The sequence below is a fragment of the Stylophora pistillata genome, chromosome 11 (genome assembly GCF_964205215.1).
Source record: "Stylophora pistillata chromosome 11, jaStyPist1.2, whole genome shotgun sequence".
In the NCBI taxonomy this organism is placed as follows: domain Eukaryota; kingdom Metazoa; phylum Cnidaria; class Anthozoa; order Scleractinia; family Pocilloporidae; genus Stylophora; species Stylophora pistillata.
In genome coordinates, this window is record NC_142529.1 from 21927807 (window position 1) to 22071382 (window position 143576).

Below are 143576 nucleotides of genomic sequence, written 5' to 3' on the forward strand. Positions count from 1 at the left end.
TCCACTTCCGATTTTTTTTACTGTTTTTGGTCAAAATAAAATCAACAATGGTACCGCATTCTAGGTTAGAAGACACTTTGAGCGGGAGAAAGGAGAGAGGAAAAATAGAATAGTCGAGGTACCAGAGTAAGCGTTAATCCCGGCTCTGACTACCAACATCTGCTTAGAAATTCTCCATAATGAATGCTATACATTTCCTTGTTCATTAGGAAGGAAAACTTGGTGTTAAATCAGCATACCACTCTCTATAAGATGTCGGTTCTCATCACCTGTTCGCGGGAAAATGCTTTGAAATTGCGAGAAGTTTTAAGGGTTAGCCCTGTGGCCGTTAAGAGTGACCAGCAGTTAATTTCTCCTTACAATATCACCGCTGAATGATACAATAAGGTCAGGAGAATAAAGAAAATGATCACCAACTAAAGAAGCTCTCGATTGTTGAACAAATTCTCCTTGTCATCACCTTGGGAAATGTGTAGAGAACAGTATGGAGAATATACATATGGATGTTAGGGTGTAAAGGGTTAATGGAAAGTGAATTAACTTACTGTCTTCCTCTGTGGTGAAGTTGTGTTTGCTAGACATCGGCCCAGGCCCAACAGACGTACTGGCCGTCACCCAGACGAAGTATGTGGTATACTTCTTTAGATTGTGGAGACGGACTGATAACTTGCTTCCATCAACGGTCAAAAGACTGTAAAGGAAATAAGAAATCTTGGGCTATTTTGTTTTTACTTTGGTTTGCTTCACTGACAGCCTCTCTGTCAGTCGAACGTGAAGGTTTGTAGGTCTTTTCTGTCTGTTAATCTGTCTGTCTGTCGTTGGGTCTGTCAGTGTCTGTCTGCCTTCGGTTTGTCTGTCTGTCAGTCTGGCTGACTGTCTGTCTGTCCTTCCGTCTGACTGTCTGTCTGGCTGACTGTCCGTCTGGCTGACTGTCTGTCTGTCAATCTGGCTAACCGTCTGTCTGTCTGTCTGTCCGTCTGACTGTCTGTCCGTCTGTCTGACTGTCTGTCTGGCTGACTGTCTGTCTGTCTGTCTGGCTGACTGTCTGTCTGTCTGTCTGGCTGACTGTATATCAGTCTGGGTTTCTGTCTGTCTTCAGTCTTTCTGTTAGTCCGTACATCTATCATTTCGTCCGTCCTTCCATTCATGCGTTCTTCTGTTTGTCTGCGTCTGTTTCCCTGTCAGTCTTTCTATCATCTGCATGACTGCATTCATTGCTGTCTCCTTGACTTCCACCTGATCTGGTCTACTATTTCTCCACTTGTTTGTTTTTGTTTTTTTTCTAGTTTAGTTGCTTGGTGGCGGTTTTGTTGGCCGAAATTCATTAACATCAATAGTGGATAACGCCATTGTTGGGAAGTGGTAAAGAGAAATATTTGACAAGGTCTCAGAACTTACCTTGCTTTTCCTCCTTTTTCTCTGTACTTTATGGTGTAGTTTGTTATTCGTCCATTGCGACGTGCAGAAGGAGGGGGGTCCCAGCTGATCTCAAGGCTAGTCGGCTCCACGCTTGTGCTGCGAATGTTAGCTGGAGGAGCACTTGGAACTAAAAATGAAAATCAAACAGTATTAACTAGCTTGCCCCTCCACTTCCAACATCGGCAAGCTTATATCTATTATCCATCACTTTTTTTTATCATCAACTTTTATTCATTAGTTTTCTTACCGTCTTCCAATGTTTTCACGACCTTGGAGAACGATAATGGCCCAATGTCACTAGATCTGGCGGCCACTTGAACCCGGTAGTAGGTGTGTGGGCGAAGTCCTCTTATCTCGTGACCAAATACGTTGTATAGAAGCGTCAAAGTGTCAACAGTACGGCGTGATTTGTTGTAATAAACTTCATAGCCGTATATACCGTGACCAGTGAAAGTCGGAGCTTTCCACGTGACTTGAATGGATCTTGGTGACAGTACTACTACATGCACATTTTTAGGCTGCCCGGGTGCTGAAGAAAAAAAATGTTAATTTTATTAACTCTAGATCTGGATGCGATTTGTATTGCGATCTGTACTGCGATTTGTGCTGCTGAGAACTTTATATAAGGTTTTTGGATATTCTAAGTTCACATTTATTTCCTTGTGGATCATGTACATGCATGCTAATTGATTAATCTGTGTACAAAACTATCTTACTCGTCTTTGAAGTCATTAAAATATACGGCCCTGATTTTCTATATGCACAAATTGTGTCTAGCTGATCATGTAGAGGTTTCTATTAACTCCTTGTGATACGTCCAATACCTGATGATGCATTAAATATCTTATATAATCAAGAGAAAGGATTCCTTAAAAAATGCTTACATGACTCTTGCACGACCCTTCAAATGGACAGAATACATCAACATGGTTTACTGCGTACCAATGAACTAGTAATTACTCTCTGATCATTAATATTTTTATAAGTTTTAAATACTTCCCATAAGTCACAGGTTACATCCTACCTCCTTTTGAGGTCTTTACAACATACTTCGCAGTGAAAGGCCCCTCGCCAATTCTGTTGTACGCATTTAATGTGTAATAATATGTAGTCTTTTCCTGTAATCCTCTGACTATAGTTTGATTCTCTCCTGACACCACATATCGCCACTTTCCTTTTTGTAAGTCAGTTGTCAGGTACAAGCGGTATCCTGTTAAGCGACCATTTGGTTGACTGGGCGGTAACCATGTTGCTTTAAATGAGGTGTCGGAGATTCCCCATGCCTGAACGTTCGTCGGTGGTGTTCCCGGCGCTAAGAAGCAAAACAAACACCTTTTAAAGATTTGCAACTCTCACTTCATGCACACGGTCTTAGCATCAGAGTCAGGGAACATGCATAGTGAGAGCACATGCCTCTTCTCCAATAGGCATGGGTGGGTTCTAGTTCAGGTCATTTTTGAGAAACTGGTATGATATCCTGGGAGAATTTCTCTTCGGGATTACTTCCACGTCGGAATCACTTGTCCAATAAAAATGTATCAAAGGTGTTGGGAGAAGCCCTCTCTCGAGCCAGATCCGTTTTACCGAAAAAAAAAATTGAATAGAGCCATACCTTTTTCCAAGGTTGTAAATTCAGCCAAAGGGCTTGGTTTGCTTAATCCTATGTTATTCACAGCAAAAACTCGGAACTCATAAGTAGTATAGGGCTCCAAGTTATCCAGTGTCTTAGAAGTTTTCCCACGGACGTCCTTTACCACAATCCACTGGGTAGCGCTCTTCTCGCGGTAATAAAGAGTGTAAGAATCTATTGAGTGGTTTCCGGTGGGTTGCCAAGCAACAGTAATTGAATGAGCGGTTCTTTCAGTCTCAGTGGGTTTGGTTGGGGTGAATGGCAACTCTGAAAATAATTGAAAGAAAACATTATAATTTATTTGAGGGGTTTGCTTTTCCACAATGGTGATTGGATAAAGATATTTATAACTACTTAGAGACCTGGGGCCCGTTTAATTCTTGAAAGTCCCGCCCGGGTTACTTAAAGGGCCCGTAAAGCTGTTCTGTTTTTATTCAAGATGGGAATTTTAAAAGTTTTGAAAATAATACAATAAAAGTATCAACGAAAGAAACAGAACGGACTGATTTTGGTGCCAGAACCGGCTTTCTATTTTTTTAAATTTTGAATTTAAAACATGGCTTCGGGCCCGTTAAGTTACCGGGACTTTCGAGAAACGGACCCTGGACCCAGTTGTTTGAAGGGCGAAGAACATTAGAGTTTTTGAAGACTTACTTCGAACAGTAACAGATGCAGAAGCTCGAGAACTTCCAAGGGAGTTTTCTGCTATGCACGTGTAGTTACCAGACTTGTCGATATTTTCAATGGTCAACACGTTATAACCTACAGTGTGTCCTTCGTGCTCCCAGCGGATAGATGGCTGTGGGTAGCCTGTGGCCGAGCAGTGTAGGTGAACATCTGTCTCTGGGTTGACTATGATAGGCTGAGGATGTTTGGTGATGACTGGCTTTGTTCTAGTCACTTTAAAGAAAAATAAGACGTCAGAGCGTAAATCATGGGTAAATATTATCAAATTAATATTAGTGTCTATTGAAAATTTATAGAAAAAACCAGGAAAGATTTATTACTCGACGTTTCGGGGTCATCGTGACTCCATTGTCAAGAGACTAGTTTAAAAACATGCAAATAAGGAAAGGTACAAGAATAGCATAAATTAGACTGAACGGCTTAAACAAACACCTTGGCGCGGATGGAATCCGTTTGCACGTTCAGTGTTGGCTTACGCATGCGAATATACAACATTTCATTAACAAGGCAATCAAATTTGCCGTTACATTTCGTGATGACGTTGAATTGCTCGATCAAGCGTTCAGGCATTTCACTATTGTGCTGGAGGTGGTAGTGTTTGTAGATAGAAGATGATTTCCTTGCGTGCCCTTCTACGCGCTCGTGTAAGTGACCACGAGTATAGCCCACATACCCTGCATCACACAGGTTACATTTAAATTCATAAACGACACATTGTTGGTTAACAATAGGGGGCTTAATTTCGTGTTGCTTAAGCTGTTGATCGAGCTTAGGGCTAACGAACACTGGTTGGACAGTCACGCTTAACTTCGAGCTTAGACTGTTCAGTTGTTGTTTAACATGATTAGCTGACGACTGGTCCTTGAAGGGTAACACTATTCTTGTACCTTTCCTTATTTGCATGTTTTTAAACTAGTCTCTTGATAATGGAGTCACGATGACCCCGAAACGTCGAGTAATAAATCTTTCCTGGTTTTTTCTATGCCTTTGCTTTAGCAAATCCCTGCTGATTAAGTATTGAAAATTTGAACCAATTTGTATCTGGAACGACATCATTACCAATCCTACCAAAAGCAGGTTTCCAGTGCTACTCTGAGGTAGAAACGAAATGGGTTTGTTTCTTTTTCAATCAGCTTTTGCTGCCAAAAATTCCTCTAATCTGACATTCATATGACGAAATACAATGCTCAATCCCTTTGCTTGAATTGAAAAGCAAACACGTTAAGAGATAATCTTTTACCGCTCAAAACGCAAGAGGATTTCTTTGACATGCGTACAGCATGATTAAAAACACGCTTCGCATCGAGACACTTGCAGGACTTTAGCGCCGCATGCCTTATCACTGCGTGTGAATATAAACCTTCAACCAACCTATGTGCAGGAGTCTCGCTGGAGAACTGTACGTCATTCCCAAACTGTTGGTGGCAACACAAATGAACTGTGAAGTATCAGAGGAGTTAGCGTTCGAAATTGTTACAGCTCCTGGTCTGGGTATGCTAATCTTTGGGTTAGATGAGTCCACAAGTTTCCAATCTCTTAGCCAAGATATTACAGGATCTGGGTTCCCTGTGGCTTCACACTCGAATGTAGCACTTCCTCCGGTGACGACCAGCTTGGATCTGGGTTTTTTGGTTAGTCTTGGATATCCTGGCGGTGGTTTGCGCGCTACAGATATTTTTCGAGAGAAAAGTTGTTTCAATAGTTATGACCCAATATCTTACGGATAAGAAGACTCACGAAGCTCAACAGGAGTAAGAACAGGCTATAGCACTGCGCTTTGAGAAGACTGAGTGAGGCGACTTTGTCCTTGGGTAACCTGTGTACCGCCACCCCCTATCCTCCAAAATAAAACCCGATTTTCTTTTGGAGGGTAGGTGGCAGCTGTACACAGGTTACCCTTGGGTCATCGATCTTCAATTGTCAAGATTAAGAGGTAACTTAAAACTTCGACGCAGTCTTTTTACTGCTAATTTCAATCGCTTTATTACATAGAATTTGGAATAACGAATCATTAAGTACCAAGTTAGGGAGATTCATGCACCCGTTTTTCTACCGTTTGTAATCTGGGTTGAGTTGAGATACAAAAAAAAGATAAAATTTTGGTATTGGCGTTAAACCAAGGCATGAAACTCGATACAGGGTTCCTTGACACTTTATAGACGTGATTTACATTAATGAGTACACGTTAAAAATGTGGCACTATTGTGTGGGAGAAGTGACAACTTTGGAGTAAACTGAAATCCCTTTGAGATCTCAATAGTATAGTGTCTACCATTGTTGCTTCTTCCTGTGGGTAAAATAAACTCTTGAACGACTATCCAGGGGGTTTGTCTGCGAAAAAAACCTAAAACAAATGAGTCTTAAGGACGTCTATGGCCTAAGGCACAAAACGGATGGATAAGAGCCCGGACATTCTTAAACCTACAGGCTTCGAAAGTAAAACGAATATATAAATATTATTAAACCAGCTTGTCATCAGCTTAGTATAAGGTCCCAAGAACTAACTTTAAGACCTTTGGTGATCGTGCCTTTGCCCGTTCTGGACCTTTTTTGTGGAACGAACTGCCGCTTGAAATTCGAAACAGTCCAAGTGTAACGATTTTTAAGTCAAAGCTTAAGACACATCTATTCAAGCTGGCTTACAGTTTGTTTTGATATTTTGTCGTTTATCATTTTAATATTTGTAGTTAATAATGTTGTAAAGCGCTTTAGAATATTTTATAATTTTAGCGCTTTAGAAATGTAAATTATTATTATTATTATTATAAGATATGATTAAAGAAAACTTGTAAATCAGTTTTACTTGTGAAGCAGACACATTCATGGTAAAAATCTGAAGAGATACATGTAGATGAATCAAGCCTCTTCTGCATTTTCAAAAATGGTTTCCTTTTCTACACGATATGACTTTGGGTAGTTTCCTACTTTTAATGTATTTCAAAAATTGTAATCAGTCATGGGCGACACAGAAAAAATTCCCTTTTCTCCTCATCACACCAGGAAAAAAAAAAAAAGGTAAAAAGTAGAAAGCAAAAAAACTTCGAATAATCTTAAAGCAAATATTTCTTATGAAAAACTTAAATCAGCGTTTTGTCTTAGTTGATCGTGCGTGACTTCCTGTTTGTCTTTCGATAAGGTACAAAATAAAGGACATATTAAATGTGGCTTTACAGAAAGTGTCTCATTACACTGAGCAAACAAGTAGAGAAATGCATAATGCAAACCTGTGAGACTTGTTTACAAACCATTTAAACAACAGTAAACTTTAATAAAGGCTTTCTAACGAACTCCGCAAAAATTAACAATAAGACACATGGCCTCACACGAAAGATGTTAAATATTTACAGAACAAAGGAGTCCTCCCGAAAATTTACTTGTTACTAAAAAAAATTGCACTACAAAGAATTAAAACTCAAAAGGTTCTTTGAAAGTCAATAATTATTAGTAAGTACTTGTGAAAAGGAAATGAAAAAGAGCTTTGGATAACAGAAACTAAAGTGTACTGATATAGCGACTATGGCTATGTTGGAATAGTATCTGCCAAGGCTATAAATTATTCACGAATTCTTTCCGACAAATGTGGCATTCGGAGGTTGAATACTGATAAATAGGTGAAATAAAGAAAAAAAAGATTTAAAAAAAGACAAAAAAAGGAATATGTTGCGTGTCACGAATGACGCGTGGAAACTGTTTTCGCTTGGCATCATGAGACTTCTATCACAAAAGAGGCTTCCAGCAAATTATTTTGACAGCCATCTGAACTACAATGTAATTGCACCAAAATATGCGACAGAACTTACTCGTACATGTAAGTTTACTCATCAAAAAAAACCCTGGCTTAAAAAGTGTCGAATCAAATTTCAAAGACCCTGCACACAATTTTGAAACAAACTCTCTTCGTTCTGTGCAGACAAACTCAAGATAAGCCTTCCCTTCACAATACCCATTTGTAGTAATATTTTACTGAGCCGGAAATCAAACTTTATAGTATCATATTCAACCAGACCGTGAAAAAATAAATTTATAATGTAATCAAGTAACACTAGTTCACAAACACTTTGAGAAAAGTCGCATGATTTCGATGTACTGTATGTTTTGAAAAAGCGGATTAAAAGCTTCGTGGTGGTCCTGTTTTGTTTTCTTTTTGTTATTTTGTTTTGTTTTGTTTTTTTTTGGTCTTTTGCATGTTCCTGCTATTCCATAATCACACGGTTGGTGCGGTTACCCGTATGTTCTTGGAGCCGCTACAAATCATGACTGTTACATATACACTAAGTAACCCGGCATTCTACTTCCATGGACTATCCCAGGAGTTAACCGGTCGATTTTCAAGATGGTGTACGCTCGCTGACCGAATTTTCTTTACGAGGAGAAAAAAAACTTGGAAACAGCTCGAGAAAATGAGGAAAAGGAAAAAAGACAATGTACCAAACTGCACCGGTCCGATAGCGCATCGCAGGAGGTAAGTTTTTACAGCATATACTTATATACTTGAACCACCTTGAAATTAAATTAATTGAGCCGACATCTTTACAGTAAACTGTTTCACTCAAGTACAGCAGGACTTAAGTAATAAAGCATGAAGAATACTCTCTGCAATCAATTCTTGTTAAGATACCAAGTTCAACTTTTTTCATACTCGCTAATTGGAAACTTTTTATAGAAGAAAACGATGACACATTAGCAATATCTTTCAAAGATTTTTAACGTCAGACCATCAAAACTAAATAATGGAAGGTATCAACTGGCAACAAGACCACTAAATTCATTGGGCCAAATTGGGAAGTTTAGTGGTCAAATATTTCCAGTTGCTATGGTGACCTATATTGTGTGTAATTACACATAAACCTGTTTCCCATTCAGTAAATAACTAAAAAGTGACCACAACTCACGTGGGTAGACTTTTAACCAAGCCTTTTGTGACTGGGCCGAGCCATCCACATTTGAAGCACTGCATTGGTAATAAGCTTCATGAAGGGCTTTCTTAAGACGTATTTTGATCATTTCACCATCTCGGAGGGTTATCTTGCTGATCCTAAAACTTTTAGCCAAAACTGTTCCATTCGTATACCATGTTATGGTTGGCTTTGGTGTCCCTGTGACTCTGCATATCATGTGAACAAACTTTCCCTTAACACCTCCATTTGGTGCCTCTAGGACAGCTGTTGGAGCTGTTTATGAAAAAATCATACATTTAAATGTTAGAAAAAGTAAATAGTGTTATGGAGAGCGCCCATATTTTTCTAGAGTGCGTTGCGTTACGTAATTATTAAAAATAGAACGAAGAAGTTTCTAGAACATTTAGTCATGATGACTAAGCGAGAACTTTAAGGAGAACCTTCTAGAACCGTGACTCAGCATATTTTTGTTATGATGTAATCATAGTGTAATGTTTCTAAAAATAGCAATATTACAGATCTCTAGAACATTCTAGAACTTTTCTGAAATATATATAAGGAGTCACGCTAGCTTAAAGAGAGAGGCCTTTTAGTGAGCTAGAACTGCTGTTGCGAAGAGCCCAGAGGAGCGAGAGCCGGACAGAGTTGTTTACTGGAATTAAAAGCCGTGTGGAAGGCTACGTGAGAGAAAGAATTAGGGACGTCCACATTTTGTTAAAGATTTTCAAGAGAACTGTGAGTTGTGCGGTAGTACACTGAGATTTAAGTGATATTATTTGTAAAGGGCTCTAAGTTATAAGGATACTGATTGTATTAGTATTTATATCGCTCCGTAGCTAAGTGAAAAAGATAGTTATTGTACTGGTTGTCGATATCGCGTCGTAGTTATTACGTCAGTCAATAAAGTAGTTGAGTTGTACGAGTTATATCTTTCTGGCGGTTTGGAAAATACCGTAACAATAGACATAATTTTCATTCACTGCACACACTTGTGCAATATAATGATGCAATATGTGTCAATGTAGCCTGCGAAGCAAGCCCTGGGGGAGAGGAGGGGGATTGGGGCGAGCAGAAACTGCACATTCCGCTCCCCCCAATCCCCCTCCTTTCCCCCAGGGCTTGCTTCACAGGCTAGTGTCAATGGTAATCAACAATTCTCTGCTGACGTAGATGGCAGTTTCTTAGTAGGAACACCTCTAAAGGGCTCTATAATTTCCATTCATGGCACACACATGCACACTTGAATAATGCAATATGTGTTAATGGAAAGGAACAAATCTCCATGTAGAAGACAGTTCCTTTATTGTAACCTCTATTAAAGCACTCCAGTTAATTCTGATCAGATAGTCAAAAATTGATAAATAGACACAATGCATTTAATGTAATTTTTTCATGACCAATGGTGCAGTGGGTACAGTGCAACACCAAGTGTTCAGAATTTATACATGTCAACAGAGTGCTTTATAAACCACACAATCAAATAATAAGAATTAGTGTTGACAATAATGGAAGTATTGCATATTTGCATATTTGCTAAAACAACATCTCAAAAGGTGCTACTCTCTATGTTGAAAGACTTTGATCATCAAAACAAAACTGTGTGGAAGGTGTTCAAGAACTTACAACATAGACAATTATGTAATAATGACTTTTGTTTTTGTTGCATAACATATGCAACCTGGTGACACACTTTGTTGAATAATCTTTTCTGCAATTAATACTCATGGTACAGTGTTATAGTTCAGTAGCAGAGTATTTTAGAGAAGCATTCTGAAGGATCTTGAGGTTATTTTATGTTTTGAGCCATTCCGAAGGACCTCAATTAGTTTGTTTTGTTTTTGGTGTTTCATCTGACTACTCCACCCAAAGGTTACTTATGGGCTGTAGTGTAGACATCAAATGTCACTAATTAAGAGTCAAGGTGGTACCCAGTACCACACAATTGAATGATCATAATTGTTGTGGTTAAATAGATTTAATACTTTGTATAGAATTTCTTTTTCCTGAGGCAATTCTCAAAGGGTGTAATTCTCCACCCAGCAGTTAATTATTGTGTATATAGCCACCAGGCATAATAGAACATGAGTCATGCTAGATGAAAATGCTGCTTCAAAATACAAAATAAAAAGTACTGTTATTGCTGTTGATTAGCAGATATTTTTTTGGGGTTTGTGCCTTTGTATGGAACCCTCTTCACGGCATTATATTATCCACAGTACAATTACAATTAAATAAAGGGGGTAAGTTTCTAAAGAAACTGTGGTGCTGCATCGAGCCCTTCGTCAGAGCTCTGACAAAGGGCTAACGCTTGAAACATCAGCTTTTTAACTCTTTTACGGTGGCCAATTTACAATTTCAAGTTAGTTGATATTACCAAATTACAATTACAATTGTGTTATCATTGAATACGTAAAACATTAGCATTCCATCACAAGTGCTGCTATTCTATATCTGTTCTGTGATAGATAAAGCACATGTTGGTAGCCTAACTGTGTTATCTGTCTGGTTAATGTTTGAATGACTCACAGATTTATACTAAAGCAAAAAAGACAGGTGCTCTCAAGAAACAGCATTGTAGTTCACAAAGGCTTCTTTTTGTTATCAACTATGATGCATCAGAAATCTTTTGCCCATAATCTAATGGTAAATTATGAGTAACACAGTTCTCAATCAAATGATTATTTTTGATTTTGGTCAATGGGTGTATGGAATACATGGTATCTATGTCCACCAGTTATGCAACATGTTCCATTATGTAGGTATGACATAATCAATATTACATAATTTAGCGACTTTCATACCTGTTGGTAACTGGAGATTACTTATTATTTTTCTGCATGCAGTCTCATAGCATGCAAATTATGAGTAAATGGTTCACAAACAAATTGTTATTTTTATTTTGGTCAAAAGGCATCTGAAATTCATGTATGGAATTTTTCCCTCAGGCAATGTCTAGCAGCAGTAAAGCGTGCCTAGCAGCAGTAATTGGTATCATAGTCACCAGATATGACTGAATGTGGATCATGTTAGATTCAGATGATAATTGAAATTGTGAGCATATGATTAATTGCCGATGATAAAGGGAGAATGAGATCAAGTGTTTTTCATTATATGTTTGAAATGTGGAGGTATTTATAATCTCAGCCCAGCAGTTACTTAGCATTACTAGTGTGACAGAACATGTTCCATTATGTTAGTATTACATAATCAGTATTACATAATTTAGTGACTTTCATGTCTGTAGGTAACTGGAGATTACTTATTATTTTTCTACATGCATTCTCACAGCGTGCAATTTATTTATTAAGTAATGAGAACAGGTACACAAGATATGGAACACATTATACTGTGGTGATGTTTAGAATCACTCAGTTATGTAATTATGGCTCTTGTACCTGCTGATGAATTGAAATGGAATTGAATGAAATTGAAACTTGTTTACCACTAATACACTGCAAATAGACAGGGCATTGGGTCATGTACCCTAACATGTGATTACAAGGATAATTGTATGCTTTCCTGTGAATGATTTGAGATTGTTTCATAGTTGATTGGTTCCAATCCTTGGGTTTATTTCAATCAAATTACAGTACAAAATCTTCATAACGAAGCAGCTATGTAACTAATGAACTTGGACTTTCTGATATGTTCAGTCCATATGATCACATGTATGTACATGGGGCCAACTCTCAACTAAATGTCATGTCTCTTTTCTGAATTTTTCAGGGTTGTTAAGTTGATTGTGCAGTTCAATGTACTAATTACTTAATAACATTATTTTTGATTATTCATTGTCCATTTACTTCGTATTTGTTACATAATCTAGTCTAGGGTGCTTGACCAAGCTGTCTGGGAAAATTTCAACCTGGCATTTCTGACCTTAGCCATTGGAGTATGCTCCCTAACTGAGTTCGCCTGGGGGTCTGAAGACAACGATTTAATATGCTGTACTTAATAACGTTTACTTTTTATTAAAAGACATCTGCAAATGACGTGTGCTTGTATTTATCATTTATCTACTTCATATGTGCTACATAATCCAGTCTAGGATGCTGGGCCAAACTGTCTGGGAATGTTCACCCTGGCATTTCTGACCTTGACCGTTGGAGTAAGCTCTCTTTTATTGACAACCGTTAAACTGTTAAAGAAATAACGGAATGTTTCCAAAATTCAATTTATTTTCTTATCTTTTAATTTGAAGTACAGTGTAAATTAATGCAAGTGTATTACCCAATCCAATTTTAAAAGATGAATGTTTTTCTTTCTTTTTTTTTTAAATTTTACTAGTTAAAAAAAAATTAGAGGAGCTTTTGTCACGTTCCTTCAGCACACAAAACAAATTGAGTACTATAACTGTCCAGAGCTCAGTGAATGACATATTACAGGCTTCAAAGTCTGAAGGACTTACTCTGGGAAAGTTTGTATTCCAAAGCTTGCAAAACTAATCAACATAATTCTGAAATGGCTTTGATGTAAAATTTCGTAAATCTTACAAAGCCTACTGTAAGCATTAAATTACATTTTTGAAAAGGTTGTATGACTCTATGATTATACTGCCTGGTCTAGCATATTGTATAGCTGGGTTGTTGACTACCCTTGTGATAAACATTTGCTTAGCAACGGTGGACTATTGATTTTACTTGTACTTAGGTACATCAAAGGTTTGAAAATTGATTAGAAGGCCTCTTTGAAACCGGAATATGTGGAGGGCTTTACACTTTCAACCCCTGTAGAACAGGAAGCACCCTCCACGGAAATATACCCATAATTGAGAAAAATTCTGTTTGCATACGAAACACAGAGGACTTAAATATGATAACAGTTTGCGGTGACCGTTACTCTTCTATATTCCCTTAACTTTTCGCACTCAAAAATGCGTTTTAAATATCGAAAGAAGGGCTACACTGCTCTCCCTTGAGAATCAAAAGTGGTACGTTGACAGCTGGGCAGTTCCTTTGGCAGGAAACTACATTTTAAGACAGAGCTAACATGATAGACAATCTGCTGGTTAATTATTTTCGAGTTCATTTTTCACTGACGAATATCCCACGATCTTTTATCTAGATGAAAGATTTTGTAATTTAATTATGAATAGTTGAAAGTGAAGACCAAATAGAACTAAACGCTAGCCAGCCAGTCTGCCTAGGAATACTAATTACTCTCTGAAATGGGGCGATGGTGGAAACTAAGCCACAACCCTTAAACACGATGGTGCGCTATAAAAGGGCATTAGCTCCTCCCCCTAATTTTGAATTCACCCAAAAAAATAAAGATGGCGGATGATGAGGAGAACCGCAACGAACACTTAATATTTGTTATATACGTGAAAAACAATAAAACATACCCAGAAACGGTCGAAAAATATCGGTAGAGTTATTTTACTGTGAGTAGTTTTGTTTAGAGTACAATATGTCCTCGTTTCGTGTAAAAAAACTTGCGTTATTACAGTCGAATTCGAATAGCCCGCCATTTTGAGACTCCCCAACCCAACAGGCTAACTGTGGGGCTATCTTTGTCGATTGTGAGTCTTCATTTTACCGGTGCTGTGGTAAGCAGTGTTCCAGTAAATTTATGCGCCAATATGCGATATATTTGAGGCCGGATCGAGCAGTTACGCGAAGGACATAACCGTCATTTCGCTTTGAAGTTGACTTTGAGAATTTCTGTTAGTGTGAAACCTTTTGTTGAGGTTACTCTACGATTCGACTCGGAAAATGGAAAGCTTTCCCCCTCCAGATAAAAAGAAACGTACAGAAATCAACAAACATGCAAATGCACGGCGAGATCCAGCGGAACGAAACCCACATTTCAGTCTCACAATTGAAGTCAAAAAGGATCAGCAAAGTCGTTTGGAAGCTATCAAACAGAGGCTAAGTAACGCTAAATCGGCTCTTGGTATAGATAGAAAGTCTTCTACCACGCAAAATGCTGATTTAATGGAAAGACTCCTCGTATTTTGAAATGATTTGTTCATCAACTGTTGCTGAAGATATATGCTGAAGATTTTTGTGTTATTCTTAGAACGACTGATTCAGTTGGAATGTTCGAGCTCTCTTGAATCTTCTGCCTTATTTCAATCAGTCGCGTTTTGTTGAGTTTTACGTCCACATGTGCCGTGTATAAAGCTGAAGATAGCAGATGACAGATAACGATTGTAGTTAATGATGAATCGAAAAATTGCGCAGTTTGTCTAATCTTGGCATAGCAGTTGTTGTGAAGGGCTGATAAAACAAAATTATCAAAAATCTCTGTATCTCTTCAACGCCGAATTGAGTTGAGGGATATTCGTGGAATGCGTGATCATTATTCAATGGAAAACAACTGCCTTGCGCTGGGTTATAAAATACCACAAAAGTCAATAAAACAAGGCATATGTCTCTTTGCTAAGCCTTTGATGATAGGCTGCGAATCGTGAAAGAGTCGTTAATTTTACTCATATGGAGACAGTCCCAGCTGTATATTTAAAGAACATATCATGTTTGCGGAAACCACAGACGATCCATAGATACCTTCTATCAAATTGGCCTTCCGTAGATTTTTTAAGTCAATTATATTTAATACGAAGTTTAAGGTCCTCTTTTGATAAAGATATAAATGGAAATCAAAGGCATATGTACTTGTATTGTATTGAAGGTTACTTCTATCGACAAGAAATAGCTAACTGTACTGAATTCGCAGTAGTTCCTACTAAATGGCAATGTATGTGGTGGATTAAAAAATTGGAACGAGTTTCTTGTTGCCTACAAAGTGAGCTTTTACTTACTAATTCATATCGATGTTTTCCTGAATCAAGTACAGAGGAATGCTTATGTCAACTTCATCTACGCAACAATTGTCTTTTTTTTCTTTTTTTAATGAACATTACAGCTGCAAGATACTTCGGTGAATTTCCGGCAAAAAATCCGTAAAATCTGATAGATTGAGACTAATGTGTCTTCCTAAGTTATCCTATTAAGTGATGACTTAAAAAATGAGAAGCAAATATAGAGTAAACAGATATAACGTTGCCGAAAAAAAACGTGAAATGGTATCGCACTTCAAAAGGTCGCCGTGGTTGCGAAGAACTCCGTTTTCACGAATACATTATGTACAAATGATCGATTCTCTGATTGTCTGCAAATGTACACCAAACCGCTTAATGATTTCTGATGATACGACGACCAACAATGAATCCCTGTAATGGTAAAGCGCAAACCCTTCAAGTGACTTCACGTCTTGTTCGAAACGGAGCTCCGGTTGAAATCTTTAATATTCATCTGTCCGAGAGAGAAGCTGATTCATCTCCCAAGGCTATGATTTGGATCAGTGTGTAATGGTTTTGAATAAATACTATTTTAAAACAAACTATTTCCTTACATCCACAATTTGGTTTCAATAATGGACCTAGCGACCGCAAGACGGTCACCGAACTAACCCATCCCTCCTTGGGACTTGTAATAGATCAAGATTGTTTTAAACAACAAACGTGTCAGCTATAAGCAGATGAGAGCTCTTGCGCTTTGCAAAGAGAAATTTCACAGATAAAGGCGGAAAATGGTTTAGATGTAAATAGAATTACTGAACCGGTTGCTTTTAAGTCTCTTATGTTGCATCTCGCAGGTAACAGCTGATTGCAGTGAAATTCAGATCATAGTCAAAAAAACAAAACTTTGTTTGCTTTTCTTATCCATACCAAAAACATTACGCATTGCGAATGTCACTATAGAAATTGAGCTAAAATCCACGCTTATGTGGAGTCGTCTCGTTTCTAATTTGGCAACTACGTTGTCCTATTTCAGAACAAGCCAGACCGGCTGTTGAAATAGGACAGAGTATGATGTAAATTGCCCTTTACTTTCTGATCAAGAGGGCTAAATTCAGGGGTTTTCTTCTCAACTGTGAAACGTGATAGCCTTAATATGGATCATCCTAGAAGCATTGAAATACCTTTTCCCTAATTTCAAACACATTTGATTAAACGTGTGGAAATTCTGAAATTTTAGAAAGCGGATCAAATCCTCAAGAGTCCCGTAGCGAAAAGCAAAACACCCTTGAAAAAAAACGCCCCGCATAAGACAATGGTAATCTAGAGTTATTCGCTGATGCCACGTCCAACAAAGTTGTTGACAAAATTTGTTGAAAATTTGATACGAAATCTAGATTGACTTTTCAAACAACGTTAAAAAGCCCTATGCAAAATTTAAAGTAGAGTTGGTCATACGTGATGGCGCTTAAAGAGTTTAAGTATCGATTAATGTGAAATGAAACAACAAGCGGACACACTTGCTAATCATGAACGAATCTCTTTTCATTCCCCTTTTCGAATTGGTCTTTTTTACTGGAAAAAGCAAAACCCGTCGTTGACGTTTTCGTAAAAAATATTGACATGTTTTCAATGTGTATCATAATCATATCATGATCGACTGCTGTTCCATTGTTCTAACAAAAAGATCCTTTTCAAGGCCATCGCCAAATATAATCAAAATAAAATACTGCACGTTCGATATCTAAAGCCCTCGTCGTTACGGTGAACGGCTAAATCTGATCAGTATTGGATTAACAATTCTCGAATAGTGTTCCTAGAACACTTGATCATCACAATCGAACGCACCAGACCATTTTACAAACATTTTTTTCGGGATCACGCAATACAACTTGTACATGTGATCGTGCCGTGAGAGTCATGTTCTCTATCTGTTAGGAATTAGGCTAACCTTCGGCCCTTTGATATTCGAGGAAATGTAGTCGCAATTGCGAGCAACTGACAGAAGGAATAATCTAGGCACTTGAGGATAGTTTCATGGCAAAATTAATTAGAGTAACACGCGCTCAAGAAGCGAGTGAAGGGAACAATTCACATCAGTCAATAAACAGTTTAGCCTTACAAAAGTCGCGTAGGATTACAATCTGCCCTTGTTCATCACTTCAGCCAGCGTTCGAGACATCAATTCAATTTTGTTATAATCGAAAATGGAATACAAGCGTAATTATTTCACTGATACCGCAATAGTAATTAAGTTAATTCAGATTGCTTCGCGAAATGAAAAAAAAAAAAAAAGTACAAAAGCCGCATGGCAACTGATTATTTCGTGGGAGGAAATTTTATCTTCTCTCCTCTCAACCCCACTCCTAGCCTGATGATTTCATTCATCAAACATCCTTTAACGAAGAAATAAATGAGTTTAGCTCACATGAGCGAATATGGGCTTTCTATTTGCGTTCTGGTAGACAATTATTGTTTACCACATTATCGCGCTTACCGAAGGATTCACAAAATCCATTAAATGTTCAGATGATTTCTTCGAATATTCCGAAGTTGAAAAACCATCTAGACGTTTATTTTAACAGCAGCCACGACTACGACTCAAATTTGTGGCCCATTTATCGGTGAACGCTTAAGTTTTCATTCATCCAAGTGCGCTGGATACCATTATGATAATTTCATAGGAAGCTAACGTGATATGAACGGAAGTAATAGGGGCGAGATATGGCTGTTCTGAGTAAATAAGTTTAACACAGCGCTTACCTTCTCCTTGGACGAAAACCACGAGTTGGATGGTCCAAATCGCGAGAACAAACCAAGTGTATCTGTGACAAAATAATACCATGTCGGTTGCAAAGCTGATCTCCACGGTGGGTAGATTTCACCGTAATCGCTTGAAAATTTCAGGCGTAGTTCGCTTGATCGCCGTCGCAGTTAGCAAATTCTTTGGACTAAAATGAAGAAAAACTACGGAAAGAGTACCATATAACCCCATACATTAATTATGCATTCAACGCCATTAATTATGTATGCAACCTATTGTTTTTTAAGACAATGATTTATTCCCATGGGTTTAGCATATATACATTACTAATAAGTACTTACTGCTTCGATAAAAGAGAAATTGATTGAGAGCGGCTTTTTCGTCTCCATTCCTTTCTCACGTTCTTCTCCCTTCTCCCCTTTGTTCCCAATAACTTCTCCTCGTTTCTTTTTTTTTCTTTTTTTTCCTTTTTACCTTCTTGGGAGTTCTGCTGAGCCTTGAACCATCGCTCCTCAGACAACGCGTCATTATCAGACCATTATCAAACCAAAGCCTTACCACTATGCTACGCAAACCATTTAGGAGTTCCTCTCCAAAAGCTACTTTTTGTTTTACCTTTCAGTAAAATAATTTTCATAACGATATGTGCATTGATATAATGCACCAAAGGTCCCCTTTGCACTAAAGAATGCATTTCTTTTTCTCCACGATTGGCCAAATACCACATAGAAAACAAAATTTATCATACCTCTTTCTAATAACACCAACGAAAGAAGAAGATGAGAAGGACAACAACAACTCGGAGATGGAGAGACTGAATTTTATTGGACTTTCTCGAATATTATCGGATCACGATCGGTGCATACAGTGGTGTAAGGATCAAAACCTGCTTGCGACGTCGGTAAAATGTCCTCGAGCTGGGTGCAGCGATGAACTTAGCTGGACGCGACGTGCTTCATCGCGAGACGGTACGAGTGGCGATGTTTAAAAAAGGGTTGCGGTGGAATGGCTTCAATGCGCCGGAATTCACCGGTGCGCACACACAGGGCATCGAAAATACATGGTGGGGAATCAAGCGAGGTTTGCCCCAAACAGAAACATCCAAAGGAGTTTTCGATGGCTACCTACAAGAATATATGTGGCGTCAGCACTACGGAAACGATCCCTTTGGAAGCATTATCGAACATATCGCCCAACTTTATGAAGTCCAGAAAGACTAGATACAAAGGTTTCTTTGCATCGCTGTATGCACCGGCCCTCACGAACAATTTTCATCACTAGGGCACGAAAGGATAATGAAAGAATCAACTAAAACCACAAGAACAGGTGAGACACAACATTTATTTAAAGCCTGACCGTAGACTTAACGTTATTTTCCGGCCAATTTTACGCTTTCAAAGCGAAACTGAACATTAAATTATATTTCAAAATTAAAAACCTCGGCAAGAGTACCATATAACCCCATACATTAATTATGCATTCAGTCTTTGTTCAATGAAAACAATAGCGATAACAATAGAACTCCGCAGAGACTAGTAGTCTTTGTTTTCAAAATTTGGATTTTTTTTCTAAGTCTTTTTTGAAACAGGGTAAATTTGGCGCGTTTTGGCTTTGCAAAACAGAAAACTCAAGTAATTTTCCAGAGGTTTTTAATTTTGAAATATAACTGAATGTTCAGTTTCGCTTTGAAAGCGTAAAATTGGCCGGAAAATAACGTTAAGTCTACGGTCAGGCTTTGAAGTTTGTCAATGCAAAGTTTAAATAAATGTTGTGTCTTACCTGTTCTTGTGATTTTGGTTGATTCTTTCATTATCCTTTCGTTTCCTAGTGATGAAAATTGTTCGTGAAGGCCGGTACATACAGCGATGCAAAGAAACCTTTGTATCTAGTCTTTCTGGACTTCACAAAGTTGGGCGATACGTTCGATAACGTTTCCAAAGGGATCTTTTCCGTAGTGCTGACGCCACATATATTCTTGCAGGTAGCCATCGAAAAGTCCTTTGGACGGTTCCTGGCAAACCTCGCTTGATTCCCCACCATGTATTTTCGATACCCTATGTGTGCGCACCGGTGAATTCCGGCGCATTGAAGCCATTCCATCGCAACCCTTTTTTGAACATCGCCACTCGTACCCGTCTCGCGATGAAGCACGTCGCGACCAGCTAAGTTCAATGCTGCGCCCAGCTCGAGGACATTTTACTGACGTCACAAGCAGGTTGTGATCCTTACACCACTGTATGCACCGGTCGTGATCCGATAATATTCGAGAAAGTCGAATAAAATTCAGTCTCCCCATCTCCGAGTTGTTGTTGTTCTTCTTCCCTCTATCTTCTTCTTTCGTTGATGTTATTAGAAAGAGGTATGAATAAATTTTGTTTTCTATGTGGTATTTGGCCAATCGTAGAGAAGAAGAAATGCATTCTTTAGTGCAAAGGGGACCTTTGGTGCATTATATCAATGCACATATTGTTATGAAAATTTTTTTACTGAAAGGTAAAAGAAAATGTAGCTTTTGGAGAGGAACTCCTAACTAAGTAGGTTTGCTCCTAACTAAGTAGGTTTGCGTAGCTTAGTGGTAAGGCTATGGTTTGATAATTGTCTCATAATAACGCGTTGTCTGAGGAGCGATGGTTCAAGGCTCAGCAGAACTACCAAGAAGGTAAAAAGGAAAGGAAAAAAAAAAAAAAAACTGAGGAGAAGTTAGGAACGAAGGGGAGAAGGGAGAAGAACGTGAGAAAGGAATGGAGACGAAAAAGCCGCTTTCAATCAATTTCTCTTTTATTGAAGTAGTAAGTACTTATTAGTAATGTATATATGCTAAACCCGTGGGAATAAGTCATTGTCTTAAAAACAATGGGGTGCATACATAATTAATAAAATTGAATGCATAATTAATGTATGGGGTTATATGGTACTCTTTCCAAAACCTCTGGAAAATGCCTTAAATTCTCGTTTTGCAAAGCCAAAACGCGCCAAATTTACCCTGTTTCAAAAAAGACTTAGAAAAAAAATCCAAATTTTGAAAACAAAGACTACTAGTCTCTGCGGAGTTCTATTGTTATCGCTATTGTTTTCATTGAACAAAGACTGAATGCATAATTAATGTATGGGGTCATATGGTACTCTTGCCAAAACTGCAGTTGGTTTTTAAAATTCATGTTTATAGAGAGGTTTCATTAAAATTATAGGCGAGATTTAGCGCTAACAGACGGTTTTTCAGTGAGACTATTGTTCGCTTTCCTTCGAACGGCGTTTGAAAATTTTTATGATATGACAGCTTCGCGGTTCATTGACTCAGAGATCACGTGACTGATGCCAGTGACCTGTGGATGACGCCTCCCGAAAGCAATTACAAAGTGACACAAATTCAGGACAATAGCATACCAAAAATTCCCCGGGATTAGCTCTGGTATTGTGTTTGGTTTTTTAATATAAACAATTATCGATTCCAAATGACTTTCTGGCGTAAATTAATAAAAATATTGTTTTTCGACTTAGAGAAACTGTGGTTATATTTAGTCTGTGGTAATCTTGGAGGAGGTCATCCCTTGTGAGTTTGAGAGAATTGTGTACAGTAACTTAAAAGTTTTCGCATGTCAAACGTTCCTTAACCCTTGCAAGGTATGACTTGGCGGCAGAGTGTGAGAACAGACTAATTACGACGCGCGCACGAAATACAAGCATTTCTTCTCTCGCTCGCGCGAAATTTGCCCTTTCTCAGCCCAGTCTTCCTGTTCGCTTTGCCGAGTGGGTCACTTTATGGTCATGTGGCAATGTTTTAAATCTAAAACATATTCGAAAACACTGCGTCACATTTTTTTTTTTTTTCGGTTTTGTTTTCTTGCTGATCAGTTTCAACGACGGGTAAAGTTTTCCTTAACACGAGGAAGAATGGATGAAAGTAGGAATTTGAAAGGATAGCGCAACGCTCAAATGCAGAAAACAAAATGAATAAATTGAAATGAAAAAAAACAAAACAAAACGTATTACAGCCAATGATGCAGACAACTGACACAGAATGCATGCTACCACCCAAGAAAATTAAGTTGAATTGGTCAGGTTAGGCTAGTCCGGGCTAGACTCCTTTAGTTCGTCAAGGAAAGAAAAGGAAATAAATGTGAGGAGGCCCTGGAAAAAGCATTTCACAGAAATGTGTTAATGATTAACCTGAAATAAACGAGATCTAAACAATATATATGCACTTGGTGTACTTCCTACCGAATTTAATTAATCTGATTGAACAGGTGATTAGCTGATTTTTTTAAGTAAGCTACCAAAATCTTGCCATAAACCAACCGTAACGCCCTCTTAAATAACACTCCGTTGCAAAAATTTAATAGTTTGACGCCGTCTTTTCTTTATTTTCTTTTATCTCAGGCCGGAATAATGGACCTAAGATCATCATTCTAGTGTTTTTTTTTTTTTCGCAGTAAAAATCCATCAGTTATGGTGAGAAGCGGCATTACTAGGTCCTAAACACTAAACGAGAATTGGAAAAATAACCTTAACTTCGTTCCGCATTACAAGTAACTCTGGACCGCGATGTCAATTTAGGAAAATATTAGCCACAGATCTTAACTGCTTAGTTTCTTCTGGCGACGAAAAATCATCTTATTTCAAGATACCTTTGATTACGCAAGAGACAAACTATGGGCTCAACGTGTAGTAGAGAGTAAAGAATCATTTGAAAACTACAATAAGAGTTCAAGATCGCATTGAAAACTCATCAAACGGCGAATTGCACGGTCATCGGCCAGAATCGACCATGAATTCTCAAACGCTCGCGCGTCACAACTCGGTCGTTAGAAAGCTTGAGCTTTTTCAGACGAAACTGCGATAGCAAGGTTTTCGAGCTACCGAAATTGATCTCTATAGTTAAGATCTTCAAACACCGATCTTTAAAACTTACATTTTGATGTCATCCTGTTTTTCGGTAAGGTCATAGTTTAAAAGTTAGAAAGCGTCGAGATGAACCTCTAGGAAGCCATGATGAAAGAAATATTCTGCAAAAGCTTGTTCGATAAGATACAGTATAAAATTTTATTAGTCATATGAGTGTCACATTTGAAGACGGGTCTCCGCCACTTGACTCCAAAAAGCTTTTGTTCAGTAGCTAACTTCGAATTCTCCTTCGAGTATATGTTCAGTGTTTCGATGAAAAGTTGTGAGAAGAACAAGCGTGATCATCGCAGCAGTTACTATTCTGATGTAGCACTTAACTCTCCGAAGTTACAATCAAGAACTGTGGGGCTTTTAGAAAAGAGAATTGGTGTTAAGATCAGCTCAGGAGAGTGGACGCGACCGAAATCTGATAGGCAGGCGACATTGCAGGGGTAGTTCCGGCGGGCGATCCTATGATATTAGTTTACCTCGAATCACCTGAACTCAAGTGAGATTTTTTCCTTCTTTTTTTAAACTATCTGGCTCGTTTCCTAAGTTATCTAGAGATGATTAGGAGGCCATACCAGTGCTTGAAATATTATGATCTCGCTTTTGCAAACAAAATTTTAGACCAAGTGTTAGAAGATAATTCCTCTATAGCTTGATATTAGAGAATGAAAGTTTTTAACTGGGCGTGACCTGTCGCTACGGGGATTCTTCGCGTGCAACCTGTTCGCCCGCCATGTGCCGCACGTGCACTGGTTAACTATTCTTGTTTTTCACATAGGCATAGGTAATTGAAGTACTTGCAATATTAAAACAATCCTCGCTTTTGTATCATTTTATCGGAGACTCGGCCCTACAGCTAAATTCAGTCCTAAGCAGTATGTTGTGGTGATACCTGAAAATCTTTATATGAGAAAAACAAAACACTTGTGAACCTCTTTATGGTTTTAGGGCAACTTTTGGCACGTGAAGACATATGATAGAGGAACACGCATGCGCGAAGCCAGTATTGATCACGCCTGCCTGTTAATTCTTTGAGATGATAGTAGACACTCAGTGTTTTTTTCCTTATTTATGTCTGTAAGTGCAGTCTAGGGAGTCTAGATCTTTATCATTCCACTTCTGTAACAACCATGGGTTAGGAAGCCCTCCTGCACGTAATCTTGTCAATGCTAAGTCATTCACAACTGTACGCCTATTACCTACTTAGATATACTTAGTAAAAAATAGCATTACCTGCTATTCAGTTTACTCTGGTCGAGAGGAAGAACGTCTACAAATTACCTGCAAAAGACGAAAACAGAATATTGGATTTAGACAAAAGGTGATTTAGCCTTGTCAGTTTTAGTTAGGATTGAGCAATATCAAATTGTTTGTTCGGATCCGTATAGCGGTTCATCGTCGACAAAGGCTTAAGTGGTAAACAATACATATATATTACACCTCGTCGAGTTCGAGCACGTTAACATTGTGTAGCTATTTCCGAGTTGCCCTTAAAATACATTTTGAACCATCTTCTAACATATGGTTGTAAAAACAGACCAAAGTCCTTCAGCTTTCAACCTCACACGATTTCCCGCGACCTCCTGTCTCAAATCTGTTGCAAACATTACAGTTTGGGTTTTCACATGTTTTATAATGTTAATAATTAATAATCTTGAGAACTCCATTGTAATATTTGGTTATTAAGATTAATATCGAGTGACTGTTTTTCATGTCTTCTGCCTTAAAAGAAGATTAGCCCATGATTTGGAAATGATGATTGTTTAAAAGAGTTGTACTAGCTCCAAGCCATTAGTGGTAAAAAAGAATGCATTAAGCTTGTTAGAGGAAGGAAAAGCATTTCTTTCCTCTATTATAAACTGTTGAGTGAAACTACGCATGGACTGAATGCCCGCAAATTTTCTATCTACGCAACAAGCGTTCTTCCTCCATAAATATTGAAAACGAAATTGAATAACGAAGACAACCAGGAAAGCGAGAAAATAAGAGGTTTTACGAAATTGGAAGTTTCAACTAAAGTTATGGGGAAAAGACATGCAAGTTACATAAAAACTTTTCCTAACCTGTTCTACGCAGAGTTGTGAGTTTCGAATCTCCTTAGCTCACTGTTTTCATCAATACTTGTTGTTTATCAGCGAATGATGCAAAACTTTTTAGAAAGGCGTTAAGTATTGTTATTTTGGTTATGTAGTTCCGGTTCTGATCGAAATTTATGACTTCTTGGCTTAGGACAGCAGTATGATGGCGGGCGTATATTCTCGTATCCTGTAAATAATATACCGGCTTCAAAAATACCTATTCTCTTTAATCACGCGCGAGTTCAATCCTGTTGCTGCTCTCTGTGGTTACTTAACAGAACACTCTAGGTTTCAAATTCTTTGCCAAATTGTTCTATCCAATTTATTCCATAGTTTGGTATTCAGTTATGCGTAATTGTAGTTTCGTGCAAGAATGAACCCAAACAACATTATCAAACGGACGTTCTCGGACCCTCATTGAACCTTACGTAGCACTCTCCTCACACAAAGGGTATCAGACCCTTGAGCCGTAGAAATTCTGTTGGCTTAGGACACGCCATGAACAAGTACGTGCTTAACTACTTGCTTGAGTAACTGCCAGAATAGACGAGGTATTAAAGAGAGATTCCAACTCACTAGGAGTTCTTACGTCACATAATGTCACTCGAATGACCTATAATGTCAGGCCATGTACATCCTTAATTTATCCAAACATTTTTAATCGGTGTTTACGTTTCCTATTAAAGCTGGAACTGTGGAAAGGCTTAGTTCAATGTGATATTGATACCACCGAGGTCGTCTAACAACTTACATCTATGTGGAATTGATTTAACAAAACCTGAAAGGCTTCCATCGAAATCATGTAGCCTTCAGTCTCTTACTCTTAAGTAAGTTTACTTCAATCAAATTATCAATCAAAGTTTTTAATGTCTTAACATGGGGCATGGTTACCCATATTGCCCGAGCCAGAGGCTCATGCATGAAACGCAAGACAACAACCCACCCATCCCACCCCAGGGGAGGACATCCATCACACAGTAATCTCGTGTGTGGAAAATTAACGTCTCCTATCCCTAACCCTGCAGGAGACGGGACCTCCATTTATTTGTCCCTATCCGAGAAGACAAGAATATCTAAACCATTTCTTGATGTTGTAGAAAGGCAGCATATTCTTCTCAGTTATTTTAAGACCTTGAGTGTTGGTCCGGCCGGGGCTCGAATCCTCGACCTCCCGCACATCAGTCCAGCGTTCTATCCATTGAGCTAACCGGGAGGCGGTTGGCGGAGGCTTTTGGAGTTATATCGTACAAAATGACCCACATTACTATTTTAACTGAGAAACTGGCGAACTAACGAAAGGTGAACCCCATTTAAAACCTGATGCATTTAGAACAATCAACTGAGTTGATAGTGTATTTTTGCCACCGTAAAGAATTTGTAAGACTGACGTTAGCCCTTTGTCTGAGCGTATAGCGTAGGCCAAACGCTCTGAAAGTGAGCTTTAGAAATTCTCCAAGGTGGCCATTTAACATTATCAACTCAGTTGATAAAACCAAATTTTCTCGTAATGCCCCCCACCGACGCAGCACCACAGTTTTTTTTAGAAACTTACCCCTTTCACTCAAAACTTAGCTTGCCATACAGACTGATTAGATAGAGCCGACAAAGGTCTTTTGCCACGATAACAAACTGCTGGCTGATGTATAGATAGTACAGAGATTGTACTATCAGCTTATGATTCTTACCAGAGCGGGCCTGAGTATTTATATGAACTATACTGACTGCATAATCTCTAACAACAACTTGGCTGTTAGTCATGATAAGTCAGCTGTACTGATCACGGTGTGAGCCTTCCGTCCTGAATTCGTCCTAACATAACAACTCTGACAATCTTCTTATCATCTTACTTTAAACGTTTGGTCTAAGAAAACAAACAAGCCACGCTGATGAAACCTGTGGTTGAACGTTGATGCTAATCTGATGAGTTATAATAGCTTTTGTTGAGCTCTGTGATAGCCAAAGGACAGTTGAAGCGAAGGTACTGGATCCTTCTGGGTCTGATCCTCAGAAATATGAGAGTAAAAGCTTAATTAAGTAACTACAAATGCAACGGGTCCACAGGATTCGATTCAGCCAATATATGAACTGAAGAGGAGCTCCTATCCAAGCCATTTCCTGTTTCCAAGATCGCTTAAGTACAATTCAGGCTGAAATAACTACAGAGAGAGTTGGTGAGAAGACAAATCTAAGGCAGAGATCACGCCTTCCATGGAGGCCATTTTCTGGACATGCTGCATTGAACAGACCAGCTCCCTTAGAGAACAAAGAATCTGACAGTGGCACAGTTAAAATGAAAGAGGAACTGAGCCGTGATTCTGATGCTGTCCCCTCAGTGTACAAAGACAGGTGAGGTTACACAAATTGTTTTAAATTGAAATAGTGTAGGCCATTAAATTTTCACTTGTCAAGAGAATTCTAAGTTTGTAGTAAGTGCAGCTTAACACCTCGTAAACTGTAGATTCCTCAACCCTTCACATTTTAACATCAGTATCCATATTCTCCATGCTCTTCTTTACACATTTCCTAAGGTGTTGACAAGGAGAATTTGTTTGACAATCCAGAGCTTCTTCTTTAGCTGGTGATCATGTCCTTTATTCTTGTGACTAAATCTTTATTATTGTGAGGTGTGTGTAGTCCAGTGGTCAGTGCGCTGGACTCTGGGTCGATTGGCCTGGGTTCAAGTCCTGGCTGGGGCATGATGTTGTGTCCTTAAGCAAGACGCTTCACTCACATTGCTTCATCTTCTCGGATAAGACGTAAAACCGTGGGTCCCGTCTCCTGCACGGTTAGGAGTAGGAGATGTAAATTTCCCATGCACGAGATTGCTGTGTAGTGGATGTCCTCCCAGGGGTGGGATGGGTGGGAAGGTGAGATCGCTACACGAGACTGAAGCGGCTGCCAGAGGCGCCTGATAAAAATGTTGACGTCCAATCTCAAACCTACGATACTGTTAAGCGCGACTGAATATATCCACATAGAAGTCTGCAGTATGTAAATGTAAAAATGTAAATGTAATTCAGGGAAGATATTGTGAGGGGAAATTAGATGCTAGTCACTCCAAGGAGTCGAAGCGTCAACACCAGAATTATTGCTGACAGTAAGTGTTTTGTCCTTTAAATAACGTGTACAGGTGTTTGCCCAAGAACATTACAATTCTACAAGAGTGGCTGACAGAACATGTGCCAAATAACTGGTGAGTGCACATATTGTTTTGTTTTCTCTTCAAAATATGTGGTTTCCTGTGATCACACATTCTGAGCTTTGTTGTCAATCCAAGATACATGTCCATGTACAGTGTGTTCATTGAGACTCCAATTTTTTTCTTGTTGCAAAAGTTTAGGTGGAATTAAATTTTCCCCTAATTGTTTCAGATCTTGAAGATAAAAAACAATCTTGAACAAAGAAAATTAAAAGTCAAGCTAGTTTCAAAAACTTTAAACTTACCTTGGAAATGAATTTGAATCCCACCATGTATGGAATCCTTATATACCTACCAATAATTTGACAACTGAGGCTTTTTTACTTGTCACGTTTACGGATACGAACTCTAATCTTTTTTACCTATGTAACTCTTCCGTTTTTAACACAAAGACACTAAGAAACTTTCAATGACTTTCTATTTAATTTGTTAGCGCGCTTTGTTTGATTTCTGTTCCGTGAATAGCGAATATCCGCTCGAAGCTAGCTACATAAAGCACTGTTCATTTCTATTTCCCGTACGTCAAAGTGTAAGAACTAAATTCGCCTTCTATTAGCAAGTAGCTCAGTTGAGTCACTGTAGCGAAAGCATTTCGGAGCCGAACGAAGTTTAGGAGTTCTCTACCCCGGAGTCAAGATCCGATGTAAGTTACGCTTGTTGTTGTGCATTCATTTAGTGGAGACACACACTCCTCAATTGCTTACTACTATTCTCCCTTTATTCGTTGATCAAGTATCTTATAGGCTTGTAGAATAGTCTTACTTAGTAACAGTACTTTCACATCACTCAGTAATCTTACAGTAATATCACTAACACTAGTACAAGTACTTTTACTGTGTTCTCAATACACTACATCCTTCCTGGGCAATGTTCAAAGAATCATAAGAAATATAATTAAAGGAATCACAAGTTTGAAATCAGAGTATGGTTAATTCAATAGTAAACGAAATTATCACAATCCCTCGTTGACTTAACTACCCTTCCAGACCTTGTGGTGATAACCTGGTCACTCTGGGAGTTTCGCTCCACAATCTTACTAGAGGGCTCGGTAATAGTTTTCGCTGAAGGATCATTAGACTCCTTGGACTTAACACTAGTGTCCACGTCTATGTCATTACTAATATGCTTACTGAGCGCATGTTTTAGAAACTTTGCATTGCGTGTTGAAGTGGTGCCCGTGTCCACATTGACTAGACTAAATGTGTCTCTCGCTTTGGTCTCAATAATTGCGTGTTTTGCCGGAGAGAAAGTTGAATCTAGTTTGTTTGGCTTCATATTGGCACAAAATACGATGTCACCGACTTTGAAATCATGCGGTTCTGCATGTTGCTTGCTATCATGATAGTCCTTCAAACGCGCTTGATACAAATCGCATTTTGACCGATGTTCGCGGTCGAGTGCAGATAATGCGCTATCTGAATTGAACTCTATGTGCGGTAGTTTTGTTCGAAGTTCGCGATTGATCAAAAGCTTACTAGGTGACTTTCCACTAATTTGATGCGGACTTGCTCTGTACAGCATGAGAATCTTAGGCAATTCCATTTGCCAGGATTTTCCTTCGCTGATGGCTGCTCGAAAGTTCTTCTTTAAGTATCGGTGAAATCTCTCTAATTTTCCGTTGCTTCGCGCATAATATGGAGAAACACGAATGTGTTTTATTCCACAGGATTTTAGAAATGCTTCAAATTCCGCGCTGACAAACTGTTTTCCGTTGTCAGAAACGATTTCTTCTGGAAACCCAAATCTAGCGAATATATCTTTCAACGCTTTGATTACTTCGCGTGAAGTGATCTCTTGTAAAATGAACGCTTCGGGATATGATGAATAATAATCAATGTAAGTCAAAATAGATTTTCCATCGATTGGACCAACGAGATCCACTACACCTTTTACCCAAGGACCACGAGGTAAAGGTGTTGGTTGGAGCGGCGTGTACTTATTAAGAGGCTGATTAACTACGCACGCTTGACAATTTTTCACCTTAGTTTCTGTTGCATCATCCATACCGGGCCAAAAAAAACGAGTTCAAAGAAACTGTTTAGTTTTGACGATTCCTTGATGAGTCTCGTGTGCTAATTTCAGAATTTTTTTTCGCAATGACTGTGGCACTACAATTCGGTTTCCTCGGAGAACAATCCCTTCGTAATTAGACAATTCCTCTTTTATTGCGCCATACGGTTTGAGATCACCCGTCAACGACCATTTTCCGCTTTGAACTTGAACAAGTAATTGGGACAGCGTGATGTCTTTGCTAGTTTCGGATCGTATGTCAGCGAGGGTGACAGCCTGAAGGTCTGACACATTTGATGTGAAAACAAATCTTATGTAATCTTCACAAACGAAACCAGAATCCGAAAAATCGTCTTGCTTAGACGGCAAACGCGAAAACGAATCTGCTGTGTTGGCGTTGCCTGCGATATGCTGAATACGAAAGGTATACTGGTGCAATCTCCAAGCTAAGCGCTGAATGCGCGGTGGTAAACTTTTGCTCGAGTGCGGATTTAGCATAGTAGAGAGAGGCTTGTTGTCGGTTAGCAAGGTGAATTCTAAGCCAAACAGATAATGGTGCAAACGCTCAACAGCCCAAACGCAACCTAGCGCTTCGCGCTCAATCTGTGAATATTTCCTTTCCGTCGATGTAAGTGATCGACTGATATACGCGATCGGTTTACGCTCACCAGTTCCTTGATCTTGCATTAGAATTGCCCCTAAACCGACCGGACTGGCATCAGAGACAACATAGGTTGGAGCGTCTAAACGAAAACAAGCCAAGGCTGGTGCGCCAGATAATGCTTCTTTCAAGGCTTCGAATGCCTTTACTTGCTCATTCCCCCACGACCACTTCTGTTCTTTCCGAGTGAGTTTTCGAAGTGGTTCGACTATGTTCGCATAATTTGGGACAAACTTAGAAACATAGCCACAAGTTCCGAGAAACGATCGAAGATCGGATACGTTGTCGGGAGAAGGTGTAGCCTTGATAGCTTCTGTTTTCGCCGGATCAGGTTCGACTCCTTTTTCAGAGACAACATGGCCTAAAATCGAAATCTGCTTTACCCCAAATTCACACTTGCTACGATTGAGCTTGAGGTTGTGCTTACGGCATCGATTGAAAACTTTGCGGACCCGCTGAGCGAGTTCAACCATTGTCTTGCCATAGATAATTACATCATCGACCGAAATGCGGACAGCCTGGACGCCAAACAAAATTTTATCCATCATTCTCTGGAACGCTTCGCTCGCGTCGCTGAGACCGAAAGGAGTTCGCTTAAATCGGTAACAACCACGAGGCGTGATAAACGTGGTGACATAACGCGACTCTTCAGCTAGCGGTAATTGAAAAAACCCACTTTTGGCGTCGATCTTAGCGAAGTACTTAGAATTATGCAAAGCATGCAAGGTATCCTCGATCTTAGGTAGAACATATCGTTCTCTAATAACGGCCTTATTGACCTCTCTGAGATCGCAACATACTCTAAGGTCACCCGACTTTTTGGGAACAATAACTAAATTTGAGACCCAGGGACTTGCTTCTGTCACCTCTTCAATTATATCTCCTTCTAGCATCCTGTAAAGTTCATTGTTAACTGCTTCTATTTGACTGACAGGTATGCACCTTAGGTGTTGACTTACGGGTTTGACCTCAGGGTCAATAGCTATTTTGTGTTCAAAATTTGTAACCTTTCCTAATCCTTGAAAAACATCATCGTACTCTAGGAGCAAGGAATCAAGCTCACTAGTCTGACCGACTGAGTTTACTTGGGTAAGGATTTCCAGCTTGAAACTAGAATCTCTTCCTAGTAATGATTCTGCCTTACCCTCTATTACGTACACTTTTGAGTTAATGGCCTTGTGGCCAATACTTATGACAGCATTAAAATAACCCTTACAGATTAACGCTTCGTCTTGTCCGTACGCGGTAAAACGTTTTCGAGTCTCATTCAGTTCACAGTTCTTGAATTGCGTTTTATGTAAATGGGAGGAAATTATATCGTACTTACAGCCTGTGTCCACGATCATTTTGGTTTTTCGTTTGTTTATCATAGCTGTGATGGAGTTGTCCACATTGTTCATGAAGAGTACTGGCTCTTCGCTATCCTCACCTGAACTGTCTTCAAGCCAGTTAGCAGGTTTGTTGGATGAGAGGCTACGAACCTTCATTTGTTGAGGTTTCTTCCCTTTCCATTTTTTTCCTTTCATCTGTGCCGTTTTAGGCTTGGAGCGACAAACTCGTTGTAGGTGTCCCACCTTTTTGCAGTTTTTGCAAGTGGATTTAAGCGCACCGCATTCACTTGGGCTATGACCATCCGTGCCACCACATCTGTAGCAGTTAAAGCGCTTCACTGGTGGTCTGCTAGAGGTACCCACGCGGTCAATGGTGATTGGGTACTCTTTGGAGCCTTGAGAAAGTAGTCGCGCTTCTTGAACGGCCGTCTCTGCGTTACGAGCTATAGTTACCGTCTTGGCAAGCTGCAGGTCTTCTTGCTGGAGAAGCCTTTGCTTTAGAGTATGGGAGGAGCATTTTTCGACGATTTGGTCCCTTATCATCTCCTCCTCCAAGTCGCCGAGGTCGCAAGACTTTGCCAACTCTCTCAAGCTTGTTAGATAAGCGTCGATGGACTCATCTGCCTTTTGTGCTCGCGATCTGAATTTGTATCGTTCTGCAACTACGTTGCGTTTCGGAGCGAAATATTCGTTCAGGGCGGTCTTCGCTTCCTCAAGAGTTTTGTGTTCACCTGGGAGAGTGTTGAAGATGCGTTGAACTGAAGGGCCGAGGCAGTGTAGCATTGTCGCTCTCTGAACGGGATCTGCCTTTTTCTGCAAGTCTGATGCAATGGCGTAGATTTCAAATGTACTGACCCAGTTTTTCCACTCGCTGTAAAGATCTGCAGCATCGATATTGAACAGTGCGGGTGCAGGTAACAATCGTTCCATCTCTCGTGGACTCTCTGCCGTTTCTGGCTGTTCGATTTCTTCTGCCGTTTCTGGCTGTTCGAGATTTCTTCTACCTGTTCAGTAGTTCGGATCTCTTCCTCGTCGCCAATGTGTTGTGTATTCATTTAGTGGAGACACACACTCCTCAATTGCTTACTACTATTCTCCCTTTATTCGTTGATCAAGTATCTTATAAGCTTGTAGAATAGTCTTACTTAGTAACAGTACTTTCACCTCACTCAGTAATCTTACAGTAATATCACTAACACTAGTACAAGTACTTTTACTGTGTTCTCAATACACTACACTTGTAATATTCCTCATTTTTATCATTTCTAGTTTCGTAGTCTTTCGGTTTTCCTTATATCGAACCTTCATGTATCCGTTCTATAGTTTTTACCGCCTGTGCTGTACAAAGACTGCCAGCTTAAGTGAATAAAGAGTTTGATGCTGCTGCTTGTCTAAAGTTCAACACTGTGGTTATACTGGCGAACTCCGGTGCACAACACCACGTGTCTGCGGCATCGGGAACGCGACAGTAAAAAATCGGATCTTGAATTACAGAGAAGATTGAGGTAAGCCGTACCTTGTAGATTTTAAGGAAGGAGCCTATAAATCATGAATAGAAACGGAGAAGGATTAGTCAGCGAAGGAGCGCATGGAGAACACGAACCAGAAAGGAGGTCACGAAAGCCGTCACGAAAGGCTTTACAAAACGCAGTAGAGACAAAGCATTATGAGGTTAAGACTTTACAGAAAAAGCTCCTTAACAAAATACAGGCCGCCGAGGGCCTTGATGACAGCCGCAACGTAGAAAGTGTTTTGCGTGATCTCGCCACGACATCAGAAGGATTAAACGTAGTAGTACAGGAGCTGCTTAGTTTATACGCGCAGGACGTAAACCATGACTTTGGAGATGACGTCCTCCTCACTAATGAAACCCTAACGCTTCAACGCGCTTACGCCTTAATGGAACGATTAAACAATAGAAAATCCGACAAATTGCTAGAGATCGGTTCTGGCGTAAGTCATTGTTCGTCACGCAAAACCAAATCCGCCAAGTCCCTGTCCTCCGCATCTTCAGCAAGCACCGCGAGAATCAAAGCGATCGCAGAAGCCGCCACGGCACGCGAAAGTGCAGAATTCGAACGAAAGATCGCAGAAAAGGAACTTCAACGCCGAAAGCGTGAGGCAGAGTTAGAACGCACTCGCGAACAGGAAAGGGCACAGCACGAAAAAAGATTTAGCTGTTCTCGCGGCGAACAAAAGGGTCGCAATGGCAGACGCGAAGGTCAAAGCTATCGAACAGGCAATGACAGATGTCGAAATAGGAGAAAACCGTGAATTGCCCGGTGTGCCAAGGGTGAACTTCGAAGAGCGCGTTCTTGATTGGGTCCACACGATTCCCAGCCCAGAAACCTTACTCGCCCAAAAAGGGCCACTTGTTCTATCGCAAGGCAAGCCAATTCAAAACGCCGCCTCCCCACAGTTTCCTGGCACGTCAGTGCCAAACTTACCCCAGCCGCAGATCGATGACAGTTCACAGCACGTATCCGTCATCGCCTCGACTCCGATAAGAGACGTTACCGGAAGTCAATGAATTGAGACTCTAACGTCAGTAAATCAACAAATAGTCGCCGGTTTAGCTAGACAAAACTTTCCCAAATGTCAACCAGACATTTTCAACGGAGATGCCACGCTTTTCCATCCATGGAAGGCCGCATTTAAAACCATGATCAAAGACGCCGACGTTTCTCCCGTGCAGGAAATAAATTATTTGCGAAGCTTCACTAGCGGGGAACCGCAGCGGTTGTTCGATAATTTTAGAAGACGACAAATCGATCCAGTCACGCTACTCCAGAGTTTGTGGAAGGAGTTAGAAATTCGCATCGGTAGCGCGGCTATAATCACTAACGCCTTACTGGAGCGCATGCAAAAGGGGGCTATGTTTAACGAAAATGACAACGCAAGATTGCAGCATTTCGCGGACCTTTGCACTGACGTGGAAAGTCAAATGTTGTGTCTTCCTGGCCTCGCGTGCCTCAATTACCCAAACGCGATACAACCGATAGCAGAGAAACTCCCGCCCTCACTCCGCGGAAAGTGGGAAAAGGAGATTGCGAAGCACGCGGACAATAATGCAGGCGCCTACCCCAGCTTTAAGAGATTCGCAAAGGCCGTCCAAATGCAAGCCAGATTGAAGAACAACCCCAACATTTTGGCAGGAAACAAGCCTACCAACCCCCCTCCCAGTCGCCCTGCACCCAATACACGTGGAGTGAGCCGGAAAGCGCTTAAAACGAACGCACACCCGGCACTAAAGAAACCAGAAACACGATCGAGAGAGAGCACGAGGAGAAAGCGGTGCCCATTCCACGACCGCGAGGGCCACGACTTAACCGAATGCAAGGCCTTTGCTGAGAAAACCTTAGATGAAAAGGTAGAGTGGATAAAGGGAGCTAAGCTATGCTTTCACTGCCTATCTGAGGGTCACCAGGCCAGCAGGTGCAAGGCAAACGTTAGCTGCGACGTATGTGGAGACGAAAGGCACATCGCTCTGTTCCACAGAGTAAAAGAGACTCAGGCGAGGATCCATAGTGATAAAGAAAGAGAGGACACTAACGAGGCGAACGTGAACAATAGATGCACAGCGATTTGCGACTCGAGTGGAGGCCGATCCTGCAGCAAAATCCTAGTGGTCGATGTCTGCGACAGAGAACAGCCGGACCGCACTCGGCGCGTGTACGCTATCGTTGATGAGCAAAGCAACAGTTTCGGATAACTGGGGTGGCAGCGCGATCAATGAACGGAGTCGAGTCGATGCTACCAACGTTAATCGAGTGTGATAGCATCCCACAAGACAAGCGCGAAATCCCTACACGAGAGATGGCGAGGAGATTTCCCCACCTACAAGAAATCGCCGACGAGATTCCACCATTTGATAGTGCAGCTGGCATTCATCTCCTTATTGGAAGAGACTCGCCCGAGCTTCTCAAGGTCAGAGAGTTTAGAAATGGACCCAAAGGTGCTCCCTGGGCTCAACGACTTACTCTTGGCTGGACGATAACAGGCCAGATGTGCTTCAACTTCATAGACGGCCCGGCTCACGTGCTCGTAAATCGCACCAGTCTCCACATAACCAACGCAGATGACATGGAGTTAACAAAGATAGGTGGTTACGAGCTGGTACCCTGCCCTAACAGATTCTCAGTGAAAGGGAGCCTAACACAGATGAGTGTAGAAGACAACGTCTTTGCTGCCACTAGGTACGACAATCAAGTCGCCCCGTCTCGGGAAGACCGAAAGTTCCTAGAAATCATGGAAAGAGAAGTCTGCAAAAATAGCAAGGGAAATTTGGAGATGCCACTCCTCTTTCGTCAAGAGGAAGTACAAATGCCGAAAAATCGAATTCAAGCAGTCAATCGTTTAAACGGCCTATTGCGCACCCTTAAAAGAAAACCGCAGATGCAGTCCGACTACTTCAACTTCGTGGAGAAAGTTATCGAGAAAGGCCATGCGTCAGTGATACCTGAAGAAGAGTTGAAATCTGAACCTACGCCCGGTAAAGTCTGGTACCTACCCCACTTTGGCGTCTACCATCCGAAAAAGCCAACACTGATCAGAGTTGTGTTCGACTCGTCTGCGGAGTATAAAGGAGTTTCGCTGAACAAGACCCTACTACCCGGCCCTGACCTAATGAATAGTCTTGTCGGCGTCTTAATGCGCTTCAGGAAGGAGAATACAGCCATTATGTGTGATATCGAGCAAATGTTTCACTCCTTCCACGTCACCCCAAAACATAGAGATTTCCTACGCTTCCTCTGGTTCGAAGACAACGATATCTCCAAACGAGTTATGGAGTACCGTATGAACGTCCATCTCTTCGGTAACGGCCCAAGTCCCGCAGTAGCGACCTTTGGCCTCAGAAAAACCGCGGCTGATGGCGAGGAGGAATTTGGAGAGGAAGCAAAGAAGTTTGTGTGCAGAAATTTCACAAGGTCGTCTCTAATTCCGTAGAGGTCATGGAAGCCTTCCCACTAGAAGATAGGGGAAAAGACATCCGCGACCTTGATTTGCGTCAAGATTGTCTCCCCACGCAGCGTTCGCTCGGAGTATACTGGGACCTAACAAAAGATGCCTTCACCTTCAAAGTATGCTTACCCAGAAAGCCCTTCACCCGCAGAGGGGTCCTCTCAGTCGTGAATGCAGTATACGATCCACTTGGCTTGGCCGTCCCGGTACTCCTGGAAGGTAAACTCCTACTCCAACAACTAGTCAGCATGGAGAGAGGGAAGAATAACAATGCTACCCTAGGATGGGACGACCCACTCCCACACAGTCTCCTACAAAAGTGGCAACGATGGCGAGACTCCCTCGCCGAATTAGAAAGGGTCACAGTGCCCCGATGTTACCACCCAGCAGATTTTGATAGAGTCGCTCAGGCAGAACTACACGCATTCTCCGACGCTGGTAAAGATGCCATAGGAGCCTGCGTTTACTTACGCTTAGTCAACGATGGCGGAGAGGTAGCCACGTCCCTTGTGTTTGGCCAATCAAAGGTTGCTTCCCTACAGACTACAAGCATCCCACGTCTGGAGCTCTGTGGAGCCGTGCTAGCCACACAAGCCGTCGCTAGAATATTGAAAGAAATAGATATCCAAATAGATGACATTAAGTTCTACACCGACTCGAAGGCAGCTCTTGGCTACATCCAAAACGAGAGCCGAAGGTTCTATGTCTACGTCGCCAACCGAGTAGAAATTATCCGTAGGGTCTCCTCACCCGATCAGTGGAGGTACATTAAGACAAGTGACAATCCCGCGGACCTAGGCACACGTTGCCTCAATGCGAGTAGTCTGGCCGACTCAGCCTGGCTGAAGGGACCGAGATTTCTCAGAAACCCAGACGCGGTACAGCCTCAACGAGAGGATATTCAACTAGCCGAAGACGATCCCGAAGTTCGAAGAGAAGTGATAGCCCACGCATCATGCATATATAAATGCAGAGGCCTCGGAGCGGAGAGATTTTCACGTTTCTCCAACCTCCACTCCCTAAAACGCGCGATTGCACGCCTCATTGTCAAAGTTAAAGAGTTCAGGCGTCAAAAGAATGAACAAAGGCCACCGAAAGCCAGACAAACCTTCAGGAGTCCTACAGCAAACGAGCTAAATCAGGCAATGGACGCGATAATCCGGGCAGCGCAGAAGGAAGCCTTTGGCGCAGAGTTAACGAACAAAGATCTCACGGAACAGAAAGAAGGGGAAAGATATCAAAACACGGTAAGGAAGAGAGCCCTGAAGGGCTCCCAGTTTTACGCGCTTGACCCGTTTATCGACGCCAATGGAATTGTTCGGGTGGGAGGACGACTTAGGAGAGCAGAAATGGAGTATGGAGAGAAGCACCCTGCAATCTTACCAAAAGACCACCACGTGTCCGTCCTGGTAATTCGACATTACCATAAAGAGGTCCATCACCAGGGTCGACAGATTACGAGTGGCAAAATTCGCCAAGCCGGCTATTGGCTGATTGGAGGTCATCGCATGGTAGCGAAGGAGTTAGCTTCTTGTGTGCCCTGCAAGAAGCTGAGAGGCCCCCACGTAATCCAGAAAATGGCTGACCTGCCCCAAGATAGAACCGAGGTAGGCCCACCCATTCACAAACGTCGGCTTCGACGTCTTTGGTCCCTGGACCATATCCACAAGGAAGACGAGAGGTGGCGCTGCACACTCAAAGCGTTGGGGTCTTGTCTTCACGTGCTTGAATAGCAGAGCCATTCATATAGAAGTACTAGAGTGAATGGAAGCCACTTCGTTCATTTGTGCACTGAGGCGCTTCTTCGCCATACGCGGCCCAACAGCCGTATTGAGGTGCGACAGAGGGACAAACTTCGTTAGGGGACACACCGATTAACCGAAGCCCTTAAAGAAATGGACGAAACAAAGATCGAGAGATTCGTGACACAACACGGTTGCGAGTGGAAGTTTAACCCACCACACGCATCCCACTTTGGAGGCGTATGGGAAAGACAGATCAGGACCATCCGCCGTGTTCTGGATGCCATGCTAGCCGACCTCGGACCAAGACAGCTGACGCACGAAATCTTGAGCACTTTCATGGCGGAAGTCACTGCTATCGTAAATGCACGACCCATTGCAGCTTTGCCTTCAGACATCAACGACCCGCAGCCCCTGTCATCAGCCATGCTGCTTACAATGAAAACGCGCACACCAGGACCACCACCGGGCAAATTCCTGCCCCCAGACCTGTACGCGAACCGGCGTTGGAGGAGGGTCCAGTACCTAGCAGATCAGTTCTGGTTACGGTGGCGCCGAGAGTACCTCCAGAACCTCCAGCCAAGAAGAAAGTGGTACGACGCCCGAAGAGACCTGGCCCCAGGTGATGTCGTCCTTATGAAGGAAGACGGCCAGAATCGCAGTGACTGGCCTATGGGTCGAGTTACGGAGGCCATCAGGAGCGCAGATGGCAAAGTAAGAAAAGTGTCGCTTAGGATTGTGAGAGAGGGTAGAGGAAAAGTGTTCCTACACCCCATCAAAGAGCTCATCCTGCTGGTTCCAGTGGAGGCCCAGTGACAGACCCTTCGACCACGGCAGAGAATTAAAGGACAAACAATTAATAGAGCAAGGATCATAGACGATCCTTGGGCGAGGAGTGTCACGTTTACGGATACGAATTCTAATCTTTTTTACTTATGTAACTCTTCCGTTTTTAGCACAATGACACTAAGAAACTTTCAATGACTTTCTATTTAATTTGTTAGCGCGCTTTGTTTGATTTCTGTTCCGTGACTAGCGAATATCCGCTCGAAGCTAGCTACATAAAGCACTGTTCATTTCTATTTCCCGTACGTCAAAGTGTAAGAACTAAATTCGCCTTCTATTTGCAAGTAGCTCAGTTGCGTGGAGTCACTGTAGCGAAAGCATTTCGGAGCCGAACGAAGTTTAGGAGTTCTCTACCCGGAGTCAAGATCCGATGTAAGTTACGCTTGTAATATTCCTCATTTTTATCATTTTTAGTTTCGTAGTCTTTCGGTTTTCCTTATATCGAACCTTCATGTATCCGTTCTATAGTTTTTACCGCCTGTGCTGTACAAAGACTGCCAGCTTAAGTGAATAAAGAGTTTGATGCTGCTGCTTGTCTAAAGTTCAACACTGTGGTTATACTGGCGAACTCCGGTGCACAACACCACGTGTCTGCGGCATCGGGAACGCGACATTACTGGTTAGGATTTTTGTTTAGGCCAGGGTCAGAGGTATGTTTTTTACAAATGTATATACTTTTACCATTTTCATTGGAAAATTCACTGATGATTTGGCAGTGAGCTACAACAAAAATAGTTTTCCATATCAAGTAAATTGACTATTTCCCTCCCTGTACTCTATAAATTAAAGTGTAATACTTATGCCAAAAAAAAAATATAATAGTTTTGTCAAAAAACTTAAAAAACTTTGAAAAGGTGTATATGAAAGAGTGCTTATCTGCCTGATCTTGCTCTGTCGACAGGCCAACACAACTTACACCCAAACACAGCTTTGTATTCCTGCCATGCATGCAGTCAGAGGAGTGTGTGTGGGATAAGCTACCTACTGTACAACCTACTCAGCAACCTGATGATCTGTTGATCTTTACTCCAGCACCACAAGTTAAGGTATAGTACATGTGTAGTGGGGTGATGTTGTAGGTGACATGGTGGCTTAAGGTGGCTGAACATGGTTTTTGCACGCGCTTTTGCTGATGCAATTCAGCGCACACACAAGGATTACAAAAAACAAACATGCCGTCAATAGAGTGGTTATTTTATTTACTCAACATGTATCCGCACTATCTGTGCTATTTTTCTCCATAGTTGGCGCAGTGTATTGAGGGCTTTAATTTTTTATTACAAAGACATGTTAGAAAAGTTAATGGTGCAAAGAACCCAGCAATTCTCAGCTTTTTCGTTGTTACCGAAAGAACCCAGTTAAATGCAGCACATATTTAGTAAGTATAAAATTGCGATTGAATGGTAAATTGCTTTCTCGGAAATATGCCTATTTCTTGAGAACCACTCATCAGAATTTCATGAAATTTGTCATGAAAATATTTTAGGAAATTAGTAACTGGAGTATTGAAAAAAATTGATATTTAACAAAGGATATTCTAGATAATCAAGTGAACCTTCAACAAGGGATAACTAAAGATCTCTCTGTTAAATTGTTAGCAAAATGGTGTTAACTTGTGAGTATTGTTACAAGCTTGTTGCATGCAAATTATAAAGAAATTCTAATGACTAAATTTTCTACAAATAAACAAACCAGTTTTTAAGGCCTGTTTATATCTATTGATGTCACCATGGCAATGGCACATACGTCAGCTTGCAATACAATACAATACAATAGACTTTATTTCAAGAGGGTAGGACGTGATAGTAGTTAAAGTGATGATCCTGTGGCCCTCTACCTCTGTACCTATATATACAATACTATTAAGTGTTATTCGATTACAGAAAATCATTAATTAACAAAGAATCTAAAATGGCGCACTGAAATTGTTAGTTTCTATCTGGCTTTTTAAAAGAGTGTTTATTAGTCTCTTTTTTAAACTTTTTTGTGTCTTTAGAGTTTCTGAGTGTTTTCCCTAAATTATTCCAGTCTTTGAGGGATCTAACTGTGAACATTTGTTCCCCTTCGGTAGGGTTGCTATATTTGGGGCAGCATAGCTTTAGATTGCTTTAATGGGTATTTCTGGAGTGAACATCAGAATTCAATTGAGGCAGAGATTTCAGGTACTCTGGTATTTTATGGAGCATTCTCTCGAGAATTAATGTGCATCTGTTGACGTACATCTCTTGATAGAAGGGAATCCAATTTAAAATGTTGAACAAAGGCATGTGCATATCTTAACTTTCAAAAAAACAAAGTTTGTATTGTTAACTTGTTGCCAGTTTTGGCGATCGAGAGATCAAGGGTTTTAGAGAAAATGGTGTAAGATACAAAGGTATCAAAAACTGTGTTCAGCCGTTATTTGATATTTTTCTTTATTCTTGTCACTAGTCTGTTTGACATTGTATTGCTGTTGTAGGGAGAAAATCTGTCTTGGTCACTCAGTGGTGGTGGGAGGGGGTGCTTGGGATAGATTAGCATCCCATCTAGGAGGAGGTAGAATACTCATCATCATTTCATGCCACAGAAACCAGGGTTCATGAAAGCTGATTGCTCAATTTTGCTGTCATGTTTTTCTACTCTAAGACTGGCTATTAAAGTACAAGTCAGTTGTGATTGATCACTTTTATTCCATTAGCAGTGTTTAATTGTACATGTAGGTTGTTCTGGTTTGCTTGGCTTACCGTAGTAATGTTCAGAGTAAGTCATTTGTAATGTAGGTGTTGGTAGCTGTAGAAATCCTGTCAGTGCTTTTATTAAATTCTTTTTATTGTTTATAGAAATACAAACCCCCAAAACCAAGATTCCAGTCATTTGTTGAGGTATGATGAAAAATGTTTTTTGACATGCACCTTTGTTACATAGAAAATAATGATTATTATTTTAAACTTCTGATCACATGCCTTGTCTTTTGACAACTGGTAAGATGCTCAACCACTGAGCTGCACACAACATTTATTTCAATGTTTGAAGAGCATTTTTATTAACCCTCTTCACCCTTACATCAGTATGCATATTCTCCATACTGTTCTCTATACATTTCCTGAGGTGCTGACAAGGAGAATTTGTTTAACAATCAAGAGCTTTTTTAGTTAGAGATTATTTCTTATAATCTCGTGAACTTAATGTGTGATTCAGGGTGATATTTTAAGGAGAAATTAGATGCTGGTAGTCATATACAGTAAACTGTAAATACTCCACAGGATTAAAATACTCCGTGCATAGAACTCTCTTAATGACATGCCACCAACTTGGAATTTGCACAATAATTAAGTTGAAATAGTTTCATGTACATCTCTTGTGTTTATTTGTACATATAGGCAGATTCATGCTGACGTCATTGTTTACATTTTTGCTCATTTGCATACGGCTTTGCGTAAAGAAGGAAGCATGTTAGATACAAATTGACTTCAGGCAGCTCTTTAGCTAGAAACTAGAAAGCCTTAGTACATGGTGAAATTTTTAGCTCTTTGGGTGTAATATTCAAGGAGAAATAGTCCATCAAAAACTGCAAAATTTCTGGGTGGCAAAAGCGCTAATGAGCTCATACATTCTATGTAAAATTTTGAGTTTTTAAACCCGTGTTGCACAAAAAGTATTCAATGCATCAGGCTCGTATTGACTGGCCGAGTTCATCATACTTTGACCTTTCGATATTCAGAACTGATTTATTTTTAGCTCCATCAGAAACTGAATTGCTTATGCTAATGAGACAAATATTGTAAACAAGGATTCCCCTATAGCTTATCAATTCATTTTTGTGTATCACTCTTGTACTTGTACATGTAGCAATCAGGTTATTAGCTAGAACCTCAAGTCTTCAATGGTAAAACGTTGCCTCTACTTGACAAAAAATGTCCCTCTCGGGGGTTATTTAGAGGAAGTGCTTAGAAATATGTTAAATCTCTCTGTTGTTGCAAACTAGTTTTTCATTATTTTGTTGAATTATTTTTCTCAGGAGGAGGACAGAAGATGCAAGCACAGGTCCACTGTTTTGTTTGTCTTATGGAATGAATTTAACAAATGACAATTATAATTCAGGTTTAGTAGAGTTTTTAATTGAAGCTCTTTTCACGCAACTGATGAAATAGATTTTAACCTGCTCTAAGGTAAAGTTTGCAATTGAGCCAAATGGCCCCTCCAGCTGGATCTTATCCAGGTTTTCAAAGCATAAAGCAACTAGAAGTATGACTGTACTTCCCCCTAGATAGGATGTCGCTCGTTTAACTCGTTGCGGTGGCCAATTTACATTTTAAACTTAGTTGATATAACCAAATTACCTTGTTACCCCCACTGATGCAGCACCACAGTTTCTTTAGAAACGTTCAGCCTTTATTCATTAGTCCATTGCAAGGTTAACCGTCGCATTTCATCACCCATCCCTGACAGTTCACCCAAATCCAATAACACTCCTCGGTAGAAAGACTCTGTGAAAATTAAGTGATTTACCTAAGAACACATTGCAAATGGCCCAGTCAGGTCTCAAACACGGAGCTCTTGACCCAGAATTTAGTGCAAGTGGCTAAAAGGCCTCTGTGTCCCCCACCTGAACTCTCTATAAGAAGGTGAACAACACACCCTTAGGGGGGAGCAAACTTATCTGTGCTTGCCAGTCTAAATCCCCTGCACACTTTTGAATAAAGCCAATCATAGGCCAGGTACATTTGAAACATGTTTGCTTATGAGAAATGATCATAAACAGGATTTTTAACTATAGTTTGTGGCCGTGGAGACCATCAGAAACATTTGAATAGATGTTTTTCTGTGGTATACCAGTAGTTAAAGGAGTTTGTAAACCTTTCAACAGAGGCAAGTGTCTGGAAACAGTTTTTTCTTGACTTTTTAAGTAACATAAGAGTTTTCTTTTTTTTTTTTTTTTTAAGAAGTGACATGGTGAAAATAGAGCCAAGTTCCTCCTCAGATGAGTAAGTACATGGATAAAGAACATGATTTTTCACATTAACCCCATCACTCTCAAGATCCATTTAGTAACTCTCTTTACTGTCTGTTATACTATTCTTATGATGTAAGTTCTGAGAATTTACTATTGGATCAACTAGCTATTTCCTAATTGATATTTTCTTTATTCTCATCTCTTGTCATCCTCGGAGACCCAGGGGCTGTGAGTCGATTTCAAGTTAAGGGCAGAAGAGCCCCTGGGGACATTGTCTTACAAGACTAGTTCCAAACGGTCGCAGTCGTTCTGGCATCTGATTGGTGCCAGAAAATCTTTGTGTTTTTCTGCCCAATCAGAGTGAAGTGTCCTTTCGTGTGTTTTAATACGCACACATACAACAAGCTCTGTTGCTCCCTATGTTTGTTTGGGCCGTGCGACGAAGCTTTGCCCGAGGTGAAAAGTTTCAGTCTCAGCACACAATGTGAGAGAAATCGATCAGATTGTTCGTGAAATCTTACCGGAAATTATACTGAATACTTTCGCAGGTATCACAAGAGAACGAGTTTAAAAGTTTGCGAGGTTCGTATAAAACATAATGGTTGCAGGCATTGATATGTCGCTTTAAACGTTAGATGAGATGTAAGCTTAAATATTTTTAGATTTTTTGTATAATTTGTTGTGACTGAAACTTTTCCAATCCCGTGAAGTTATTTCGTCGCACGGGCCACGCAGCTATGTCAAGCAACTGGCGCTTACACTTACGTAGCTTTCTGTGCGGGCCAAATTCTAATCGTTGCTTTGTAGTAAAGACTTTACAATATGGCCAAAGTTGCAGAGAACGTTAAGTACGTGGACGACCTCCAGCAAGCGATTAAAGAAAGCTTAGCTGAGTTTCCGGTTAGCTAATTAAAATCTGAACAAAGACTAATCATAGAGAACATCGTGGAAAGGAAATATGTTTTCGGACAGTTACCGAAGGGGTTTGGAGAAAGTTTAATCTTTCAACTGCTGCGTTGAGTGTTCAAATTCTTGAGCTCGAAAGGCCACGGATTCTCTTCTAGTCCCTTGGTCATTGACATTTCACCTATTTTGTCGATTGTTGAAGACCAAGCTAAATACCTTTGATTATTGGGAATCGATGCTGCTTTCATTGGGGAAAACAAAACCAAAGACCAAGAAATATTGGATGGAAAGGGCGGGTTTGCTTTATTGTAAATTTCAGCTTAGTACAGGGTTATCTACCCAAATCTAATCAACAAAAGTTTCCACGTTTAGCTTTTCTTTTTTTTTAAGCGAAGAGTATATTAGATTTTGGCCGGGCGTGCACAAAAAGTTGCGTAAGCGCCAGTTGCTCGACATACCTGCGTGGCCCGTGCGACGAAATAGCTTCACGGGATTGGAAAAGTTTCAGTTACAGCAAATTATACAAAAAATCTTGAAAGATTTAGGCTTACATCTCATCTAAGGTTTAAAGCGAGATATCAATGCCTGCAACCATTATGTTTTATACAAACCTCGCAAACTTTTAAACTCGTTCTCTTGTGATACCTGCGAAAGTATTCAGTATAATTTCCGGTAAGATTTCACGGACAATCTGATCGATTTCTCTTACATTGTGTGCTGAGACTGAAACTTTTCACCTCGGGCAAAGCTTAATAATAATAATAATATTAAAATTTATAGTGCGCAAATTCCATAAAATGTTCAAATGTTCAAAGCTTCGTCGCACGGCCCAAACAAACATAGCGAGCAAAACAGCTTGTTCAATATGTGCGTGTTAAAACACACGAAAGGACTCCAAAGGACACTTCACTCTGATTGGGCAGAAAAACACTAAGATTTTCTGGCACCAATCAGATGCCAGAACGACTGCGACCGTTTGGAACTAGTCTTGTAAGACAATGTCCCCAGAGGCTCTTCTGCCCTTAACTTGAAATCGACTCAGCCCCTGGGTCTCCGAGGATGATCTCTTGTCTGCTTGATATTGTATTGATATGGTAAGGAGAAGATCTGTCTTGATCACTCATAGTAGTTCAGGGTTGATATTAAATAAATGTATGTAGCATCCATTTTGGAATACACTGAACATTTCATGGCAAGATAAAATTTAGAGGTGATTTTTCCCTTTTTTTTTCATTGTCTCACTTTAAGCTTCTTTTCATTTGTTTTTTTAGCATTTTTGAGGGAATGCAGAGAGCTGATATTATTAGACAAGAGATTGAAGATCTTGAAAGGCTGTTACAAGGTAACTGTCGACAAAGGAAGAACCTGGCAGCTTTGCCCCACCTTGTACTGCTAGTGGTTTAAAAGAATGCTGCCAATTTTCGAATGAATTGAGATTATTGGCTGTTGTAATAACACTGTACATTTGGTTTTATGACACACAGTCAAAGTGCCCTGCAATAGCAGGGGTTTCAATGATGGGTGATTGCAGGTGGTCTTCTGCTGCCACAAGACCTTTTCATTTTGTCTGTCTAGCCTTCAAGCACTCTTTTTGGTACCTTGTCTTCTTTTTAGTGTGGGGGGGAATAGGATTGTGTTGTGCGGGAGGTCAAGCGTTCGAGCCTCGGCTGGACTAATACTCATGGTCTTAAAATAAGTGAGGAGAATTTGCTACCTTTGTATAATCAAGAAATAGATAGATATTCTAGTCTTCTCGGATAGGGATGAATAAACTGTAGGTCCCGTCTCCTGCAGGGTTAGGGGTAGAGGACGTTAATTTCCCACGCACGAGATTGCTGTGTGGTGGATGTCCTCCCCTGGGTAGGATGGGTGGGTGTTGGCCCTGAAAAGCCCCTATGGGGAGTGGTCAATTAAACTATGTATGTATGTATGATTGTATGTATGGGGGAGCACACCCTAAAACCCCCCTTACGAAAAGGAACCTTGCGACTTCTTTTGCATCTTTTTTATCTAGAAAAAAAAAATGTTAAAAACCCTGAGTAATAAGTTGATGTGTCACTGGAAGAACTTTGTTGACAAATTACTGGGTTTTTTTTTCTTTTTTCATTTTAGGCATTGGAAACCCTAAGGGGTCTTCCTTAGTGGTACGATACCAGCATGATATCAATTACTTGAGAGACATGGCCAAAAACACAGTTGAGGGAGAATTTGTAAGTGATGTTTTCATACAGATTCTCAGTTTTTTTTTTCCATTTAGTATTTAATCGCATTGATTACCACCTGCAAAATAAGAATGACATCTGTAGCATTTTTTTCCTATTTGGATAAATGCCACAGCTATTAGATCATTTGTATTCTATTGGTTAGCACACCTTTGACTGCAGTCATGTGATTATTTGTAGATATCGTTTTATTAAAATCTGGATCATTGGATAATGCAATTCAAGACTTTTTTTAGGCTTAGCCATTATGGTATATGAGCCAATATACCATAATCTAATATCTGTATGATGCACGATCCTCGCAGTAGAGAGCGCTATTTATGCAATAGCGAAAATCAGGTCTGTACGGGATTCGAACCACTGACCTCTGCGATATTAGTGCAGCGATCTACCAATTGAGGTAACAAGCCAACTGGGAGCAGGCCGTTCAGTTGATTCATAATAAACCCGTGATGATAAATCAGATACAATGAATATATGAAGTTCATATATTTTGAACTGCGGTATTAGATACGTATGATGCACGATCCTCGCAGTTGAGAGCGCTATTTATGCAACAGCGAAAATCAGACCTGAAAAAAAAAAACAGGCCTGTACGGGATTCGAACCACTGACCTCAGCGATACTAGCGCAGCGCTCTACCAATTGAGCTAACAAGCCAACTGGGAGCAAGCTGTTAAGTTGATTCGTAATAAACTCGTGATGATAAATCAGATACAATGAGTATATGAAGTTCGCTCTCTACTGCGAGGATCGTGCATCATACGTATCTAATACCGCAGTTCAAAATATATGAACTTCGTATATTCATTGTATCTAATTTAATATCTGTACATTGTAACATCCGGTTTCTTCTTACAAAACAAAGTCGAAAAGATTTGTCTAATATATTGGGGGCGTTTTTTTTAATAAAACAATTACTCCACTCGTGCTTGTTGGATACGAGATGATTAAAACCAACTCGGCGCTATGCGCCTTGTTGGCTATCTATCATCTCATATACAACGTGCGCTTGTGGAATAATTGTTAAGTATATGATTAAGTTCATCATATTCGAATAAAGCAGATGTGTAGAGCACTTGGTCTTATTAATGCATTACTGTACAGAAGTATATTGAACCTTAATGCATAATGACATCCGTGTACATGTAACTTAAAAACATTGACTTTCCAACTCTCAGTCATGTGCGTTGTTAACCCTGTTGTTCTTTGGGATAGCGATTTTTTTCATGTTTGGCAGGGGCATGGTTTCGCAGTTCAGGATGATTTAAACGCGAACAGCTATTTTTTCCCAATATTATTCTCACGCGGCACAAGTAACATGAAGGAAACCGATAACATTTTCAAGCCACGTTACCTCATAAGCTATGGCACAGTGCTTATCAAAGAAATTTGACTACGTTCTTTTTAAGTAATTATTCGCTCAGTTTTACTTACAGTGCTGCCTACATTGTGTATGTGTAAGCTCTGGTTTCTTTTCCTTTGTCTTCACAGTTCTCAGGAGGTGCGGAGCCTTACCCCAGTAGCTGCCAGTTTTCAGGTAGAAAAATAATATCTCGTACACTAGCACGACAATTAAGCCACATTTGGGGAGTGGGGATAAATTGTGTTTTGTTTAGTTGTAGTTTTTTTTTCCCTCAACTCCCATGAGTGATCGAGACAGATTTTCTCCTTACAATCGCAATACAAAGTCAAACAGGCAAGTGATGAGAATAAAGAAAAATAGTCCTATCAATTATTGGATTTTTAGTTGATTCGATACCAAATTCTCCAAACTTGCATCATAAGAATTGTATAGCAGATGGTAAGGAGAATCACTAAGAAGATCAATGGAGTGAAAGGGTTAGGATTAGCTCTCCCTGTCATCATAGCATTATTACAGTTGACACACGACTCACTTGTCAAACGTAGCGAACCAAAGGGTTAGGATTACCTCTCCCTGCCATCATGGCATTATTACAGTTGACACACGACTCACTTGTCAAACGTAGCGCTCCAGAGGACATCTTTTGAATGAGAGAATGTCACCCACACAGAGGTGTCCCTTGAATGATAGTGGCAGATACAATGGGACCTCCAATCTGGGGATACCCTCGTCAATATGAAAACTGTCTCCTGAATAGAGGTTTCCTTTAAATGAAAATAACATCTACAATGGAACTTCGAATCAGTGTACGCCCTTATGAATGGAAAAGGTGTCCCTTGAACAGAGGTATCCCTTCAAAGAAGGTACAAGGTTACCAGTCATATCCCCAGTTAGGACTAAAGTTGGTGTCTCTTGAATTGAAAGTTCCCGTTGTACATAGGTTGTACTGGGTTTAGAAAGTGCTGTTAAGTACCTTTCCTCAAATTAGCTCTTAAGATCAACCTCTTCATTGCAGGAGGATCTTGTCAGATATCCTGAACAACACGAGCAGATTGTGGCGACTATTAAAGAACGACGGGATCAGTGCTTGAGGCAACTGGCTGACATATAACAGGAGATCATGGACGAGAGCACGTGATATTCACAAGACAGGGGAGGCGGCAATCCAGTGCCGAATTTTTATTTACGGTTCTTAGACGCACCCCTATAAATTGAAGAGATTTAGGGGCGCCTGTTCCCCTCGGGGGCAAGGTACATCCCATAGGAGAAGTTGAGGGGAGTGCCGCCCAAGAGGCGGACAATTTCAGGCCAGTAGTGCATGAATGTGAGCGAGAACTTTGTTTTGGTGTGTTAAGCTTGACGACTGCTTACTTAAAAAAAAGAAAATGTTGTAAAACGCAAAGGCAAGCAGGAAGATTAAAGCTTCCTCGCTTTTTTCGAGTTGGGCAAAAGAGCCCGTGTGGCCCTCAGTGCGTTATGGGTGATCATGAGTGACATCAATTCACGGCGACATGTCGTGTTTAAAACTATCGGGATTGAAGATAATCATTAACAATTATTGGATGAGGTGGAGCATGATAGCGATAATTATCAAGATCAAAGTTTGTGTTGTCTGCCGTAGCCAAAGGCTGAGGCGGATAACACAAACTGATTATCGCTCTCATTATTGCTCTCATGCGAAAACCGAATCTCATAATTGTTTTATTATGCATATTCCTGAGCTGCACTTTTGAAGACAAGAGCGCCTTAAATCTATTTTCTGTACGTATGACGTAAGAGAATATATGTCTCTTAATGTCAATGTGAACGAATTTTTTTGTTTAAACTTGACCTGTTAATGAAGAGCTGAATTAGACGTGATTCGTGAACCAATTTGTTTTGTGTGATGGATTTCCAGTTTTATTTTATTGTTTTAAAAATGTACGTGTTGTTCTCGAACGGTTCTGGTTAGCTTTTGACCAGAGTTTTTACTGTACGTAGACTTCAAAGGGATCGGTTAAAGTCATAAAGCAGACCACAAGTGGTTCTTGAACAACTAAGACAAGACCTAACGTCCTCTTTGGTCAAGACTAGAAAAAGTAAAATATTAGTTCAACGTGATTGTCTTGAATTTTGCGTGAACGTGAAAGAGTTTTGGATATTATTCGTGATACGTGAAAAGGTCATTAAATATTTTTACGTGACCGAGTACTACATAGGGGTATAGAGGACCCTCTTGTATGTTGTCGGCGGATCGTGTTCAAATCGAAACTTGAGCTTTGAATTAAAAATTTGTATGTTGTCAACGAATCGTCTAGGAGGCCGAGCGAAGACTTCAACTTTGAGCGAAGAATTTAATAATAATAATAATAATAATACAGCATTTGTAGTGCGCAGATTCCATGTCGATATGCTCAAATGCGCATTACAATAAGAGTTAAGAATTAACCCTAAATCAAACAACGTATGGAGGTAAAATTCAGAAAATCATATCACTATTTAAATAGTTTAAAACTAAGAGAACTATTATAAATAGGTTAAGATCACAATACACAAAATAATTAACATTTAGCAGACTATGAAAACTATTATAAATAGGTTAAGATCACAATACACAAAATAATTAACATTTAGCAGACTATGAAAACGCATCACGAAATAAATGTGTCTTAAGTTTAGACCTGGAGTCAGCAACAGTGCTTTCAGACCCAATCTCCAGAGGAAGCATGTTCCAAAGCTTCGGCGCCTCACATGTGAAGGAGCGATCACCAAGACTAACCTTAGACAACTTTTTAGGGCAACGAAGGGGGAGGTTATCACGAGAGCTCTTAAGATTATACCGTGAAGGTGACTTAATGGAAATTAAAGAGGCTAGATATGTAGGTGCTAAACCTTTAAGAGCCTTAAATGTCATTAAAAGAATTTTAAAAACAATTCGAAATTTAACTGGTAGCGAGTGTAAATTAAAAAGTAAGGGTGTAATATGGCTGTAGCTACTTTGCTGACAAACCAGTCTAGCAGCAGCATTTTGTATTCTTTGAAGCCTATTTAACTGATAGGAATACCATACAGGATACTGTTACGAAAGTCAATCCTAGATTACACAAATACATGCACATGAGTCTCAGTGCACCGTCTAGAGAGGTACTTCCATAAACGCCGAATATTATATAAAGATAATAAAAACAAGAACCAGACAATTTTGTTATGTGGGTAGCCATTGACAATTTTGTGTCAAACCAAGAACCGAGGTTTCTAGCAGAGGAGACTGCTGAGACGTGGCAATCACCCACTCGTACGCGATGAGAATTAACTTTAGCCAACTGCTGAGGTGTTCCTATAACCAAAAATTCAGACTTATCATCCTTTATAGCTTAAGACTGTCGGTTAACATCCACGAGCGAATATCATCAACACAGGACTCCAAAGCACTTAAGGCGGAAAGCTTATCAATAACGTCACTGGGACAAAAAGAAAAATATAATTGGGTATCCTCTGCAAAACAGTAAATGTCAGGCAAATGCGACTGAACAATCTGAAACAATCTAGTGTAGAGTGTGAATAAAAAAGGACCCACTGAAGATCCCGGCGGAACACCACAATCCAAGTTGAATCTTCTTGAAAGTGTACTGTGTACCGAAATGCACTGAGAACGACTAGAGAGGTAAGATTGAAACCATGAAAGGACATTGCCTTGGATACCAAAGGAGTTTTCCAATCTTCGTAGCAGCGTGCCATAATCCACAGTATCAAAAGCAGCACTCAGATCAAGGAGAAGAAGTAAAGTCACACGTTGTTTATCCATATTAGGTAGAATATCGTTTACGACCTTCAACAGATCGGTTTCAGCACTGTGGTGAAGGCGGTACGCCCGGACATTGATACACTGGAAGCACGTTATTCGAAGACAAATGCTTATGCAGCTGCTCAGCAACAACAGTCTCAGCTATCTTTGAAATGTACTGTAGGTTGCTCACTGGTCGGTAGTTCTTGGGAATAAGCCTAAGACTAGGTTTCTTCAGAAGTGGTCGCACTATCGCAAGTTTCAAGGAGTCAGGGAATGACCCGTACTCAGGGATAGATTAAACATCCTTGTAATCCTAGGTAGGAGTACAGCAAGATGTTCAACAAGTAATGTAGTTGGAATCGGGTCAAGAAGACAGGACTTTTTAGCACACGACAAAATAATTGCCTGTACATCATTTGTCGATAAAAGTTCGAATTCAGAAAATGACGCATCAGTAACAATTCAGCAGGCAGGGTGCTGGATGAAGATCGATGAGCAGTGTTTGAGATTATAGACTTCATTCCAGCAATCTTCTGAACAAAGAATTCACCGAAATCAGTAGCCAGGACTTGATAGTCTGTGCATGGAGGGAAAGTAGAACCCTCAGCGAGATTGAGAAGAGACCTGCTGGACTTAAACAACTTTCTTTGGTCATTGCCCATATCATCAATTAAATTCCAACAATACTCCTGACGAGCTTTATGCATCAAATATGTCACACGATTTCTCAGGGAACGAAAAACAGCCAAATTCGTCGGTGTTTTCGAAGCTCGCTAACACCTTTCCGCCCTCCGTTTTTGCCGCTTTGCACACCTATTTTCATGAGTCATCCATAGAGCTGAGGAATAAAGGCTGATAGTTTCTAAAGTAGTAGTAGTAGACATCTATATTTACACAGGATAGCCCCTTCAGTGTAGTAAACACTGGTATCAACAGGGGTCCTGTTAACCACCCATCCCACCCCAGGGGAGGACATTCATCACACAGTAATCTCGTGCGTGGGAAATTAACGTCTCCTGCCCCTAACCCTGCAGGAGGGGACCTCCATTTATTCGTCCCTATCCGAGAAGACTAGAATATCTAACCATTTCTTGATGTTATAGAAAGGTAGCATATTCTTCTCAATTATTTTAAGACCCTGAGTGTTGGTCCGGCCGGGGCTGCTAAAGAAACTGTTTGGGGCTGCGTCGGTGGGGGGTAACAAAATAATTTGGATATATCAACAAAGTGGAAATTGTAAATTGGCCACCGTAACGGTTACTAAAGCTGACGTTTCGAGCGTTAGCCCTTCGTCGGAACGAATAGAGGAATTGTGGGTTTTGTGTGCTTTTAAACACGAAGGCGCGCTATATGAGGAAGTCTTCCCTGGGAAGACCAAGGCTCATTTGTCACTTACCGTTGACGTGTGTGGGTCAAATTTAAATACTGCTAGATGAACAAAAGGAGCTAAAAAGATATATATTGTTTACTTCCACCAGCATGGTGGCATGAGGTAACGTGGGAACCACCTACTTCGATCTCAAATATACCGCCACAAATAAAGACAGTTTCCATTGGAGAAAGGAAATACAAATCTCAAAAGTTCTTGTATTGTGATGAAGACATAAAACAATTTTGAGGAATTCGCCCACTGTTCACTGCTTTGGAGTAGCTGCAGCTCAAGCTGGCTTGACTCTAAGAGTTCTACATCACACGATTGTTCGTTGACAAATAGTCCAGTGGGACCAAGGCTCCTTTTATAGCGCGCCTTCGTGTTTAAAGGCAGAAAATGGAGTTACGTTATTGGTGGGAACATGGCAACGAGAAAAACACGAATAAATTAGTGGAATGAAAAGTGTTCGTTGATCCCTGTGGGATTTAGACTGCCGCTTTGGAAGATGAGCGTTTGTTAAAGAGTTTTACGGCTTTCCGTGCCACCTAAGTGTAAGGAAAGACCGCAGATTGCCATATGTTGCTTAGAATGATTAGGTAAATTAAAGCGTCTAACGACTGGTTTCGATGTGTCCTTGTCATTCTTTTCCACGTCGCGAAGGTGTTCTCGGAATTGGTCACCTAGTCTTCTGCCTGTTTCGCCGATGTATATCTTTTTCCAATAAGTGCAAGTTATGCAATAAATTACATTGGCGAAGGTGCACGTGAAGTGATCGGTGATCTTAATGGATCGTTTGGGCCCCGATATTTTATCAGTGTTGTGAATGAAAGGACACGTTTTGCATCGTGCACGAGTACATTTAAAAGTGCCTGGTTGGTCATCAGTCTGGAAGAACTTCTGACAAAAAAATTGCCTATGTTTTTGTCGCGTTCGAATAAAATGAGCGGAGGCTGCGAAAAGATAGTACTTGTGTCTGGATCGTTTTGAAGTAATTTAAAGGTTTTAAGAACGATGGATTTAACTGAGTGGTTGTGAGGGTGAAACGTGAGAGTGAATGGAATGCGGTCGGAATCTTCCTTTTGTGACGTTTGTAGTGCTGAATGTCGATCAATAAGTTGGACGCGGTGGTAACCCGCTTGAACGACAGAAACAGGGTAACCACGTTCATCGAAAAACTGGCACATTGACTCTGATTTGTGGTGGAAATCAGAGTCGTCACTCAGGATGAACGGGGAAGTCTTAGAAACTGAGAAAAAGGAATGGAATTCTTAACGTGAGATGGATGCGAAGACAAATTCAACAAGTGATTATGCGAGTCTGTAGGTTTGTAATACTCACTAGCGCATAAACCGTTGCCTTCAATTGAAACTTTGAGGTTTAAAAAGGATAAAGAATTGTCAAAAAATTCCCAGGTATATTTTCAGGGATATTTCATAGAGCAGAGGATCGAGCGCGAATTTTTTTTTTCTTGACAGGAGCATGACGACCCAACAATGCTCGCAAGGTATTATGAAATTGCAAGACAAGTTCTTCAAGGTTGTCCTACGGATGATGAAACAAATCACTGTCAATAATGTCATGCTTTAAAGAAGTGCATCAATAGCACGTATTTTCCTAAATGAAATAGGAGAAACAGACGAGGGCGGCTTGGTTACTCTCAATGAACAGACCACGGGTGAATGATCCGATATAGGGAAGTCAGTAAATGGAGCCCCGCAATTGAAACTGTCAGAACTCCGGGTAATAACCAGATCCAATGTGACCCTGATCATGTGTTAATACGTTTACATTCTGAGTTAAGGACATGGACTCCAATAACTCGCGGAAACAATGAGTAGAAGAATCATTAGGATCATCGACATGAACATTGAAGTCGCCAGTTAAACAGAGTGGCTCAGACGACAAGATGATCGATTCAAGGTAGACTGCAAACTCATCCAAAACGTGGATATAGTAACAGGGTGGGACGAAGAATAAGGTGATCCATAAATGTCAATCAAATGTCAGACGTCAATCAATCAAATGATCGATTCAAGGTAGACTGCAAACTCATCCAAAACGTGGATATAGTAACAGGGCGGGACGAAGAATAAGGTGATCCATAAATGTCAATCAAATGTCAGACGTCAATCAATCAAATGATCGATTCAAGGTAGACTGCAAACTCATCCAAAACGTGGATATAGTAACAGGGTGGGACGAAGAATAAGGTGATCCATAAATGTCAATCAAATGTCAGACGTCAATCAATCAAATGATCGATTCAAGGTAGACTGCAAACTCATCCAAAACGTGGATATAGTAACAGGGTGGGACGAAGAATAAGGTGATCCATAAATGTCAATCAAATGTCAGACGTCAATCAATCAAATGATCGATTCAAGGTAGACTGCAAACTCATCCAAAACGTGGATATAGTAACAGAGCGGGACGAAGAATAAGGTGATCCATAAATGTCAATCAAATGTCAGACGTCAATCAATCAAATGATCGATTCAAGGTAGACTGCAAACTCATCCAAAACGTGGATATAGTAACAGGGTGGGACGAAGAATAAGGTGATCCATAAATGTCAATCAAATGTCAGACGTCAATCAATCAAATGATCGATTCAAGGTAGACTGCAAACTCATCCAAAACGTGGATATAGTAACAGGGTGGGACGAAGAATAAGGTGATCCATAAATGTCAATCAAATGTCAGACGTCAATCAATCAAATGATCGATTCAAGGTAGACTGCAAACTCATCCAAAACGTGGATATAGTAACAGAGCGGGACGAAGAATAAGGTGATCCATAAATGTCAATCAAATGTCAGACGTCAATCAATCAAATGATCGATTCAAGGTAGACTGCAAACTCATCCAAAACGTGGATATAGTAACAGGGCGGGACGAAGAATAAGGTGATCCATAAATGTCAATCAAATGTCAGACGTCAATCAATCAAATGATCGATTCAAGGTAGACTGCAAACTCATCCAAAACGTGGATATAGTAACAGGGTGGGACGAAGAATAAGGTGATCCATAAATGTCAATCAAATGTCAGACGTCAATCAATCAAATGATCGATTCAAGGTAGACTGCAAACTCATCCAAAACGTGGATATAGTAACAGGGTGGGACGAAGAATAAGGTGATCCATAAATGTCAATCAAATGTCAGACGTCAATCAATCAAATGATCGATTCAAGGTAGACTGCAAACTCATCCAAAACGTGGATATAGTAACAGGGCGGGACGAAGAATAAGGTGATCCATAAATGTCAATCAAATGTCAGACGTCAATCAATCAAATGATCGATTCAAGGTAGACTGCAAACTCATCCAAAACGTGGATATAGTAACAGGGCGGGACGAAGAATAAGGTGATCCATAAATGTCAATCAAATGTCAGACGTCAATCAATCAAATGATCGATTCAAGGTAGACTGCAAACTCATCCAAAACGTGGATATAGTAACAGGGTGGGACGAAGAATAAGGTGATCCATAAATGTCAATCAAATGTCAGACGTCAATCAATCAAATGATCGATTCAAGGTAGACTGCAAACTCATCCAAAACGTGGATATAGTAACAGGGTGGGACGAAGAATAAGGTGATCCATAAATGTCAATCAAATGTCAGACGTCAATCAATCAAATGATCGATTCAAGGTAGACTGCAAACTCATCCAAAACGTGGATATAGTAACAGGGTGGGACGAAGAATAAGGTGATCCATAAATGTCAATCAAATGTCAGACGTCAATCAATCAAATGATCGATTCAAGGTAGACTGCAAACTCATCCAAAACGTGGATATAGTAACAGGGTGGGACGAAGAATAAGGTGATCCATAAATGTCAATCAAATGTCAGACGTCAATCAATCAAATGATCGATTCAAGGTAGACTGCAAACTCATCCAAAACGTGGATATAGTAACAGGGCGGGACGAAGAATAAGGTGATCCATAAATGTCAATCAAATGTCAGACGTCAATCAATCAAATGATTGATTCAAGGTAGACTGCAAACTCATCCAAAACGTGGATATAGTAACAGGGCGGGACGAAGAATAAGGTGATCCATAAATGTCAATCAAATGTCAGACGTCAATCAATCAAATGATTGATTCAAGGTAGACTGCAAACTCATCCAAAACGTGGATATAGTAACAGGGTGGGACGAAGAATAAGGTGATCCATAAATGTCAATCAAATGTCAGACGTCAATCAATCAAATGATTGATTCAAGGTAGACTGCAAACTCATCCAAAACGTGGATATAGTAACAGGGTGGGACGAAGAATAAGGTGATCCATAAATGTCAATCAAATGTCAGACGTCAATCAATCAAATGATTGATTCAAGGTAGACTGCAAACTCATCCAGAAACGTGGATATAGTAACAGAGCGGGACGAAGAATAAGGTGATCCATAAATGTCAATCAAATGTCAGACGTCAATCAATCAAATGATTGATTCAAGGTAGACTGCAAACTCATCCAAAACGTGGATATAGTAACAGGGTGGGACGAAGAATAAGGTGATCCATAAATGTCAATCAAATGTCAGACGTCAATCAATCAAATGATTGATTCAAGGTAGACTGCAAACTCATCCAAAACGTGGATATAGTAACAGAGCGGGACGAAGAATAAGGTGATCCATAAATGTCAATCAAATGTCAGACGTCAATCAATCAAATGATTGATTCAAGGTAGACTGCAAACTCATCCAGAAACGTGGATATAGTAACAGAGCGGGACGAAGAATAAGGTGATCCATAAATGTCAATCAAATGTCAGACGTCAATCAATCAAATGATTGATTCAAGGTAGACTGCAAACTCATCCAGAAACGTGGATATAGTAACAGAGCGGGACGAAGAATAAGGTGATCCATAAATGTCAATCAAATGTCAGACGTCAATCAATCAAATGATCGATTCAAGGTAGACTGCAAACTCATCCAGAAACGTGGATATAGTAACGGAGCGGGACGAAAAATAAGGTGGTCGATAGACAATAGCGAGTTTAAGCAAATCACTACGGCTGGCGCTGCTACGGCTACCACGGTTGACGAGGCTTGGGGAGAGTACGTCGCCGTAGCCCGCCAAAATTCAACTTTAAGCAACGCGAACTACAAACCTAGTACGGCTGAGAAGTTTAAAACCAATAAGCGTCTTCGTGGTAGTTTTTGCACGTTAAAAAACTCAAAATGACTTCGCTCAAAGAGCCGAGGGATTCCGACGTTTGGAAAAAAAAATTGTAAGCGATCCTGTGCTCAGTGAATGAGTGAATTAAAATATTTAAGCTTACGTGTTATAAAATTGCCAGTTTGGAGCTTATAAACACCAAAGCAACGTTTCTACACGGTCCTTCATAACCCTCGTCATTCCTTGGCTTCAGCTATTTGAATTTCAAGTAGTCTTGAAGGTTTGAAAAGGAAAAGTTAGACTTTCTACCTATGTATTTCTCCTGGCGTTCGCTGCGTTCGCCATGTGCACACTGCTTCGATCCTTCGACAAACCCGGCGGCAAAAATAAAGGCAGATTCACTCGGTAAGGGACAGCAAGCTTGATAAATATTCACGATAAGCTATTTTTAAAGATGTTAAGTGTATTTCAATAGTTAAAGTTGCTCAGGAGAATGTATAAAGCGAAGAAAGAAGCGAGATGAGTTCACGTACCACAGACTACGCCGAAACCTTCCCACTCGCGTAGAAGGATTTCCCGCTACGGCTGGATGGGAACCACTGACATACGCAATGACTCGTTTCTGGACAATTTTACTTCCGGTAGCCGTAGCAGCGCCAGCCGTAGCGATTTGCTTAAACTCCCTAATAACAATTCTAAACCGCAGACTCATTAAATAATAAATGTTCTGAAAATTCAAAAGATGACTTGGAACCACAAGAGATATTCGAAACATGAATGCCATCCCTGTAGTGTATAGGATGCCAACGAGCGTGAAATATGCGCGATGTAATGTAAGGCGTAATGGTGTGATGTAATACCCTCGAGACCTGCATATATACAGCATGTGTTTAATTATTTAGTTAGTTCTCCTAGGTACGTGAATAAAACCTATTTCATTTTAACCGCTGTGTACTACATTGGCGACTAGGATTTCGAGAATTTTGAAGATTTAGAGGACTTCAAGGATCTCGAGGTTTTGTCGAAGGTTTCAGGAGTTTCGTCCGGGAATTCGTAAGTGATTTCGCCAGGGATTTATTTCAGAGATGCCGGGACACGGTGGATCAGACGAAACGACAAGCGGTGCTGTTGGCAGTTCTTTTAATGGTTCTCGAATGGCTATAGTTGCTTTAGATGTCAGTGGATTGGAACCATTCAATCCGAAGGGAGAGGCACACAATTTAAGTCAGCGGTGGAAGAGATGGAAGCGAGCGTTTGATTTGTACGTGACGGGAAAAGGTGTTTAGAGCGACGCTCAAAAGCGAGCTCTTCTGTTGCACGTTGCTGGTATGGACGTGCAAGAAATTTATTTCACTTTAGCTGGTGATGGCGAGGATGTGAGTTTTCAGGCAACACCTCGGGTACTTGACAATTATTTTGTTCCCAAGTCAAACGTTCCTTTTGAGAGACATTTGTTTAGACAAATTTCGCAGGAGAGTGGAGAAACTGTGGACCAGTTTGTGTGCAGATTGCGTCAGCGAGCAGCGACTTGTGAGTTTGGCGTCAACGAGGACGACTACATTCGGGATCAACTCATAGACAAGTGTTACTCCAGCTACTTGCGCCGAAAGTTCCTGGAAAAGGAAGGGACTGTTACTTTGGGTGATTTGTTGCGGGTTGCGAGATCCCAATAAGCAGTTGATAGACAACTGAAACAATAAAACACGGACCAGATAGACCGGGTCAATGCAGTGAGAGGAAAAGTGGATGGAAACAAGAATCCCAGAAAATTGAAGATGTGCTTTAGTTGCGGACGGGAAGGACACTTTAGTCAGGATTGGAGGTGCCCGGCGCGAGGTCAGACTTGCGGGAAGTGCGCTACGATGGGCCATTTCAAAGCCAAATGCCCCCAATTCCATCAGCGAGGCGGCGCCCAGTCGGGATCCAAAGGAACGAGGAATAGCAGAGGTCGATTTGGTCGGGATGGACGTGGACGTGGACGCGGAAGACTGGGGCAAGAGGAAAATCTAGTGACTCGTGGACCTGCCTCCCGAGAAGACAAAAAAGATTTTGCAACACCAGCTCGTCAGCCAAGACCCGATAATGCCTTTTCAGTGGAACAGTCGGATGACCACAGGGAAGAAAGAAGTGCGTTGGTATCGCTGATCATCGGTGGTGTGTACGTATCAGATGTTCTTATTGATTCGGGAGCTTCATGTAATGTTATGGGACAGCGGACCTGGGAATTACTAAAGCAGAAGGGGATCAAGTGTGAATCTCGGAAGTCTGCGAAAGAAGTTTTTGCTTATGGTGGCGTAGAACCTTTATCCACCCTAGGAACTTTTACAGCAGATGTCACGCAAGCTGGGTGTGAGTTTAAAGACGGAAGTAAGGCTGACTTCATAGTGGTTGAAGGCGATGGTCGTACGTTGTTAGGTCGCGAAACTGTAGAGTTGCTGAAACTGCTACGTGTTGGTCCTTTTCAGGCAAATAGCGTTGACGGAGGACGACCAGACAGCAGCGTTAGAGAAAAATACAAGGAGTTATTTAGTGGTGTTGGTCTTTTGAAGGGTTACGAATTAAAACTGCATGTTGATGAGTCAGTGAAGCCTGTAGCGCAGCATGTACGTAGGATTCCTTTTGGGTTGCGAGAAAAGGTTGATGCAAAGCTTGATGAACTTTTCAGGCTGGATATCATAGAGGAAGGTCCGTCAGGATGGATATCGCCATTGGTGGTTGTTCCCAAAGGTGACGGTGACGTGAGGGTCTGTTGACATGCGCCGAGTGAATGAAGCAATCGTCAGGGAGCGACATCCAATTCCAACCGTCGAGGGTATTACATCCCACTATTACGCCTTACATTACATCGCGCATATTTCATGTTCGTTGGCATCCTATACACTACATTCCTTCGCGTTTTTCCTCCAAGTGTCCCTTGGCAGGACTGTGGGGCAGATCTACGAGGACCCCTACCCACAGGAGAGAGTATTTTGGTGGTGGTTGATTACTATAGTCGATTCCTAGAGGTTGCTATAATGAAGTCTACGACAAGTTCCAAGGTAATCGAAGCACTTGCACCCATGTTTGCAAGATTTGGTTTTCCATTCTCGCTAAGGACAGATAATGGCCCCCAATTCGTGTCTGAAGAGTTTGAAGCCTTTTTATGTACGAATGGTATCGAACACCGGAAAACGACTCCATTGTGGCCACAAGCCAATGGAGAGGTGGAACGCCAGAATCGCTCTTTACTGAAATGCAAACAGATCGCACATTTGGAAGGAAGGAACTGGAGAACTGAGTTGCTGGTATTGTTGACGGCGTACAGATCCACTCCGCAAACGACGACAGGGACTACACCCTCTTATATGATGTTTGGTCGCGAAATGAGATCCAAGCTGCCAGAGCTAAAGAGAGAGACAGTTGGTGTGCCAGGCGAGGAAGTGCAAGAGCGAGATTGGTCAAGTAAATTAAAGGGAAGAGCTTTAACAAACTTAACAAAAAGCCAGCAAACTTAATCAAATGCACGCAAACTGTAAAAAACGCAAACAAACTTAATAAAGGATATGCAAACTTAACAAAATGTGTACAAACTTAATAATGGCCATCAGTGCAAACTTAGCAAAATACGTACAAACTTAATAATGGACATGCAAACCTAACAAACTGCGTACAAACTTTGTGACAGGCACACAAACTTTAAAAATAGAACGCAACTTTAAAGTGAAACACATACAAACCAAAAATGAAACGCATACAAAGTTAAAATGAAAAACACAAACTTATTTGCGTACGGTCTATTTGAAGTTTGCGTGCGTGTTTGCTCTTAAGTTGGTGTAGGCGTTTCATTTCAAGTTGGTGTGCATTTCATTTTCAGTTTGTTCGTCTCATATTAAGTTTGTGCGCGTTTTATTAAGTTTGCGGGTCTCATCTTAAGTTTGTGTTTTTAATTTTAACTTTGTACGCTTTTCATTTTTAGTTTGAATGCGTTTCATTTTAATTTGGCGTACTATTTTTAAAGTTTACTTGCCTGTCCTAAAATTTGAACACATTTTGCTAAGTTTGTACGCATTTTGTTAAGTTGTCATGTCCTTTATTACGTTTGTGCGCATTTTGTTAAGTTTGCATGTCTATTATTAAGTTTGTACGCATTTTGTTAAGTTTGCATGTTCTTTATTAAGTTTGTTAGCGCTTTTTACAGTTTGCGCGCATTTTATTAAGTTTGCTGGCTTTTCGTTAAGTTTGTCCGCAAATTATTAAGTTTCCATGTGTTTTTTGTAGATAACGTACGTAATTTGTCCATACCGGCCACGATAATAAGCGAAAGCCAGGTCTCAGTTATGGCAAACATGTCCACTTTACGTTCACAGACATATTCAAAGAAGAGAGCAGATTTATTCTTGAGCCAACGAGCATTCAAAGTACACAAGGTCAACAGGACTTTAATTGGCGTGGCCGTAGATGAAACGCATCTGATCTCAGTGAGGTTCGAAATATTTCGACAATGATAAGCATTCGATAAACGACAACACTGGCGATCACTGATTCTTGAAGGCATAAACTGAAAATCATCAGGATCGGGATTGACATTGATGTCACCACTGACAACCAAACGGGTGAGATTAAAAGTGGAAATCGAATTCGGATAATGACTGTTTAACAACAGGAAAAAGCCACGACCTCGTGCACGCCTAAATCCAAGATGGCGAGTCCGATACATCAGCAATGATATATCGGCTAACCGCCTCCCGGTTAGCTCAATGGATAGAGCGCTGGACTGTAGTGTGGGAGGTCGAGGGTTCGAGCCCCGGCCGGACCAACACTCAAGGTCTTAAAATAATTGAGAAGAATTTACTACCTTTCTATAACATCAAGAAATGGTTAGATATTCTAGTCTTCTCGGATAGGGACGAATAAATGGAGGTCCCGTCTCCTGCAGGGTTGGGGCAGGAGACGTTAATTTCCCACACACGAGATTACTGTGTGATGGATGTCCTCCCCTGGGGTGGGATGGGTGGGTTAGGACAGCAGGTCCACATCAGCTATTACAGTTGCCAATTAATCAACCTGCTTAAACAAATAAATGAACTTCAACAGAACTTCAACTTCAAGTCAACGATTTGCTATGCCAAAAATAGGAAGACCAATTCTTCGAGAAAGCCAAACCTCAGATAAATCCAATCGACTAATAAACAGCAAGCCATAAGAACTAAAATCCATAAGGTCCATAGGGAAAATAAGAAATAAAGCAAAAACAGCGGAGCCGGTAAAAACGTGACCGCTATCGTATCGACAATACCGATCCTGGCATTATGCAGGACACGTGTAATATATGAACTTCATAATAGGCCTTGCTCACCATATAGAGTCTCTGTGGCTCAGTGGTGGAGCATCGGAGCGCGGAATCCGAAGGTCTCAGGTTCTATTCCTCACGGAGACTCAAACTTTCTCTCTGTCCCACGCTTGTGACAAGATGAACAACATCTTTCTCTATTTCTATATCTAGCTCAAAGTCTACCATCTTTCTTATTCGATTTACTTTCTCCCATTTAAAACGAACACCTTTACATGACAAGTTTAAGGTTTATTTCGATGATGTTCAGAATCCTTTTGTCTGACATTTGTTGTTTTCAATAGCTGGTGCACGAGGAGTTAGCTTTGCAGGGGGCTGTGGCAACAGCACCTGTCAGAGCAATAGCGATGGGTCATGATGCGTGGTTCTTTTTCAAGCTGATGGTAAGCTGATCTCAGTTTTTTTTTTTCACGTTTGTTGCAGTGATGAACTTTTTAACACTGGACTAACAATTTTAACTCAAAGCAAGTTTTGTCTGAGTGTTATGAACCAAAAAGGTCTTTAAAAACTCAAGAAAAAATTAAACAATTAAACTAGATAATTTGGTTTTATCAACTAAGTCAATAATGTAAATTGGTCACCGTGAAGAGAAGCTGACGTTTCCTACTGTAGCCCTTCGGAGCGAACAGAGGAATTGTGAGTTGTATGAATTTGGATGGAGTCCTAAGCAATTCAATGGAAAGCGTTCGTTGATCCCGTGGAGATCAAGAATGTTGATGCGAAAGATAAATTTTTCTTCTAAATTTTTGCTGCTTACCGTATAGATGTAGGGAAGGCCGCAGACAGTCAAATGTTTCTTTAGCAACATTGCTTTATCGACCCAATTGTTGAAAAAAATACCCCTCCATCTCCCAGCCTGCCCCTTCATGACAGCATATACGAAGTTAAGGTGGTTTTAGTTTTGTATCTGACTGGTTAAGTGTTTGGCTGGAATTCTTTATCGTTACAGAGTGAGCTAAATTCAGAAGGAAAAACGGTACAATCCCACTAACTGAGACATCCCTTTGACATTTGATGTAGATAGGTGACTCATTACAGTGTTTTTTTTTTTATGATATTGACAGTTTAAGAGTATGGCACAACAACTGGAAGGTACAGACAAGTTCTTCTGGACAAGAAGAAGCCATTTTCCTGAACAATTTTCAGGCGACATACGCGCAATGCTGAACTCTACACTTTCGGAGATAACTGATTAGGCATGAATAGATTGTGCTAGTAAATCCAGCAAAAGTTGCTTGACAATACGCCCAAAAGTTGCTCTAAAGTTGCTCAAAAATGTAAAAGTTGCCACCTAAATTTAAAAAAAGTTGCTTACTTTTGAGAGTCATTTTGTCCTACATTACTACTCAAAGCATGACGTTATATCTGTAATTTAACATCATTTGTTGTGATCAATTTTAATCTTTATGCTCAACATAACTAATAATAGAAATTATTACACGACTCGGGAAGTCAGACATCCTCGGAGACTCAGGGGTTGAGTCGATTTCAAGTTAGGGCATGAAGAGCCCCTGGGGACATTGTCTTACAAGACTAACTCCAAACGGTCGCAGTCGTTCTGCCATCTGATTGGTGCCAGAAAATCTTTGTGTTTTTCTGCCCAATCAGAGTGAAGTGTTTTAACACGGATATATACTAGTAGCTCAGTTGCTCACTAATTTTGTTTGGAACGTGCGACGGAGATTTGCTGAAGGTGAAAAGTTTCAGTCTCAGCACACAATGTAAGAGAAATCAATGAGATTGTCCGCAAAAATCTTACCGGAAATTATACTGAATACTTTCGCAGGTATCACTAGAGAACGTGCTTTAAAAGTTTTCGAGGCCTCTATACAACACGATGGTTGTAGTCATTGATATGTCGCTTTAAACGTTAAATGAGATTTAAGCTTAAATCTTTCTAGATTTTTTGCATAATTTGCTGTGACTGAAACTTTGCCAATCCCGTGAAGTTATTTCGTCGCAAGGGCCACGCAGGTTGTCGAGCAACTGATACTTGCACAACTTTCTGTGGGTGCCAAAATCTAATCTCATCTTTACTTGAAAAAAAATAAAAGCTAAGCGTGGAAACTTTTGCTTATTAGATGTGGATAGATGACCCTAGACTACTAAGCTGACATTTGCAATAAAGCAAACCCGCCCTTTCCATCCAATATTTCTTGCCCTTTGGTTTTGTTTTTCCCACTGAAAACAGCATCAGATCGATTCCCAATGATCAAAGGTATTTAACTTGGTCTTCAAGAATCAACAGAAGAGGTGAAATTATAACGACCAAGGGACTAGAAGAGAATCCGTGGCCTTCCTAGCTCAAGAATTTCAACACTCTAGGCAACAGTTGAAAGATTAAACTTTTTCCAAACTCCTTGGTAACTGTTCGAAAACATCTCTCCTTCCCACGATGTTCTCGTGCTCAGATTTTAATTAGCTAACCGGAAACACAGCTACGCTTTCACTTAGCACTTGCTGGAGGTCGTCCACTAACTTAACGTTCTCTGCAACCTTGGCCGTATTGTGAACGACTTTACTACAAAGCGAAGATTAGATTTTGGCGCGCACAGAAAGCAGAAAGCTACGTAGGCGAAAGCGCCAGTTGCTAGAGATACCTGCGTGGCCCGTACGACGAAATAACTTCAAGGGATTGGCAAAGTTTCAGTCACAGCAAATTATGCAAAAAATCTAAAAAGATTTAAGCTTAAATCTCGTTTAACGTTTAAAGCGACATATCAATGACTGCAACCATCTTGTTGTATAGAAACCTCGAAAACTTTAAAACACGTTCTCTAGTGATACCTGCGAAAGTATTCAGTATAATTTCCGGTAAGATTTTCGCGGACAATCTGATTGATTTCTCTTACATTGTGTGCTGAGACTGAAACTTTTCACCTCCAGCAAATCTCCGTCGCACGTTCCAAACAAAATTAGTGAGCAACTGAGCTACTAGTATATGTCCGTGTTAAAACACACGAAAGGACTCTAAAGCACACTTCACTCTGATTGGGCAGAAAAACACAAAGATTTTCTGGCACCAATCAGATGGCAAAACGACTGCGACCGTTTGGAACTAGTCACGTAAGACAATGTCCCCAGGGGCTCTTCATGCCCTAACTTGAAATCGACTCAGCCCCAGGGTCTTCGAGGATAGAAGTCAGAGGGCCAATAACTAAAATAAACCAATCCAAATGCCCTTTTGCCGCTCAATATTCTCTCAGTATTTGACCGGGCACTGTCCCGAATAGTCCCGAATGATACCGCACTTGTGTCTTTTTGAACTTCAGTCGTGTAATAAATCTCTTATTAACCAAGCTTGCTCTAGTCTCCCTCGCAGCCGTTTTTTTGGATGTCACGCAACGCTTCCCCAAAAGAACAGCTGCTGACAACCGAACTACTTTCCTTTCTCCGAATTGGCCAATCACAGCTCGGGTTCCATTTTCAGGAACCTTTTCGCGCCAGACTCACCTTTTGAGACTCGTCCAATCAGATATCGTTTTCTATCGCGATCCTCATGTGGAAAACACAAGACAAATGGCGGGTGATGCTATATCGAAGGCGCTCGTCGAGGGTAAGAGTAAACGGTAAGTTTGGTCAGCGGGGAAATTATGAAACCCGCGAATATTTGCGAAAGTCCACGAAAGGATGACATTTAAAACTGAAAACAGTTTTCAGTGAGACACTAAAATGCGTAATCATGGCGGCGACTATTCAATCGTCTTTAAACAAATCGGAGATTGAGTTCCTTGAGGAAAACCTTGAAAATTGTTCTGTTAAAAACCAGTACTTTTTGGGTTATTTCGATGGGAAAAAGACGAGTTCGAGGATATGCTCGAGAGGTTTCTCCTTTTAAGTTCCACATGCTTTGTAAAGAAGGCATTGCACTCAAAGGAGTTAAATCACCAGAGGTTTTCGAGTAATTTTATTTAGCAATAATTTCCATAAAATCCTCTACAATACAAAATATTAACAGCGTAAAAAACGATCCAAAATAACTCCCTTTCGGCTCACATCTACTCCTTTATTTTTTTTGTCAAAGCGTCTGGAAAACTATAAATAACGGAGTCAAATCTGAACAGATTCAAAGTCTAATAATCTGATAAGTAAAAGCATATCTAAAACTATACAGAAAAGAGAAAGGTGAGAGGCAAATCTAGAACCCTAATTCTACATTTTAGTTAATTTTACAAAATCGTTGCAGATCAGTGATGTAAATTGATATTGGAGAAGATTCTTCCTAGTGTGGGACTGACTTAAGACTAGGCTAGGCTTTGTACAATGGACGACTACTAAGAGTTGCCCCAGCGGCCATGGTAACCTCAATAGGGTCAATATCTGTATTATTTTCATTTTCCTCGTCATTCATTTCAGCTTCTAATTGTGATGCCTGGCACCGCAGCAAATACCAAAATGATGGGCGGGAAGCTCTATTGTTGGAACAAATAACTGCTCGATGTAAGCGCCGTTAGGGTAGCTGCTGTCCAGTTCGTGGGCGCGCGTATTTTTTAAAAATTGTTTGTAAGAACGTACGACATCCTTAGTTTTGACCAGTTTTAATAAAAAAAACCTTTAAATAAAGACCTTTTTGACAGTTTGGTCAGTTTTTAACCATTTCTGGACTTAAAAGTTGCTAAGGAAGACAAAAGTTACTCTAGGTTGCTCGAAGCGCAAAAAGTTTCTGAAAACGCTAAAAGTTGCCGAGCACAATCTATTTATGCCTATAACTGATAAGTTTGAGATAAGATTTGCTAAACAGTAGTCATTTATTGATATTGTCATGTGTGTGTCACCATTGTCTCAGCAACTGCACACCCACCCCTCCCCTCCCTTAACCTAATTCTGTTGTCAGTTGACTATTGTTGATTTAGGGGAGGGTTGAGTGCGCAGTAGCTTAGATACCGAAATTGATCTGTATACTCACGGCCAAAAAGTATGAAATTATCTGTCTTTTTTTTACAAGGAAATACTAAATCCATTTACTCCCCTTTCCTTGTAGTTTGGGAGCAGATACCAAAATATTCATTTGCCGCAGCAGAGTTTTAGGGTAATACAAACCTCAGACAGTGCCTCATGTTTAACCTCATGGATCAGTTTTGCTACTGTACAGTAACTCTAAATATACAACTTTAGGTTCCCAGTAACAGGTTTTTATTAATTTCCGGAGTGTTTTTTAATTTCAGGAATGAAAAATTCCACGATTATTTGTCGTAAGGTCTCTCATAAATTACACCTGTCCTGCAAGTCTCAATCTAAAATTGTTCCACTTTCACCCCTCTCAGCTAAATTTGAACAAAATTCATTTTTGTTCAACCATTGCCGCAGAAAAGATCTGACACTTGCTTCTAATAGAGAGAGACCTCTTGATCAACTTGAAGTACTTGGTAGAGTTGAATTGTGGTATAAGTTTCAAAATACAGGGTATCTGCTCCCTGACTATTGTGTTCATGTAGAGGGGGGGGGGGGATGAGAGAATGCCTTGATAAGGTTTTTATCTATTTATTTACTTGTTAAAATTCTCAGTTTTAATGTTTACACTTGCTCTGAAATATGCTGGTTGTTATTACCTTCAACGTTTACCTTTCAGCCACTCCTCTCAACAAGGGTTGGCTGGGTGAGAGCTGTCACTTTGCTTCAGAAATCGGGCAAGGGTGGGTGAAGGAAAACCACCCATTTTTTAGAAATATTTTATCATCCTTGCTGTTCCGTATTTTCTCAGACCATTCGAAGATTCGTTTTCCTTTGGATTCGGCTTGAAATCATCTTGTAATTGCTATCAGTGTTAACTTTTAAAGCGTTCGAAAAGAAAAGGTATTTTCGTTCAAACTTGATATCAACACTTCGTATATGATATTTTTATTCTTTTGACTGTCTCTAGTTTTTTCGTCTTAATTGCAGGATTTTACTCTCTACCGGAGGCTGAATTCCAGTCTAGCTTTCTTCTTCTACGATCTTTTGTCTTTGATCGACAGAGGCTTTGTGTATGAGCTAATCCGGCTCTACTTTAAAGAGGTATGCAAATATCTAGTGCAAGCCCGAATCCTAGCTTAGGTCTCTGCTCTTAAGAGAGTTGCTAGCAGGGGCAGATACAGGTAAAGGCTGATAGTTTCGAAAGAAACTGTTTGGGGCTGCGTCGGTGGAAGTAACGAAATAATTTGGATATATCAACAAAGTTGAAGTGGTAAATTGGCCACCGTAACGATTACAGAAGCTGACGTTTCGAGCGTTAGCCCTTCGTCGGAGGGCCCTTCGTCGTTAGCCCTTCGCTCGTTTTGTAATTGTTACGGTGGCCAATTTACCACTTCAACTTTGCAGATACAGGTAGTTTTGGGAGGAAGGGGAGGGGCAGACTTTGAATCAGAAAATAAAGAATTTTATTTTAATTATTAATTATTATTATTATTATTGGTATTGGTATTATTATTGTTATTATTTCTATTATTGTTATTATTATTACTGTTATTACTATTATTGTTATTATTGCTCTTACTATGCGCCCTCTTATGCTTAAGAGGTACAAGAAAGAAGGGAAGAACATTTGAGACATTCGATACAGATTTTTTAATTGACAATGCAATGGCAAATATAGGCTAGACATTAAAATTTGTTTTTACAGTTTTTTAGAGAAAGAGTGTTATTTCCCTTCTCATATATTTTTTTAATGTAATTTACTTTTATAAGGATAATTTCGATGCACGTTTTCTGAAATTCTTTCAATACGAACTAGCAGTTGCTTTCGCGAATTTTATATTTAGGTCGTTTTTGTTATCAAAGTTAGTTTGGGTCTGATACGAGTCTGATCCTAGAGAATCGAATTATTAAGATTATTATTGTTGTTTTCATCATCGTTACTAACCGAAGCGTGTATCCAATAGCTTTTCTTAGATTTTTATCAGATATTTTCAGCCTTTTAACATGATTTTTGCAAATTTTTAGTGATTATGGTAAATAAAGGATCTTTTTTTACCTACATTATCAGTTATTATTATTATTATTATTGTTATTGTTATTATTATTATTGTTAATATTATTATTATTATTGTTATTATTATTATTATTATTATTATTATTATTGTTATTATACTATGTCCTGGATTAGAGCCAAAATCTCCTTTGCGCTCTTACGATGCGCCCTCTTATGCTTAAGCAAAGAACATTTGAAACATTCGATACAGATTTTTAAATTGAAAATGCTATGGCAAATATAGGCTAGACATTTTTAAATTTGCTTTTACACTTTTTTAGAGTAAGAGTGTCATTTCTCTTCTCATATACTATTTTAATGAAACTTACTTTCTAAGGATAATTTCGATGCATTATTATTGTTATTATTATTATTGTTATTATTATTATTGTTATTATTATTATCATTGTTATTTTTATTATTATTGTTATTATGATTATTATTGTTATTACTATTATTGTTATTATTATTATTAGTATTGTTATTATTATTATTATTGTTTCTATTATTATTATTATTGTTATTATTATTATTAACGCAGTATACACTTCTGAATGCTTCAGATTACAAATAAAATTGATATAGGACGCCAAAGGCGTAGCCTATTCAAATTGTCACTGGTACATAGATAAAGCCAAACCTTAAACAAGTTATTGTTATTATTATTATTATTATTATTATTATTATTATTATTATTATTATTATATATTTTATTTTTTTATTATCATTATTTTTTTTACATAATAATAAATCCTTTATTTACCATAATTACTAAAAATTTACAAAAATCATGTTACAAGGCTTGAAATGTCTGATAAAAATCAAACAAAAGCTATTGGATACACGAAATAATCTGGATATATCAACAAAGTTGAAATGGTAAATTGGCCACTGCAACGATGCACGCTTCGGTTAGTGACGATGATGACAACAACAATAATAATCGTAATAATTCGGTTCTCTTGGATCAGACTCGCATCAGACCCAAACTAACTTTGATAACAAAAACGACCTAAATATAAAAATTGCGAAAGCAACTACTAGTTCGTATTGAAAGAATTTCAGAAAACGTGCATCGAAATTATCCTTACAGAAGTAAATTACATTAAAAAAATATATGAGAAGGGAAATGACATTCTTGCTCTAAAAAACTGTAAAAACAAATTTTAATAATGTCTTTTAATGTTTTTTGGTGTGTTACGTGCACGAATGACCAACAAATGTCCGCTAACAAAGCATATATGAAAATAGACTCCCGAGTACGATATATGGCACGCAACAAAAATGTAACAACAAGCAGTTACCCATTTTAACTATTATTTAATTAGTTTTACACTGTTTAATCTACTTAGGTTAGAGATTAAGTTAAGCAGTTCATAAAGCAGGCTTACAATCCTTCATGCCGTGTAAGTGTTCGTCTTGATCAACTTCCAATTCCAACTTCCGCTGACTGAAGACCACAGCGCTTGGCTTTCTTGATTCATGACTTTCTTTCCGTGTACACAAACTCTTCCGGAGGACTCCATACTGAACTCTGTATTCTTTATCTTCTTCTATTCTCGGCTATCGTCCTTTCCTTCTCTCCGGATATCGCAAGGTCAAAAGGTCATAACCTCGTCACATCATAGCTTCCACAACTTCAGTCAGCAAGCCTCGAGGGTAAGCCCTCGGGCAAATCTCTTATGTACTTCTCACAAGCCAGCTTTTATACCTTTACTTTAGTTATCTAGAATGTTCTATTACTATTTATAGCGTATTACAAGTTGTACTATTTTTGGAAACTGCTGAGTCACATGAAAGAAGTTTCTGGAATATTACAGATTATAGATAATTCTAGAAAAGTCTGGGATTGCGTGACAGATTCAGTAAAAATAACTCGATCCTCGTAACAGGTGTTAGCCAAGCCGTAATTCCGCTCTAGTGACAAGACGCAAAAACATGCTTTTAAAAATTGTCTTTTTCAAGGCAGGGTTCAGTGCCAGATTGAAAATATGTATTTCTTTGCTTTTCGTCAGATGCATTATCAAGCTACAATGGAACCAGCGTTAAACCAGCTAAGACTCGAATTCCTGAGGATCCTTTGCAGCCACGAGCATTACGTAACCCTCAATCTCTCATTCCCTAGTCCCCTCTTCCCCACCCCTCCCTCGTCACCCACAGCTTCTGTTTCGTCAATCGACTCGGCCATGTCTACCTACACCATAGTTATCGGTAACAGTATGGCGGAACTCTCAACAGCTTTCAGACAGCAGCACTTTCTGGCTGGTTTGGTGCTCTCTGAGCTGGCTCTGGCTTTGGAAGGCGGGTAAGATTTTTAGTAACTGACAAACTTATGGTTAGATGTTGATTAAGGCATTTTTCGATGGAGTGAAGTAAAAACAAACCCAAAGACCTCGCAATAGCCGACTAGAGCATAGGGAAATCTCCAAGATACGACAATCTGGGCCAGATCACACAGGGTTAGTGTAGAATCTGATGTCAGATCTGAAGGCTGTAATAGAAAATTCAGTACCAGGCTTGGTTTCATGCTACTCTGGTTTAAAGATCTAATAAATGTAACCGGGGAAATTACAATTCATTGAGCCAACGTTTCGACACTCCTGTCTTGTGCCTTCATCCAGGGGTGATCCAATTGTTGCCACAGGAGGCCCTTTTATAGGCTTTGAAGGACCTCTTTTTGCAGCGATCAGATCACCCCTGAAGAAGGCACTAGAAAACAGGCTTTTAGTTGGTGATAAATATGATAATGTATACATTGCAGTAAGTTATTTATAATGATAACATTATGCATTGAATATTGCAGCGTGATAAATTTGATAGCATATATTAAGATTAAACAATAAACATTATCAGCCATTAGAACATAGCTAGCAGAGTCGCGCAATCAAATTCATTATACGTAAATTCATTATGCTCAAAATCCCGATAGTGCACGCTGATAGCGTCAGCAAATCCGACTTGGCCAGAAATTTTTTTTTCGCGCGAGCGGCCATTGCTAGTGCGGGGAAAAATAATACATTTCCCGACAATAATGGATACAAACAGAAACTCGGCCTGCTAGTCCGAAAACGAAGACAATGTTTCGACCTTTTCCCATGGGCTAGAGTTCTTAAATGAGGCAGAAAAAGAGAAAAACAAAGGAAAAGGAGACTCGGCATCAGCGCCGTCACGATTCGCTTCAACTGGTATTGTTGTCCGTTTTTCGCGTCGCATTTGATGCACAATTCCACCGGCTATGTTCTAAAACAATTGGTTCATGCTTTCACTCAAGAAGCTAGAGTTGCCCTCGGCTATCGCCTCGGGCAACTCTTACGCTTCTTTCGTGCACTCCAAACTTCCCGCGTGCTCCATAACTCGATAGTGCACGCTAAAGCATGAACCAATTGTTAAATAGTTGACTCCAACAGCATACGACCTTTCGGTTTTTCATTTAATATCAGAGACACGACCCTAATATTCCAAGCCATAGACACTAAACGTGACCTGATAGCCCGCCATGACTCGGACACCCGTTATGATAACGAGTCTTGTCGCTCAGCCGTGGCAGCTCTTTATCTGCCTATCGCTGGGTTGGTGGTAGGAGCCATGCACCAACTACATGGATATGGTACCGAACACAGCTTCAGCTTTACCCCTGATGTTGCCATGGCGATAACTACGTCCAGTATATCAACCTTAATGGGCTCCGATGACAACAAGGGTGAATTTGCATCACAGGTTGTTAGCAAGTTTCTTGAAAGCTTTCCATCCTTTTTCTAAAAAAAACTGCGACTAATTACTACGATTTTCAGTAGTTTTAACGTTAAAATCGTGTTGTTGTCACGGATCACTGGGTTTGTTTCCATGGGCAACGTGTCGCTCACCCTCTTTCGGCGGGCTTTCACGTTGGTGATGCAGGGCTCTTGAGATTCAGTTGCCATTGGAAAGGAGGAAAGTTGCCCGTGACAACACCGTTATTTTACCGTCAAAACTTCGTCACCAAACATTTTTCGCGCGTCACTCGACGGATTATCGTCGTATTTTGGCGCAGGAACTTTTTTAGCATATTGCTACCAAGATTTCGAAGCATAATCTCTGACTGGTAGATGATTTAGCTTTATCGAATCAGTTGATAATGTAAATTTGCCATCGTAAAGAACTAATGCTCGAAACGTCTTCTTTAGAAACTCTTTACTGTGGCCAATCAACTCATTTAATAAAACCAAATTATCCGGTTCTACCCCCGCCCCCCCCCCCCCCCCCCCCACCAACGCAGCAGTACACTTCCATAAAAATTCTACCTACCCCCTTTAATATTATTGCGTATTATAGTGCGTTTAACCGATTCTATTTGTATTGAACACAAAAAGCTCAGTGAAAATCTATTATGACACAAATGAACACTGCCTCTTTCATTCTTTGCTATGTTGTACAGAAAAGTAAACCACAGCAGCTTAGCCTTGAAGCTACGAGAAAACTGTTGGTGTGTCTGTTGTGGGTGCTGAAGACCATGGCTAGTGACGTGCTGAAGGATTGGTGGGCAGACCAACAGCCTGCTAAGTATGTCACCAACTCTCATTTCCCAGTATGCATTAGTCGCCTAACTTCACTGACTGTCCACTCTTATCCAGTTATATCTTGAAAGGGAATTTTGTTTACGGAGTCGTGGTGACGCGATAGTAATTGGTTATTGCGCTGGACTCGAGTCGAGAATCCAAGTTCCAGACTTGGGCTAGTGATTGTGTTGTGTTCGTGGGAAATACGCTTTGCTGTCACAGTGCCTTCTCCCAGGAGTATGAATGGGTACAAGAGGATTGTCAGGGAAGGGCTAATGGGGTATCCCTGCGAAGGACTGGCATCTTATCTAGGGGGGAGTAGAAATAGTCCTAGTCCCATCATGCCATGGAAACCAGGATAAGCTCTGGCTGGATAAGCCATTTGGCTCAAGTACAGACTTCACTTTCCTACCTACCTACCTATGTTTCCCTGACAGTTCATTATTTCTCATTTACACCCCTGGGGTGGAGAAAGGCTCTAGAACATGGGATAGTAGCTCCGATTAGGGTCAACCCCGGCCCCAGTACACCAGCCGTGACATAGGATAATGGATCTCTTATGAGGGAAGATGTCATCTCGTCTTGCCCTGAGGAGGACTAAGAAAAAAACCTGAGCCTCTATGAGGAGCGCGAAATCCAATGGTTTGATGTTTTTTTTTTCCTCACGGGACTCGGAATTATCTCTTTGTCCCACGCTCGTAAGAAGACGAAGAACATCTTTCTTCGTTCCATTTCGGAGCTCCAAATTCAGGATCTCTGAGGGTTTAAGAGTTAGGTAGCTAAAATTTTCTATCGTGGTTCAATTCCAGACTAGGTTTGTTGCTGGATGTTCTCCGGCTGTGCATCACTTTGTTCGAGTATGGCGGCAAGGTGCAGAAGTCTTCGCAGTTTCCAACCGCTCCAAGACCGAAGGCGCAGCAGGATGTAAAAGCAAAAATAGAAGAGATGTTGCTTGTAAATGAGGGAGCCGCGAGGGAAATGATGCAGCGACACAGCAGAGTGACGTTAGGTAACAAAACCAAGTGATTAAAGAAAGACATGAACATTTGTCACAAAGGACAATTTATTGGATTCTCTTTACTAGGTGAGCTTCGGGGAACTCGTTAGTAAGGCGGGTGATATGTCGGGCCATTTGACAAGCGACTTATTCCTAGAATCAGCATTGACAACAATAATCTATCCGAAGATAGGAAAAGAAATGCTGGAAATTTATGACTCAGTCGATAGAGCGTGCCACTGCAAAATACTTAGATGCACGGTTGACATTCTCGCAGGGCAATCAAATTTTACTTTGTTCTGCGCTTAAGAAAATTGCTAAAAACAAACTGATTAGTTTCTGAAGAAAGTGCAGTGTTACAGAGGCTGGAAAATGAAGCATTTAAAACTGGCTCACCCCAGCAAGCTGAAGTACTCAAACTCACACAGAACAAAACAACTCCGCAAAATGAAACTCTTGCGAATTTTCATGTAACACCATAGTCTGTCCTAAATGTTACCTCAACTCAGATTGTTTCGCGTTTTGTGTCCAAACAGTAAAAGGCCAGTCACCAACTCCTGAGTCTCGATTAAGATGGCGAAAGGATCAAACACAGTGGAGACAGGCTACAGAGCAACAAGACAGGTGCATACCGAAAATGTTTCAGTAAGCCCCCAGAGGGTAGATAAATTCAGGGGGTCCAGCTGAAAGGATTTTTACAGGACGGGCGGGGTGGGGAGGGAGAGGCGTTATCATCTTAATGATGAGAGCCAAAATGTTAGCCGTTACTTTGTATGAGTCGTCCAGCTTTAGTGAATATTACGTACCGTCTTTGGTTCGAAACCCTACTTAATTATAGAAGGAAGTTAGTGAAGGCTTTCAAACACAAATGAATTTCGCACTAAAACGTTTTCTTCTATGAGAGAATAGCAACACTTACGTTTTTGTTTTTGGGAAGGAGAGATGAGACTTTATTTAGAGAGGGAGCGCTTTTGTATTAAAACCCTCTATAGAGGGTATTGCACAGGAGAGCTTATTGGAGCGTGTGGGCTTATAAAAGAGGGAAGCCTCTAAGAGAGGGATGCTTACAAGACAAGAGAGCTTATCAGAGAGAAGGACTCCTTTCAGAGAGTGGTTTATCAGAGAGCGTTAACGATATTCGTGCAATTTCTTGTAGTTAAATCACTTCTGCCAATTTTATTTGTTGTGTTGTTTTCCGTAAAGAGTACGTCCTGAAGTTGAAGTCAATGCTCAAATCGAAGGAGGGCTTGCTGCTGAGGTCAACACCATTGTTCTTGACACGCTTGAGCTCTTGGTACAGGTCAGTGTTTGTGGCAGTTAAGGACATTGTGTCAAGAGAAAATAAGTGGCGGCTCCTTATTCAGGCCTTTGAATATGCCATTCTTCCTAAGGTTGTCTATGTTTGGTCTTACCAAAGGAAATCTGTTTCGAGACGTCGGCATGAAGGCTTGAGTGACTTTAATGTATAGTCCTGTATTGGCCACGGGATGTTACTTAAGTGGAAACGTTCTTTTTCAGACGGTGTCTACCTCAGAGTCTCTGCGTGTTGTATTAAGTGGAATCCTACGGGTTTTGCTCCATTCTTTGAACTGTAACCAGAGTGAAAGAGTCCTGCAGAACATATTTGCAACGCAAAGATCAATTGTTTACAAGGTAACGTAAGATGCACGATCCTCGCAGTAGAGAGCGCTATTTATGCAATAGCGAAAATCAAAATATATGAACTTCATATATCCATCGTAAGGTAACGTAAATACCTCCATGAGACAATGTCTAGAAGCGTAGACATCTGTAACAGTTTATTCGTTGGTTAGATAGCTGATGTCTCTATTGTTTTGTCGAGATATTTGTGTTGCATATAGACTGTTAACATACTGCTTCTTTTTTTTAGTTCCCAGAGCTGTTGTTTGAAGATGACACCGAACTTTGTGCAGACTTGTGTTCCAGACTGCTAAACCATTGCAGCTCTGCTCTTAGTAGTATTCGGGCCCAAGCCAGCGCGTCACTCTATCTCCTTATGCGACAGAATTTTGAAATAGGAAATGTAAGTTGTAACTCTTCAGTGGACATTGCTGTTAAATAGTGCTGCTGCTTTTGTTTTTTTTTGTTTTTTTCGTTGGTGTGAAACTTTGGTTTGAGACTATTGAGCTTCTACAATAGGAAGCTTAAGCACAAATGTTTCTGAGAAAGAGACGGCAACCGGAAGTTAAATTTCTCATTCCCGATGTTTAAAATGCTATAGCGACGACAGTATTGTCGATATACTGGCGTCAAAACGCGTTAAGATCAGTTTTCCGGTTGCCTTCCGCGTCTCGATAACGTCTCTGCTTAAATTCTTTATTGTATGGGAGACGTAGTGGCGGAGTTGTTTCGCCCTAGGGCCTGTTTTTTCGAACGTTCTGAGAACGTAAACCAAAAGAATAGAAGTGTGTGGCTTAACTGAAAAACTGGTTCTTTTTGCTTCATTTCTCGTATATTTATTGTTTGAGTTTTAAATCCATTTTTACACCGCTGTATAACGTAAAAAAAAAAAGAAAAACAGCTTTTGAGGACCGGTAACCACTGGGTCGTCCTATTGAACGAATCAGCGAATAGTTTAGGTTTTGAGTTCTGGCCGTGTCATTATCACATTGACCGCTCTGACGAAGAGCTAACACTCGAGACGTCGGCTTCAGAAACCCTTTAAGGTCGCCAATTTGAGTTATAAACTCAGATGATAGAACCGAATCATCTTCCAATACGCCCCACCGAAACAGCATCGCGGTTTGTTTAAGAAACTTACCCTTTTACTCGTTTATCTGTTGTTTATTTGTACAAACGATTATTCTGTAGAATTTTGCAAGAGTCAAGATGCAAGTTACAATGTCACTTTCCAGTCTTGTTGGCACAACACAAGTGAGCTCGTGAGTTATTTTGTTTCAGCTTATTTTTTTCAGCTTATTTTTTTGTTTCAGCTTATTTGTTAAGTTCACTACAATTATTGTTGTCAGGTGTACCGCTACGGTTGCTTTCAACTGTTAATTGAACTTTATTTTAGACCATCTAATTTTGATATGATTAGTCAATGCTTTTGTGATGATTCTTTAACGCTTTCCTCAGCGCAGTAACCGAAGTACTTTACAATCTCGTTAATTGCCGGCGTTTAATGAAGATCATCTCCGTTGGTCACTGAAAACAATCATTACATACGCTGAATCAGATCAGGAGCTGGAGAACGAGCACTTTTCCGGATCAGGTGAATGTTCGCACAGCTATTTTAACCCTCAAACTCCCGAGTGTGACTAGCATCTACACTGTAATTTCCCCTTACAATATCACCCCTAAATCAAACATTAATGTGCGAGAATAAAGGAAATGATCACAAACTCAAGAAGCTCTCGAGTGTCCAACAAATTCTCCTTGTCATCATCTAAGGAAATATATGGAGAACAGTATGGAAAATATGCATACAGATGTTAGGGTGTTAAAGGTTGAAGAGGCATTTTTCCCAGCCATTGAAACTATTTTGAAATTTTATTTATGAACGTAGTTTGATGTTCCAACGAGTCAAAATGTTTTTTTAGATTTCCTAAAAGTTCGACGATGGACGTCCCCGCTTAGTAACCTCCAGTAGTCACACATACCGAACCACAACGCGCAGTTCACCACCAGATGTTGCTCAAGTTATGGCAAATACTCTCGATTTGAGTCAATAATCCCTTTTAGTCTAGTTTCTAAAAAGAAGGAGGAAAAACAAAAGACTCTGTTTGCATATCCATGAGCTTGTTTTATTGGTACTTTACACAATAAGTCTTAGGATTTTGGGTTACTACCAATATGATTCTTATGTTGTGAGGAAAATAACTTGCAATCTTCTCATAGGTCCGGGAGTTGGTGTTCAATCTCCACATGATTCTGTCGGACACAGTCAAAATGAAAGAGTATCAAGAGGTCAGTCTTAAAATTTTGAGTTTCTGTTTTACAAGGTTTTGATTGGTTACTTCCGTTCTGTTAAGGCGTTGTTGTGAAGGCGTTGTATTTTCCGAAAAAGAGTCTTGTAGAAGACCACTCACTGTATATTTTTTATATCTCCACCACTAACTTGCATGATTTGATCACTTCGCAACATGAATTTTTCTCTTCTGTACAACCTATTGTCTAAAAATCTTACTCCTAGTTCTCATATCTGTAGGCCGCGGTTCCCAATTTTTCTAATCATTGACGTTAAGGTTTCGCTTTGTTACCAAAACTTTACAGAAAGCCAAGAAGATAGATACTCCCCGCATTCTTGTTAAGTTTTTGGATAATTCCCAAAAATTATTCCAGCTTCCTTTATTTCTCAACCCTACTCATCGACTTCACGGAAAAAATAATGAGAAAAATTTGAGAGCTTGAAATAGCATTTTAGTAAAATATTTTTCCTGACTTTTATTAATACCGTTTTCATAACTTGCTATCCATTCTCATTTATTGAGGACCCAGAAATGTTGATTGACTTGATGTACAGGATTGCTAAAGGGTAAGTGATGTTCGCAGGATTTCTGATGCAAGTGCTCTTGCATTCGTCAAGCAAAAGTAATGAAATTGACGGTACCAAATATTGTGAACTGTTGTCCCAAAGTGGGAAAAACTCGGATATTTATTTAGGATAAATATCAATGGCCTCCCAAACGCCTGATCGGATATCCCTTGAATGATTCGGACCTTCATCGGATGCCCTTCCCTTGCTGCACTGAAGTCGAGAGAGCTCGGGTGTATACCAAATTCCGATGATGAAACTATAAAGTGATGCTAAACGCACTATCGATAGAGAAACTCCAAGAGAAAATCCACCTTTCCCCCGTGGGTAATTGAACCCCAGTCGTTCGGACTTGCCGTTTGGGTGCTTTACTAATGAGCTATAGAGGTATCGCTTAAGAGCAAATCCATCTACGCATATGAATTAGGTAATAGCCAGTGTTGTGATACTTTAAGGGAGGTTCTTAAAACACAATCGAGGCAGGTGAACAGATGAACAACGTAACTTTTTTATCTTGATGGTTATTTTGACGTTAAGTGTCTCATTAAGCATTGTACAACATTTGTATTCCAGGCACTATTAATTGGTTCTAGCATTTAACTGTGTTCATCTTTTTCATACTAGATATCAAAATTCACCTGATTTACGACTGACTTGGCTGTACAACATGGCTGCCAAACATGGCGAGGTACCAATAGCTTTAAGATTCGGTATTACTTTATCGAAGGAAAGCGGTGAAGCTCTATTTGGTTAATTCTTACTTCCTTTCTAAATTTCGAATTTCTGACAATGCATACTGTTGCGCTCGCGAAATGCAGATTTCCGTACAGACGAAGGAATTGCCGTCATATGGAAACCAAATTTCTCAATCTAAAAAGTTGGCACATTCTCTTAGACATTGGGCTCCGCGTGAACGCTGCACCAAGCATAGGTGCGCCTCCATAATTGCAGTAATGAGTTAACTTTACACACAGGAAGTATTCGGCCAAGCTTTCAGTATGTGATCACTTTAAGTTCAAGTGCATCAAGAAACCATAATCTGACTGACCTCGAATGATGACTCGTTGTCGTATTTTTCCTTTTGTTGTGTTTCTTTTGAGCAGAATAAAGTGGAAGCAGCCATGTGTTTAGTACATACAGCAGGTTTGGTGTCTGAGTACCTGAGTATGTTGGAAGACAAGCCGTACCTACCCGTTGGATGCGTTTCGTTTGAGAAGATATCACCCAATGTGCTGGAAGAAAGCGCTATTTCAGATGATGTAGTATCACCTGTAAGTCTTTACTTTGTCTTTCCCAAACGGGCCGCATGTGAAGCAATTTTATTCGGGCCCCGGTGGTTCATAGGATGGATAACGCTATCCACTGGATAAATGTCAATCCGGTTGATAGCGCAGTACGTTCGGTGCACACTTTTTCCGCTGGATTACGATTTATCCGCCGCATATCGTCATCTGCCATTTGAACAATTGTGCTGAGGAACAGACGCATGGCTGGAAAATATCTCCTCTTCTTGCAATAAATTGAGTCGTGTGTTTCCCCTTCGTAGCTTTTGGAATTTTTGGTTTTTGTTGTTGATGTGATGGTGGTCATTCTTCGTCAAACCATGTTCAAACATACCAGGTGTTAAATCCTTTAGCTGTAAAGACCTGGAAGCTTATTCTCCCAAGTGGAGATCACATATTTCTTTGTCGGGGAGTCCTGTGGAATAGAACTGCAAGGAGAATTTACCCTCCGTTCATTTGGAGTGATTGGGTTAAGTGAGTGTTATCCTTATTATTTTCAGGTTTATTTATATTTTTGTTCACATATTTTGCTTCTTTTATTCAGGATGAGGAAGGAATCTGTACCGGAAAGTACTTCTGTGAGAATGGATTGGTGTTGCTTCTAGAAACAGCTGCAAACACATTTTTCCGATCTCATTTATTTGAATGTGTAAACGAGGTGTATAAACTGTTGATACCAATTCTGGAGGCAAAACGTGATTACAAGAAGCTAACTCAAGTTCATCAGAGGCTTTCTGAAGCATTCGGCAAGATTATACAGACGGTAATAGATAGCTCTTATAGACCAATATTCTCTCAGTATTGGACCGGGCACTGTCCCGAATAGTCCCGAATGATACCGCACTTGTGTCCCTTGGAACTTATATTGATTATACAGACGGTAAGAGATAGCTCTTATAGACTGCAGGTTTGATCATGATTTCTATGAGTGCTGTTAGTAATTGAGGTGTTTGTGAGCAGTCAACATTTTTTGTCTTTTAAATTAAGTTAAAGTTAAGTTAAGTTAGTTAAGTTAAGTTAAGTTAAGTTTTATTTAATGTGGCACCACACCTATCTACAAGCTACTTTCCAGGAGGCCCACAAATAAACAACAGAAATAAATAATTCAATTTGAACATAAATTGAACTCGGAGCTACCGTGAAACAAATCCAGATAGTGGTCAGAGTGGGACTCGAACCCGGGAGCAGCGGATTACGAGTCCGACACGCTGACCACTCGGCCACGCTGCCTGTGTTTTTTTGTATTCATACGTACACAAGCGCTAACTGGTTCCTTTAGACACCAGATTACTTTAGGGGTTGAATATAATTGATTCCATTTTACTGGTTGTGAAGAGAAGTTTCACTTACCCTGCGATTGTTTTGTTTTGTTTTTTTGTTTGTTTTTTTTTTATTTTTCCAGGAGGGAAAGCGTATGTTGGGAACATATTTCCGAGTTGGTTTTTATGGATCAAAATTTGGAGACTTGGACGGAGAAGAGTACATTTACAAAGAACCCGCCATTACAAAGCTTCCTGAAGTGTCGCATCGTTTACAGGTTAGTTTATTAAGCCTTATATGTGGCTGTCTTAGTGCACCTTGAAAAATTTTGTCTGAAATTTTCTAGTTCGCCAGTTACCATCCGTTTTAATCTTCTCTATCGTTAGCCATTCTTGTTCTTTCTAAGTTTATTACGACCACATTGGTGTGTTTTCAACTCAGTTGTTTAAATTTTGTTGATTTTTTCAAGTTAAAGGTTGCTATACCACCTTCCGAACTCAAATAGCCTTAAGTGTGTCGGATCGTTGCACCAGGCAGGGAAAAGAATTTTCCATTGGGTGTAGAAAGCGATCCGGGATTGCTTTTCCTTTTTTTTGCCTTACTTCATTCTGTGATTAGCCCAAAAAAACGCGCACTATTCTTTCAACCAATCAGATGCAATACTAAATACTTTAGACAGTTTGGTCTAGTTTACTTTGAGCTCTCACTGATGTAATTACTTTGGTTTTGGTTTTACGACTCTCTATCGGAAAGCGCTCTAGTTAGAGAGAGAATAATAGACCACTTTCATTAATGGCTGCCGGATTAATATTCTTTTGTTTAAATTTAAATTAGCCCTTCTGACCATTAACCCTCGATTAACTATGTTCTGACCTAATTCTCCAGTACAAAATTGAAAAGAATACATTATATCAAGCGAGGCCAGAAGGGCTAATTGAAATTTAAACAAAAGAATATTAATCCGGCAGCCATTTATGAAAGCGGTCAATGGTCAGCAATTTTCACACTGACAGTGCCTTACTAACTGCCATAGCTCCTCGTCTTGAAACACTTTTTCTACTCCGGTTATGAGCCCCCTCGGATATAGGCCCCCTCGGATATAAGCCCCTTTCCTATAAAGCTCTCTTAAAACCCTTTACAAAGTCGTATAACCCCAGGGCTTGGCAGCAGTTTCCGGTGCGTCAACAAGTTGTTATTCAAGCTGACAGACGATGGAATAAACAATTAAAAAACTGACTGTAACATCCCAGCGTTGGTTTTGTACAAGGAGAATGTGTCGTTGATACCAGCCTGGTTTAGTTGTTCGTTTTAAGAGTACTGCGTAGCGCTCTAATTAAAGGGGAAATAATCAAATAAACAATGGTCAGTATTTTTCGCACCGACAGTGTTCTACTAACTGAGCTATGTAGTCTCGTATCCTTTTCTCAGGTTCACAAAGTAGTAAATTCGAACATCTTCCGACTAAACAAGCGAGTCATCTTGTATGAAGCAACAACTTGCAAAAACTTTTATCCAGGCCTTCACCTATTTGATGTTGGAATTAAATTAATCAACGAAACAGCTCACTATGGAATTTTTTTTTTTTTCCAGGCATTTTATGGTGAAAAGTTTGGGCCAAATGTTGTGGAAGTAATCAAAGATTCCAACACAGTTGAGCAAGACAAGCTCGATCCAGAAAAGGCATACATCCAACTGACCTATGTGGACCCATATTTTGACGAATACGAACTAAAGGATCGAATTACTTACTTTGACAAGAATTTCAACCTAAGTATGTTCACTACACTTTTGACAGTCTATCTGATCTTCTTTTAGGCTTTCAGAGTAAATTTTAAAAGAGTACTGAAACTGAGTATTCTGGAATTCCTTGTTTCTCTTTTTTTTTTTTTTTTTTTTTTTTAACTGTGCTCCCTGTTTGATTCAGAAAACTCGAACCGTCCTCTCCACTAATCAAATGCTGATGAAAAACCAGTTTCGATTTTGCAAATTCTGTTTTTTCCCGCGCCTGACGCAGGTTGCAAGTATTTATTTTGATTCGTTCCTTCTGTTGTCTAAGCCCCTTCTTGGTTTAGAAGACGCAGAGCACGTCACAATCGAACACCGCCTCCTTAACCAATAGCCCATTTTGGAATTACCTTTTTTTCCAGGCGAGTCCTGGTGCTCATCCTCTCATATGATAATACATGCAAATGAAACTCGTTTTCATGCGAATGGTTGAGCACCAAACCTCGTTTTGAGAGAGAGGCCAAAGGTGAATAGGAAATGGCCTATGGATTTCATTATTTCCTTCGTTTTATTGTCGTTTTGTTTTCTTTTGTTTTACGTCAACTGTGTCTTCCACACCATATATGAGCCGTTGTTAAACCACTGTTCTGATCGGTTGTTCAGTTGGGTTTCACGGCCAGCAATCAAGAAGTGCTCTATTATCCCTAAAGAGATTGCGTTTTTAAACTCACAGGAAGGTTTATGTACGAAACTCCTTTTACACCGAGCGGGAAGCCTCACGGCGAACTGGTCACTCAGTACAAGAGAAAGACAATTTTGACTGCCGCCAACTCATTCCCGTATGTCAAGACACGGGTCAATGTTGTGCATCGTGAACAGGTCAGTTTTGGGTTGTTTTTTGTTGAGGTGCAGCTGTTTTTCTGCCAATCCACATGTGCGCATTTGGTTGCCTTTGGCAACTCTATTTAAGGAAGAATTTTTGGCTCAGTGAGCTCAGACATGACGTTATTTTTGCCCGTCCCCAGCCTCATTTAAAGGCGTTACGTCAGGATATTTATGGCCGATTTTTGCGACAAACATGATGACATTTAACTGAGAGGAAACCAGAGAAGATCAGTTTGGTAAGATAGAAAAATAAATCAGAAAGCAACAAGAATGGTGAAGTATGGGGAAGATGGACACGGATTGGGAATGACCCGCTTAGCTCTTTAACACTAAGGGTGACCAGCATGTCAGTTCTCTCTACAGTATCACCCCTGAATTACACATTGAGGTCATGAGAATAAATAAAATGATCACCAACTAAAGAAGCTCCTGATTGTTAAACGAATTATCCTTATTAGCACTTAAGGAAATTTGTAGAGAACAATATGGAGAATATGCATACTGATGTTATGGTTAAGGGATTGTGGTTTGACGTTTCAAGACGCGCAAACTCTTGACCCAGCTACTGTACAGGATCAATTTTCCTGTGATGGTTCTTAATAAGAAACTTGGATGATCAATTTACTCTGATGAGTCAAAATTTCTTTCTTAAACGCAATAAGTCATTTCCGAATTAGGTTTATGCCTCTCTTTCAAAACGAGGCCTGGTTCTCAACTATTCTTATGAAAATGAGTTTAATTTGCACGTGAGTAAAAACTTATAATCGTATGAAAGGATGAGCACCAGGACTCGCCTTGAAAAAGAGGGCAAAGGTAACTCGCAAATGGGCTATTGCTAGCTATTAAAAGCTGCAGGCGCTTAACTTGGTGATTCTCAAAGCATTATAATTTTCAATAAGAGATCAACAGACACTTGTTTTTCTTCTAACATTGATTTATAACCGTCCACTTGATTGACATGGTGTAGATTACGTTGAGTCCCATTGAAGTCGCCATCGAGGATATGGAATTAAGGACAAAAGAGCTTCTGAACGCAATCAACCAAGAACCACCAAACCCTAAGATGTTGCAGATGGTGCTACAAGGTTCCATTGGCACTACTGTTAATCAGGTGAAATGTTTACCTCTCTTTTTATTGCTACTTTATTTTAATCTTGTCATGGTCCTCAGTTAATCTATTGATCGTAATTTGGTTTTATCAACTGAGTTGATAATGTAAATTGCCACCGTAAAGAATGTTCAAGCTGACGTTTCGAGCACTAGACCTTCGTCAGAGCGAAACGTCAGCCTTGAAACTCTTTACGGTGGCCAATTACGTTATCAGTTCAGCTGATAAAACCAAAATTACCTTATTAATCCCACCGACCCAGAACCACAGTTTCTTCAGAAACTTCCCCCCCCCCCCTTTATTCATGTATCTACTGATCGGTCGATCAGTCATTCATTTTGTCTGTCCGTTCGTGCATACCGTAAACTGTCGTTTATAAGCTCCATCACTTATATCCCGGTTATAGGCTCACCTACTTGCAAAGAAAAAAAAAATAATCCGATAATACCACCCCCCCCCCCAAAGACACACACATACACCCCTGACGTAAGCCCCCTTCTAGCTTGATAGGAACTTAATTTATTATGACTTTTTTATGCTTAATTAAGGACCAGTAAATGCAAATTTGTGTTTTCATCAACACTGCCATAGCTCGTAGCTCGTTGTGAAGCACTTTTTCTACTCCGCATATGAGGCCCCTCGGATATCAGCCCCCTAGGATATAAGCCCAGACGGATATAAGCTCCTCTGTTAATAATCTCTCTTAAAACCCTTTACGAAGTCGTAAAACCCCAGGGCTTGGCAGCAGTTTCCGTTGTGTCCACAAGTTGCTATTCGAGCTGATAGACGATCGGATAAACAATAAACAACTGACTGTAACATCGTGACGTTAGTTTTGTGGCACGGAGAATTTTTTGTTGATACTAGCCTAGTAGACGTTTCAATGTAGTTCTATCCAGCCCAACTGCGATTGGTTGTTCGTTTTACGAGTAGTGCTTAGTTCTGATTTAATCATGATTGTCAGTGTTCATGTCAGGTCTAATAAAGCTCCTGTTTACAATCACCATTCTCAATATGTTTTGCTGGATAGCAACATAGTTTCTTTGAAAATTAAGGTTGACTTGTCTAAATGTCGCTTGGGTGATGCGCTGTATTTACAGAGTCCTCTAGAGATTGCTTTGGTGTTCTTGTGTCACGATAAGGACTCTGAAGATGGCACAGAAACGCCAATGACCACGAGACACCATCACAGACTAAGACTCTGTTTCAAAGAGTTTATCAAGAGGTAATGCTAGTGTGTATAGCCAGGCAAACAACAAACCGAGGCATAAAAATCAGTCAAGAAGCACTTTTTGTGTATAATGCAAGACTCGAATGATTAAGCAACTCAACCGAAGTTACGTGCATCGCAAGAGCTAACGAGTGAGCAAGAATCTTCTTCGTACGTATGATGCACGATCCTCGCAGTAGATAGCGCTATTTAAGCAATAGCGAAAATCAGACCTGAAATAAATCAGGCCTGTACGGGATTCGAACCACTGACCTCTGCGATACTAGTGCAGCGCTCTACCAATTGAGCTAACAAGCCAACTGGGAGCAGGCCGTTAAGTTGATTCGTAATGAACCCGTGAAAGTGATAATCAGATACAATGAAATATATGAAGTTCATATATTTTGAACTGCGGTATTAGATACGTATGATGCACGATCCTCGCAGTAGAGGATCTTCTTTACTTGATTTATTATTGTGTCTCCTTGCCTTCTAAATGTTATCGCTGTAATTAAATATTTTTATTGTTAAAATAAGGCAAATAAGAGATAATGATGATGAACATTTTATGCTATCCAGCAGGTGGCATTCTTGAACTTGGGCTAACTTTGCTACATTCGGGTATTTGTGCGGTACATTAAAGTTCATGTAAGACACCAAATATCACGTCAGATACCGTCACTGAGTGCACTTCCTCCCACCATACCGCAACCGTCTGACTTTATCACTCCTTGGAGTTATCAATACCTCAATCCTTGTAGTGCCTTAAAACATTTTATTGCTGTGTATTAGGTGTGGAGATGCTCTGCATAGGAACAAGCAGCTTATCGCATCTGACCAACGTGCCTATCAGAAAGAACTGGAAAGGAATTATACACAGCTTACCGAACAACTTGAACCTCTCTTGAGGAACAAGTATGGCACCTTACGTGGATCCACCAGGCAAAAGTAAGTTTATTTTCCACGCTAGTGATACACACTGGTTATTTTCGGTGGTGCTAGTGTTGCTGCTACGAAACTAAGACGACTATAACTTCATTAAAGGAGGCTTATGCTGAAAATTATCGAACTCTTCTACCTTTAATAGGCTTCCTACCTATTACTTTTTAATTAAATCTAGAAGCGTTCTGTCACAAATCCTGCAATCTGATTGGCTAGATACTCGAAGTGAATTCCGCCATAGACGTGAGTAGCCCAACGGTGCTCGGTTGTAAACAAAACGAAATAAAAGCATGAGGTTGTCTTGATGTTATAAACTGAATCAATAAGATTTTCTGCTTTCGATTTCTGCGCGAAGCCCACAACAGGTAACACGCATAGAAATCTCAGTGGAGCGAATAACCTCATTGCTAATTGCTATAACATTTTTTTATGCAAATGATAAATAACTGCGCACTTTTGTTGTCATTTTGCAGAGAAGGATCTGCCCTACTGAGGAAAATCTCTAACAGTTTTAATACAGAACACAGTATAGCTTAACTAAAAATTACATTCAGAGCCTTATCTTTACCAAGTCAATTTTGTATTTTTGAATAATTGGAATTGATCGATTGATGGAATGATTGATGGATTTCATTCTCTGCAGTTTGTGAACCTCGTGTTTGAGAAATTCTTTCGAAGTTGGTTGTATGAACAGTTCACACAAAAAAATTAGAAACTTTTTTTTTTTGCTGGGGGCCTAAAAGAGCCCCTTCATATTTCAAAGATTCTTGTAAATTAAGGGCATTAGCGACCAAATATTTTCCCAACCGCAAGATGTGTTTTGTACTTAGTGTGGTCATCAAAGAAAGGTAAAAAAGACAGTTGTTAGCTTAATGTGCCAACAATCGTGGCCAAAACGTTTGGAGAAACACGCATCCCTTTTTATGAGTCCGTCCCGTGTTTCATGAGCGACTTGCGTTCATATTCCATCCACGAAAACATTATTCCCTCCCTCTTTCCCTTCCCCAACTCACACCATCTGTGTTCAACATTGTCCAAGGCGGAAGAGGTGAGTACATGTTTTGCCATTTACAAGGTCAAGTTATAGTGCCTCAGACGTTTTTACCAAGATTATAGATTTTAGAGGTAAACACTCTATTGTGAATATTGTACAGGTATATGAAAGTAAACAAATTTTTTGGTCAAAAAGAAAATTCTTTAATTTGGTCTGTATTTGCAGAGTAACAAAGCTATAAAAATTCCCGCTCCACACAGACATAATGCAATGTTTCCAATGTTGGCACGAATTTGTAATGTGTGGCTTTTTGTTTTTTTGAAATGTGCAGTAAGTTTTGGACAGAGAAATTAAAAGTCCTTTGGTTGATCAACTTTAGGGAACAGCTTCTCAAATAAACTGAACTCAGAAATGAGTGCGAAATGTTTTGGCTTAACTATTGTTATTGTAATTTTTTGTTACTTCAACGCCAAAGACGTGACATAACATATCTAAGGACACTGGGACGAGCATTGAGATATTGCGCACAACTACATGCCCATAGGCTTGTGTGAAATTATGTTATTTTTTATATAGGAACAATTTCTATCTAGCGAAAGGAATATCTGAACTGCAAACAGCAACGGTGACAAGTTGGTGACCTCACTCGACTGGGGATACGCACGAGACAATAGATAGATTTAGCACCGCGTTTACGTAAAACGTGAGCGGCAAAAGCGACCTATGTCACCTTTTTTCCCGCCATTTTTCACCTTTGCCAGTTGCGGTTTCACTGTTTCTATGTGGAAGTACCTGTTTAGCGTTTGCCGTGCACGTCAGATTTTCTTCACTTTTCCTCTGACAGAGTAGAAGTTGATTGCGGGAAAAACGGCACTAAAACTCTTCTTTGTAAATCGTTCAAGGGTTAATTATTTCAGGTTGTAGTGATTTTCATTTATGATTATAAAATAATGGACAAAGTACACGCGTTCTCATTAGTTAACTGGCCTGTTTAGATACAGTTGTGACGTCACCCTTTTTGTGTTTGCCGGCACCATTTAAAAACATCTCATACTCAAAGCTTTTGAAGTATTTGCAAAGTAGCTTCTAGTAAAAATAAAAATTAAAAACGGAGAAAGATTTGTCACATTTTGATTTGGGTTAAGCTATCTCTTCCTCCCCGAGCCTAAGGACGAAAAAAAAAAAAAAAGAGAGAGAGGAAAAAAGGGACTTCAGTGTTTTGCATGCCTTAATAATCGTGAGCTAGGTGACCTTGTCGAAAAACCTTGAGCATTTTTTACATTTTCCAAGGAGATTTTCGCTTGTAAAGTTCTCGAATTCTCCCATCCTACGCCTTTAGATAACAGTATGTAAAGACGGACTGAAAATGTTCTCTAATGCTTCATTAGTAATAGCCAGCTGTGGTTATGAGCATTATAGAAATATAACAATAGGAAATCCATACCCATGAGATGGAATGATCCCACATTATTGATTTATTTATTAAAGGCTTTTTCATGACGGTCAAATGTTCTATGGAGACATAGTTCACCTGAACGTTATGATAATTCTCAACACCTGTCTTTGAACCGGCTGTATTAAAAGTTTTAGGGAGAATTTATCAAATGATCACTCCTTTGAACGAGAAGCTTCACAAAGATGTCGCATACTCCAATTCTAAACTCCACACGGGAAATGTGTCTTTTAAAGCTTTCATCACATTTTTTTCGCAGATCAAACCTCAGAGAACTCGAAAAAAATGATGGTGATTCGATCAAAGTGAAATTTGTACTGTAAAATAAAAACTGTCAGATTCATAATGGCTTAAAATTCATATAATACGTGTGATGAAGTGTTAAAAATGTCGTTACACAACCGATCTAAAGGAAGTAAACAAACCGCTGTAGAATAACGTGCGAGAACTTAGTTTAATGAGTCGTATGAGTAGGGCGGAAAGCGAAATGACTCGTTTTTTATAAACAAAATAATCCCGACATAGTTGTCTTTTATTATATAGATACTGATGAAATACCAGGATTTCTCCTTAATTTTAGTAAAAAATCATATCTTCACCGCGCGCAGTGAAGATACTATTTTTATCTTTCATTTCTGAGGATATTGGTGTGGCCATGGTTACCAACATAATTACCCAATTGCTGTTTCGAAAATGAATAAAAAATGTTGACTTTTATGTGGAAATTTCATCAGTATCTAAATAATAAACAAAACATTACATGGCCGCTTTGGGATACGAATTTTATCTTCTCGTGCTGAAAGTATCTCTCACGAGTGAGCCCAGCGAACGAGTGAGAGATACTTTCAGCACGAGAAGATAAAATTCGTATCCCAAAGCGGCCATGTAGTATCCTCTATATATCTTTAGAATCTGGTTGTATACTTATAAAATTGCACTGCAAATGATATAAAAGAACGCCTCATCCCTTGTTTAATGAGTCATACGAGTAAGCTAGAAAGCGAAATAACTCGTTTTATTTATAAATAAAATCATCACGACATAATTGTCTAATCTTCAGAATCTGGTTGTCTATTTTATGAAATTACATTGCAAATGATTCAAATTACACCTCATCCCTTGGTATGAAATGAAAGTTTGCAGTAAACGATTTAATGCAATGACCTTAGTCTGAGATGACCGCTTTGTGTGTGTGTTTTTTTTCTTCTGAGTAACTGATCTAGATCAAGTGAACTTTTCTCCGTAGAGTTGCTATTGGCACTGCTAGTGTTAAACAGAAATACCATTTCAGTTTCAAGCTTTCAGCTTCATTAGTCATATCATAAAAGAATAAAACACAAAATATTTTAATCTCCAAAATTAACAAGTATCCGTACCACATTGCTATTTTCAAGCTTGGTTTCATCTATTAACGGTTGTCGTTTGATTTCTTTAAAAAGAAAACAAGAAAAAGTTTCTAGGGATTTTAAGGGTAAGTACGATTTAAGATTCATTATACAGTTCACATTCTGTTTAGTGCCATTCCAGAATTGCAATATATAATTTTGAACGCAATATATGCACAACTTACTGTAATTCCATTTCCTAAATTTCAAGTCAACGCCGAGGCGACTGTAGTTGCAGATGAAGAGCAGATTAAATCTAAGAAGCTCAGCCGAGTAGAATTATTTCGATAAATCTCGTGCATGATTCTTGAGGGAATTTTGTTTTTTTCACTCTTTTGACTGCGAGATTTCAAAAAGCTGAAAAGTGTCACGCGACGTCGCATCCAACACGAAATGTTCATTTTGATTTGTGTTTAACAGACATCCTTGAAAGTTGATCGATGGCTCTGCATAACTAATGCTATTTCGTTTCCATTTTCCACAGGTTTTGATCTGATTTATTGCGCGCGAGAAAGTTTTAAGAGGAGTCTGAAGGCAGGTACGATTTTTTTTTCATAATGAGGTCTGGCATAATACGCTGTTGGTTATTCCAGCTGTATGATGTCAAGATAGGGATATATACAGTGTCATTCTCTTGAGCTGCCTATATAAAGGCCCTCGTCGATTTGTGCAAATATGGATTATTCCAGTCATGGACGATGTTACGAAAAGTATAACTAAGTGAACATATACTAATGACATTTCGCAAGAATTGCAAAACATCCCTGATCAAATGCCACAAGGCATGACAGATGCGGCGACCCTTAAACTCACTGATGTGATTAACAATTACAATCTATTTACGACTTCGTTACAATTTCCAGCAAACACTAATGAGAAAACCTTAACCTATCAGCTTTAAGATGTAACGATGAGATCATACCGAATTCTTCTAAATAGTTTACAAGGAATTGTAAAGCAGCTGGAAGTAAGAATTAAGCACTAGATCTTAGGAGCACTGCAGGCTTAAAACGACTACAGTCTCAGATTCTAAATCTAACGCGAGCGATAAATTTTACAAAGTTTGAATCTGATTAATTGTCAAGTGACGGTGGTCGAACTAAACTAAACATTTTTAAAAAGCCTGCGATAATTTAATTTCAGTAGTATTGCTCACAATTAGCATCATACTGACCAAAACAGCGGACGCCACAAGAGAAAGCGAGAGTCGAAACGTAAGCACAACTTGAATCCAGAAATGATCAAAATATTCGTGGTTAGAAAAATATATCCATAGTTTAATATACCAAGCATAATGAGCATTTTACCAAATAAAGGAAAATCTAGCAAAATCAACAGGTGCCAGTAGAATCTTCAAAAATGAGAAAAGAGGGGGAAATACGAGTTGGAGGGGTCTGGCGTGGGTTTCATCATTCTATTCGCGCTCTTGAGAAACGAATGTTGGAATTAGATTTGATATCTTTTATAAGTTTTTGAAAGCTTCAAAAATTTTCCAAAAAAATTTTGTACTACTGCGGAACAGTCAGTGAAAATATTTCGCTTACTTACGTGTTTTGTTTTTATTCAGCGTAAGAATGGGACAGTGACATGGTTAATCTATTCAATGGAGTGCAAATCTGAAAGTAACGAACACAAAATTTGCGTCATATGTCATACGGTGAAAGCGAAATTTTTTCCATTTTCTGCGCTAGAAAAATGATAAAAAATATAACATAAACCCCTTTACTTTAGGATGAGAACCCTAATTCAGCCCCAATTTTTTTTTACGTTTCTCTTCGTGTCTGCGTTATATTTTCTTTGTAGGGCAAGCATCGCTTCAATGAGTTTCATTCGGTTTCATCATTCATAGCATCAAACCACTAAATGCGGCGTACACATTCCTTCGAATTTTGCGATTTTTGGATAAGTCAAGTTAGGAAAAAAAACAAATTTTGCAACCTCTTTTTTGAAACTGCTCACTTATAGGTTCGCGTAGCCTGATGCAAATATAGATAATTTCGTAATTGCAGGATAAACGTATGTATTAATGGCAGTGCGAAGGAACTATGTCGACAATAAAATGCTTCAAAGAATCAAAAATAATTCTTTATTCCTTAAAGTGATGAAAATTTATCTTATCGGTACAAAATTATCAGAAAAATCTGACGTTAAGGTTTTGAGAAAAGATCAACCAGTCTGCTTGATGGCGTCACTTTTTTTCCCGCCTTTTTACATCCTCGTTAGCCGGTTGAAAACTCTTTTGAGAAATGCATTCCCAAAGTTCAATTGGAAATTTCTTAACGAGTCGTAATAGCTCTGCACTACAGACAGAACAACTACAAGTTTCTCCTTTTCCCGATGTCTTGATGTTTATGATGTTCTTTTAAAGGTAAAATATTTAGCTTTTTCATTCGGTTTCATCGGTCACAGTCTTCAAGAATAAAAAATAAAAAAAAGGGAAATACGAGTTGGAGGGGTATGGCGAGGGTTTTTATCATTTTATTCGCACCCTTGGCGGAAACGAATGTTGGAATTAGATTTGACATCTTTTAGAACCAACAAAACGTTGTAAAAAACACTTCTGCGCTACTGCGGAATAGGCAGTGATTAACTGTTTAGCTTTTTAGTAAGCGTAAAAATGGGACGGTGACATGAGCTATCTATTTAATAAGGTGCAAATCTGAGCAGTAACGAACACCAAATTAGCCTCATGTGTCATTACGTGGAAAGTGAAATTTTCTCCATTTCTGCCCCAAAAAATACTTTTGGAGAAGAAATATATCATTAACCCCTTTATTTTACAATAAGACCCGAATTCAGCCCTAAGTTTTTGACCATTCTCTACTTGTCTGCATTATATTTTCTTTGAAGGGAAAGAATCTCTTTAATCTAATGATTATCCTTCGGTTTTACCAGTCATAGCATCAAAACACTAAACGCAGTGCGGACGTCTCCAAAAATGTAACATTTTCTTTACTTCAAGTTGATTCTGCACAATTAATACTAACTTTGTTTTTATTTACTAGTGGTAACGATTGGATTGGTTTGCGTGAAAAAAATAGTTTTGGTGGTGAGAAAATCATCTACAGCAGTTTGAGGATGCGTAAGATTTCTCATTCAGATATCTGGCTAATTATTGTTACTTAGAACCTTCTAACTTTGCGATTTCAAGATAAATCAAGATGAGAGAAAACGAAATTTTGCAATATCTTTTTTTAAACTTCTCATTTATGGGTGCACGTAGCCTGATGCAAATATAGATTATTCGTAATTGTAGGATAAACTTTCTGTGATCACGTAGTAATGGCTCTGCGAAGGAATTGCGTCAACGATAAAATGCTTTAAAGTATCAAAAATAACTTTTTAAAACCCAAAGTGTTAAAAATGTATATTGTTTGCACAAAATCGACAGAACATCGAACATAAGGGTTTTGAGAATAGATGAACCTGTCGGCTTGATGGCGTGACTTTTTTCCCGCCTTTTTACATCTTTGTTGGCCGGTTGAAAACTCTTTTGAGGAATGATTTCCGAAATTGAATTTGAAATTTCTTAACAGGTGGTAATAGCTCTGTGCTACATAAAAAACAACATTAACTTGACAAATGAAGCAGGGATTTTATCAGCGATTGTAGAAACTTGAAAAATTAAAGATTTCTGAAACATGCAGAGTGGTGTACACAAACTTAGCTGTATGTGTCATACTGGAAGCTGGAAAGCAAAATTTTTCCTTTTTGCTTTAAAACTTTCAAATTGGAAATGACATAGAAAAAAAAAACCTCTTTTAAACCTGCAATGAGTCTCCAAATTCTATGCAACTTTGTCATTTATTTGATCGGTCAAGCTGATTTTTTGTCCGTTTTTTAAATGCTTGTGACGTTCTTTTGAAGAAAAAGATATCATTTCAGCTGTTTCATCGGTCGCAATCTTCAAGAACGAAAAAAAAATAAAAAAAGAAGGGAAATACGAGTTGAAGTGGTATGACGAGGGTTTTCTGTCATTCTATTCGCGCCCTTGAGAAACGAATGTTGGAATTAGATTTGACATCTTTCATAAAGTTCAAAACTTAGTAAGAAAATGTCTGTACTACTGCGGAACAGTCAGTGATTAATTGTTTAGTTTTTTATTCAGCGTAAAATCGAACGGTTACATGAATTGTCAATTTGATAAGGACTGGTGCAAATCTGAAGAGTAACTAACACTAAATTGGCCTCATGTGTCATGCGTGGAAAGCGGAATTTTTTCCATTTTCCGCCCTATAACAATACTTTTGTAAAAGAAATGTAACATAAACCCCTTTCTTTTACAATGAGACCCGGATTCGGCTTTAACTTTCTTTACCGTTCTCTACATATCTGCATTATATTTTCTTTTAGGGAAACTATCGCTTTAACTTTAATGATATTCCTTCGGTTTCACCAGTCATAGCATCAAAATACTAAATGCGGCGCACACATGTCTCCAAAAATGTAACATGTACCTTACTTCAAGTTGGCTCTGCATAATTAATGCAAGCTTTGTTTTCATTTTCCAGTGGTAACGATTTGATTGGTTTGCGAGAAAAAAATAGTTTTGGTGGCGAGAAAAGAAATCTATAGGAGTTTGAGGGTACGTACGATTTCTCAATCAGATATCATGCAAATATTTTGACCATTAAAACCTTCCAACTTTGCGACTTCAAGAAAAGTAAAGACAAAAGAAAACCAAATTTGGCAATAGCCTGGTCCCAACGTAGATAATTGCGTAATTCAGTGTAGGGTAAACATTATGTGATCATGTACTAATGGTACTACGAAGGAATTGCGTCGACGATAAAATGCTTCAAAGTATTAAAAATAACTGTTTAAAACCCAAAGAGATAAAAATGTATACTATCTGCAAAAAATCAACAAAAATCCAGCACAAAGGTTTTGAGAATAGATCAACCTATCAGTTGATTGCGTGACTTTTTTCTTACCTTTCGCCATTGGTCGGTTGTTACACTTTGAGGAGTGATTCCTGAAATTGAATTGGAAATTTCTTACCGGGCGGTAATAGTTCTGCGCTACGGAGAAAACAACATCAACTTGACAAATAAAGCAGGGATTTTATAAACGATTGTAGAAACCGAAAAAAGTAAAAGATTGTTAAGACGCGAGAATGATGAACACAAGCCTAGCCGTGTGTGTCATACCGGAAGGAGGGAAGAAAAATTTCCTCTTTTGCATAAAATTTTACATTTGGAAATGATACGAGGAAAAAAATTATTTAAAACCTGCTACGAGTCTCCGAATTTCATCCAATTTAGCATTGTCATTCATTGGATCGGTTAACCTTATCTTTTCCGATCTCTAAATGTTCGTGATGCTCTTTTGAAGGAGAAGTTATAATTTCAGTTTTTTCATGCAGTTTCATCCGTCGCTAAGAACGGCATGTTTATCTCTCCAAAGATATGAAGTACTCTGTACCTGATGTTCTTGTGTAGCTAATGATCGCCTGTTGTCATTTTGCAGTGGTGTATTTTGATTCATTCGAGTTTGAGGGGTTTTGGAGGACTTTAAGAATACTTCCGATTTCCGATTTATGCTTTCTTGTATTTTCATTGCCTTAACTTTTTAGGGATCTTTGTGGACTTCTGTAAGGACTTAGAGTTATTATGATATTTCCACGAAAGTGTAATGATTGCGAATGAAATTTAAAACTGATAATCGTGATTGACATTTATTTTCTCTTTAGCATATTAAACATTATTCGGCCAAGGGGGGAGGAGAGTAGAGTGCAGGGATGGTTACCAAATTCTCATTACTACTTTATATGGAAATATATAGCAGCTGAAAAGGAGAATTAGGACTTGAAAGTTAAGGATGAACAAATATACTCGGAATCAACCCGGATACTGACAACTTAGGTCAAGTTCTCCGTCAGGAACTGTGTTTGTCTAACGGAACCGGGCATCTGTAAACAGACCATGTTATTATTTCTCCGAGCCAGCTTCAGAGCAACTGTAGTAAACTGAGCCGATGTTGCAAATCAAATCTTGGAAGCCCGGTGAATTAAAACAGTTTGGTGCGATCTTACACAATATCATGAATAATTTCAAGATTTTCACAAATTCTTCAACAGCTTGTTACAGGCTAATGAGTGGCACGTGACATAAACACAAGATGTTTATTCCAATCCGCGTTTATCACGTGCTCGCAAAAACAAGTACTAAAGGAGGGGTTTGGTGAGGATTTTTATCATTCTATTTTCGCCCTTGAGAAACGAATGTTGAAATTAGATTTGACATCAGGTATAAGCTTCAAAACTTTGAAAAAATTTTCTGTGCTACTGCGGAACAGTTAGTGATTAATTGTTTAGCTTTTTTATTGAGCGAAAAAATGGGAAAGTGACATGAGCTATCAATTTAATAAGGTGCAAATCTAAGGAGTAACGAACGCTAAATTAGCCTCATGCGTCATACGAATGAAGCGAAATGTTGTCGGCATTCTGCGCTAAAAAAAATACATTTGGAAAAAAATATAACATAAAATTCTTTAAAATTTTTACCATGAGACCCGAATTCAGCTCTAATTTTTTTAACATTCTCTGCATGTCTGCATTATATTTTTTTTTCGTACGGAGAATATGGCTTAAATTTAATAATTTTCCTTTGTCTCCAAAAATGTGACATGTACCTTACTTCAGGTTGGTTCTGCATAATTGATGCAAGCTTTGTTTTCATTTTACAGTAATAACGGTTGGATCGGTTTGGGAGAAAAATAGTTTTGGTGGTGAGAAAACTCCACAGGAGTTTGAGGTTACGTACGATTTCTCATCCAGATATCATGAAAATATTTTGTGCCCTAGAACCTTCCAGCTTTGCGCTTTTAAGATAAGTCAAGATAGGAGAAAACGTAATTTTGCAATCTCTTTTTCAAAACTGCTCATTTGTAGGTCCAGGTGGCCTCATGCAAATAAAGATAATTTTGTTATTTTAGTATAAACTTTGCGTGATCATGTACCAGTGGTACTGAAAAGGAATTATGTCGGCGATAAAATGCTTCAGATGATAAAAATGAACTCTTTAACTCTTTAACTCCCAAGATTTTATTTTTAATTCCCTCCCCTAGCTCCTACATCTTTCCTTGGAAAATATTCATGAGAATTTGGTGTTTAATCAAAGTAACAACTTCTACCTGGTTAGTTTAAGTATTCTCATCACCTGTTTGCTGGATACTGTATGGATATTATAAGGAGAAGTTACATGTTAATCACTTTTAGGAGTTAAAGTTTCAGTGTTAAAAATACATGTTATCTGCGCAAAATCAACGTAAAATCTAATAGAAATGTTTTGAGAATAGATGAACCTGTTGGCTTGATGGCGTGACTTCTTTCCCGGCCGCCTTTTTTCATCCTCATTGGCAGGTTGAAAACTCTTTTGAGGAGTGATTCCCGAAATTGAATTGAAAATTTCTTACCAGGTGGTAATAGTTCTGCGTTACAGACAAAACAACATCAACGTGACAAATAAAGCAGGGATTTTATAAACGATTGTAGAAACCAAAAAAAGTGAAAGATTGTTGAGACGCGAGAGTGATGAACACAAACTTCGCTCGCTGTCTGTGTCATGGCGGGAGCTAGAAAGCAAAAGTTTCCCTTGTGCTTGAAACTTTACATTTTGGAAATGATATGAAAATAACCTCTTTTAACCCTGCTACGAGTCTCCAAGTTTTATCCAACCTTATCATTTGTTTAATGGGTCAAGCTTATTTTTGTCCGTTCTCTTAAATGTTTCTGATGTTCTTTCGGAAGAAGACATCATTTCAGCTTTTTCATTCGGTGTCATCGGTCGCTAAAAATGGCATGTTTACGTCTCCAAAAATATAAACTACTTCAAGCTTATGTTTCTGTCCAGCTAATGGTCACCTGTACTTATTTTTCAGCGGTGTAATTTGATTCATTCGCGTTTGAAGGATTTTGGAGGAGTTTGAGGGTAAGTGCGATTTCTGATTCATGTTTTCTTGTGTGTTTTGTTAAGAACCATTTACATTTAACGACATTTATTTTCATTCGCTTAAACCATCTTTTCAGGGGTCTTTGTAGACTTCTGTCAGGACTTAGAGTTATTATGGCACTTCCACGCAAGTGTCATGATTGCAAGTGAAACTCAAAACTGACAATCGTGATTGACATTTATTTTCTCACCATATTGTTACACTACTCGACCAAGGGGCGAGGAGAGTAGAGTGCAGAGATCGTTACCAAATTCTCATTACTATTTTACATGGAAATGTATAGCAACTGAAAATGAGAATCACAATTTAGAAGTTGAAAGTTAAGGATGAACAAATACACTCGACATTCACTTGGATACTGACGGCTTTTCTCCTTTAAAAAATGTTTGTCGAACAGAACTGGACATCTAATGATTGCTACATCGCAGTCTCCGAGCCAGCTTCAAATCGGCTGTAGTAAAGGAATATTACAGATCAAATCTAGGAATCCCGGTGAATTAAAACCGTTTAGTTCGATCTTACACAAGATTATGAATAATTTCAAGATTTTCGAAAATTAATCAACAGCTTGTCGGTCTGCTAAATGGCACGTGACATGAACACGAGCTGTTTATTCTAACCAGCGTTTATCACGTGCTCGCAAAAACAAGTATAAAAAGAAAATCACTAGCGAAACCAACAGGCGACCTGACCAAGCATTTCAACGTACTTAAAAAGTGCACCGGGAAACCGGACTGTTTAGTTCATGAAATGCTTTTCATAAAGAAAATGAAGCCCTCTTTGAACAAACAATCGGATTCCATACGCGCGAAACTATTTATTTAATAGTTTACATTTATGAACTCAACACGCGCAATTATTTATTTAAATATTTTAAATATTTTAAACTTTTTACGTTTGCCACCTTCGTATGGTATAAATTAACTATTCATTTTTATTCTCTTCTCACTTGAGAATGATGACATGGAGTCATCGAAACGTTGTGTGTTTTTCTCGCTAGTGTTTTAATATATCACAAAAAAAAATTCATGTAGGTTCATTAACATCTAGTCGCGAGTAAAACTGTTCAACTGACGTCCGGTGTGGAAACACCTCCGGTGTGCAACACTTCCGGTGCGGTAAAACGTTAGTTAGTTATTAAAAATAGGAGTTATAAATCAACCGAACAGTCCTTTACAATTGCGTCATTATAAGAAATTACAGCCAAATTCGCGCGTTTAGTTTGTTTTAGAAACGACATTCCAATGAAATAACCGTCAACCGTCAAATGATCTAAAATTTAACTGTGAATCGTCAAAAGGGCTTATTCTTAACCGTAAACCGTCGACGTGAGTTACGTGACCACCGTCATTGAGACCCTAGTACCCTGTTTATTGGCGAAAAACATTAATGAACTCCATATGAATCTTTACCTGATCTAGACTTTCTTGAGTTATCAACGACGCTATTGCGTAGTTTAATCTTGACTCACGTAGAAAATTTAATTATAGTTTCTCGCCATCCGGTTTTCATTCAGTCACACGATCAGGACATTTACTACGAATTTACACTCATAAATCTGTGTAGCTAACGTTTACTTGTTTGCAATTTCCACAGAACGCGATGTGACAAGGAAGATGCAAAGAATTTTGATGGTGAGAAAGTTTTTGGACTTGTTATGTTTTGCATATTCTGTCCAGTATAGACGTTACACCCCAAAATAATAACTCCAGGCGGCAGTGCTGCGTGACGAACTGAAGAAATGCTAGTATGTTTTCAATGGATGTTACACCCCAAACTAATGACTCCTGGGAGCAGCATTGCAATACATACCAAAGAACTGTTAATAGCTTTTTAAATGGCGTTGCCATCTTATGCGACATATACTTCCATTTGATAATTTTGAAAAGCTTACAATTCGCGCTCGATTTCTGTTGTCGATAACAATCACACGTGAACTAAAATGCTTGGAATTGCATGAACTGCCTGGATTCAGAAGAAGAAGGAATCAATAGAAGGGGAATCCATTGATTTGTAAAGCCCTAAACTTTCGATGATGATTCGCCAGCCACATTGCAACACGATTGCAGAGAACATAATTGGATTAAAAAAATTCCTCTGACAATCAAATTGGACTCGGCTTAAGGCCTCGTCCGATTTTTTCCAAATTGGACAGAATGTAGTGCTACTACACATCCAGTGCACGAGTACAGAAAAACTTTAAAACGTGATACTGTTACTGGTATTTCTGTTGTTAAGTCAGAAAAATGTATATCAAATCTTTTATGGCTTAAGAATATTAAATCTTTAATCGGTAAGGTTTTTGTATATGTACAAAATTGACATGAATGTTGAATTCTCAAAACTTTTGCAACTGAATAGTTTTTCAAAATTCTCTTATTTTAGAGAGGATCCTCCAAAACTTACACGAGGGAACCATAATGAACAACGGGGCAAAGATCAAACAAACCATCCTTATAGGTGCTTTTGTTGCTATATTCATGCACGAGACCAAACGTGATCTACAAGCAATCGAGTTATGCAAGGAATGTTTAGTTTTGCTTAACAGCATAGGATTGGGTAAAAAAGATCAGTTTACCACTGCATCTATCATTGTGATCGATGCACTAATGATGTACGCATATATCAACATCTCTGATTACACAAACGCAGAGAGATGCGCCAGCGAACTTCTTTTGGCACACCATGATTTTGGAGACACAAAATCAGAAGGGCAAGTAAGGTTACAACTGGCAGAAATACTTCGCAAGCAAAGAAGATTTGAAGACGCAAGAAAACAGTATGAAATCGCAATAGGAAACATGAAGGCAATTGGAGAAAGGTTAGAGGAAGCCAATGGTTACAGTTCTCTGGGAATTATGTTACACTCACTCGGTGAATATCAGAAGGCTAAAGAATATTACGAGAAAGCACTTGCCATCCAAATGCAAATTGGTGACAAGGGAGGAGAAGCAACAGCCTACGGAAACCTAGGAAATGTGTTACAATTACTCGGTGAATATCAGAAGGCTAAAGAATATTACGAGAAAGCACTTGCCATCCAAATGCAAATTGGTGACAAGAGAGGAGAAGCAACAACCTACGTAAACCTAGGAAATGTGTTATACTCACTCGGTGAATATCAGAAGGCTAAAGAATATTACGAGAAAGCACTTGCCATCAAAATGCAAATTGGTGACAAGGAAGGAGAAGCAGCCATCTACGTAAACCTAGGAAATGTGTTACCATCACTCGGTGAATATCAGAAGGCTAAAGAATATTGCGAGAAAGCACTTGCCATCAAAATGCAAATTGGAGACAAGGGAGGAGAAGCAAGAGCCTACGTAAACCTAGGAATTGTGTTAGCATCACTCGGTGAATATCAGAAGGCTAAAGAATATTGCGAGAAAGCACTTGCCATCCAAATGCAAATTGGAGACAAGGGAGGAGAAGCAACAGCCTACGTAAACCTAGGAAATGTGTTAGAATCACTCAGTGAATATCAAAAGGCTAAAGAATATTACGAGAAAGCACTTGCCATCCAAATGCAAATTGGTGACAAGGGAGGAGAAGCAACAGCCTACGTAAACCTAGGAAATGTGTTACAATCACTCGTTGAATATCAGAAGGCTAAAGAATATTGCGAGAAAGCACTTGCCATCCAAATGCAAATTGGTAACAAGGGAGGAGAAGCAACAACCTACGTAAACCAGGGAAGTGTGTTATACTCACTCGGTGAATATCAGAAGGCTAAAGAATATTACGAGAAAGCACTCGCAATTATCATCAAAACTGGCGAGAGGTCGGGACAAGTAACATGTTACTTGGCTCTAGGAATGGTTTCTTTGGGACTAGAAAGATATACGAATGGCGAGAAAGCACTTTCTATTGCCACAGAAATTGGTGACCGAAAAGGTCAAGCAGAAGCCTTTGGTCTCCTCGGCGGTGTGTTCATTTGGCGTAATGATCCTCAGAAGGCCATGGAATGTTTCAAGAAACAACTTGCTATCAGCGGTAAAATTGGCCATAGAGCTGGATTTGCACGTAGCTACCTAAACCTAGCAAGAGTGTCTGTAATTATTGGCGAATATGAAAGAGCCGACGAATACCTTGAGAGAGGCCGCGCGATAAACTGTGGTATTGGAGATATAAAGGTGGAGTTACAAATCCTACTCTGTTTTTCATGCTTGAGGTTCTTGCAATCGAAACGCGAGGAAGCATCTTCGTATCTTTATCAGTACATGGATAAATTTGAAACACTGCGAAATTTTCAGCATGGAAACGAACAATGTCAACTGGGTATTTTAGAAAGCTACGGAATTTTTCCCTACCAGAGGCTCAGCCAACTGCTATGTGCTGCTGGTAATCCTCGACATGCACTTTATGTCGAGGAGCTTCGACGGGCTAGATGCCTAGCAGACTTGGTGGCACGAAACTTTTCCGTTGAAAATCAGATCTCAGCTGATCCACAATCATGGTATGGGATGGAAGAGATTGTGAACAAAGAACGTGACTCTGCATTCTTGTACATTTCATATGATGATCGAAGGGTTTCTCTTTGGGTTCTGAAAGCAAACGGTGACACTTTGTTCCGACAATCCGAAGAAGTCGATAACACAACTCTCATGGCTGAGGATGCTTTTAATTTGAATACTTTTTTCAACAAAAGTATCCGCGGCTTTGGCGTTTTACCCAAACAGAAGTGCGAGGATCGGTCTTTGAACGAAACCATGTCGATATTACCTAAAGATGAAAGCGAAGCAGATTTTAGAGGCGATAAAGCCAGAGACGCTGAAAGGATGCTTTCTGTATGTTCCAAATTGATCATCGCTCCAGTGGCCGAACTACTCACCGAGCCGGAAATCATCATTGTTCCCGAACGTAGCTTGTACCGAGTCCCATTTGCAGCCTTACGCGACCACATAGGCGGAAAGTATTTATCAGAGACCTTCAGGCTCCGCATCGTCTCTTCTTTGACGACTCTGAAGCTTATCCAGGACTGCCCAGTGGACTACCACAATCAGACTGGCGCACTGGTTGTGGGCAGTCCTAAGGTGGGCAGGGCGCGTTACAGGGGAGAAATCCACAACTTCACATCACTGACCGGTGCGAGAAAGGAAGCAGAGATGATCGGACAACTGCTGGGTGTTCAGCCTTTGTCGGGAGAGCGTGCGACAAGAGAGGCGGTACTTCAAGCGATGAGTTCAGTGAGTCTGATTCATATTGCTGCCCATGGTAATGCCGACAGAGGAGAGATTGCCCTGTCCCCTTGCCCTACTGCTAAAAGTATTCCAGAAGAAGAAGACTACCTCTTGAGGATCGCTGATATCTCACAAGTTAAACTGCGAGCTAAACTTGTGGTACTCAGCTGTTGCCACAGTGGACGTGGAGAAATCAAAGTCGAGGGTGTCATTGGAGTCGCTCGCGCGTTCTTGGCATCTGGTGCACGTTCAGTGCTGGTAACACTGTGGGCCATAGAGGACAAAGCAACGGAACAGTTCATGAATCGTTTCTACAGACACCTGGTTGATGGATTTAGTGCCAGTGAATGTCTTCACCAGGCCATGAAGTGGCTGAGGAACATCGGTTATACCAAAGTTTCCCAATGGGCTCCGTTCATGCTGATTGGAGACAATGTGACATTTGACTTTAAGGAACAAAGGTGAGTTCTGTTACCAAGGATGAAATGATGCAACCAACACTTTACTATTCACCGTACCTGTTTCCATTTTAAATGACCAGAATTAGTGTCTAGACGCGTATTTTGTTATCCTTGAAATGCTGAAAGAATCTTTCAGCCGTTTTTCAGATGCTCTGACATAGAGTGCTTTGAGAATTTCAGAAAGAAAGATAGTTATATCTTATGTGGGTCAGTCAGTCGCTATCGTAACGATGATGATTGTTAAGATCCTAGAGATTTTTTGATTGATGCTTGTTATATGCTTAATATTTTCTTTATTCTTGATTGTTTTATTAATGATTTTTTGCATGTTTTGTTTTTTATTTTTTATTTAGAAAAGAAGAATCTGATCGTAAAGGACAAGAATGAAGCCTACAAGAAACAGTCAGAAAAGCCTTTTATTATTCTTGGAATTTGATATCAATGTGTGTACTGAGTCTAATGAAGTACTATAAGACCATTTCCTTGCTTATAATCGACAAGAAGAGTTTTTTTCTGAGGTTTTTAAATCATGTTCGGCGCAAGATATGTACAAAGTATAAATGGTCTTTAAAAAAGGAAAAACGAGAGGAATTGGAGCGTTTAATTCCACGAAATGTCCTCACTTAAAAAAATCATAAACAGAAGTTGAACAACTCGGCCTTAAGTGGTTGCATAGTATAACTTATGAAATTTAAGTGTTTGGTATTTTTTTAAGGTAATAGAAACTCAAATTCTTTTTTATCAGAATTTTTTGCTGCTTGAAAATCTTTTGATAAAAGTCGAAAAAAAAAAAAAAAGAGGTCAGCTGAAAAGAAGTCGATCCCCTGTTAAATTTTAAAAAGCTCATGCACATATCGAGAAAGACAGAGAAGTTGGACGTTTCACTTCAAGTTTTAATTGGGGTCAATATTACATTTTTTAGTCAAGTTGGCAAGGCTCTTGCTGATTGAAATACTTTTGTTGAAAGTAAAAGGTTTTATTGCTCAACTGGATAAAAGTTTACTTTAAGTAGCCTCATACAGGCTCGTGTACAGATCGAGAAAAGACGGAAAAGTTGGAGTTTTTTTCATTGAACTGATTTAAGGTGTAACTAGGGTCTCGAAAGTAAGAAACAGATACGATTCATATTTATCGTGAGTTATTTTCAGGAAAACTGTTCCATTGGATAATATTCTTGTATTGTACATAAGTATCATGGATGAAATGTTTAAACTGATTCGATTTTATTCTTCAATTAAATTAAAGCAGAATTTAAAGACACTGAATTTTCTTTCCTCTTCACCCCATATATATTCGACTAACTCTATATTCCCCAGTCCCCTTTATACCTGATGGCGACGACTGCATGGTCCCACTGCGTTTACCTTGAAAACAATGCGGACCCCCACAAAATTTCTCCGCCCCACCTCCCCGTCCCCGGGGATAATTAGGACTAGTCCTCAGCTGGATAAACGATATTTTCACTTCCTGTTTCGTTCAACCATTTTAAACGGATGATATTGCTTGCATTGAGGCCTTCAGTTAGAAATGGCCTCTGGCTTCCAGCGGATTTTTGTTCGATTTCATTCAGCTCCTTCTCAAAACTCATTGTAACTGTCGTCGCAGTATTTCACCTCTTCCCATCCATCCTGATCTCATTCAGGCCCTGTGACGTCAGTTCCCCTGGGAGTTAGTTCACAGACCTACCCGTGACGCAAGATGTCCTCCGAGTGAAATTAGGGATAAAAAAAAAAAAGTCTTTTTAGAGGATTACACAATTACTGGTGAACCAGTAGTTTCCATTGTGGTCCTTGCAAACAAATGAAACAAATGGTCTAAATTGAACATAACATCATTAAGAACTCCAACCGGGCGGAGGCAAACCAGTTGGCTATTTACAAGCGTGGCCAAGGATCTGAACTCGGGGCTACCGTGAAACAGATCCAGTGGTCAGGGTGGGACTCGAACCCGGGAGCGGCGGATTACAAGTCCGACACTCTAACCACACGCCCACACTGCCTCCTAAATAATTAGTATGATATTAGTTCGGTGATAAGAGATGGTCGATAATTACGTCATATCTCGCAATAATCACCTTGCGCAGGGTGATTATGGCAGGGGCGCTAAATTTCAAAATGGCGGCCTCGCGTTTTGTCAATGTTACTGAGGAAGGGATAAACGCAATAGAAGAAAATACAATTCTGAAGAGCTCAAAAGATGTCTTTAAGTTTGGGGTAACACTTTTTATGAAAAGAAAGACATGAAGTTTTTAGTGATTGGATCAAATAAACCTGTTAAATTCAAGCAGAAATTGGCGGCTCGTCTCTATTCGAATAATGAATTTACAATGGCATTTGAAAGCACCGGAGCAATTATGATTAAACAAGTTTTCGCCTCAGGCTAATTGAATATATATATCTTAGTAACCAAGCGCGAGGGCCGTACTGGGAGAATATCGGTCCGAGGTCTTGACAGTACGGACCTCGCTGCGCTCGGTCCGTAGAAGAAAGACCGATATTCTTCCGGTACGGTCCCGACGAAGCTTGGTTGATAAGAGATTTATCATACGACTGAAGTTCAAAGGGACACAAGCGCGGTATCATTCGGGACCATTCGGGACAGTGCCCGGTCCAGTACTGAGAGAATATTGACCGGCAATAGAGCATTTTGATTGGTTGATTTTAGTTATTGGCCCTCTGACTGCCCGAATCGTGTAATAGTGTTGAATAATCCGTTCGACTTCGTCTCGGGGACTAATGAATTTAACTTCTCCCACGAGGGTCTTCAGAGGTTGCAAAAACCGTCCAAATCACGCTGTGAACTGGGGAGAATCTTCTAACACTGGTCGAGAGAAAATGGTAACTAGTTGAATGAACACATAATGGCGGCCTACAGTTGTTGAAAACTGTGTTGTCAAAAACTAAGTTGTTGGTGTCGAAGAAAGCTTAGAATTCTTTTTGTGACTTCTTAACTTATGTATTGTGTACCCCTTGTGCGTAAGTTCATCTTTGAATCGAAAATATGAGTGATATTCGAGATATTTTAGAGTTGGATCAAGGGCTTGCTACCGTGCCTACCAAAGAAGCTATCGTTGGGGGAAACAAGGTAAATTTGTATTTTATTTTGATATTTAAACGGGATTTCTTGCTTTAATATATTGATGATACAGGTCATGTTTGCATTCACACCGTATGTGATTTAGCAAACTGTACAATCATTTGTGAGATCGTTATTTAAGTTGGCAATAGACTTGAAGAGCAATGCTTATCAAGCTGGGAACTAAGAAACGCTTGTTTTTATTGATGTGCGGTATTTAGCGCCCTGAAAGAAGGGAAGTGATGTTTCACACAGATTGTCTCGAATTCTTGCTCTTGACACCCCGAAGGGGGGGGGGGGGAGGGGGAAGATCATGTACGATGTTCATTATCGTAAAGCCAAAGTACTGATGTTGGAGGTATCACAGAAAAAGAAAGTTATTGTTTTCACTCAAACTGAAACAACATGCAAAGTATTTGTGCTATCTTTATAAAGTATACTTTTACATTTTATTTTAGCTTAATTAACACTGGTTTTGTAAATGCAATTTACTCTTTTAATTTTGACCATTTAACCCATTAATGGCTGCAGCTTTTGTGGAAAACTGTGTTTTGAAGCTAGTTGGGCAGATTTCAGGTTACTGTTGTGGTTTTAAAAGGTCAAACTTACCAAAAACCCCTTGACAGCTCGTACACTTGATGGCCTTTCGATCCAAATGCAAAATGGCAGCCTGCAAATCTCGGGCACGCGCAGAAAGTTTTTGGGTTGAAAAGTAATGCCCCACTTATGACTTACTTTTCTCTCTTTCTCCTGCCCTTTTTTTCCTCTCTCCTTGCCTGAAGTTTCTCCTCACTTGCTGGAAATTTAGTAGGCTTCAGTTTGGTGTAGAGATTTTTTAGGAAACTACTCATTATTTTCAAAGCACATGCGCAGAAAGGTAGGTGGGTAATGGAACAAGATTTTTGTGCAGATTTTCAGGTCAAAGTTACATCGTTTTTTGGCTATATTTCTCCAATCTCCTTCACTCAATTGCGCTCATTCTGGTATCATTGGTAAGATATTTTCAACCTGTTCAAGTACGTGCTCAAAGTCGTGCTCCAGGGTTAAAAGTGATGATGTCACAAGGCGTAGAAAGGGTGTGGGTCCACATGGGCGCATACGGGTGCACTGGATGTCAATAGGTTAACTGAATGGGAGCCTATTCTTTCATGCCCAGACATTTATAGTCTCCTTTGCAGCCCTTTCCGGTGTTGTCACACAAGCAATAACTCCCCCACCAACGGCTGCTCACATTCGAACAGCATTCCTTTCCAGAAATTGGCCAATCAGCATTTACTTACCATAATTATTGTGGAAAGCATTCGTGCCTCAATAATCAAACCAATCACAGACTTTGTATTATCTAAGCATTGAAACTGACAAAATGAAGACGTTTTCGACTCAGTGCGAGATACTTTTGGTATTGAGAGCTTCAATTCATATCAGAGTGAAGCCATAACAGTAACTATCGAAGAGAGAAGAGATGTTTTTATAAATTTGCCCACAGGATTTGGGCAAACAAAACAGCGATCATTATCTGATATTTTCTTCGGAGTTTCGATGACATCGCATTCCATCTTTAGAAACTAACGCTAACGCGCTTCCTGTGAATTTGCGGGAATAAAAATATCGCGTGTTTATTGGTTGTTTGTCAGACAATATTTTTATTTTGATTGGATAACACATTACAATGGGAAAGGAAAGTTGTTTGAATGTGAGCAGCTGTTGGTGGGGGAGTTTTTGCTCGCGTGACGACGCCGGAAAGGGCTGCTGTAAGGGAGACTAAGACATTTAATAAGATAAGTTTTTGCAACACAGCTTTTAATCATCATCTTTTGTTTTCCTTACAATGTGATCTCCACATACATTTATTGAACTGAAAAATGGTGTCTGGGATTCCTAAGTTCTCACTTTTTCGGAATAGGTGTCTACACTGAAAAGAACTAGGTAGAAGTAGAATAAATGTTCAAAAGATAAGAAAATGTTGAAGTAGAAATTACAGACATGTTTTTTTAGTTCAATTTGTTCATGTCTTGTTTCAACAAAAAACAAAAGATTGCTGAGTCAAAAGTTGTTATAATTTTAGTTTCTGTCAATGATGATGATAATCTCCTTTACGTGATACCTGAGGGTGCAACTGGAGGCTGATTTGGTGAATTTTGGACAATTTTGAGATTAAAACATCTGATAACAGATTTATTGCAGTGACTTTAAATTTTCACATAATTTGTACTCAAAGTTCACAAAGTAACCAGGTGGACAATCAGACTTAGTTTGATGCTACTCTAGTCAAAGATTTAATGAATTGTAACTTCTTGGTTACATTGAATTTCATAAAATCTTTAAACAGAGTAGCATTAAACCATGTCTGATATTTTGTACTTATTGATTGAATTATTTTAAGATTAGTGTGGTGTTTTCTTCTTTGTATTTTCTGGATGATGTAGCCAAGAAAACTCAGAAGAACTGGGGAACAAAGTCTCAAACGTCCTGAGGGAATGCATCGTGAACTTTATGCCTTGCTATACAGTGACAGCAGGTTAGTTGAAAATTTCTTAGTGACAGTGTTGACTCCTAGCTTAGGAATTAGAAAGGCATTGGAGGACATCCCTCCGAAATGCACAGTAATTAGAAATTGCCATAATTATTATTTTTAAACCTTGCCATATTTTTTAACCTTTTGTTTACTTTTCATTAAAATGTAACCTTCCCTGCTATAACTCGGTTTTCAAGTGTTACTTACTAGGTACAATTTGTAAGTCAGATTATTTACAGTCATTTTATGGTAGGTGGAATAAAACAGTTTTTGTTACTTAATCTAGACTATTCAACACTCTTACTTCTGTTCATGTGTGCAAAACCAAACAAGCTCTTACATCATCTTTTGGAAACAACACCTCATGAAGATAATTGTTCTGATAAATTATGCAAACATAAAGCTTGTTGGCTACTGCTAATGATATGTAAAAATTAGCAAAAGTTGTCTTTTTTCTAGTCATGGCTTGCTTCAAGCAATTCCAAAAAGCAATGCAAAGTAGTTTCTAATAGAATTACAATTTAATAGCTTTTGCAATCATTACGGTGGCCAATTTACCATTTCAACTTTGTTGATATATCCAAAGTATATTGAATTACAATTTAGTCTATGACAGTGAAGAGGATTTTAAAGTTTAAAAGCAGTTAAATGGTTGGGAATGTCTGTTTGCAGGGGGGGGGGGCATCTTTCAAAATACAACAGCTCTCTTGAATGCTGTTCATGATCTTTGAGGTAGTAGTAAATTTGGCATTTAAGGTTTGTCACTGGACTTTTTCAAGTGGAAACTTAGTTCAGATTTCAGTGTAATTGTTACCTAGTTATCGAACAAGAAGTTTTGATGTGTGAAATTGTTGTGTGTGTACATGTGCAATATGTGATCACATTTTCAACAGGGATGTGACACACATAATTTTATAAACTTGTAATGTGCAGGTGTTGGCCATGTTCTCCTTTTTCCCCAATTGGCATTCAACTGTTTGTCTGTTCTGTTGCTAATCCTATACTTTGATTTGTAATCATTCAGAGACTCTCCACCACTGGCTTCATCAGACACATCTCATGGCTATAAACAGATGAAAGCCAAGTTAGGACGCAGGCATGTGAGGCCATGGAAGTGGATGCCTTTTACCAACCCTGCTCGCACAGACGGAGCAGTGCTTTACCACTGGAAGAGGGTAGCAGATGAGGGAAAAGAGTATCCATTTGCCAGGTTTAATAAGGTAAAGTTTTTCCTGTCTGAATCGTCTCTGATCAGGCAGGAATTAAGTTTGCAAGACTAGTGCACTTTCTGAATATGTGTTTTTTTTCTTACAATTTTTGTTCAGACAAGATCGTATATGCAGAGCTTGACACTAATGGTAGCCAAGTAGCCGCAGAAGTTCAGTTTTGGCTGGTGGGTTTTGATTTCGACAAGCCAGTTTGGCTAGTAAATAAACTGAAATTGTCTCAACATCTAAGTTGTCACTAGCCACTTGGCTAATAAGTTGAAAAGTTAATGTTGAGCTCTGTATATCTATGATAAAGAGATATGTATGTGGTCAAAAGGATTTTTTTCTGTTTGTTACTAACATTCTAAATTATTTATACCTGTACTCGAATTTTTATAGCTTTCCATTGAAGATATGTACATTGATTATTACCCATCGATATTCACATTGTACATACTGTATATGAGTAATATCAGATACAAGACTAGTTATTTATAGAGGATATCTTTTCCTCTAAAATTAATATTTAATTTTTGTGTTTGTCAAAATGTGCAGAAGGTGAATGTTCCAAGCTATGCCGATGAAGAGTACCAGGTAAGCTCTGTCAAAATTTTGAACGAGAAGAAGTTAAAATTGGTTTGAAAGGAACCATCTCCTTTTTACTCTGTGGATATTGTGTAACACGTTATGGTGTGTGGAGTTCAAAATGAAAATTTTATGACATTAATGCGGCTCTAGGAGTCAGGGGAGAGCTTGCATCTTATAAAAATACAATATGGATAATGATTATTACAGTAAATGAAAGCCTTGTGTCTTCTTAAGACCAGGCACAAAACATGATTTAAGGCCTTGCATTTAGTCATTGTGGCAATTTACAACATTCCGCTGAAAATTTGTAAGCAAGCTGTGATTACAGCTGTATGTAAAAAATTAATGTGTAGATTACTATTGTTTGTTTTCTTTATTTGTACAGTTGTACCTTCATGATGGTCCTCCTTCTACATGGACGCAGGATGAAACTGATCACCTGTTTGACCTGTGCAGGTAAATGAGGGATTTGAACCTTCCTCCAGAATTGAGTTTTAGGGTAATACAAACCTCAGACAGTGCCTCATGTTTAACCTCATGGATGAGTTTTGCTACTGTACAGTAACTCTAAATATACAACTTTAGGTTCCCAGTGTTTTTTCCAATTAAACTACTTTTGGTAGGATCTGGCCAATCTGGGATGGGTTACCTGTACGGCACATTGCTTCAGTTGCTCCTGACAGAACTGTAATTAATTACATTGAGTACAATAAGGATTATTATGTTTTGAATTTTATTGGTTGTCACCTGTGATACTGTATAATTTGGAGGGTAGGCATGTTAATGATATCACCATAAAATTTTGCTTTTTTTTTTTTGCCATATAAATGTTTGCATTTTGCTTCTTTATCATGTAAATCAAAGAGATATTTCAGTTTGTTGTGTGTTTGTAACAGTTACTGTCAGTAATAGAATCATGTAGATCGCAAAAGATGTCAGAATATTTAACAGTTATTCGCCGAAGGCGAGGTGAATATCGTCGCATAATCCCCAAGACGAAGTCAAGGGGATTATTTGACAATATTCACCGAACCTGAGGCGAATAATTGTTTACGTATAATTTCAGAGCTGTCAACAACAGAGAAATGTCTAAAATCATAACATTTTAGTTACATTTATTAACATTTTATTTTAACATTTTTATATAAACTGCACAGAGCGGTTTATATAGTGTCATATAGGGAACCGCTCCACCAATCAGATTGCTGGAAACTCTTTGCTCAGCTCTGAAATTATACTAAAGTAAGATAATCAGTGCATGACACACACACCTGCTTCTTGTCTGCCACTGTTTTTGTTCTTATCACATTTCAACATTATGACATCATCTGTGATCCGTTACTGAATGGAGCACAACAACACAGAGCCTGTTTTAGGAAATAGTACATACCATATTTATTTAATTTAATGCTTTTGATTTTTTTTGCAGGCGGTTTGATCTGCGATTTATAACAATTCATGACAGGTTTGACAGAAAAAAGTTTCAGGTAATCAGAAGGTATCCCATAATATTTAATGAATGCTTCTGGTCAATCATGGATCACGGGTTCACAAGTGAAGTATCCTGTGCAGTTGGGTTTTTATTTATTTATTTTTAAAAAGTACATAAAGTTTGTTTTATTTTTTGTCTTTTGGTTTCTCATCTCATGAATAATGTAAATAATAATTACTGAACACCTTATATGAGCACTACTCTGAGTTAATGAATTGTCTGTGTTGTTGTAGGCACGAACCATTGAAGAGTTAAAGGATCGCTATTACAGCTGTGTTACAAAGTTACTCAAGGTATGTTCAATAGCTGCCTGTAATAAAGGTTGTATGCCTAGCTTCTGTTTTGTCAGTAACATTCTGCAATGCACCTTCTCTCCACTTCACGGTGATCTTCATTAGGTTTACAAGGTTGACACATAGGTCTACACTGGTCAACTTGTGATTAACCCTTAGCACCCTAACATCAGTATGCATATTCTCCATACTGTACTCTATACATTTCCTATTATTTTCTTTATTCTTCTGACCTTAATGTGTGATTTATGGGTGATATTGTGAGGAGAATTTGGATTGTAGTCAGTCTCAAGTGTTAAAGTGATTATAGCGATTGTTATATCATGTCTAAGAACTCCCTAATCTATCAAAGGCATTTAAGCCTGCCTTTGATAGATTACTGCAAATGTCAAATGAGTGACTTCCAAAGGTTTTCTTCTGAAACTGACAAAAACCCTCTTGAACATTCACTAGTCACTAGGGATTGTTATAGACTGATGTATAAGAACTGGCTAATCATTTGATCCTGCCTTTGATAGATTTCTGCAAAATAATTAATGTCAAATGAGTGACTTCCGGGAAAGGTTATTTTCTTAAACTGAGTAAAACCCTCTTAATCATTTTACTCCTGAGAATGACTGGTTTCTTATTTCTCCTTTGAGTGTCATCTTTGAAATAAGTTTTAAGGTTGTTTCTCACAAAATGATCCCTACATGTAATTTAAGAAGCTCTTGATGGAAATGTAGAGAAATCGTTGTGGGGAATATGAATCAGGACTTGACACTAATAGTAGCCAACTAGCCACAGACTAGTAGAAATTCAGTTTTGGCGAGTGGTTTTTGATTTTCACCAGCCAGTTTGGCTAGTAAATAAACTGAAGTTGTTGTAACGTACATCTAAGTTGTCACTAGCCACTAGGCTCAGAAGTAAGTTGAAAAGTTAGTGTCAAGCCTTGTGAATACTTTTGTTAGATGTAAGGTTGTAAAGGGTGAGTATAAATTGAAATTGCATTGAATTAAGTAATGACATTGGACAACACTTATCAAAAGAATACGATGGAGCTTGTTCATGGTACAAAGAAACTCCTTTTTTTTGTCTTTTCACAATGGTAGAAAAGAGGAGAAATGTGAGCTCACTTGTTTTCCACAGGCCAGAGCTCCCCCAGGACAAGAGCCACAGAACTTGCCAGCACCTTATGACAGCCAGCATGAAACAGAGAGAAAGAAACAGCTTTTGAAGTTGTTTAACCGCACACAAGAACAGGTACTGTACAGGTCTTTGCCATATAAACTTTGGTACACTCAGGAATTACTGAGCTTCGCATAACAACTTTAAAACCAAAGCAGATGTATCCGATGAAAAAGGGATAGCATACAAGCACATGTGTTTTTTTTAATCATAGAACTGAGAAGTGTTTCTTATTCCTTTGACACCATAGATTGACTAGAATACAAATTCTCCTTACAATATCACCCCTGAATGAAAAATTGAGGTCAGGAGAATAAAGGAAATGATCACCAGATAAAGAAGCTCTTGATTGTTAAACAAAGACCAACTTTGTGACATAAGCATAATGGGATTTTATCTCGAGGCCCGTCATCGATATAGTCGAGTATTTAGGTGTGCCTTTGCACGGGGCAAGGAGCCTTGTCAATCACAGATCTTAAGCCAATCAAATGAGGTCAGATCAAATAGCACCAAGGTCGGTTTCTCTTGGGGTCCTTCTTGCCTCGTCTTTGTCAGCACCCAAGGAAATGTATAGAAAACAGTATGGAGAATATGCATCCTGATGTAAGGGTGTTAAGGGCTACTGAAGACATGTGGTATTATCTCCAGAATTTAATCTTTTTAGGTGCAAGAGGAGGAAATGCTTGTGGCAGAATTAAGAAAAATTGAAATGCGCAAGAAAGAGAGGGAAAAGAAACAGCAGGATTTACAGAAACTCATCACAGCTGCTGAGAATCAAGCAGACTCATACAGATTGAAGTAAGTGCTCACTATTGCTTGTACTTTTGCTTTGCAAAACATACTAAATCCTCTTGCTGTTCCTCAGCGTTTGGAAGGTGGCTGAACCTACACTGTACTTTAATTTGGAGTATTTTTTGTTCTTTTTCCTAATGGACAACTTTTGTTTTCTCACTTAGCAATGAGAACATTGTTCTCACTAGAAAATGAAACTTCTAAAAATTGATCAATAATTATGTCACTAAACATACGGTAGAACCTCTCTTTCACTTAGGCTGGCATGAAGTACAGTGGAACCCGTTAAAACCAGATGCCCTTGGGGCTGGAGGAAATGTCCCGTTTAGAGGGGTGTCCAGTGTACGCGGTGTATTAAGGTTAAAAATAGAGAAAATGTATGACAGAGATTTGGGGGCTGAAAAAAAATCTCCAGTTTTGAGAGGATTCCAGTTTAAGGAGGGTCCAGTTTAGAGGGGTTCCACTGTAGTTGGCAATGTGCAGATTTTCAAGGTATAATGCCATTAATTTAACTTCTTGTTATTCTCTTAATTAACAGAAGAGAGAAGAAACAAGTTAAAAAGAAGCAAACTAAGAAGAAGGGGGAACAAGGAGACAAACCAGTCAAGGTAAACATATAAATTAAAAGATTTAAACAATTGACTGTTTTTGCAGGGTGTTCCTGTAGAATGTACTATATGTACATGGAATTTTTCAATTTACTTCTTGGCCGTTCAAACCCATCCTCTTTCTCTCTTGGTTCATTGGTTCATTATTCTCTGATGAGTATTTTTCTACTTTGTTTGTGTGTAATTTGTTTTTGTTTTGATGATGATTTAAGAGTGCCCTCATTATTAAATGCGGATTTCTGAACATACAGCTGTAGTAAGGTAGCTCAATTCAGAGCTTCCATTTAGTTTTGTTTAGCAGACTGAGGGAGTCAGGGCTTGAAATTGTACCTGTATTGGGCGCATTTCACTTAATGTGCGACTAAAATTTTGTCCATTGGTAGCCATTTTGTGACCGTTTGATAGCCTAGCTTATAAATAAATTATACTTAACAGCCTTGTGTCTTGTTACTGTTTGCTGTAGTTTTATTTGAAAAATCCTGTGAAATTTAAGTTAAATTTTGCATGACTTTTATCGTTGATTTCTTGCTGGGAAATGTATCGCACTTTTAGGCGCACTTTTTCAGAAACTACGTCGTGCAACGCTCATGAAATTTTTAGGAAATCTTCGTTTCCAATTTCCGCTTCGGGTACTTTTGGGACTAAAATTTTCAAACTTAGGACTAAATTTTAGGTATTACTCACAAATTGCAGTTGAGAAGTTTTTTTGATTTTGAACCTTGGGGCAGAGGCCCAATTGCAGTAAAAACCTGTTAAAAGCCAGTTACAGTCTAACCTTGATTATCCAGAACTCAATCTTAGAACATTTATATTGATTCATATATTCAATTACCAGACCCTTGATTGTCCAGACTATTAAGCCCAGTCGCTATGAGTCTGGATAATTGAGGCTTTACTGTATTCCACACGAACCATTTGTTCATTTTCCTAGGCTGAACCATCAGGAGTCAAGTTTCCAGAGAGTAAAGGAGCTGGTGTGTATCTGCGCAGTACAAGGGTAAGATTGACAAATCTATCATCAGTCAACTGAGTTAAAAGGGGAGTAACAGCCATAAGTACATTTGAAAAGTTTAACCCATTAACCCCCTAAGAGTGATTAGCATCTAATTTCTCTTTACAATGTAACCCCTGAATCACACATTAAGGTTAGGAGAATGAAGGAAATTATCACCAACTAATTAGAAACTATAGAATTCACAATCCTTTAACTACCAGAAGTGATTGGGATGTAACTTCTCCCTGAAATATCCATTATGCATTAGACAGGTAATAAGAATTAATACTCAAATAAACATGTATCAGGTAGAAGTTGTTATCTTCTCGTACAGTAACACCTTATTCTTGTAACTAAGTTATATGGAAATTTACAGCGGGAAAAGGGTAGAATTAATCAGAGCTTGGGAATTAAACGAGCACTCTGATGAAACCACCCTATAATTTGAAAACCCAAAAGATTCAGTTATTTCATTATAATATGAATTTTTAGTGATCAATAATTAAAAGCCTTTTCAATAATAATTTTAGTTAAAAGTCAATTCTAGGGCAAGAAATTAAGATTTGAAAATTGTTCTGCCATTAATTTTCATAATCACAGCCAAATTATCTTTGGTCAGCGGTCACTCCGAATCATGAAATTTAGTGAAATAGTCTTAGTCTTAGTGTTATGAAAAGCAATATATATGATCAAAATACTGGTTTTGAAAATTAGCCGCGGTCATGGCACGTAAAATGAGTAATCTACATCACAGTCCCTCCCATTGTGACGTAGATTACTCAACACACTTTTATATTTATACAGAAACCTCATGAAATTTAGTGAAATAGTCTTAGTCTTAGTGTTATAAAAAGCAATATAGACGATCAAAATACTGTTTTTGAAAATTAGCCTCGAGCACAGCGCGTCAAATGAGTAATCTCCAAACTCGCGCCAGTCTTCTTGAGCCTGCGAAGTGATTATGAAAATTAATGGTGGAACGGTTTTCAAATCGTAATTTCTCGCCCTAGAATTGACTTTCAACTAAAATTATTATTGAAAAGGCCTTACTAATCACTAACAATTCATATTTTAATCACATAACTGAATTTTTCGGGTTTTCAGATTATAGGGCGGTTTAATCAGAAGGGTCCTTTAAAGGGTTTCACAAAATTAATTCTCCTTGTCAGCTACTAAGGAAATTAATTTTATAGTGAACAGTATGGAGAATATACATACTGATATTAGAGTGTAAAGGGGCAAAGCTGCTGCAACACGTTGAGGTATATGTGACTGCAGTGGTCTGCCTTCTCTTCTGCTCACTAAAAGTATTTTGATGTTAACAATGCTCAACTGATAAATTGTGAGCAGTTATATAATTTGGTTTAATCAAATGATTTGATAAATTGAATTGGCAACAGTAGAAAATATCTAATACTGAATGTTTCTGGTGTTGGCTGTTCATCATTCTATTTGACGGAGGACTAATGCACAAAACTTCAGCCTGAAAGACTCTTCACTGTGGCCAATTGACATTATCAACTCTTCAAATTATCCCATTATAGTGTAGAGAATATACCTACTGATATTAGAATGTAAAGGGGTAAAGCAGCTGCAACACATTGAAGTATATGTGACTGCAGGGGTTTGCCTTCCCTTTTGCTCACCAAAAGTATTTTGATGTTAACAATGCTCAACTGATAAATTTTAAGCAGATAATTTGGTTTTATCAAATTATCCCATTATATCCCACTTACCCCCCCCCCCCCCCACTGATGTAGCATCCGAGCTTCATTAGAAATTTATTCCCTTGATATATTTTAAGTCCTGTCACGTTTTTATTTCTTGACAATGCTCGCTAGATGAAGATGCCAGGATCAGTTGGAATGAAGAAAGCTAAGGCAGTTGAACAACTCCTGGAAGAGTTGGGAGTTGGTGGGTGAAACAAAAATATTGACTTGTTATTGTTTACAAATTTATGTTCTCCACTGCTGAAGTTATCATGTGCAGTGATTTGTAAAATTTGATTTTAATCATTTTTCTCATTATTTAGGGACAAATTTATCTTTTTGCTATTATTTAATTTGAAAAGGAAACAACGATCATGTGAAAACGGATGTTCCTTTTTTGAGGGGGGTGGGCTGGGGGGATTTCTCTTATTACATAGTTCAACTGCATTCATTCGAGTTTATTTGCCACCTTGGCCAAGCTAATGAGCTAAAGACTGCAAAGATTTTAAAAACGGAATCCTAGATCAGCCATCAATTGCCAAATTAGGTATTTAGAACAATGGGTTATACTCAATTTGAAACAAATTGCCTTATTGTTTCTTGTTCTGGTTGGGTAGATTCAGAAGCATTACTGATGTTTCTCAAATTTATTTTGAATTTTATTCTTTATCAGATCTTATGCCGATGCCAACTGAACACATCAGCCACCAATTTAATGAACTGAGGTAAACCTCGAACACGAAGTTGTATTATCTTTTTGCTACAATTAACATTTGGAGTCATTTACTTTGCTGATATTCTGAAATTTATCCTGGTCTTCAAAAAACCGCCTTACTGACAGGACTTTCTAAAGATGGCCCCCTTGGACTGATATTAATTGCAGTGCAGTCAATTCTTAGCGATGAAAGACTTGTAATTCTCAGTGCTCTACATAAGCGTGAGCCAAATAGCCACAGACTCGTAGAAATTTAGTTTTGGATAGTGGTTTTCAATTTCCACAGGCCCCTTTGGCTAGTAAACAAACTGAAATTGTTGTAGCATCTAATTTGTCACGAGCCACTTGGCTAGTAACTTAAAAAGTTAGTGTCGAGCCCTGATTCTTATGATAAACTGTACATTGTTTTATTATGATTGATGATCATTAGTATTTATTGAGTTTTATCTGAACAGGAATGAAATGATTTTGCTGTATGATTTGAAGCAAGCAGCTGGGAACTGTGAATTTGAAATCCAATCTTTGAAGTAAGTGTTAACTCTGATGACGTTTGGAGCCATAGCCTTCGTCAGAGCGAATGACGAAGGACTGACGCTCGAAACGTCAGCTTTACTGACTCTTTACAACGACCAGCTGACGTCATCAACACAGTTATTAACGCCATATTATGTTCTTATAATACCGCCATTGACGCAGCACCATAGTTTCTTTAGAAACCAGTACCCCTTTAACTATACTGAGCTTGTTAAATGAACATTTCTACACGAATCGTCCTCATTGAAGTAAAGATTTATACTCGCAAAACACTTTTGAAACAGAGCGGGATTGCTTTCCCTAGATGAAATTCTATCTACATGTAGCTATAATTAAGTGATCCACTTTAGATTCAGTGGATTAAATACCTGTACAGCGTACATCTCATTTGAAGAAAAATGTATAAGGACTTCTCGTGCACGGTGTAAACCACTGGTCTTACTTAAGTTCATTTCAAATTTAATTTCATAAATGTAAACTGTGCAGGAAAAACCCTTTCATACTTTCCTTTTTATGTTGTCAGAACATGTCATTTTAACTGCCTATTCTTTTATGCTAGACATCGCCTGGAAGCATTGGGAAAAGACATATCTACCATAAACGGTATTTAGGAAATTGTCTTACATGCAGTTGTACTGCACTTATTCTTGATTATGATATCGCTATTGCTGTCATCTGTTGCTTTATCCTGCATTGTTTTTAAAAGAGATCGTATCTTGTGTGTAACACGGTTTTTATTGTTAATTTTTGTTTTTGTTAGTTCCTGTGGAAGCCGTCACTGCTGTTCCCAAAGTGGTTGGTATTCCTTTCCGAGATCTCGTTTACTTTTCTGTGACAAACATGTGAAATATTCTTCAACCATCAGCACAAAATATGCTTTTATTTCCAGTTTATTTCATAGACCTTATTCGATGATGTAAAATATAATACGTGCCGATATCTTATGAGTTGCGTTGTATTTGTCCAAGCGCCGTTAGGGTAAGGAAAAATACAAGGAATGAGAAAAATGTGTATTAAATGTTAAACCGTCGAATAAGGGATATATTATTCCACTATTATTTAACCTTTTAATATGTTAGCATCTTCTTACTGGCTTATCAGAGCATCGTTTCGATCGTATAATACTTTTTTCCCCTTTTTTCAGCAAATTACAGCTGCTTCCTCCACACCTCTAATAGATGCCGTCACTCCTTCACCGGGAACTCCCAACGCTGTGAGTATGGATTACGAAATATGTTGCTGCAAATTTCGGACAAGTAGGGCCTCAAATTTCACCCTGTTTCCTCTTTTTCTCCGGCTTCAATTGTGGATGAACCAATGGATTCGCAGCCGGTTGAGACGTTCAGTTAGTAAAACGGAGCGAAATATTAAACTGCATGATAGTTCGTGGTGGAGTAAAATAAGCGCGGGAGTTTGGGTCGGGTCGAGTCTCATTAGGGCGACATGACTTGGATTTCGTGCGTCACGACTTAAAAATTTCGAACGACATGACTCTAATTTTGGGCAACATGACCTCAAGTCAGATGACTTTCGGGCGACTTTGCTGGTGACCGTTTTAATATCTACTCGTTTTTAGCTCTTGTTCAATGTCGGAAGAGGAAGAAACTGCAGTTGCTCCATCGAACTTGCATTTAGCAGAATAATTATTAAAATATTTTTAGTAAGTTCAATTTAATTTGTTGCATCTCTGGTTCTCCAAACAGAGAAAAAGAAGAACAGCAGCCGCGTTTTTGGACCAAAATCCGTTGAAGAAAAACAAAAGACTTTAGGAGCAAAAACACTGCGAGGACCTTTCAGTTTTTGTCAGTTACGGGATACACGTAGGAACATCATCAATATTAGATTTGCATCACGCATTTAGCTTGTAAATAAAAAGGAAGAGGTGAACAAACTCCTTTCGAGTGAAATCTTTTCTCTGCAGTCTTTCTTGAGTCATATTTCTATTGCCATGTACATACATACATAGATTAATTGACCACTCCCCACAGGGCTTTTCAGAGCCAACATCCACCCATCCCTGAGGTTGAGATCGGACGTCAGCGTTATCAGGCGCCTCTGGCAGCCGCTTCAGTCCATGTAACGATCTCACCTTCCCGCCCATCCCACCCTAAGGGAGGACATCCACCACACAGTAATCTCGTGTGTGGGAAATTAACGTACAAGATTAATTTTAAGAAACTGGGTATACGTTCAGTAAGAGTACTATAGTTGTTCTAATAGTCGTTCGCAACTGTACAACTTTTTCCCTGCAATTTTACGGGAGGATGGCACCCGCGATGAATTTATTCGGATCCAATCTTTTCTGGACGTAAGAACACTTAAGGATTTTCTTCGCATGATGTATATTTTCTTCTCCTAACCCAACAATTCAAGCTCAACTTGTAAATGCAAATCTACACTTTAGCGAATTAAATCCGTATTTAACCTACCCAGCTATGCGCATCCATTCTTTCTGTTGTTTGATGAGAACATATTGAAGCTATCAAAGCGATGTGTTACAGTTCATTTTAGTAGCAGTAGGCTGGTTGTGAAATTATGGTGCAAATTAAGTTTCTTAAAAGGTGTTAAGGCTTTTCTTTTGTGGAAACCCTTCCCATCTGTTGTATTAAACTGATGAATTCTCCTCAGTCTGTCGATACAGAATTTTCTTCGCCATCTTAATGACTGCTGTCCGAAGCTCTCAGACACGCCAACAGCATAAAAATGGGTTGATGGCCGAATTCATAAATGCCATTGTATCAGTGAAGCTCCACGCAATTGTCCAGTGGCTTATGTAGAGAGTTAAAATTGTCATAGCAACAAAAAGTGGTATGTAACGGACGACTATCACAAAAAATAGACATAAAAGTATTTTTGGCGCTTTTCGATTTTTGGTCCCATGTTGTGTACCCTTTGGTGATCTCGGGTAAAATTCCCAACGGGAATTTGTTGAGTGCGAATTTCTAACCGATGGCGACGAATGATTAGATAAATCCTTGTTCAAGAAACTGTAGAAAGTAACAAATAGACAAACAGGAAACTAGCTTAGCTCATAAGAGATATAGAGCGGTTGTACTACAAATCCAATCGGAAGATCTGATGTAGCCAGGTTGTAGAGGAACATGATAGACGGCGATCGAAGGGAAGGTGTATTCACTATGGCAGCTAGTACCAGGGAGTTACTAAATATGGATACAAAGATGAATGGAAAATTAAGAACGCAGTTTGTGATTATGATCATATCAGGGCGCATACACTCATTTTCGTGAAGGTAATTTGTGATCGTTTTGTTTCCCATCTTCTCTGTTAATTGTCAAAATTCAGCGGAAATTCAGCCCGTCGAACGATCTGTATGTGTTGGTTACCACATACAGATCGAAAGAATACCACAGTCTTTACATTTGGAACGTGAAGATAAATTTATAATGATATCCATTATTCAGAAGCTTGTTTTTTGTTGTTGTTGTTTACATTTAAATTTCTCCCTCAGATTGCATTCTTTGTTCAATGTCACGCTTAAAATCTTGGGAAATGAAGTTGTTACCACAGCTTCTAACTGGCAAGTCACACATTTTTTTGATCTGGCGCTGTGTAACTCAACAGGTCACTATCTAGCACATTTGTATCCGATTTGTATTTTAATCTGTCGAAGATTAGATGAATTCTCAAGTCCTCAACGCCTTAAATTAAAAGCTCTTTGCGTGTTACAACTAGCATGAACTGACTTTTCATATTCGGTTTTTTTTCAGATGAAAAATGAGGAAAAAAATTAAACACGGAAAAAATTGACCAGGAAACGGTATATTATTAAGTAATAAGTTGCTGACTCGCGTACTTGATTCAACATTGACACTACTTGAGAGATAAAAAGAGAACTTGGACAGTTACGGACACTAGCAAATAAGTGAGGTAGCAAACACATTTGATTCGAAGTCAAAGCTAACTTTACAAACGACTAGAATTACAACTTTCCATAAGGACCCTGACAGGGACAGCAAAATTGAAAAGATAGTGATCGCAATCGTTTTGACATGCACAACATATTTTAAACACGAAGGCGCGCTATAAAAGGAGCCTTAAGTCCCACTGGACCATTTGTCAATCACCCGTCGTGTGATGTAGAACTCTTAGAGTCAAGTCAGCTTGAGCTACAGCTACTCCAAAGCAGTGAACAGCGGGCGCATTCCTCAAAACTATTTTATGTCTTCATCACAATACAAGACTGAATTTTTGAGACTTGTATTTCCTTTCTCCAATGGAAACTATCTTTATTTGTGGCGGTAAATTTGAGATCGCAGTAGGTGGTTCGCACGTTATCTCATGCCTCCATGCTGATGAAAGTAAACAATAGATATCTCATTAGCTCCTTTTGTTCGTCCACCAACATTTAAATTTAACCCGCACACGTCAACGATGAGTGACAAATGGAGCCTAGGTCTTCCCAGGGAAGACTTCCTTATATAGCGCGCCTTCGTGTTTAAGATAGTTGTCCAAAACAAAAAGATTGATACAAAACAATAGAGAGAGGAAACAGCAAATTGAGAAGATAGCAAACATTGTTAAAACTCTTTTACAACTCGCCGGCAAGACAGCTGTTTCTTTCTAACTATACGTTTTGGTAAGCTTTTGAATGACTCATTTTCCCATTGATTTAAGATGATTGTTCTCTAAAAGGACAACATAGGCGAATGGAGACATCAATTCCGAAGTTTCCATCCGCTCTCCATCAACTGAGCTGTTAATGTAAATTGGCCACTCTAAAGAGTTTCAGCTGACGTTTCGACCGTTAAACCTTCTCCAGAGCGAAGGACGAAGAGCTAACGACGACTGAGAGCTAACGCTCTGAGGAAGGGCTAACGCTCAAAAAATCAGTTGTAGAAGCTATTTACAGTGGCCAATTTACAGTCAACACAGTTGATAAAAATTAAGTAGCCTCCCAGTTTGGGTGCTCGCATCGGGTTCTGAGTACAAAAGACAAAAGAAATCATGCTCAGCTTTAGAATAGAGTATTTCAACTTCTTGTAGTAATAATACCATTAACTTTCTGCTGGTAAACTTACAATTCAGTTTGTAGACGGTTTTGAGTTTTACCTTACTGGAGTTAGAAGAGATGACAACCCAAGAACCGTGGGTCCACTCAATTACCCATGGGTGGTTTTAGCAAATATTTTGATTTCAAGACTTTTTGCATTCGACATTTCGCCATTTCTCTCCAAACATGCATTCCTCGCACGCAAAGGGGCTCTTGCTAGCATCCTGGCTTGAGCAGCACGCCTGAGTTACGTAGATCTCCCAACGCGCGGGATTCACCAATCGTGTCACAGTACAGTGCCAATAGAGCCTGTGTGCAAGCTAACTGCATCTTTTGCATCAGTGCAAAGCACTTGTGTCTTCTCATGTCAGAGACATCGAATTTTTTCAAGGGGGATGGGATAAAAAGACGATTTTCAGCCTGAACTTCCTCAAAGATACACAAGGAGAGTGCTTACGCCAATAACCAACTGAAGCTCGTACATGAATCTCTTTCCATTTTTAACCGCCTCCCGGTTAGCTCAATGGATAGAGCGCTGGACTGTAGTGCGGGAGGTCGAGGGTTCGAGCCCCGGCCGGACCAACACTCTAGGTCTTAAAATAATTGAGAAGATTTTGCTAACTTTCTAAAACACCAAGAAATGGTTAGATATTCTAGTCTTCTCAGATAGGGACGAATAAATGGAGGTCCCATCTCCTGCAGGGTTGGGGCAGGAGACGTTAATTTCCCACACACGAGATTACTGTGTGATGGATGTCCTCCCCTGGGGTGGGATGGGTGGGTTAGGACAGCAGGTCCAAATCAGCTATTACAGCTGCCAATTAATCAACCTCCTTAAACAAATAAATGAACTTCAACTTCAAGCCACTAGTCCCCGGGATCTTTCAGGTCCCTGAAATACAACATGGCGGACGCGTGATGTCTAGTGTAACGTGAAATTATAATTGTTATCAGAACTGAAGGTTGATGGTTCGAACAGAATGTTCAAGCGCTGTAATGTGGATGATTTGGTTGTAACGAAGTCAAAGCTACAATGTAGCGACTGAAGTATGGATTCTGAAGCTTATGAGATCGCTAGAGGTCTATACAACTCGAAAGGTATTTTAATCGGACTTTAGTTGGTTAACCCATGAATCCCTAAGAATGACAAGCAGAAAATCTCTCCTTAAACTAACAAAGCTGATTCAAACATAAGGGTTATGAGAATAACGGAAATGATCAGCAAGTAAAGTAGCTCTAGACTTCTAACAAGATTCACCGATGCTATTATTACGTGTACCATGCATCGGACTGTTTAGAAAACAGAATGGAGAATATGCACACTGATGTGAGGGCGTAAAGGATTTATGTACGTGAAGATAACAGTATAGCAGAGTGGATCAATTTGTTTCTTGGTGGTACCTTTTTAATTGCAAAGATGTATATAAATGTTGTTGATATTGTTGTCAATATTTGTTGTTTTTGTAGTCATTTTGTTGTTTTAAAGAGGTCTTGTAAGGTAAACACTGTGGTTTAGGGATGGAATATCTTACACATCGATAAAAACTGATTTGAGATTTTACTGTTGTTTTTGTATTTAAATTTAATCCAAGTGAGCATCCAAAGACCACCCACTGCAGCCCAGCATGGTGTTTTCACTTCCAGTTCCAGAGGGCCACCACCTCAGGCTGGAATAAAACCTTGTCCATTCAGTGCCAAGGCTGAAATAACTACAGAGAGAGTTGGTGAGAAGACAAATGTAAGGCAGAGATCATGCCTTCCATGGAGGCCATTTTCTGGACATGCTGCATTGCACAGGCCAGCTCCCTTAGAGAACAAAGAATCTGACAGTGGCACAGTTCAAATGAAAGAGGAAATGAGCCGTGATTCTGATGCTGTCCCCTCAGTGTACAAAGACAGGTGAGGTTACACAAATTGTTTTAAATTGAAATAGTGTAGGCCATTAAATTTTCACTTGTTAAGAGAATTCTAAGTTTGCAGTAAATGTAGCTTAACACCTCGTAAACTGTAGATTTCCTCAACCCTTCACATTTTAACATCAGTATCCATATTCTCCATGCTGTTCTTTATACATTTCCTAAGGTGTTGACAAGGAGAATTTGTTTGACAATCCAGAGCCTCTTTAGTTGGTGATCATGTCTTTTATTCCTGTGACTAAATCTTTATTATTGTGAGGTGTGTATAGTCCAGTGGTCAGTGCGCTGGACTCTGGGTCAGTTGGCCTGGGTTCAAGTCCTGGCTGGGGCATGACGTTGTGTCCTTAAGCAAGACGCTTCACTCACATTGCTTCATCTTCACGGATAAGATGTAAAACTGTAGGTCCCGTCTCCTGCATGGTTAGGAGTAGGAGATGTAAATTTCCCATGCACAAGATTACTGTGTAGTGGATGTCCTCCCCGGGGTGGGATGGGTGGGAAGGTGAGATCGCTACATGGACTGAAGCGGCTGCCAGAGGCGCCTGATAAAAATGCTGACGTCCAGTCTCAACCTTACGATACTGTTAAGCGCGACTGAATATATCCACGTAGAAGTCTGCGGTATATAAATGTAAAAATGTAAATGTAATTCAGGGAAGATATTGTGAGGGGAAATTAGATGCCAGTTACTCCAAGGAGTCGAAGCGTTAAGAGCAGAATTATTGCTGACAGTAAGTGTTTTGTCCTTTAAATAATGTGTACAGGTGTATGCCCAAGAACATTACAATTCTACAAGAGTGGCTGACAGAAGATGTGCCAAATAACTGGTGAGTGCACATATTGTTTTGTTTTCTCTTCAAAATATGTGGTTTCCTGTGATCACACATTCTGAGCTTTGTTGTCAATCCAAGATACCTGTCCATGTACAGTGTGTTCATTGAGACTCCAATTTTTTTCTTGTTGCAAAAGTTTAGATGGAATTAAATTTTCCCCTAATTGTTTCAGATCTTGAAGATAAAAAACAATCTTGAACAAAGAAAATTAAAAGTCAAGCTATAGTTTCAAAAACTTTAAACTTACCTTGGAAATGAGTTTGAATCCCACCATGTATGGAATCCTTATATACCTACCAATAATTTGACAACTGAGGCTTGTTTACTGGTTACGATTTTTGTTTAGGCCAGGGTCAGAGGTATGTTTTTTACAAATGTATATACTTTTACCATTTTCATTGGAAAATTCACGGAATGATTTGGCAGTAAGCTACAACAAAAATAGTTTTCCATATCAAGTGAATTGACTATTTCCCTCCCTGTACTCTATAAATTAAAGTGTAATACTTATGGCAAAGAAAAATATGAGTGTTTTGTCAAAAAACTAAAAGAGTTTGAAAAGGTGTATATAAAAGAGTGCTTATCTGCCTAATCTTGTTCTGTTGACAGGCCAACACAACTTACACCCAAACACAGCTTTGTATTCCTGCCATGCATGCAGTCAGAGGAGTGTGTGTGGGATAAGCTACCTGCTGTACCACCTACTCAGCAGCCTGATGATCTGTTGATCTTTACTCCACTACCGCAAGTTAAGGTACGGTACATGTGTAGGGGGTTGATGTTGTAGGAGACATGGTGGCTTAAGGTGGCTAAACACAGTTTTCACACGCGCTTTTGCTGATGCAATTCAGAGCGCACACAAGGATTACAAAAAAACAAACATGCCGTCAATAGAGTGGTCATTTTATTTACTCAACATGTATCCGCACTATCTGTGCTATTTTTCTCCATAGTTGGTGCAGTGTATTGAGGGCTTTAATTTTTTATTACAAAGACATGTTAGAAAAGTTAATGGTGTAAAGAACCCAGCAATTCTCAGCTTTTTCATTGTTACCGAAAGAACCCAGTTGAATGCAGCACACATTTAGTAAGTATAAAATTGCGATTGAATGGTAAATTGCTTTCTTGGAAATATGCCTATTTCTTGAGAAGCACTCATTAGAATTTCATGAAATTTGTCATGATAATACTTTAGGAAATAAGTAACTGGAGTATTGAAAAAAATCGATATTTAACAAAGGATATTCTTGATAATCGAGTGAACCTTCAAGCTTGTTGCATGCAAATTATAAAGAAAATCTAATGACTAAATATTATTTTCTACAAATAAACAAACCAGTTTTTAAGGCCTGTTTATATCTATTGATGTCACCATGGCAATGGCACATACGTCAGCTTACAATACAATACAATACAATAGAATTTATTTCAAGAGGGTAGGACGTGATAGTAGTTAAACTGATGATCCTGTGGCCCTCTACCTCTGTACCTATATATACAATACTATTAAGTGTTATTCGGTTACAGAAAATCATTAATTAACAAAGAATCTAAAATGGTGCACTGAAATTGTTAGTTTCTATCTGGCCTTTTAAGAGAGTGTTTATTAGTCTCTTTTTTAAACTTTTTTGTGTCTTTAGAGTTTCTGAGGGTTTTCTCTAAATTATTCCAGTCTTTGATGGATCTAACTGTGAACATTCGTCCCCCTTCGGTAGGGTTGCTATATTTGGGGCAGCATAGGTTTAGATTGCTTTAACGGGTATTTCTGGAGTGAACATCAGAATTCAGTTGAGGCAGAGATTTCAGGTATTTTATGGAGCATTCTCTCGAGAATTAATGTGCATCTGTTGACATACGCCTCTTGATAGAAGGGAATCCAATAGCGCTTTATATTATTACTAAAAATAGATTTTGTTACGCGATAACCTATGAGACCCCCCGCACAGACTCAGACAAACATTGCGACCAGCTTAAGGAGATGTATGAGCGAGAGCTGTAAAATTAAACAAAACGACGGAAAATTTCGTCAAAAAATGACTTGGCGTTTTGAAAGGAAGGGGCATGGTTGGTACCAAACACTGTTGTTGGGGTGAGTGTAAGACAGACTCAAGATATGCAGATAAATGGCCAAAATCACTCAAAGAGTGAAAGGAATTAGGGAAGAAAGTATTCATTCCTTTCCCAAAACCTTCGCGAGACATGGCAAAGTGCAAGCGTTGGCTGGTGGCTTGTTCGCATGAGTTTTTTATGGAGAAAAACATAACAAGAAACACTTAAGTTATATTTGTGCTCTTCACTGGCCCGGCGGAAAAGGTCCAACAGCCGAATTTCCCGATCCACTAAAGGCAAATCTAAGACCAGCGCAAGTAAGTTGAGCACATGCTCCTTAGAGGAAAGCACCGAAAGAAAGAGAAAATTCAGCGTCAAAGAAACAGAAATTATTCAATGACAACTGCCTGAACATTAACTACATAAACTACATGAACTGGCATTTAATAGAAACACAATCAGTATTGAGCGAAATATACAAAAATCCACCGCTCGTATCTTACAAAAGAGGGCGATTGCTCAAAAACATGCTCGTGAGAGCCAAACTTTGAATAGGCTATTCTAAACGCGCTGGGGAGTCGTGTAGGCCTGTCAACCCCCTTTTTACATTGTTTACATCAGAATTTTCTTGAAAAACTTTGGCAGCAAACCATTTTCCATGATCGATTGCCGGATCAAGGGTGTGATAATTCCCGCATCTCACACAGTCTGTACAAGTTCTTCTCGTTTACCGCTTACTTTGAAGCCCCTACATTTTAACCACCGTTTTAGCTGGTCTACAGTGTATTCTTCCGGTTCTCTTTCAAATTTGGAGCCAGGAACGCCATCCTCTTCCGTCAAAACTGTAAGGGAATAAGCGAACTACTCGCCATTTCCCTGTAGCTCTCAAAGAAGTGGAGTTTGTTTGTCTGAGTCACGCGGGGGGTCTAAAATTTCATGACGTCATTAGTATAAAGCGCTATTTAACATGCTGAACAAAGACAATGTGCGTATCTTAACTTTCAAAAAACAAAGTTTGTATTGTTAACTTGCTGCCAGTTTTGGCGATCGAGAGATCAAGGGTTTTAGAGAAAATGGTGAAAGATACAAAGGTATCAAAAACTGTGTTCAGCCGTTATTTGATATTTTTCTTTATTCTTGTCACTAGTCTGTTGTAGGGAGAAAATCTGTCTTGGTCACTCATGGTGGGAGGGGGTGCTGGGGATAGATTAGCATCCCATCTAGGAGGAGGTAGAATACTCGTCATCATTTCATGCCACAGAAACCAGGGTTCATGAAAACTGATTGCTCAATTTTGCTGTCATGTTTTTCCACTCTAAGACTGGCTATTAAAGTACAAGTCAGTTGTGATTGATCACTTTTATTCCATTAGCAGTGTTTAATTGTGCATGTAGGTTGTTCTGGATTGCTTGGCTTACCGTAGTAATGTTCTGAGTAAGTCATTTGTAATGTAGGTGTTGGTAGCTGTAGAAATCCTGTCAGTGCTTTTATTAAATTCCTTTTATTGTTTATAGAAATACAAGCCCCCAAAACCAAGATTCCAGTCATTTGTTGAGGTATGATGAAAAATGTTTTTTGACATGCATCTTTGTTACACAGAAAATAATGATTATTATTTTAAACTTCTGATCACATGCCTTGTCTTTTGACAACTGGTAAGATGCACAATCACTGAGCTGCACACAACATTTATTTCAATGTTTGAAAAGCATTTTTATTAACCCTCTTCACCCTTACATCAGTATGCATATTCTCCATACTGCTCTCTATACATTTCCTGAGGTGCTGACAAGGAGAATTTGTTTAACAATCAAAAGCTTCTTTAGTTGGAGGTTAATTCCTATATTCTCGTGAACTTAATGTGTGATTCAGGAGTGATATTGTAAGGAGAAATTAGATGCTGGTAGTCATATACAGTAAACTGTAAATACTCCACAGGATTAAAATACTTCGTGCATAGAACTCTCTTAATGACATGCCACGAACTTGGAATTTGCACAATAATTAAGTTGAAATAGTTTCGTGTACATCTCTTGTCTTTACTTGTACATACAGCTTATCAATTCATTTTTGTGTATCACTCTTGTACTTGTACATGTAGCAATCAGGTTATTAGCTAGAACCTCAAGTCTTCAATGGTAAAATGTTGTCTCAACTTGACAAAACAAGTTGCTCTTAGGGGTTCTTTAGAGGAAGTGCTGAGAAATATGTTAAATCTCTCTGTTGTTGCAAACTAGTTTTTCATTATTTTGTTGAATTTCTTTTCTCAGGAGGAGGACAGAAGATGCAAGCACAGGTCCGCTGTTTTTGTTTATCTTATAGAATTAATTTAACAAATGTCAATCATAATTCAGGTTTAGTAGAGTTTTTAAGTGAAGCTCTTTTCACGCAACTGATAAAATAGATTTTAACCTGCTCTATGGTAAAGTTTGCACTTGAGCCAAATGGCCCCTTCAGCTGGATCTTATCCAGGTTTTCAAAGCATAAAGCAACTAGAAGTATGACTGTACTTCCCCCTGGATAGGATGTCAGTTGTTTAACTCGTTGCGGTGGCCAATTTACAATTTCAACTTAGTTGATATAACCAAATTACCTCGTTACCCCCACCGACGCAGCACCACAGTTTCTTTAGAAACTTTCAGCCTTTATTCATTAGTCCATTGCAAGGTTAACCATCGCATTTCATTACCCATCCCTGTCAGTTCACCCAAACCCATTAACACTCCTGGGTAGAGAGACACTGTGAAAATTAAGTGTTTTACCTACTGTAAGAACACATTGCAATGGCCCAGTCAGGTCTCAAACACGGAGCTCTTGACCCAGAATTTAGTGCACTGGCTAAAAGGCCACTGTGTCCCCCACCTGAACTCTCTATAAGAAGGCGAACAACACACCCTAGAGGGAGCAAACTTATCTGTGCTTGCCAGTCTAAATCCCCTACACACTTTTGAATAAAGCCAATCATAGGCCAGGTACATTTGAAACATGTTTGCTTATGAGAAATGATCATAAACAGGATTTTTAACTATAGTTTGCGGCCATGGAGACCATCAGAAACATTTGAATAGATGGTTTTCTGTGGTATACCAGTAGTTAAAGGAGTTTGTAGACCTTTCAACATAGGCAAGTGTCTGGTAACAGTTTTTTCTTGACTTTTTAAGTAACATAAGATTTTTTTTTTTTTTTTTTTTTAAGAAGTGACATTGTAAAAACAGAGCCAAGTCTCTCCTCACATGAGTAAGTACAGGGATAAATAACATAATTTTTCGCATTAACCCCATCACTCTCAAGATCCATTTAGTAACTCTCTTTACTGTCTGTTATACAATTATTATGATGTAAGTTCTGAGAATTTACTATTGGATCAACTAGCTATTTCCTAATTGATATTTCTTGCTTCTCGTGACTTGTCTGCTTGATATTGTATTGATATGGTAAGAAGATCGGTCTTGATCACTCATGGTAGTTTAGGGTTGATATTAATGTATGTAGCATCCATTTTGGAATACACTGGAGATTTCATGGTGAGATAAAATTTACAGTTGATTTTGCCTTCTTTCGTTGTCTCACTTTAAGCTTCTTTTCATTTGTTATTTTAGCATTTTTGAGGGAGTGCAGAGAGCTGATATTATTAGACAAGAGATTGAAGATCTTGAAAGGCTGTTACAAGGTAACTGTCTACAATGGAAGAACCTGGCAGTTTTGCCCCACTTTGTACTGCTAGTATAACTAGCTGGACTAATACTCATGGTCTAAAATAAGTGAGGAGAATTTGTTACCTTTCTATAATCAAGAAATGGATAGATATTCTAGTCTTCTCAGATAGGGATTGATAAACTGTAGGCCCCGTCTCCTGCAGGGTTAGGGGTAGAAAACGTTAATTTCCCACGCACGAGATTACTGTGTGGTGGATGTCCTCCCCTGGGTGGGATGGGTGGGTGTTGGCCCTGAAAAGCCCCTATGGGGATGTATGTATGTATGTATGTATGTATAGGGAGCACACCCTAAAACCCCCCTCAGGAAAACGAACCTTGCGACTTCTTTTGCATCTTTTTTATCTAGAAAAAAAATGTTTAAAGCCCCGAGTAAGAAGTTGATGTGTCACTGGAAGAACTTTGTTGTCAAATTACTGTTTGTTTTTTTTCTTTTTTCATTTTAGGCATTGGAAACCCTAAGGGGTCATCCCTAGTGGTACGATACCAGCATGATATCAACTACTTGAGAGACATGGCCAAAAACACAGTTGAGGGATATGATTTGTAAGTGATGATTTCAAACAAATTCTCTATTTTTTTTTTTCTTTCGTTCACTGTTTAATTGCATTGATTACCACCTGCAAAATAAGAATGACATCTGTAGCCTTTTTTTTTCTATTTGGATAAATGCCACAGCTATTAGATAATTTGTATTCTATTGGTTAGCACACCTTTGACTGCAGTCATGTGATTGTCCGTATATATCATTTTATTAAAAACTGGATCATTGGATAATGCAATTCAAGACTTTTTATTGGCTTAGCCATTATGGTATATGAGCCAATATATTATAATCTAATATCTGTACTTTGTAACATCTGGTTTCTTCTTACAAAATAAAGTCGAAAAGATTTGTCTAATATCTTGGGGGCTTTTTTTTTTTTTTTTTTTTTTTAATAAAACAAGTATTCCACTCATGCTTGTTGGATACGAGAGGATTAAAGCCAACTGGGTGCTACACGCCTTGTTGGCTATCTATCATCTCATATCCAACGCGCGCCCATGGAATAATTGTTAAGTATATAATTAAGTTCATCATGTTCCAATAATTAAAAGCAGTTGTGTAGAGCACTAATTGTCTAGGTCAAATTAATGCATTACTGCACAGAAGTATATTGAACCTTAATGCATAATGACATCCATGTACATGTAACTCAAAAACATTGACTTTCCAACTCTCAGTCATGTGCGTTGTTAACCCTGTTGTTCTATGGGATAGCGATTTTTTTCATGTTTGGCAGGGGCATAGTTTCGCAGTTCAGGATGATTTAAACGTAAACAGCTTTTTTTTCCAAATATTATTCTCAAGCGGCACAATTAACATTAACGAAACCGATAACATTTTCAAGCCATGTTACTTTATAAGCTATGGCACAGTGCTTATCAAAGAAATTTGACTGCGTTCTTTTTAACTAATTATTCGTTCATTTTTACATACAGTGCTGACTACATTGTGTATGTGTAAGCTCTGGTTTCTTTTCCTTCGTATTCACAGTTCCCAGGAGGTGCGGAGCCTTACCCCAGTAGCTGCCAGTTTTCAGGTAGAAAAATAATATCTCGCACACTAGCACGACAATTGAGCCACGTTGGTGGAGTAGCGATAAATTTTTTTTTGTTTAGTTGTAGTTTTTTTTTTCCCTTAACTCCCATGAGTGATCAAGACAGATTTTCTCCTTACAATCGCAATACAATGTCAAACAGACAAGAGATGAGAATAAAGAAAAATAGTCCTATCAATTATTGGATTATTAGTTGATTCAATACCAAATTCTCCAAACTTGCATCATAAGAATTCTATAGCAGAGGGTAAGGAGAAATACTAAAAAGATCAATGGAGTGAAAGGGTTAGGATTACCTCTTTGTCATCATGGCATTATTACAGTTGACACACGACTCACTTGTCAAACGTAGCGATCCAAAGGGTTAGGATTACCTTTCCCTGAAAGTTCCCGTTGTACATAGGCAGTACTGGGTTTAGAAAGTGCCGTTAAGTACCTTTCCTTAAATTAGCTCTTTAAGATCAACCTCTTCATTGCAGGAGGATCTTGTCAGATATCCTGAACAACACGACCAGATTGTGGCGACTATTAAAGAACGACGGGATCAGTGCGTGAGGCAACTGGCTGACATAGAACATGAGATCATGAACGAGAGCACGTGATATTCACAAGACAGGGGAGGCTGCAATCTGGTGGCAAATCCTTATTTACGGTTTTAAGACACACCCCTAATGCAAAAGATTTAGGGGCACCTGTTCCCCTCAGGGGCAGGGTACTTCCCAAAGGGGACTTTAAGCGGAGTGCCGCCCATGAGGCGGAGAATTTCAGGCCAGTAGTAAATGAATGTGAGTAAGAACTTTGTTTTGGTGTGTTAAACTTGAGGAAGGATTACTTTCAAAAAAGAAAATGTAGTACATCGCAAAAACAAGCGGGAAGATTAAGGCTTCCTTGCTTTTTTCGAGTTGGGCAAAAGAGCCCGTGTGGCCCTCAATGCGTTATGGGTGGGTACTGGTAACATCAATTCGCGGCGATATGTCGTGTTTAAAACTATCATGATTTAAGATAATAATTAACAATTATATTGGATGAGGTTGAGCATGATAGCGATAATTATCAAGGCCAAAGGTTGTGTTATCTGTCTCAGCATTCGGCTTCGGCAGATATGCATATTCCTGAGCTGCACTTGTAAAGACAAGGAGCGTATAAAACTGTCCTCCGTAGCTATGACGTCATTTCTACATATATAAAGTCTATTGTCTGTAGCTATGACATAAGAGAATGTATGATATCTTTTAATTCCCACGTGAACGAACTTTTTATTTAAACTTGACTTGTGAATAAAGAGCTAAATAAGACGTGATTTGAGAACCAATTTGCTTTGTGTGATGAGTTTCCAGTCATTTTATTGTTTTGAAAATGTAGCTGTTGTTCTTGAACGGCTCTGGTCAAGTTTTGACTAGAGTTGTCACTGTACATGGGCTTCATAGGGATCGATTTAAAGTAAAAAAGCAGACCACAAGTGGTTCTTGAACCTAACGTCCTCTCTGGTCAAGATTAGAAAAAGTAAAATATTAATTCAACGTAACGTCTTAGTTCCACATGAGACGGCCAAGAAATGTTTTTTTATTTTTTTATTTTTTATTTAATGATTCACACGAAGGTGGGTGTAAATACAATAGGACCCTAAGTCCCCTCAAAGATATTTACACCCTTGAAGATATTTACACCCTATGTATTAATTAAAAGGAGAACTGAATCCCAAAATTGTGTTAATTTTTTTCGATTGTCAAAGTGATGAAATTCTCGATTTTAGCCGTTATTCGTGCTAATGTGTCGTACCTATAAGGAATATTTTTTTAAAGTTTGTATTTTCGCACTGTTCGGCTTTGACACCGTGGGTACCAAGTTTTACTCAGCGGTCTTCCGAATGAGCTAGTGACGTATTTTATGGGGAACAATAACATCAGGAATCTTGCCGTGTTTCCTTTCTTCCCCATGACCTACGTCACACGCTTCCGAAAAAACCGCTGACATACGTGTTCTAATATAAGCCGCTGTAGCACGGTCAACTCTCAAGTCAATTATCGCCAGAAACCCTTCGTTTTCTGGATGAAAACTGTCTTTCGAGGAACAAAACATGACGGAAATTTGTTCTATCATACATAAATATTCGATCTACGGTGAAAAAATTACATGAATTTAATTTCAGTTCTCCTTCAAGTACCCCGGCCGACAGAGTTACCCTGTTCCCACTCTGCAAACCACACGCGGCCCAAGTTCATGTCTCGAGGAAAAACGAAAGATTATTCCTTTAAAGCGTCACGCGTTGTGTAACATTTTGCCTAACGTTTACAAAAAGAAAAATTTAAAAATCTCAAATAGCGTCCGACCCATTCAGGGAAAGGTATTTTCAAATAAAAGTTAATAAATCAGGAAGGTGTCATAATCTCGTAGATGGGCGAAGCCCTGGGGAACTATTCGCGGCAATTTCATCCTATTCGCCCATTTTGTTTACATTGCGCACTTGACAAAATTTACATGTGAAAGTTCTCTGGTAGCGGAAAGTCTATTTTCATGGATAAAAAACATAAATCGAAATTAGAAATAAACAGACTCAGAGAAGAGAGAAATGGCACCAGCACCATTTTGTTTTTGAGAAAAAACAGTCTTGTCACTCCTCTCCATGGCTGGCATCCAAATTGTAAACAAAGAAGTCGCCATCCAATCTATATTTGTCGTACAGAAGGTTAGAAACTAAGTTTTTTTCCAAGACCCAAGTACTGCCCTTGGTACCAAAACATAAGCAAACGCCTCGAATCTAGTCTCCTTCGCAGCCGTTGTTTGGGCTCGTCACGTAACGCTCCCTCCCCTACCATTGGGGGAGGGAGCGTTGCGTGACGACCCCAAACAACGGCTGCGAAGGAGACTACCTCGAATCGTATGAAATCATGAATAAACCTACCCGAGATAACTCGTTTCAGCAATAAGAGTATTACTTAAGTTGTCTGTCGATTCGCTGTTTTGCTTTTCAGTAGTTTCTCCAGCTTTACCATTTTTGCCGCGGGTTTTTCCTTTGCCAACGTTCAACAGAGCGAGATAAAAAAAAAAAAAACGTGACTGCTATGGGATACTCTTCCCACAGGGGGACCACACAAGCAGCGTGTATAAGAATATACAGTAAAGTAAGAGTCAACGCTGTGCTCTTTCAGGTAAAGTCTTGATCTATTGTCTTTGACACCAAGAGGTCCTGTCTACCCATTGGTTCGCGTTTTAAGAAAACGAGATAATTTTTTGGTGTGGTCCTAGTTGTTTACAAAACTCTAGGAGCTAAATCTCGCATTTGATTTTGAGAGGAATACATCCACTTTGAGCGAATTTATAGGGTATGTAGATTTGACCGATTTTCATGTAATTCCGCCAGAACATTTCAGGGATAATGACGAACGGAAGTATGTCAAGAAATTTTGATATTGGAAATTTTTTTCACGTGGTGTCCATTTACGCAACACGTTTCGCATATCTTACGCTACTCTACTTTTAGATGTGAATATCTAGACAACCGATCAGAATGTCGAAAAAGCCTGACACACTTTTGCTTATTGATACCTTGTGAATAAGACAGTGCCGCCATTTTGCTCATGCTGCGAAAGACCCTCGGTCGTTTCACGCCTTACCAGCTCCTGACACTCCCTAAAAGAAAAAAAATCGCCTAAATCATATTTTAATCGTAAATTGCATTTACAAAGCTTTCTTTCAATGTACAGTTTGTTAGGGTTTTCTCGAAACTAGCGCGCGTACGAAATATTTCCCGAAGGACACCCGCGAAGGTGCGAAGTAACCTTAATTAAGTTACGCGAGGTACCGTTGAGAATTTGAATGCGCGTTCAAACGATATGTGTTGAACGATGTGGGCGACGAAATATGGTCCATTTACAACACTTAATATATTCCTGTTATTAGACTTTGTCTAATAACAAGAAGCGAGTCAGTTCTATCAGTCTTAAGGGAAAATTGTTTATATTTCGGAACTGAGGTCTTTCCTACCTCGCTCCAGGGGGCGAGAAGCTGAGAGACCCTGGGAACGAGGTTGATAACAAGGTCACCGGGTCATTTTCGATAAGGTGTCGGGTAATGTGGTTGGCAAAGCTCGAGGTCATTCCTTGCACCATTTTGGAAGTAAGACAAGTAAACGATATTATTTTTTTATGACTTTTACTTTTAGTGACCGATTCGGCGATTCGTCCTTCCGGCTGGTGGAGTTCTTTGCATGAAATTTTACGCCAGTTCCCAAATTAAAGATGTCCTTTTCACAGATTACAGATTCCCATTTGCAAACTGACAGCTTTCGACTTCGCACATTACAGATTTTCATTTCGCAAATTAAAATTTTCGTTTCGCAAACTGACATTTTCATTTCGCAATTTCGCAAGTTATACACTTGCATTTTGCACCATAGAGAGTTTTAGTTCAAGTTACAGAATGAAATTACAAATTTAATTTCGCAAATTACTGTGTAGGCATAGAAGCACTACCGCTGCTTCAGCCAGTATGCACTGCAGCCGCCGACTACAACCGGCGACAAAATATTTCTAAAACAACTTTATTTGAAATAATAATATACATGATATATTATTATTATTAAAAAAAAAGGATTATAGAGGGGAGGAAATTAATCCTCATGCATTGTAAACTATACCCCAGATATAAGTATATACATACATACATATACATACATACATACGTTTATTCAAAGCATTTGAAAACAAAGATAACTGTACAAAGAATGCTTTAAAAAGGGAATTTAGAAGGTTGGCCCTATGTAAAAAACTCCCAAAAGAAAAATCTTAAAAATATTCTAATATCAAGATTCTAGTACTACGAAATATTTAAAAATGAACCTAAAGAACGCTTAAAACATGCAAGATTTCCCGCCCCTACAACCCACTCAGGTAAATCGTTCCATTCTTTTACAATTCTCACAAAAAATGAATATTTGTAACAGCTACAACTAGATGCTTGAAACCTCAGCTTATAATTATGATTACTTCTTGTTTGATTTGACACTAACTGGAAAAAGTCTTAGAATTCGAGATTACTGAGAGAAAATATTCA

The 143576-nt window shown here is 39.2% G+C and overlaps 10 protein-coding genes and 2 long non-coding RNA genes across 15 annotated transcripts in view; 9 read left to right on the top strand and 3 right to left on the bottom strand.

The window, feature by feature from the left end:
* LOC148720612 (receptor-type tyrosine-protein phosphatase F-like) overlaps positions 1–18715 on the bottom strand; it is a 25098-nt gene extending 6383 nt beyond the window's left edge. The window contains exons 1-9 of the mRNA XM_088737880.1: positions 18140–18715; positions 8629–8907; positions 5108–5401; positions 3704–3949; positions 3032–3316; positions 2444–2731; positions 1667–1948; positions 1399–1546; positions 546–691 (exon numbers count right to left, since the gene is read on the bottom strand). Of these exons, the coding sequence (XP_088594006.1) occupies positions 546–691; positions 1399–1546; positions 1667–1948; positions 2444–2731; positions 3032–3316; positions 3704–3949; positions 5108–5401; positions 8629–8907; positions 18140–18221 (2050 nt within the window). The 5' untranslated portion in view covers positions 18222–18715. The remainder of the gene's footprint in view (positions 1–545; positions 692–1398; positions 1547–1666; positions 1949–2443; positions 2732–3031; positions 3317–3703; positions 3950–5107; positions 5402–8628; positions 8908–18139) is intronic.
* An 11617-nt stretch (positions 18716–30332) lies between these two features.
* LOC148720613 (uncharacterized) lies at positions 30333–33239 on the bottom strand. Its single transcript, XM_088737648.1, has one exon. The coding sequence runs from the start codon at positions 33237–33239 to the stop codon at positions 30333–30335; it is 2907 nt and encodes a 968-aa protein (XP_088593774.1).
* A 1732-nt stretch (positions 33240–34971) lies between these two features.
* Positions 34972–36021, top strand: LOC148720614 (uncharacterized). The gene has a single exon (XM_088737649.1). The coding sequence runs from the start codon at positions 34972–34974 to the stop codon at positions 36019–36021; it is 1050 nt and encodes a 349-aa protein (XP_088593775.1).
* Positions 36022–36125: 104 nt separating this feature from the next.
* LOC148720615 (uncharacterized) lies at positions 36126–37256 on the top strand. Its single transcript, XM_088737650.1, has one exon. The coding sequence runs from the start codon at positions 36126–36128 to the stop codon at positions 37254–37256; it is 1131 nt and encodes a 376-aa protein (XP_088593776.1).
* Positions 37257–37261: 5 nt separating this feature from the next.
* On the top strand, positions 37262–39004 carry LOC148720616 (uncharacterized). Its single transcript, XM_088737651.1, has one exon. The coding sequence runs from the start codon at positions 37262–37264 to the stop codon at positions 39002–39004; it is 1743 nt and encodes a 580-aa protein (XP_088593777.1).
* Positions 39005–39166: 162 nt separating this feature from the next.
* Positions 39167–39829, top strand: LOC148720617 (uncharacterized). Its single transcript, XM_088737652.1, has one exon. It carries the CDS (start codon positions 39167–39169, stop codon positions 39827–39829), a length of 663 nt encoding a protein of 220 aa, XP_088593778.1.
* A 977-nt stretch (positions 39830–40806) lies between these two features.
* Positions 40807–51300, top strand: LOC148720618 (uncharacterized). Of its 2 annotated transcripts, XR_015992994.1 has the most exons (5): positions 44782–44823; positions 46970–47040; positions 47811–47908; positions 49415–49460; positions 50302–51300. It is a non-coding gene; the product is annotated as an uncharacterized LOC148720618 (long non-coding RNA). The 2 variants fall into 2 exon arrangements; XR_015992995.1 differs by lacking the exons at positions 44782–44823; positions 46970–47040; positions 47811–47908; positions 49415–49460; positions 50302–51300 and adding exons at positions 40807–40905; positions 41931–42021; positions 42679–42720; positions 43857–44772.
* Positions 51301–62425: 11125 nt separating this feature from the next.
* On the top strand, positions 62426–90310 carry LOC148720619 (dedicator of cytokinesis protein 7-like). Its single transcript, XM_088737653.1, has 23 exons — positions 62426–63008; positions 63825–64024; positions 65181–65279; positions 73858–74147; positions 75283–75559; positions 76257–76381; positions 77187–77386; positions 77911–77998; positions 78578–78674; positions 79266–79418; positions 80207–80269; positions 80574–80609; positions 81236–81304; positions 81829–81872; positions 82497–82560; positions 82976–83143; positions 83700–83918; positions 84558–84692; positions 86006–86186; positions 86874–87019; positions 87993–88136; positions 89234–89358; positions 90136–90310. Exons 1-23 carry the CDS (start codon positions 62426–62428, stop codon positions 90293–90295), a joined length of 3666 nt encoding a protein of 1221 aa, XP_088593779.1. The 3' UTR covers positions 90296–90310.
* An 11685-nt stretch (positions 90311–101995) lies between these two features.
* LOC148720620 (uncharacterized) lies at positions 101996–108971 on the top strand. 2 transcript variants are annotated; one of them, XM_088739602.1, is made up of 4 exons: positions 101996–102048; positions 103667–103704; positions 104456–107711; positions 108065–108971. In XM_088739602.1, exons 3-4 carry the CDS (start codon positions 104491–104493, stop codon positions 108096–108098), a joined length of 3255 nt encoding a protein of 1084 aa, XP_088595728.1. In that variant the 5' UTR covers positions 101996–102048; positions 103667–103704; positions 104456–104490; the 3' UTR covers positions 108099–108971. The 2 variants fall into 2 exon arrangements, with proteins under 2 accessions (XP_088595728.1, XP_088595729.1); XM_088739603.1 differs by lacking the exon at positions 108065–108971 and having other exon boundaries at positions 104456–107715.
* Positions 108972–110545: 1574 nt separating this feature from the next.
* Positions 110546–125292, top strand: LOC148720621 (DNA methyltransferase 1-associated protein 1-like). Its single transcript, XM_088738321.1, has 18 exons — positions 110546–110795; positions 113213–113304; positions 114326–114521; positions 115065–115103; positions 115483–115553; positions 116527–116584; positions 116823–116882; positions 118011–118124; positions 118714–118847; positions 119380–119449; positions 120381–120446; positions 122285–122357; positions 122826–122877; positions 123323–123394; positions 123961–124004; positions 124162–124196; positions 124546–124614; positions 125105–125292. The coding sequence occupies exons 1-18, from the start codon at positions 110712–110714 to the stop codon at positions 125168–125170; spliced, it is 1395 nt and encodes a 464-aa protein (XP_088594447.1). The 5' UTR covers positions 110546–110711; the 3' UTR covers positions 125171–125292.
* Positions 125293–127285: 1993 nt separating this feature from the next.
* On the bottom strand, positions 127286–128864 carry LOC148720622 (uncharacterized). The gene is made up of 2 exons (XR_015993138.1): positions 128472–128864; positions 127286–128341 (listed from the first exon to the last, which is right to left on the bottom strand). It is a non-coding gene; the product is annotated as an uncharacterized LOC148720622 (long non-coding RNA).
* A 32-nt stretch (positions 128865–128896) lies between these two features.
* Positions 128897–139824, top strand: LOC148720623 (uncharacterized). Of its 2 annotated transcripts, none has more exons than XM_088738322.1 (11): positions 128897–129510; positions 130005–130311; positions 131093–131155; positions 131771–131915; positions 134725–134766; positions 135481–135506; positions 136406–136447; positions 136810–136880; positions 137370–137469; positions 138461–138506; positions 139004–139824. In XM_088738322.1, exons 1-11 carry the CDS (start codon positions 129462–129464, stop codon positions 139124–139126), a joined length of 1014 nt encoding a protein of 337 aa, XP_088594448.1. In that variant the 5' UTR covers positions 128897–129461; the 3' UTR covers positions 139127–139824. The 2 variants fall into 2 exon arrangements, with proteins under 2 accessions (XP_088594448.1, XP_088594449.1); XM_088738323.1 differs by having other exon boundaries at positions 136409–136447.
* Positions 139825–143576: the final 3752 nt, after the last annotated feature.

Bases quoted from the DNA above. Each gene is read 5' to 3' on its own strand.
- LOC148720615 (XM_088737650.1), top strand. From the start codon at position 36,126: ATGGCGAGGAGATTTCCCCACCTACAAGAAATCGCCGACGAGATTCCA.
- LOC148720614 (XM_088737649.1), top strand. From the start codon at position 34,972: ATGATCAAAGACGCCGACGTTTCTCCCGTGCAGGAAATAAATTATTTG.
- LOC148720620 (XM_088739602.1), top strand. From the start codon at position 104,491: ATGAACAACGGGGCAAAGATCAAACAAACCATCCTTATAGGTGCTTTT. The intron at 107,712-108,064 runs GTGAGTTCTGTT...TTTTTTATTTAG, and splicing joins TTTGACTTTAAGGAACAAAG to AAAAGAAGAATCTGATCGTA.
- LOC148720623 (XM_088738322.1), top strand. From the start codon at position 129,462: ATGGATTCTGAAGCTTATGAGATCGCTAGAGGTCTATACAACTCGAAA. The intron at 131,156-131,770 runs GTGAGTGCACAT...TTCTGTTGACAG, and splicing joins GAAGATGTGCCAAATAACTG to GCCAACACAACTTACACCCA. The intron at 136,448-136,809 runs GTAAGTACAGGG...TTGTTATTTTAG, and splicing joins CCAAGTCTCTCCTCACATGA to CATTTTTGAGGGAGTGCAGA.
- LOC148720619 (XM_088737653.1), top strand. From the start codon at position 62,426: ATGTTCGTTGGCATCCTATACACTACATTCCTTCGCGTTTTTCCTCCA. The intron at 63,009-63,824 runs GTAAATTAAAGG...TGTTTTTTGTAG, and splicing joins GCAAGAGCGAGATTGGTCAA to ATAACGTACGTAATTTGTCC. The intron at 77,999-78,577 runs GTGCATACCGAA...TTTTCCGTAAAG, and splicing joins GCTACAGAGCAACAAGACAG to AGTACGTCCTGAAGTTGAAG.
- LOC148720613 (XM_088737648.1), bottom strand. From the start codon at position 33,239: ATGGAACGATTGTTACCTGCACCCGCACTGTTCAATATCGATGCTGCA.
- LOC148720617 (XM_088737652.1), top strand. From the start codon at position 39,167: ATGGACGAAACAAAGATCGAGAGATTCGTGACACAACACGGTTGCGAG.
- LOC148720616 (XM_088737651.1), top strand. From the start codon at position 37,262: ATGGAAGCCTTCCCACTAGAAGATAGGGGAAAAGACATCCGCGACCTT.
- LOC148720621 (XM_088738321.1), top strand. From the start codon at position 110,712: ATGAGTGATATTCGAGATATTTTAGAGTTGGATCAAGGGCTTGCTACC. The intron at 115,104-115,482 runs GTAAGCTCTGTC...TTATTTGTACAG, and splicing joins ATGCCGATGAAGAGTACCAG to TTGTACCTTCATGATGGTCC. The intron at 122,358-122,825 runs GTGGGTGAAACA...ATTCTTTATCAG, and splicing joins CCTGGAAGAGTTGGGAGTTG to ATCTTATGCCGATGCCAACT.